This window comes from Trachypithecus francoisi, unplaced genomic scaffold, assembly GCF_009764315.1.
Source record: "Trachypithecus francoisi isolate TF-2019V2 unplaced genomic scaffold, Tfra_2.0 Lachesis_group10, whole genome shotgun sequence".
Lineage (NCBI taxonomy): Eukaryota > Metazoa > Chordata > Mammalia > Primates > Cercopithecidae > Trachypithecus > Trachypithecus francoisi.
In genome coordinates this window covers 14,481,309-14,625,487 of record NW_022681455.1, presented here as the reverse complement: position 1 = coordinate 14,625,487, position 144,179 = coordinate 14,481,309, and the positions used below count along the sequence as shown (strand labels likewise).

Genomic DNA, 144,179 nt, shown 5'->3' with positions numbered 1-144,179 from the left:
GCTCTGTCCTGCACACTCTGGGGAGACCCACACTGTTCTCCAAGATTGCATTCCAGCAAAGGTGAATGACGTGTATACTTGTGAGGAAAATGAAACCATTGTTATAAACAAAAGGATAATTAACTGCAAACAAATACAATCTTCTCTGAGAATATAAGAGAAAAGGGCGGACACAGTGGAGATTTAATTTCAGGGTGTGGGATATAGTTTCACAACTGACTTTCCAGGTAGGTAAGACTGGAGCCAGACTTTGAAGGGATGGGAGGAATGGAAGCATCCCTTAATAGATGCACTTTCTCTCCTCAAAGATGACAGGGACAATTTGGTCAGGATCTCAGATCAGGTTCCTTTTGCTTCATCTTCACTTACCCCGTATGGTTAATCCCAAGAACGCTGTGAATCTGAGCAGGAACCAACAAACAAACGAGCATCACAGCTGACCCACTTTGGAGATGTGGAAACTTAGTAAATGACATTTTTCTAAGACATCGACTGACATTTTTTTTTCATGGCTAAAAACAGATGCTTTTTAGCTTTGGGAAAGACTACTTAATATTTTAAGTGGATGAAATTTCACTTAGTTATTTAGAATGTGATGACTAAAATGTCTAATATTTATTTATTAGCTTTGATTTATCTTTAAAATGACATTTCTATGTTCAAATATGAGCCAATTGGAAGAACTCAAACACAGGCCAAAGTTTGGTGTATTTCAGAGTCAACGTCCATTTCTCACAGGGATGATTTCGGCTCCCCATCTTGCCCAGGATTTGGTATAAATGCAGATGCAATGTGCTCATGCAAGCATGTATATGTTCCACATCATTTAGAGCTAGAAACTTCCCAAGAGAGGGTACCACCCACGGCTATCAAAATAGCACCAAAATGCTCCACAGGGGAAATATCATGAATATGCAGAGACTCTTAATTTTCTTCTTTATTTTCTTTACATTACATGGAAAAGCTGTCAAAACACTTTCTTTAAAGGATAAAGGATTCTGCTTCTTTTTATGCATGCTGTTTACTTGGGGGATACAGAATCATTTCTACTGGGCACCTGATATTCTCAGAAGTGCTTTCTGGGTTTGCAGGAGGGGAGGGCACGTAGAACAGTGCTGATGGCGTCAGCCTAACCTCCCAATCTATAGGAATAAAGATGGCTACTGGACAGACACATGGTGTCTGCTCTGATTTCACCTCCTCCCTGGTCACAACCTTTCACTGTGGTCATTCTAGTAGGAAAAGAGCATACCTAGGTTTCAGACACCTGGAGCTTTTTTTTTTTTTTTTTTTTTTCTGAGATGGAGTCTTGCTCTGTTGCCCAGGCTGGAGTGCAGTGGCATGATCTCGGCTCACTACAACCTCCACCTCCCAGGTTCAAGTGATTCTCCTGCCTCAGTCTCCTGAGTAGCTGGGATTATAGGCACCCGCCACCATATCCAGCTAATTTTTGTATCTTTAGTAGAGACAGGGTTGGCCACGCTGGTCACAAACTCCTGACCTCAAGTGATCCACCCTCCTAAGCCTCCCAAAGTGGAACTTTTATCTCTGAAGAGGTAACCATGATATGAACTTCTAATGAACAAATAGAAACGTGGAACTTTACCTCAACCCAGACAACATTTTCATCAGACCATGCACCCAGGGCTGCTCCCTGGGCTGTGACTTGTGCAGTCTCACAGGGTCCTATGCTTGGTTTCACACTCTGCTCTCACCATCTTGAAGTCCTTACTAATTTTTTTATAAAAGGCCCTGCATTATCATCGTGCAGGAACGGGGTTCTGCATATTATACAGCCAGTCCTGCCTGCAGCCTCGGATTGTTCACCCTGGTAAGGAAAGGTGTATGTTTGGAGAGTTTGTTGTTGTTGTTGTTGCTGTGTTGTTGTTTGTTTGTTTGTTTAGATAAGGTCTTGCTCTGTTACCCAGGCTGGAGTGCAGTGCCCAGATCATGGCTCACTGCAACCTTGACCTCCTGGGCTTAAGCAATCCTCCTGCCTCAGCCTCTGAGGCACTAGGACTATAGGCACACAACACCATGCCTGGCCAATTTATTTTTATTTTTTGTAGAGATGAGTTCTGCCCAGGTTGCCCAGGTTGGTCTCAAATTCCTGGGCTCAAGTGATCCTCCCATCTTGGCTCCCAAATCACTGGGATTATAGGGGTGAGCCACTGTACTCAGTCTAGACAGTTTTTTGTTTGTATGTTTGTTTTTGGAATATTTTATCAGAGTTTGCTCAGAGCATCAATGGAAGAGAAAAAGGCCCTCGTTCTCCCACTGCAGCTCATCTTCATGTCAAGCGAGAATTCTCCAAGCAGGCCTTTTGTATTGCTTCTGCCCATAACAATATCTAACAAGAGCTCCAGACTGCAGAATTGGAGGCCCACACAACCGTGAGGGGAGGGCTTGTCTGAGTGATGGACCTTGGCCGTCTTCAGGTGGACACTGTCAAAACCCCAGATGGAGGAAAGGTTTATCCTTTGTCTGAGCTTCCTAGACATTTTATTTCCAAGGTCAATAATGGGATTTGCTTGAAAAGCTTCTGAGTTTATATGCTGAGATTAAAAATAAACTCCAAATCTCTCACCTTCTGGTCAACAAAAATATCCTGAACTTCCTGCTACTCAGTCAGGCAAATGAGAAACAGGATGTTGAGAGGGCTGCAAGTTGTTCCCCTTCACTGTTACACGGTGCTCACTATTTCACTGTTTCACGGAAGCTTAATTGAAACCTTTTACCCATTTCACCAGGTGAAGAAATGTCAATCCCCTCTGCCTTTGTAGCTCTCCACACCTCGTGGTGTGGGTAGCAGAGCTAGCTGGTGGGCAGAGCTGTGAAAGTTCATAATGAAAATAAAGGAACACTCAAAACTTATCTAACGGAGGCTCACACCTGTAATCCCAGCACTTCGGGAGGCCGAGATGGACGGATCACGTAAGGTCAGGAGTTCAAGACCAGCCTGGCCAACATGGTAAAACCCTGTCTCTACTTAAAATACAAAAAATTAGCTGGGCATGGTGGCAGGCACCTGTAATGCCAGCTACTCAGGAGGCTGAGGCAGAAGAATAGCTTGAACACAGGAGGCAGGGGTTGCAGTGAGCCGAGATTGTGCCATTGCACTCCAACCTGGGTAACAAGAGGGAAACTCCATCTTAAAAAAAACGAGTATCTAAATATATTTTATCATAATTTTAATTTTTATCAAAGTAATACATATACACAGTTTACAATGTCAAATAGTACTACAAGGCATAGAAGGAAAAAAAAAATCTACCTGTCATCCACACCCCGAGTACCATACCCCTGAGACAAACCATTTTAATTCTTTCACTGTGATTTCTTGTATTTACCGCCACTTGTCTAAGTGACACGCTTACTATTCATTAATTTTTCCGATTTGAATATTCTTTATTAACTTGTATAAAAGATATCTGGGAAATTTTATATGGAAAATCTCATAGATACCTTTAGCCATACAAACCTGTTTGTGTTTGCATTCCACATCCTCCCAATATAGTTACATGAAAATACATAGCTACATTGTAATTCGGTGATCATATTATTATAACTGGAAATTTTGTTCACAGTGAGGATGCCTAACATATTATGATTATATTTTCTTTCTGATAGTACAACTCTGTTTTTACTGGAGTTAGTCATTGTTTGTCTTTTTATTTGACTTGTTTTCTGTGTTCCTATAACTAATACTTTTACCAGATTTCCCAACAAAAGAGATCCACTGATTTTCTTGGAAATACGTTCCCTGGGGCCTCTTCCCTCTCGTTCTCTAGATTTGCTGCATAGCTGTCATCCTGGTGTCTGTCTCATCATTTCCTAGGAGACTGTAAATGTCCCTCTCTTTTGAAAGATCCCCTGTTCCTGGACCCCATGTCTTCCTTTCTTAATTTATTCTCTTGTTTTGGGGGAGCATATTCATGAAGGCATTGGAGATAAAGTTTCAGGCCTTGCATATATGAAAATGCCTTTATTTAATCCTCACACTTCATTGATCATTTAGCTGGAACAGAATTTTCAGTAAGAAAAATTTCCTCTCGGTTTTCAAAGGCATTGCTGCACGGTCTTACAGCTTCCAGTATTGCTGTTCAGAAGTCCACCCATGATCTTGATTCCTGATCATTTGTAAGTAACTCCAGAGAGACCATCTGGGCCTGGAGATTTTTTGGGGCTGGGGGAGGATTTAAAATTACAAACTGTATTTTCTAAACAGTTACTGCGCTATACAAGCTATCTCTTTCATACTGGGTAAGTTGCCATAGTTTGTATTTTATTTTATTTTATTTTTTTGAGATGGAGTCTCGCTCTGTCACCCAGGCTGGAGTGCAGTGGTGCAATCTCAGCTCAGTCCAACCTCCACCTCCCAGGTTCCAGCGATTCTCCTGCCTCAGCCTCCCAAGTAGCTGGAACTGCAGGTGCACACCACCACGCCCAGCTAATTTTTATATTTTTTAGTAGAGACGTGGTTTCACCATGTTAGCCAGGTTGGTCTCAAACTCCTGGCCTCGTGATCCACCTGCCTCAGCCTCCCAAAGTGTTGGGATTACAGGCATGAGCCACCACGCCCAGCTGGTAGTTTGTATTTTTTGAGGAATTGGTCTATTTCATCTGAGTTGTTAAAGTTTTGTGTGTAGAATTGTTCATAGCATTCCCTTATGATCCTTTTAATATCTGCAGGGTTCCTAGTAATGTTCCATGTTTAATTCGCTTCCTTCCTTCCTTCCTTCCTTCCTTCCTTCCTTCCTTTTTTCTGAGAGAGAGTCTCACTCTGTCACCCAGACTGGAGTGCAGTGGTGCGGTCTTGGTTCACGGCAACTTCTACCTCCTGGGTTCAAGTAATCCTCCTGCCTCAGCCACCTGAGTAGCTGGGATTACAGGTGTGCATCACCACACCTGGATAATTTTTGTATTTTTAGTAGATATGGGATTTTGCCATGTTGGCCAGACTAGTCTCGAACTCCTGACCTCAAGTGATCCAACAGCCTGGGCCTCGCAAAGTGTTGGGATTATAGGCGTGAGCCACTGCACCTGGGCTCCCATGTTTAATTTCTGATGCTGGTAATTTGTATCTTCTCTATTTTTTCTTTATCAGTTTTCTTAGAGGTTTATTGATTTTATTGAGCTTTTCAAAGAACTCGATCCTGGTTACATTGGTTTTCTCTACTGTTTTTTCTGTTTTTCATTTAATTGATTTCTGCTCTGTACTAGTGCCTTCTGTCTGCTTACTTTGGGTTTATTTTGTTCTCCCTTTTCTTGTTTCTTGAGTTTGGAGCTTAGACTATCAATTTGAGACTTTTCCTCTTGTCTAACGCATGTGTTTAGTACTATAAATTTGCCTCTTAGCACTGCTTTAGTTGTATCTTAGAAATTTTGATAAGTTGTATTTATCATTCAGTTCAATGTAGTTATTTTTTAAATTTTCCCTGAGATTTACTCTTTGACTCATGGATTATTTAGTGTGTACTTTAGTTTCTAAATATTTGGAGATATTTTTGTCTTCTTTCTGATATTGATTTCTACTTTGATTCCATTGTAGTTGAAAAACACTCTGTATAATTTTAGTTGTTTAAATGTGTTGAGGTTTGTTTTATGGCCCAGGATGTGGTCTATCTTGCTATATATTGCACGACTACTTGAAAGGAATTTGTATCTGTTCTTGTTGGGTGGAGCATTCTATAAATGCCAATTAGATCCTATTGGTTGATGGTGTTGTTGAGTTCTTCTGTGTCTTATATCAATTTTTGATAGAGGTGTGTCAAAGTCTCCAGCTATAATTGTGGATTTGTCTATTTCTCTTTTCAGTTCTACCAGTTTGTGTTCACATATTTTACAACTCTTTTATTTGGCATACACATTTACAATTGCTCGGTCTTCTTATAGATTGCGCCTTTTGTCATCATAAAATGTCTCTATTTCTAGCAATTGTATTTGCTCTAAGTCTACATCTGTATTAGTATAGCTATTCCTGCTTTCTTTCATTAATATTTGCATGATTAATGTTTTTCCATCCACTTACTGTCAACTTATTCATATTATATGGGCAGCAAGTTTCTGTAGTTGGTATATAGTTAGATTGTGTTTTTAATCCACTCTGCCAATCTTCACCTTTATTAAAATGTAATAAACCATTTTCATTATTACTAGGTAGGGGTCGGAGCCCCAGTTTCACACGTGGTCTCTACTGATATTGTATTGGGGGTGGCGTCAGTGGGTGATGGTAAAAGGACTCACTTTCTATTGGGCTTCTTCTGATACTACCCTGCAGGTAGAGAGAGGGGCACCTCACAGCTTTGTGAGGGTGAAATTCTAGGCTGTCTACGAGGTCTTTTCTTCTGTGGGTGGAGGAGGATCACAGTTTTTCCTGCGATGTTTGCCTGGAGCAGAGCAATTCCTGTCTAAATATTTTCTGTCTTGGTAGGCTGCCCATTTCCTCATTCTTTGACTCAAGATATTTTTTATGTCTTCATCTTTGGTGTTTCTTGGTAGGGGCTTCTTCAGTAGCAACTCTAGAATACAGAGGGCAAAAATAAAAACCCAGGAAACTCACCACCACATTGTTCCTTGAGTCTTGAGTTCCCTAGACAGTCTGCTTTCTTCTCCCTACTATTCAAAGTCTTCTTGTATTTGTTTCATATACAATTTTTAGGGTTTTTAGTTGTACTTTGCAGGAAAAGTAGGAATGACACAGAAATTTCTGATTCTAAGGTTTTGACCTAAACCATGGGGGAAAAGGAGTTGTGGAAGAGTGAGGTGGGAAGATTGCAGGGTTTAAGAAGGATAGAACCAGAATTTTGTTTGGAATTGTGAAGTTTTGAGGTGTCATTAAAGACATCCAATTGGAGGTGTCAGATAAGCCATTGAGATTTCTATCTCAAGTCTGGAAATTAGGGCCAAGTTATGAACTGGATTTAAATTGAGGGTTGTGAAATGGTATTTAAAGATTGAACTTCCACGAGAACAAACATTCCAATTCCTGAGTCTCTCTGGGGTTTTACCGTGTGAATCAGTGAGCTTCATTGGGGAGCATACTTGGGTTTCACATCCCCCTGCCCCTCAGAGTTCATCATTCATCCACCTGTTTTCCATTTTCCAAATATTTTTCACATCTCTTGTCTATTCTTGCATCACCTGGCATTCTTTAGGTTACTATGTGTTAATACCTTTTATTTTTTGTCCTTCTACCATCATTGTAGCAGGCTTCAGGAAAAGCAAGAAATAAAAGCATGTGTTCAAATCACTATGTTCAACCACAGAAATATATTTATAAAACTCTCACCTGAAATTATATGTTGACTGATAAGACTGAGCTTCTGAGTTGTTTTTTTCTGCCAAAAGCTGACCAACTTCAATTAGCCTGCTTTGCTCAATCCAATGTAATTGGGTAAATTTCCCATTGGTTTGGTTTATTAATTTGGTGCTGTCTGTTCTTGTATACTTTAACCTCCCTTGGTCCTGCTCAGGGACTCCTAAATGCATTTCTTTTCTTCTTCTAAAGACCATAGTCCTTGAATCCAAAACAGATCTATTAGAGTCCTAGCTGGGTGTAGCGACTCTTGCCTGTAATCCCAGTGATTCAGGAGGCTGAGGCGGAGGATTACTTGAGCCCAGGAGTTCGAGGCTGCAGTGAGCTATGATGGTGCCACTGCATTCTAGCCTGGGCAACACAGCAAGACCCTGACTCAAAAAAATCAACCAAAAAAACCCTTTATTAGAGTCCTAACCCTTAGTAGCTCAGAATATGATCTTATTCAGAGATAGTCTTTATAGATGTAATAAAGAAAAAATGAGGTCATTAGGGTAGGCCCTAGTTCAATGTAACTGGTATCATTATGAGAAGGAGAAATTTGAGCAGAGATGTGACACAACTAATGGAAGGAAGAAACACAGGGAGAAGATGACCATCTACAAGCCAAAGAGAGAGGCTTGGAGCAGATCAGTCCCTTTATGGCCCTCAGGAGAACCAATGCCGCCCACACTCTGATTTTGGACTTCTAGCCTCCAGAACTGTGAGGCAATAAATAAATTGCTGTTGTTGAAGCCACCCGATTCATGGTAGTTTGTTTTACGGCAGCCCTGAGCAACAAATCCACCATCTGAAATTCCACCTACTCCAAGAGAAATATGTCTGTGTTCATAATGTTTGCCCAAATTCTGTTTTTTTTTTTAAATTAACCATTGATTTAAATAATCAAGTTGAAATTCTCTATTTGTTCTACTATGTACTTGCTGCCAAAAACTCATGTTGCCAAATTTTGACTTTATTTAGAAAAGACACTAGAATGTTAAGGGGTATATTTTCCTTCCTTAATTTCCAAAGGCAGTTATTTGATTTTCACCTTCAAGCAAAATCATCTTCCTCAAACTCCTCAGTTACATAATATTTGGAAGAGGCTGGGGACCAGCTTTATTCAATTTTTTTTTATTTCTACATGTATTTATCTCAACGACTATCTCTTGAAATGAACTCAGCACTGTCCATATACTGCTGATCAAGACTTCTTCTGTCTCTCCAGAACTCACAGTCTCATGGGGAACACGCATAAACAATCAGTCTAGTGCAGTCAGTGGGCCAAAAGCAGTGTGTCCAGGGTGCTGCAAGATTATGCAAAGGCAATGACAGATTCTGCTTGGGAAGACTGAGCAAGCTGCCGTGACAGGGGACTTCCAGGCTATGTCTTCAAGAATGTGTAACCCACAAGGCTGAGTTGCGGAGGAGAGAGCATTCCAGGGAGATCGAGATATGTCTGCCAAGGTTTGACGCATTTAGGGAATAGTGCCACTTTCAGAAGCACAGGACCAGGTCTAGCTGTTTGAGAGCATATTGCATTGCATTGAAATCACCAGTTCACCTACCTGTTTCTCCCCAGCAGTCTGTAAGTTTCTGGAGGACATTATTGTCATTTGCTATATCCTAGTGTTTTGCGCAGTGCCCAGAACAGATATGAATCTGCAATAAGTATGTGTTCAATTGAATAGAAGAAAGAAGGAATAACAGATCAAGTATCTGGAAACTTTTTGATTTCTAATTTTGAGGGACATTTTATATAGCGTACAGAAGCTTGAACTGAGGGTAGGAAGTGTGATGGTAATGGGTAGATGCAGGAGTCTCCTTCCATACTGGAGAGAAGCTGGCCATGGAGAGGAAGGAGGGGCTGCTGGGCACCTGAGCCCAGGTCTGAGTGGAAGGGCAGCCCTGTGGAGGGCAGGAGCTGGGGATAACCTCAGGGGAACTGTGCCCATGCCTGTAGAAGGAGCGTCTGTGCCTTTGACTAGAGCATGCCAGTGAGTGAGTGTTCCTGGGCAGAAACTTGGGCTGTCTGTTAGCACATCTTTGGTTACCACACCCAGTGCATTAATCTTGCCTCATTGAAAGAAAAGATATTGCTTTCCTACCCTGTCCAGTTTCTATGAAGGACGGACCTTTGAGCGATCCATGTTCCCACAACCTGGCATCAGGGAAACGGCTATGGAATCTGCCATTCACTGAACCCAGGGCCTTGCAATGGGGGACCCCAGGGGACTGGTGAGGAAGCACAGATGGTTAAGTCATGGGGCTTCTTAGAATGGACATGAGCACATCCGGACATTGCAGGGGAGGAACAAAATCTTATTCTTCTACACTCCTAGGTTCTCCAGCTGGGGCCCTGCAAATCAGACTGACAAAAGACAGGTTAACAAGAGAAAAGTAAACAGTTTATTAACTCATGCAGTGTGCATACATGTGCAAGAAGTTCAAGGATGAGAAACTCAAAGGGTGGTCAGAACTTGTTTTATATAGTATTTAACAAAGAACAGTACATTTATAGAGAGGTGACAAGACTAAAGAAAAGGGCTTTAGGCATTCAGGGGTGGCAAACTGTGGGAAGATTAATGTATGGTGAGAAACTAATGAAGGATAAGGGTTGTTCAGTAAGGTTGGTTTCATAGATGCTTCTGATGCCATATCCGGGCTGTAAAAGTCTAGAGTTGTCTCCAGTAGCTGAGAACCATCCTGCTCCTCCTAGTAGAGAGGAGGAGAGCAAGAGGCTTTTTTTGTGTTTGCTTCTTCTCAACTGCTTTCAGCTCAAAATGTCCTTTGGAGCTGAAGGCAGTTGAGACTTAAGTCAAAGTGGCATATTTGGGGTGGCATAGTCAGGGGTGGCATATTCTGATTCCCTACAACATGGTGGGACTGTCAAACAGAGGGAGGTGTCCAGTGTGAGGAGGTCACAGTAAGATTCCTCAGTAGCACACACCTGGGAGAATGGGCAGAAGAGGACAGGTCAGCAAAGGAGGTGAGAAGCGGCAGGTAGAAAAGTGGTGGGAAAATTAGGAAAAGTAATACTTGGAAGCCATGGGAGAAGGGAGCTCAGTGTGCAGGGTGTCAAGAGGGTCATGTGCTCCAGAGGGATTACAGGATGAAGACTGAGACCAGTCATTGAATTTGTGAATTGGAAGCCACTGGCCTTTCTACAAGCAATTTCTGTTCCATGGAAGCTGGGCTACCATAGAATGAAAGATGACCCAGGAGTGGCAAAGGGGAGAGACACATGTGAATTCATCATACCTCCATTTTTCCTATTTTAAAGATATCTAATGGTACAAAGAACCAGAGAGATGAGATGGTAGTTTGAACAGGAGCCAGGATTATCTGGGGTGGGGGCAGGGATTCTTCTCATGTATTATTAGTTTAGTTTTAAGGTTGGGAAATAATTAAATATATTTGTGTCCTGAAGTAAGGCAATGACGCAGAGAGAGAGGCTGAAGCAGAAAGACAGAAGGAGTAACTGGAAGGGAAAGTCCATCAGGAGAGGCAGAGGCATGCAATCAACCACAAGGAAAATAGTTTAGCTTTTGATAGGCAGGAAAACACCCAGAACTCCAGAGTTATTTGTAGGAACTGCAGGGGAAGGCGGGGCAGGAAGCTGATAACACTCTGGGCTCTACTGTTAGAGAAGGAGGAAGGAAGGTCAGGGGGAGTTCCAGTTCCTTCTATTACTGTGAATTCACACAGACTGCCGGCTCCCTCCTCGGGATGGGTCTTGGAGAAACAAGGAGGGAGACAGAGGGAAACGGGGAAATAAAATACATTCATGAAAAGACACTTTTTTACAAAATCAAATGAGATTCTAAAGAAAAGTTGCAAACAACTTATGGGTCAAAGAAGAAATTCTAATGGAAATTTGTTAAATAGGTCTATGTGATAATGAAAATGCTCAATATTAAAACTTGTGCATTGGGTGAGTGAGGCGGGCAGATCATGAGGTCAGGAGATAGAGACCATCCTGGCTAACATGATGAAACCCAATCTCTACTAAAAATACAGAAAATTACCCAGGTGTGGTGGCAGGCACCTGTAGTCCCAGCTACTCGGGAAGCTGAGGCAGGAGAATGGTGTGAACCCAGGAGGTGGAGCTTGCAGTCAGCCAAGATCGCACCACTGCACCCCAGCCTGGGCAACAGAGCCAGACTCCGTCTCAAAAAAAAACCAACAACAACAACAAAAATTCGTGAGAATAAGTGAGGGATGAAGCCAAAGCACTGAATGCTCCCACTAGAAAAGAAGAAAGGCTGAAAGTGAGCATCCTGTGTCCAACTTTAAGAGTTAGAAGATAAAGAACCAAAGAATAGAACCCCGCATATCACACATAAAATAGAATAAGATCCCAAAAATGATCAGAGAAACTAATGAAATAGAAGACATAATTCAATAGAGAAGAACCTAAAGAAAAGTCTTAATTGAGTAAAACCTAAACTCCTTCAGAAAAACCAACAAACTAGATGACTCTGGCAAGGCTGATCAAGACAAAAAGAGAAGACAGAGGTACTAATACCATGAATGAAAATGGACACAGTGACAGATTAAGTAAGGTCTAAAAAAAAAGTGGGGAAAACTGTCAACACATTTATGCCAACAAATTGAAAATGTAGACAAAGTGGACTGAACAATATGCTTTTGAGGAATACGGGATAAAAACTATCTTCTTAAAAAGTAAATGTGATATTTGATTTCATGTGTCAGTTTCATGGGACCATAGAATGCCCGGATATCTGATTCAAGATTCTTTCTGGGTGTGTCTGTGAAGGCGCTTCCGGGAAAGACTTGCATTTGAATCAGGGGCCTGAGTGAAACAGGCGGCCCTCTGCATGGTGAGCGAGCAGCGTCCAATCCTCTGCATCGTGAGCGGGCAGCGTCCAATCCTCTGCATCGTGAGCGGGCAGCGTCCAATCCTCTGCATCGTGAGCGGGCAGCGTCCAATCCTCTGCATCCTGAGCGGGCAGCGTCCAGTCCTCTGCATCGTGAGCGGGCAGCGTCCAGTCCTCTGCATCGTGAGCGGGCAGCGTCCAATCCACGGAGGGCCTGACCAGAACAAGAAGCTGAAGGAAGGTTGGATTCGCTCTCTGCCTGAGCGTATGAACTGAGACATTGATCTTCTCCTGCCCCTCAGCCAGGCCTTCAGACTCGGACTGGAATATCCACCATTTGCTCTCTGGTTCTCAGGTCTTCAGAAAACATTACTGGTTTTCCTGGGTCTCCAGCTTGCAGATGGCAGATGGTGGGTCTTCTCAGCCTCTGTGCTTGCATGACCAGATATCTTATAATAAATTTCTTTATAGATAGATAGATGATAGATAGATAGATAGATAGATAGATAGATAGATAGATGATAGATATCCTATTGGTTCTGTTTTTCTGGAGAACCCTAACTAATGCAGTAAACAATGATAAGCGCAAGCTTCACTACTGCCATTACCAGGTGAGGAAGTGGGGAGGCAGGATGGATATAAAGAACTATAACTGACTGTCAGGGTTTTGGTTCTCATGTTGGAAGAGAAGTTCAAGGGAATTTATTTATATTGTAATTATTTACTTCCTTAAAAGGAGGACCTGAGCCAATAACCAGAGTGTTTCAAAAACCAAGAATTATGATGAATTCAATTCTGTGTTTTTGAGGCCCCCAAAACAAATTTCAAGAAAAAAAAAAAAGATCATTTTCATCATGTTTCAGGGGCGTAGTAAGGGGTTGCCTAGCTGCAGGGGGGAGAAAAAATAAAGTACAGGTTAAACCCAGAGAAGGAATCATGTGTCGATTGACGACTCTGTGGCACGCAGTGTGGCAAGTATTTTGCAGTATAGCAGGTTACTGAGCTAGAGTGAACTTGTATTTTCTTCCTCTGCTCAGGTTAGTGAGGTATTAGAAAGTCACCATCTCAGGTGTTCAGAAGGAAAGTTATCACTGAAACGTGAATGTTGCTGCCTACAGGCAGCCCACTACTACCAGAGAAAGGGGACATAAACAGACCTCTGTTTTTTGTTTTTTTTTTCTTTCTTTCTTTTTTTTTTTTTTTTTGAGACACAGTCTTGCTCTGTCGCCAGGCTGGAGTGCAGTGGCGCAATCTCAGCTCACTGCAACTTCCACCTCCCGGGTTCAAGCGATTCCTCTGCCTCAGCTTCCTGAGTAGCTGGGACTACAGGCACCCATCACCACGCCCAGCTAATTTTTTGTATTTTAGTAGAGACGGGGTTTCACCATGTTGGCCAAGATGGTCTCAATCTCCTGAGCTTGTGATCTTCCTGCCTCGGCCTTCTCAAGTGCTGGGACTACAGGCATGATGTTTTAAAGATCCTATAGCAGGTTGGTTTCTCCTGAGACTTCCCTCCTGGACTTGCAGATGGAAGCCCCATGTCCTCACATGGCCTTTCCTCTGTGCATTAACTCCTGGTGTCTCTCTGTGTGTCCAATGGGATTAGGGCCCATCCTAATGGCTTTGTTTGAACTTAATTACCTCTTTAAATGATCTGTTTCCAAATACAGTCACATTCTGAGGTACTTAGGACTAGGACTTCAAACAATAAACTTGAGGAGGGGCAACACAATTCAGCCTATAACAGATCCAAAGGAGAAGCTTCCAGACCTCAAGAGGGGACTGAGGGGAAAGAAGGTTAGGGTTGCCCTGGTCTGAGAGTTAGCACATGCCTGGGCAGTTCTGATCCAGTACTCTAGGGTCAGGGTGCAACCTACCAAGTGAAAAAGAACACGTGAATATGTGAACAAGAAGTGGCTGGAATGGAGACTGGTCAACGGGACCAACCCTCTCAGTCACTCATCTTTAGCCACCAATGCTCTCATCATTGTCGCAGTGGAAAAAACAGACCCTAATTCCCCAGGCCCCACGTGAATCACAACTGGGGCTATGCTCCTGAGTGGACTGATGGACTGGCGCATACTGGTTGCACTTTGAACCACTCAAGTGACACACCCAATGAACTGAGCAGATAGTTATTATTGTCCACACTGGGCCATTGAGGTAACTGAGTCTCAGCAGGGTCACATAGCTTTCCAGAGACCCAGACCTAGTAAGTGGAGGAGACAGAACTCAGTATAAATCTGCCCAGCTCCAAAGTCATGCATTTTCCATGGCATGCTGTAGAGACAGCGCTTTAAATATCTCATGAAATCACCTTAGTCTCAATGATGGTCAATTTTGTAAGTCAAATTGCCTGGGTTATTGGGTGCTCAGATATTTGGTTAAACATTATTCTGGGTATGTCAGTAAGAGTGTTTCTGGGTGAGATGAATATTTGCATTGGTAAACTGAGTAAAGCAGATTGCCCTTCCTAATGGAGGTGGGCCTCATTCAATCCATCAAATTGCTGAATAGAACAAATGACTCAGTAAGGGACCATTCGCCCTCTCTGCCTGTCTTCAAGTTGGGGCATTGGTCTTCTCTTGCCTTATTACTCAACCTTCATAACTGAGTGAGTCAATTCCTCATAATAAATCTCTTGATTGATTGACAGATATACCTCCTATTCCTCTCCAGAGCCCAGACTATTACAGACCCCCAAACACTTTGCTAATATTCTTTCACATGGATTAATAAGCTATTCACAAATCATTCTTGTTAGCTCAACTTTTAAAAAGGAGAAGCAATTTGATTAACTCATTCTAATTCCTATGTCTAATTGAAAATAACAGTACAATATTTCCTGCTTATCTGCCGTCTTTTTTTTTTTTTTTTTTTTTTTTCCTGTAGTTTTACTTTCCAAGGTTTCGGTTACCTGTGGTCAACCACGGTCTGAAAACATTAAATGGAAAAGTCCAAAAACAAATAATCATAAGTTTTAAATTGAGTGCCTGTTCTGGGTAGGGTGGTGAAATCTTGGGCTGTCCCACTCCATCCTGCTCGGGATGTGAGTTATCCCTTTGTCCAGTGTCTCCACACTGTAGACACCACCTGCCATGAGTCAGTTGCGATCTTGGTTCTCGGGTCTACTGTCACAGCACTGCAGAGCGTGTATCAGTCACTTTTATTTTAACTTTAAAAAGGCCCCAGGCTAGGCTAGGTGGCTGACGCTTGTAATCCCAGCACTTTGGGAGGTCCAGGTGGGTGGATTGCTTTGAGCTCAGGAGTTCGAAACCAGCCTGGGCAACTTGACGAGACTCCATCTCTATAAAAAATACAAAAATTAGCTAGGTGTGGTGGTGCACACCTGTAGTCCCAGCTACTTGAGAGGCTGAAGCCCAAGAATCACTTTAACTCAGGAGGTGGAGGTTGCCGTGAACCAAGATCTTGCCACTACATTCTAGCTTGGGTGACAGAATGAGATCTCCCCATTTCAAAACAATTTTAAAAATATGGCCCCAAAGTGCAAGAGTAGTGATGCTGGCATATTGTTATAATTGTTTTATTATTAGTTATTATTGTTAATGTCATACTGTGCTTAATAAGTGAAACTAATATTGAAATGAATAGATGTGTAAGTTTAGAAAAAAACATAGTATACATAGGGTTCGGTACTACCTGATGTTTCAGGCATTCTTTGGGGGTCTTGGCACATATCTCCTGCAGATAAGGGGGAACTACTCTACCACTCTTAAAAAAAATGTCCTCTATCCTAGATTTTTATGACTTAAGATTGGCTTTTTCCGGCGGGCGCAGTGGCTCACGCTTGTAATCTCAACACTTTGGGAGGCCGAGGCGGGCAGATCACAGGGTCAGGAGATCAAGACCATCCTGGCTAACACGGTGAAACCCCATCTCTACTAAAAGAACAAAAAATTAGCCGGGCTTGGCAGCGGGCGCCTGTAGTCCCAGCTACTCAGGAGACTGAGGCAGGAGAATGGCATGAACCCGGAAGGCGGAACTTGCAGTGAGCCGAGATCCTGCCACTGCACTCCAGCCTGGGCGACAGAGCAAGACTCCGTCTCAAAAAAAAAGAAAAGATTGGCATTTCCCTTAAAAAGCTGAATGAAGGAGCTTTTAAATGTTTCTTTCCATTTTTTTGCATTATAATATACAGAATTATTTATTTATCTAAAAATTAATTATTGGGCATAGGAAGATAAAAGACATTGTTCTTTCCATTCTTAATATCAAATCATGCTTATCAGGTAAAAGGATGAGACTGGTGTTTACGAGCGATCACTCTGTGCCAGACAGTGGCATGAAATCCTTACTCGTCACAGGCGATCTTTACAGTCATCACCTTATTTAATGCCTTTCTTGGCCCCATGGGGGGTGGACAGCTTCCGTGAGACCAGAAGGGAATCAGCTCCTTTGCTGGGAGGCTGCTCCAGTTTGTCAGGATTTTATAAATCCACAGAGTATCTTTAGCAAGCAAAGGGCTGGATTCCAAATAGAGCTGGATCCAGATGAACTTCTCAGGGTCGTCACAATTGGACACACGGGAGACAGCAGCACACGGGGTGCAAAGAATCCCAGCTGAGTAATTTCTCCCAGATGCTCTCCTCTCTGTCCTGCCGAGCTGTTGGTTTTGGAAAGCCACATGGCCATCGAGGGCCTCTAACTTCAGAGGATATCCTGATAACGCCTGAGCCCTGTAGCTGTCCAGACCGGGAGGTGAATATTCAGCCTTAATCACAGTTCTCTTCGGCAGCACTTAAAAATGTAGTTGATGAATTTAACAAGAAACACATGTTTTCATTTAAATTACAATTAGCAATTAGAGAGTTAAGTGTGCCCTAGATAGAATATATAATCGTTGTTGAGTTTGTGGCATAGCTACTTTACTGTTTCCATTCTCTTTTTATGTTTTGCTTTATGAGTTTATGGTAAATTTATGCAGAAACTGTGAGAGAACCCCGAGCTAAGGAAAGCTACAGGACTGAAGTTATTTGGTTTCTAAATAAATGGTCCCCAGTCTAGGCCCACTGCAGATTCATTGCCTAGCACGATTCTCTTTGTTTTAGGAAATATGGAAAGACATTTTACCTACCCTCCAACCAATTTGAGTTGGATAATTTGTTAGTGATAGCTGCAGTGTAAATTACATACTTCTGTAAGTATCGTAGAATGATAGACTAGCTCTATCTACCTACTGATCTTTATGATTTCCTGAAAATTCAGAAAAGGAAAAGCAAGCCACCTTCTCCTTCAGAATATTCCATAGTGAAATTACTATTTACCTCTGCTTTTCAGTAGAGATGATTAAGAGGAAGGAAAACAAGAGGCCAAGAAAAAGAGCCAACACATACAATTCGGGTGACAAGTCAGGTGCATTCCAGATGGTGGGGAGGCCTTGTTAAATGGAATTCAAGGGGGAATCCACAGGGCTAGATGGCCAGGGCACAACCACTCCTGATCCATAAAAGGTTTCTGGAGCAAGGCAAGTTGGCAGTCATAACGAATAACGAAGCCATCTAATGGGAACGTAATTCCTGGTGAGGAAATACCCTCCTCCGACAAATAAAATAAAAGAGAGAGAGAGAGAGAGAGATGGTTTATGGCAAAGTTACCGAGGAGGCTGAGTACCAGACAGATTATAGCCAAGACAAATAATTGCATGTAGCTTGGAGACCAGAATATATAACTCCTTGGCACCAGCTAAGGAACCACAGCAGTTTCTAAATTTTAGCATAACCAGACACAGAGGTGAGGGCAGATTACTCTTCCAGGTTATGCCAGAAATCAGAGACTTTTGGCAGTGTTTGGGCCACATATAACTGTAGACATTGGAGAGAATGATTTCTGAATTTCTTTAGTCATATGCGCCAAGGGGAAGGGAATAATTTGGTTTCTTCAAAACAACGAATGTTTTATTTTAGTTTCACTTGCAGACACATAGACCTGTCACTCAAAACACCTCAAATGGATCGTCTTTTCCTTATTTTCCTAGTGTTCAATTAATGTCTCCGGGTCAAAATACCAGAATTTAATTTTTAAGTTTCCCTGTCTAATGCTGCAGGAAAGAAATGGTTCGTTGGACTCTATTGTTGTCCAAGTTCACTGCTCCACACGCAGAGCAAAACTTCTTCGAGAAGACAGAAAGCTGGGTTCTCCGTTCTCCTTCCGCATTGTTTTTCATTTTGTGGAATTGTTTGTCTCCTGCATCGGAGACAGGGAGTAAATTTTCCTCGACACGCTGACAGCCCTTGTGCAACATCTGCATAACGATGGAATTTATTTTGTTCATTATGACTGCTGCAGCGCACAGGGCTGTATTTCACTCCCACAGACGATTTCTGTTTTCATAAATTATCCAGCATGCTCCTCGTGGAAATGGCTGGCAGTCTTTGGAGAACTGGCAAATAATCTCTGAGCTGTCTCTGCTTCTTCATTTTGGTTATTTCTGTGTCATAAAAGTTATGACCTATCAGACAGAAGAAGCATCAAGAAGGCCTCTAATAAATACTATTCAACAAGCTACAGACAAATCTAATAACAGCCATGCAAGCTTCAAAGAAACCCTAAACACCTCCCCAGCCCCGAGAGCTCAAAGACTAATGCACCTTCCTGTGGCCACCAGCACCTATTTCTGCTTGAAGTGTTTTGTTTTGTGTGTATTGATAGAAAGTTCATTTTGCTCCCTTATAGACTGTCCAGCTCTGTGGCAATCTTTGTGCTCTTAACAATGGATCTCCCCTTTGATTTTTTGAAAACATAACAGACATAAATAGAAGCATTCTGTAAGTGCAAAAACAAACAAGGACCCCAAGTATTCTGGACAAAAGCACAGCTCTCACAGGAGCCCCCCTCAGATGTTCAACATCAGTCAAGACCTCACATATCATTTTCTTCCTCCTCTTACTTCATTTATCTCTTTCTTAGGATTTGGCATTAAAAAACATCGGCCTAGAACTGGAGTTATAATTTGAAACAGTTGATCTACAGTTCAGGATACACTCTGAAGGGTCTCCCAGCATTGTCTTGCTGAAACATGCACAGTCCCCATGGAAGCAGAAGGTTCAACTAAGGGGGAGCTGGACTTCAGGTGGATGGGAAGGAAGTTGATGTGAAATTTGACCCTGAGAGACATGTTCTGTCTCTTATTTATCCCTGAGATAGCTTGGGAAGAGAACTAAGAAGAGGGTAAATTGGGGAGATGGTTGTTTACCTGATGAAGTCTGAGTAGAGCTAGAAATCATGCCACCCACTCCCACACCTTTACACCCACCAGAAACAGCAAGGCTCTTCTAACATGGAAGACTCGTTTTGTTATAGAAGTTCTCAGACTGCTGGGTGATTTGTTCTTATGGTCTCAGGGTCCAGGTGGGGTAGAAATGGACTGAAAGGGAAGGCAGGCAACAGACAGGCTGGGTTCTTTGTCTGTGAGGACCACCAGGTTTGTTGTTGGCCATCTATTACAAAATGTTGTGCTTCACATCAGTTGGGTGGTGCTATGAGGCCACAGGGACCTTCATGGAGGCACCCTGGGCCGTGCCTCATGGAGCTGGTTCTCCTGCACAGCCACCCAGCTGGAGCCCTATGGAGTCTCGCCACCTCCCAGGGGTTGCCTTGGAGAAAAACCCTGGTCTCTGCCAGCCTTATAGTGACTTGAACCCCCTTTTGCTCCTGTTCCCTTGTTTTTAGCATCAGTCCTGTCTGCCTATTCAACCCAAAAATGAATTTCCTTAACTGAGTCTTGACTTGCCAAGCAAACATCTGAGTATCTGTTATTTAAATGCAGCCCCTGAAACAAATGAAAAGCTTCTCACATTCCTGTGGGGCAAGGAAGTGCAGAAGTCTAGATCCCAAAGTTTCCCAAAGATTCACTGAGATGTGCGAGTGAGGGCGTTGAGGCCAGTGGAGTGTAGAAGTAAGAGTAGGGAGAAATTTATTCCCCTCTGAAATGACAGGACAGGCAACTAATACTACTAATAATAGAAATTAAAATTTCTGAGCTAATACTGCTAAATCTTCCATATCCCAGATACAATATTTGATACTTTTATAGGTTTTTCATTGAATCCTCATAACTTTATGAGGCAAATAGCATTTCCCTCATATTAAAGATTGGGCCAAGGATGAAAGTTACATTTTCATAAAGTGCACTGTGCTGGCCGCTTTAGGTATCTTTTCATTAAATTTTTACAGCCCTATAAGATGTCAGATTATATCCACTTTACAGACAAGGAAACTGAGGCAGCTGTCCTGTTCAGTAATAATGCAAAAAGCGTGGAGTTATCAACTTGATGAACATCAGTATGAAGGCTTCATCAGTATGAAGACTTCTGCACTTCCTTGCCCCACAGGAATGTGAGAAGCTTTTCATTTGTTTCAGGGGCTGCATTTAAATAACGGATACTCAGATGTTTGCTTGGCAAGTCAAGACTCAGCTAAGGAAATTCATTTTTGGGTTGAATAGGCAGACAGGACTGATGCTAAAAACAAGAGAATGGGAGCAAGATTTTAAAGATCCACGCCACACCACAGCTCCTCTGGGAAGTCAGCTCTAGGCTAAGATACCCTGGATCCTACACCCTCCCCCTGAGTGTTTTTCTGCAAGCTTTTCTGAATCAGTGATCCCAGTGTCTTCCAATGTGAACCCTCAGGCCTATGGAGGTTATTTAAAAGGAAGGGCCGGGCACAGTGGCTCACACCTGTAATCCCAGCACTTTGGGGGCAGGCCAAGGTGGGTGGATCACGAGGTCAGGAGTTCAAGACCAGCCTGGCCAGAGACATGGTGTTTATTAAGTAGATACAAGTAGAAGGCCAATGAATGCTAAATGAAAAATTCTATTTGTACTTCTCACTTCTGCCCATTGGACTGCTCTTCTCTCCTTATGGTGTAGCAACAATAATGCTACTCTTTAAAAAGCTGCATAATTTCCTTTCATTGTCACTGAACACTGTTTATTGATTTCTACTTGATGTGCCAGTTGCCCCTGAAAATCATGATATCTGCTGATGGACAAATTTATAACATGGTGTGTGACCAAAACTTGTGCCTCTAGTGCAAAGCCACAAGTTTCAAAATAATAAGGATTTAGGAATTCCTTTTCCAGTGCACCAAGCTGAGCATCTGTCCCTTGCCAACCTGAAAGGTAGACTGAACAGAGTTTATCTCCCTCCCCACTCAGTGCCCACCTCCCTCTACCCTTCAGACTCAAAGCAGTGAAACACTGGGCTATTTGTTCCCCAAAACCACAGAGTGAAGTTTTCCAGCAATGGCAGGAAAAGTTTCTGCATTCCCCAGCTCCCCCATTCCCTCCCCTTCTCCAATTAATACCAAAGGTTTCAATTATCCTGGAAATCTGAGCTCTGGTATTTTATTAGAATCCTGTTTCAGGAAAACACATTTCCAAACCCCCAAGTCCTATGGAGATTTTTCTTTCCCCAGAAGTCACGGGGTAGGACTGTTATCTGAGATCCTTCTCAGGAGGTGGTTTGTTCTTTTCCCCTTTCGTGGAAGGCTTTTTCTAGTGAGGAGTGGGATCCTGATGCGATGGGGCCTCGGTTGCCTGGTGGTTAGGAAGTGAGAGGAATTTGAGATTTCCTTCTTGGTGCTTGAAGCTGGCAACATCAGAGAGCCTGCTTCGTCTGACCACAGCCTGACACCCTTCACCTCTGACCAAAACGCGTGCTGCTCTGAGGATGCGTCTTTGTGAACCTACACCATTCCTTTTTCTTTTTTTCTCTTCTGAGCCATACTCTAAATTCCTTTAGGGAAAGATCAGATACTTTATCCATTTTTTAAGAAAAGTAATCAATAACTAAGACTACCAGATATGAACTGAAAGAAACCACAAACCCCGAACTAAAAAATAACTGTATTCATTTGTCAAAAATGGAACTTCACCCAAATTAACATCTGCAATAGGTTTACTTGAACAGCCACAACTCAGCACTGGGCAAACATCACATTTTAATTTTTGTTGTTGTTTTTACATTTTTCCAACTAACCATGATCGATTCTGCTTCTCAAGCCTGGGTAGATCAGGGAAAATGAAAAATGTCAAGTTAAAGGTATAAGTGTCTCTGCATATGACAGAATTTTCATAGCCAGGAACTTTCCAATCTCTTCTGGTTAAATCAATTGTTTTTCTGGTGATTTTTCAGTTGGTCAAAAATGAATTCCTCACTGTGGTAACCATGTTTCAAGATGGCCCCCGGTGAGCCTCATTTCCTGGGATTCGTACCCTTGCGGGATCCCCTTCATCATGACACCAGGGCTGTTCTTTGTGACCACTAGAATATGGCCGAAGTCATGCTGTCAGACTTCTGGGGACAGTGCTGCTTCCACTTTGGTCTTTTGGATCACTTTCTCTGGAGGAAGCTAGTCGTCATGTCATGAAGACACTTAAGCGGCCCAAAAAACTCCAATTCCCTGTCAACAACCAGCACCAACTTGGAAGACAAGTGAGTGAGCCACCTTCAAAGTGGATCCTCCAATGCCAGTCAAAGCTCCAGATAACTGTCACCCTGGTCCAAACCTTGACTGCAGCCACATGAGAGACCCTCAAGCCAGAAGCATTGGCTAAACCACTCTCACATTTCTGACTCAGACAAGCTGTAGGAGATAATATATATTTGGAGTTGTTTTAAGCCAGTACATGTTGGGCTAATTTATACAATATCGGAGCTGTTTCTACCTCACTCCCTCTTCTTTCCATGATGTCAGGTGTGCAGGACCAGGAGCCTGTGTGACCTCAGTGGTGAAGGACAGGGATCTTGGGTCTGTGTAGTGTCCCTGGAATATTCTGCTCTCTTTGGTTATCTGGGTAGTGTTGTGTACTGCTTGGATCTGGTCTCTGGGCTGCTTTCTGCTGATGAGGTCCCTATCAGTTAGTTTTGTGGTTGGTTCTCTTAGCTCAGGTAGGGTTGGCAGCTCTCCTCGATAGACCTCCCCTTCAGCTCCTGCTGGCACTGCAGACCCACCCCTGGGTTCAAGTTGTCATTCGTGGTCAATACCTGGTCTGGAAGTTCTGCCCTGCAGCCTTTAAGGGCTACTGATCACTTTGCAAAGGCTTCTGCAACCTTCCTGGCAGTGTTACAGTTCTCTTTGGCCACCTTTCTTGTTCCCATGGGGTACGGGAAATTTCTGGATTCTCCCATGATGCATGAATGCCAAGGGAATGTCAGGATTGCCACCTCAGACACTCACATGAACAGTACCATACCATCATTTTTTTCTTTTGACTGCAGCCTCAGGCTCATTCCATGAGAGAGTGCCCTTGTGGAGTTCCAGAGAGGGAGAGGGAACTAGACCCCTCTGCTGGGGACTTTCCCGTCTGCTCTGGGCTGCTGGAGGGTCAAGACACACATCCCTGATCATTTGCTGCAATTCTTCTGCCTCTCTTCTTTCTACACTCCATAGGAAGATTGACCAGGATTTCTACTTCTTCTGTTGGAAACTCTTTTTCTGCTGTGACTGCCTTCTTCCCCAGGGCAGTAAACCTCCCAACCTGGCAATCACAGGCAGCAGTGGCTTCTCTATATGGTGGAAGGAACCTTGTGCAGGTTTTCCAGACTGTGCTCTTGGTTTGGGAGCTGCAGTGCAGTGAGGATTGAGGCTACTGCAGATGAAAATAAATGGATTTAATATGCTCAAATTATTATCCTCATTATCCATTAATTTTGACTGAACTATAAAGTAAAACTCATTTCCCCCCTTAGTAAACAAACTACACACACACACCAAACCAGTTTGAACTGGAGCGACACAAATATATGTTTTTTAACAAGTTTTTCCAAAAGTACTAGATCTAGAGCATCAAAATCACCTGCAAACTGTACCTGAGACTTACTGTAATTCATTCAGTTCCAAACCTTTTGTCTGAAGTCAGACTGGTGCAGGAAGCAGGTGGAGTTAAGACGCATACAGCTGCCTTCTCCGTATATGGACCTAGCTGATTTGTTTCGCCCAGTGTCTTCTAAAGTATTTGATTACAATCACCTTTTTAAAAAGTTACACTTGTTTATATACTTGGTGCTCTCTTTTTCTCATGGCATACTTCAGGAACTGCTACCCTTTAAGTCTTCTGCTCACAGAACCAGCCAGAAAAAAAGTTAGCAACTCTGAAGCAATCTTTGGGATTCCCAGGCTCCACTCTTGAAAGGGCACTGGGTCTATTCCCAACTGTTGCTTGGATGTTCTTCTAAATCAGGCTTACAAATGAGCCACCTCTAGGATGAAGCCAGCCTTGAGATGCACTTTGTTTCACTTGGACACATTTTGGCTTTTGCGCATTTGAGAATATTTACATAACACAAGCAATCTCCAGTTGCCTCCTTTGAGAGGCTTGTGGACACAGTCAATGATGTGCTATGGGGACTGTAAGAAAGTCTCCGCTAAATAATAGGAAGGAGGGAGTGGCTATTTTTATCTGGGAGGACCAAGAAAGGATTCACTGGGAAATGATACTTGAATCAGAAAAGATGAGGCAAGCTTTGCCCAGAATCAAGAGACAGAAGACATTTTAGGAGAAAACGGTGTCGTGGAAGTCAGATTAAAATATATGTATAAAGCAAGGGGAAATTTCAAATTTTAAAAAAATGGGTATAGAGGGGGTAGTCAGCAGAGTCAAATATCTCAGAAAGAGAAAGTAAAATGTGTCCCAAAGAAAAATTCAGTTGAATTTATAATATGAATGAATAACCTTTGTTTCAGCAGGGTGGGCTCCGTGGAGTGCTGGGTTCTGTGGAGTGCATGGCAGGTTCCAGGGAGATGGGTCAGGACAGTGGATTGCTCTGGTTAAAGATAGGGAGATGAAATATAGACTGATTTTCCCCTGGGCTTAAGTATTAAAGGAGGGAGCTGTAGAGACAATAGCTAAGGGAAAGTTGACTGTCTTCTCAAAAATGGAGAGTGTTGAGCATGTTTGTAGGCTTTGGAGAAGGAGCCAGTGGAGAGGGCAGTGTTGAACATACAAAATAAACGCCTAGAGCATCTTTCTGGAGAAGAGGGGTATGGGCCCAGGCAGCACTCATCAGTGCAGATACCAGCACAGAAGTGATGGACCATCCAGTTGTTCTAAGAGTGGGGTTTGCTGAGCAGGATTTGTGGAAAGGCAAGGCATGAAGGACATGGAGAACACTGAAGCCAGAGAGTGGTTGGAGCCATGGACCTTAGATCCCAGGTTCAGACAGGAAAGGAAGCAAAGTCGTGATGGGAAGGTTGACAAGAGGTCTCCCTGACAACATCTTACAGTGTATATTTTGAGGTCTGTATGTTGAAGCCTGTTAATTGTTCGATGCACCTAAATCAAATTTGGAGAACCCTTCCAGTATTCATGCCCGCTAGGGTACATAAGAACTGATTTGAGCAAAACAGAAGAAATAATCCACTCCCCAAGTGGAATGTAGTTCCCTGAGTTTTTCTCTACTTTTTTGAGTCATTAAAACACAGTCTTGTTCACCCAAGTCTTGAATAAGTTTATATTTCTGTTATTATAAGCCTTCTTTGAAAGATGCTTGATACTTCATCAGGAGAAGGAAAGAACATTCAAATCCATAAAAGGTAGTATTCATCTGGATGTTCAACTTGAGCTGAGCTTTATGGCCCCAAGTTCCTCAGGTTCACCCACACTTGTGAGCAGATGAGGCCACCTCACCAACAGCATGGACCATAAGACCTCCAGCCTCCCCACCCAAACCTGGGCAGCCCCAGGAGCCTACTGTATGGATCTATGAACACTTCTAGATCCCTTGCCCACAGTCATGTTTTCTGGCATCCTCACAGCCGTAAAACCCATGTGCTGACAATGTGACATAGTGTTCTTTTCAGTCCCACCACGGCAGAGACAGAGAAATGCCCTTCCCTCACTCTGCCTGCCACTTTGTCACCTGGCTTGGAAGCAGAGCCCCACAGGGAAACCACCCCCTCAGCTTCTCTCTCTTCAAAGGCTCAGATGAGGAGGGTGGCAGACCCCATCTGATCCTCTTGTGTTTTCTCTCTCTTCCGGTATCTGTAGATACCCCTGTACAAGCTGTCTTCCTCACAGGTGTCCTTTCCTCAAGCAAATTTAACACTCAAAAAGATTCCCACATTCCCACATCAGGTCATCTGGGAGGATTATTTTGATCTCATTCTAGGTTTACCCTGAAAAGCTGCTCAATGCACAATGCAGTTTGGATATGCCTATAGGGTCTTTAAAGTTGGCCACTCCCTGCCCCTGCCGCAGATCTGCCCTGTGGGAAATCCTAATAGATGTATTTTTTTCCAGTATACTTTGCTCATGTCTGAGAATTCTAATTTGAATATTCACAAATGTCTGTTTGTCCCTGATTAAAAAAATTGTGTCCATCTGCTCAGGTTGTCGTAACGAAGTATCCCAGGCTTGGGGGCTTAAACAACAGAAACTTATTTCCGCACTGTCTGGAGGCTGAATATGTGAGATCAAGGAGTTGTGAGGGTTGGTTTAGATTTGTTTTATGTGACCACCAGAGCTGGCGCCAGAGGAAAAGGCAAGTAGGCAAGATAAAAAAGGAAACTTTATTATGTAGCCAATGTATAGAAAGAGGAGGTGGCCGGGCGCGGTGGCTCAAGCCTGTAATCCCAGCACTTTGGGAGGCCGAGACGGGCGGATCACGAGGTCAGGAGATCGAGACCATCCTGGCTAACACGGTGAAACCCCGTCTCTACTAAAAAATACAAAAAATTAGCCGGGCGAGGTGGCGGGCGCCTGTAGTCCCAGCTACTCGGGAGGCTGAGGCAGGAGAATGGCGTGAACCCGGGAGGCGGAGCTTGCAGTGAGCTGAGATCCGGCCACAGCACTCCAGCCTGGGCAGCAGAGCGAGACTCCGTCTCAAAAAAAAAAAAAAAAAAAAAAAAAGAAAGAGGAGGTGAGGTTCACCGGTCTCCGGCGGCAGAGGCCGAGGAAGTCGCTCCGGCGTTCTCGGGCGAGGTTCCTGGGCCCGCGTATGAGTAGGGGCCGAGGAAGTTCACGCCGCGCGCCTGCCAGGAGCGGCTTTTCTGGGAGTGGGAGGGCAATAGGTGGGACACGGGCCTGTCGGGTGGCATTCTATAGGTGTGGCCAGGTAAATCTCGGTCTCTTCGGATTGATGTCACCTGGCGCATGCCCAGTTGATCTACACTTTCCCGGGTGCTGGCTACATTTTTGCGCGCGCGGGAAAAGTTGGTGATGAAGAACCCAGAAGTACGCCATCTTAGCCACTTTTGTTCTTTGTTTCCCTCTCCCTCCGTCCAGACAGGTTTCTTCTGAGGCCTCTCTCCTTGGCTTGTAGATGGGAGTCTTCTTTTTGTGTCTTCACCTGGTCATTCTTCACCTGGTCATCCCTCTGAATAGTATTTGTGTCGTCATCTCCTTTAAAAAATAATAATAATAAGGATACTGTTCAATTGGATTAGGGCTCACCCATAGCGCCTCATTATACTATAATTATGCCTTTAAAGAAACTATCTTCAAAGTTACATTCTGAGTTAAATTCTGAGGTACTGGGGGTTAGGATTTCCAAGTGTGAACTGAGGAGCACACACTCAGCCATAATGTTGGCTCTGGGGGAGTCAAAAGAAGGTGAGGGCAGTGAGGCAGGGCCTTATGTGAGACCCTGAGGGCCACTGGGTAAAGAGATCCCCAGTGGGTCCAGCGGCCGGCAGAGCTTGGTGGAATGTTCCATCATCTTCCACTGTGATCGAACACAGGGCCATTGCGAGCAGAACTGAAGGTGAGTGGCTTCGGAAAATCCCCTGTGCTGTCATGCACTTTTATTAATTAAAGGCTTCTTCTCAAAGATTTATCCACCTTGATCACACAGATGATTTTATCTTTGCAACCACAGTGAACCCTGAGGGATGGGAACCAGCTGGTGGACAACTGCAACCTCAAGACACAAGGTCAGAAAGGCACAAGGTGTTCAGAAAGACCCAGAACAAGGAAACCACTTCATAGTCTTTGTATCATTGAAACTGTGGGACATAAAAATTTGAAAGGGTTTGGAGTGAGTGAGGAATGGTAAATGCAACTTGTACCTGTAGTGTATTCTCATTTAAGAACTGATAAACACCAGTGATAGCCCACTGATTATTATGACATATTTATTGTTTTTAGTTTTGAAAAAAAAATCGTACAAGGGTAAAAATTATAAAAGTTTTTATAAGTTCACCTGAGATCTTGCTGTTCAAACTCTAAACTCTATTTTCTCTGCTAAGACTTTAGTTCCAAAATGGTACATGATAATGTGTAGTTGCTGGGAAGGGATATATGGTACACTTTTTACATTTTTTCATTTTATTTTTATTTATTTAGACACAGAGTCTTGCTCTGTGGTCCAGGCTGGAGTGCAGTGGTGCAATCACAGCTCACTGTAGCTGCTCCTGGGCTCAAGCTGTCCTCTCACTTCAGACCCCATCTCCATCCCCACCAGTGCACACTACCCCGCTGGGTTAGTATTATTTTGTGTTTTGGTAGAGATGGAGTCTTGCTAGGTTGTTCAGGCTGGTCTTGAACTCCTGGCCTAAAGCAATCCTCTCACCTTGGCCTCCTGAAGTGCTGAAATTACAGGAATGAGCCGGCACACTTGGCCCAATACGGTACATTTTGAGACAAGCCCAAGATACTGTGGGGGCTGGGAGGAGTCGCATGCTTGAGGTAGATAGTCTTTATTCTGGTGTATGGTTCAGCACTTAAGAAACACATTCTTCATTTTATTTCAGGATCAATGTAAAAACATCTTTCAGACATAGTGAGTACTTTAAGGGATATACTACAGTTGGCTATTAAAAATACATTAGTAATGGTATACACCTATTATGACCTTGGAGTACGAATCCATTATTCACTCATTCACTCAACAAATAATTCCTGAGCACCTTTATACACTAGGCAGTACGCCCCCAGCCACGAATACAACAGACAAGGACCCTGCCCGCAGGGAGTTGATAGAATGTGAAGAGCTGGGGTGACAAAGTAGGAATGGACTGATGGAGGCCTCAGGAAGGGCAGTGCAGGATGCGATGAAGAGGTTGGCTAATGCCTGGGGAAGGAAGCTCCTGAATGATTTCATGCCTAGGAGAGAGAGGTTCCCATTCATGTGTTTGAAACATCACTCAGGCTGTTGTGCGAACAATAATTGTAGGCACAGGGAAGTGAGCTTGGAGACTGCAGGGGCCCAGATAAGCGGAAACACAGTCCAGAAACAGAGTTGGAATTGGGAGTCTGAGAGGTGGCAGAGGCAGAGAAGAATGTGTATGCCGTCAACACAGGGGCAAGAAGAATTGCTCAGAACATAAAAGACTGCACTAAGGAAATGGGCGTATCTAACAGGTAGAACTGAATTTGGGCCAGGAAGGCACTCCTGACAGCAAAGACTACTTCATTCTGAAAAGGGCTGCAGAAGAGAAGTGGGTGCATCTTCCCAGGAGGGCGGCAGGAAAGGGACGGGAGAGCCAGCCATAGGTTGAATGGCTGAGGTGTGCTTCTGCATAAAGGCAGGTGGCTAGAGTGGAAGAGCTGACATTGTCCCAGGCATTGATTCCAATCTGTGGCATTTTGTTGTGCCCACCAGCAGAGCTTCTTACTCTTCCTACTGCGTCATCCAATATGGTAGCCACTAGCCATATGCGGCCATTTCCATTTAAATTCTAAAGTATTACATTAAATTAAAAATTCAGTACCTCAGTTACATAAGTCACATTTCAAATGCTTAATTGTCCCATGTGGCTGGTGGCTACCTCATCCGTTAGTGCAGCTGCAGCACACTTCCACTGTCACAGAAAATCCTATCGGCCAGGGCTGCTATAGAAAGTTCTCACTCCCTTGGAGCAAACACCTCCAGGAGTATTTCTGAGCACTGCCTGCTAATCTTAGCTCCACCTTGCTGGCTCTCTGTGGCTAACCCTTTTGTCCGGGGCTCTATGCTTGCTCTCTGCCTCCTGTCTTAGGCCACCTGTCCTACCCTCTCTGTCGTGCCCAGCATGTCCTTACCTGGTTTGTAAATCCAGGTCCTCTCCTCCAAGGCTCCATGCCATGTACCAGCCTATCCACTCCTAAGCCACGAACCAGCTCTTGGACCACCTTGGGCTCAGCCTTGGGCCCCATTTGCTAAGATTCCAGAAGAGCCCGTGACCCAGGAAACAGAGAGCCCAGGCTGACAGGAGAAATGACATGCCAGTGTTCAGGCCCCAGAGTGTGACCGCCCGGGTTTCCTAAGGGTGAGGGTTGATGTTTTCTTCAGAGGAAACAGCCCAGAGGGGAAATTGGACAGGGGAGAAATGTCATTCCCTGGGCTGTAAAGAAGAAATTAGGGCCTCAGAAGAGAAACAATAAATAAAATAAAAGGCGCAAGAATTTTGTGCTTTCTCTGTACTTCAGAAAGCAGGTTTCATATATATTTCAATACCCAGTGTGCTCAAGAATGGATCAGATGTGCACGTGCCTGCAAACCCAAAACACAGCTGGTAGGTCTAATTTTAGGTTTCCGAGCGTTGGCACTGTCCCTCTACCCAATAAGCGCCGTCTGATCTTCCAGAGTCTGCACGCAGAGCGGGACTCAGCTGAACTCACTGACAGTCCCGTGTGTGAGCGTGACAGGCACTTTATTCTTGGCTCCCTGAGAGGGGTCAAAAGGCTATGCCCACTCAGGTGTGACCTTCCAGGTCCAGGGGAAAGGGCAGCCCTTCCCACCGGCTCGCTCTGGGCCTCAAGTTGTTTTGAGCACCTCTAAAAAAGCAGTTTGAAAGGAAGTCTTGTAAGGAAAAAGATAATAATACCCGGCTCTTTTGATGGGCCGGATGGGGTGGTTCAGAAAGAGAATGTCCCCGCCTAGAACAGGTGTTCCATGGAATATTACTCCACATCTTTCCTCGAATGATCAGGGAAACCAGAGTACTGACTGATGGGAGCTTCTGGAGCCATGATGCTTGGGTTAGAATCTGGTTCTGTCATTTATTGGTTATATGACTTTGGGTGAGTTACTTAACTTCTCTGTGCCTCAGTTTCCTCATCTGAAAAGCTAATAATAGTGAATGAGGTGATGTGTATAAAGCCAGAGTAGTGCCTCACACAGAGCAAGCATTTCACAGTTGCTAAGGTGGAGCCAAAGGGCCCTCCAAAGTTTCACTGAAAAATCAACTTGCAAAAGACAGATTAACTGGAGAAAAGGCATACAAACATATTTAGCAGGTACACACAGGAGCTTTCAGAATGAAGACTCAAAGATAGAGGGGAAAATTGTCCTTTATGTTTTTGTGAGATGGAGTCTCGCTCTGTCACTCAGGCTGGAGTGCAGTGGTGTGATCTCGGCTCACTGCAACCTCTGCCTCCCAGGTTCAAGCGATTCTCCTGCCTCAGCCTCCCGAGTAACTGGGACTACAGGCACGTGCCACCACGCCCAGCTAATGTTTTGTATTTTTAATAGAGATAGAGTTTCATCGTGTTAGCCAGGATGGTCTCGATCTCCTGACCTTGTGATCTGCCCGCCTTGGCCTCCCAAAGTGCTGGGATTACAGGCGTGAGCCACCATGCCCGGCTAATTGTCCATTTTTATGTTTAGGTTTCATAAAGGATGGATAACCCTGTAGAAATGCAACTGGACAAAAAGGGTATGATCTAATGCTAATAGACTGAGTGGTGACACCCAGCAAGACCTGCCTTTCTAGATTCTTCTTGGCTTCTCTGTGCATCATTCCCTCCTAGGAATGGGACAGGACTCTCTCTGGAATGGGAGCGGAGGTCTTATGACTGACAGTCAAACAAGGTAGATCAGATCATTTCTGAATGTCCAGTTTTTACACAGAAAGGTGGAGGGGAAATTAGAGTAATACTTTTAGGTTTCATGCCTAGCTTTGGGGAAAAGGGGTTCTGGTTTGCATGACTCCACTTGGGAAAGAGGGAATTCCAATTTCTATGACTAGTCTTGGGGGAGAATAGGACTGAGAGACAGGAGGACAGGAGGAAGTCAAATAAAAAACGTTTGCTTCTGAGGATGCTTCTTTTTTATTTTTTTGAGAGAGTCTCACTCTGTCGGCCAGGCTGGGGTGCAGTGGTGCAGTCTCAGCTCACTGCAACCTCTGTCTCCTAGGCTCAAGCAATTCTCCTGCCTCAGCCTCCCAAGTAGCTGGGATTATAGGCGTGTGCCACTATGCCCGGCTAATTTTTGTATTTTTAGTAGAGACGGGATTTCTGCATGTTGGCCAGGCTGGTCTCGAATTCCTGAGCTCAGGTGATCCGCCTGCCTTGGCTTCCCAAAGTGCTGGGATTACAGGCGTGAGCCACCGCACCTGGCCCTGAGGATGCTTCTGAAGCCACTTCTGAGGTCTTCATTTCGGGGTATTGTTTTCTGAGCCCCAACAGTAACTATTATTATTTACTGAATATTCTGGTTTGAGGCGCTTAGCACTGGTAGTATCACAGCGAAGACAGCAAAGGGTAGTGGTTAAATGCATAAATGCTGGAGTTTGCCTTGGTTCAAAGCCCAGCTCCATGAATTTAAGCAAGTTAGTTAAGCTCTTTGTGTCTCAGTATTTTCACTGATAAAATGAAGGTAATAATATAGGCATAATAATAGTATCTTCTCCAGATGATCATTAGGAGGATTAAAGGAGCTAATATATGTATATAATAAACACTCAGAAGAATGCCTGGTATTACAGGGTAAGAACTTGATAACAGCTAACTGTCATTATTATTATTATTATCATTATTATTATATGGATTTTCAACTTTCAAAGAGCACAGTAGTGTTCACTGAAGGTTGAAATGAGACTAAGCTTCATTTACTCTTGCTTTGAAGAATCTGAGGGAGCTGCGGGATCTTACAGGCCCCAATTTAGTTAATCAGCAAGTATTTGTAGACTGTGTACAATGTGTCCAGAACTGGCTGTTGTTGCAAATACCCAGTAGCACTGTGTAGGCAAGTTCTTGGGTGATGAGAGTTCAGATATTGCTGCCCATGCAGAGGTGAGTCTAGTCCTCTGTGGTTTGTCTAGGCAAGGCATCGCCAATGCTACAAATCCTATGGCGTCTCCAAAACATCACCAGCCTCCACACCAAGAACCCAAGAAGGAAGACTTCTGTCTCAGACCTTTGAAGATACCCCTAGTGCGATTCCCACTGGAGTCAAGGCTCAGACTAAGGAGGCAGAATCTAAGGAGGACTCGTGGCATTTCTCAGGCCTCTCTGTACTGCTCTGGGCCTTCTCTTGTCACTTGGCTTCTTATAAATGGGGGAGCAATCCCCCGTGTGGGGTCTTTAAAGATTACCCCACACGGCCATGGGAATTATAGTTGGAGAGCATATGAAGTTGAAGGATGGAGGCTGGCAAAGGTCATGAAAAGCACCCTGCCACGTGGGGCCACATCAGAGTGCTAAGGGAGCTGACTCCACCAAGGTCGTGCAGAGTTGAGACAGAGAGAGAGAGAGAGAGAGATGAGGAGAGAGAGAGGACTCATGGACTAGAGCCTTTATTGGATGTCAGAAGGGAGTCCACAAGCAAAAGGTGTGAGGGGATTGCACTGATGGTGTTGATGTCACTAGGTCCCAGTCAGGGGAGTACAAAGTGGGGAACCTGTGGCCTGGACCAGCCTTAGCACACTGGTGCACCTGGTCACCTGGGCGATGTGCTCACAGCCTGTTTGCAGGGATGTTGAGGCATCAGGAAATTCTAAAGTTGGAGCAATTGACACTATAATGTGTCGCCATTGCCAGCCTTCTGTGCTGCAGAGATGCCAAGAGGGAGACAGGAGACTGAAGGGGTGATGATGGTGCCCTCACCCTCTTGAGTCCCCCTAACTCAAAGTCGTTCAGTGCCCTCGTCTCCATCTCACCCTGGGGAAGCCTCATCAGTGGCAGGTAAAGCAGCCATGAGACAGAGGAGGCCATGAAGGGCCCTTCCTCCTTCAGTTGCCTTGCTCTTGAGCCTGGCTGAGGCTGAGGAATAAGTGTGTGAGAGTCATGATAGCGTCTTCAGGTTGGCCTGTAACTCCGACTCTGTGAAGAAGTGAAGTCCAAAGGCAAGAACGTTTGTTCCTGGTCTCTGTGGGGTCATGTTGGCCCTGGCAACCTTGCCCCAGGTGGGGCCTTCCTTCCTCTGGGAACAACACCCGCTGTGGTGAGGACCTGCAACCTGGCTCCATCTCCTCCTCTTCAGAAGGTGGACAGGAAGAGGAGAAGGGATGCTTCTTGCTGCCCTTGTGAAAACTCAGCCTCCAGGCTCACCAGGGATAGAGACCTGTAGATTCCCATTCTCTTCAGGAGTTAGGGAAAATGAGGGAATGGATTTAGGATTTCACTTTCTCCAGAGGGAAAAAGGAAGGTCTTCTCAGAAATAGCATCCTTCTCGCTCTTTTTTGCCTTCAGTTGCTTTCAATTTAAGTCAATTAGACAGAAAACGAGCTCATAGAACGTACAGCTGAACACACCTGGGGTTCCTATTTACCTATTTATTATTTATTTGTCTTTTCCCCCCCTTCTCCCCCCAGCATCTTGTTCTTGAAACTTGTCTGGTTCAGCATTTCACTGGCTTGGTTAAGTATCTTGTAAGGAAATCATTTATAATAAAGCTGGTATGCTTGGGTTTATCATTTCTAAGTGCGGGTCAGGATTTAGTTCGCTATGTTAAACTCTCCATGCTGCATGTGATTTGTCAAGCTTTGTCAGGAACAAAAAGTTCCGGGATGTGCAAAGCAGGACTGCTTGGTTTCCATGGAGATACTTCTAGTTAGGCTATGGAAATCCTGAAAAGGCCAGAGGATGAGTGACAATACAAGGATTTAGCGGCTGATCTGAAGAGCCAGACTGAATTAATGAGATTTTTCACAGAGCGTTATTAGCAAGGCTAGCACCGTATGGCTCTTAGGCCCTCGTTTTCTCAGCTGCAGTCTTGGAAAACAGAAATGGAAAGATTTAATTGCTGTTTTTGAAACCCTTTAGGATTATTTTAACCTATAACATTTTAAGGTTGTAATAAAAAAATGGGGTTCTTTTTTTTTCATCACTCAGTTACCTTTATTACTGTGTTTTTGGTGGCAGTTGCCCTCCATGTGCATGGAGATGGGAAATTCAATAGTACTTATTATATTGAGCAGTTAATTCCCACATACTGTGAACACATTACTGTTCAAAGTAGGTTATCTGGCATTCCATTTAGAGCTGAGGGAGAGATACCATGTCACTGGCTTTATGTCTCCTAGGGCTATATTAATTATTTATTATAGACTGCTGATGTCAACCGTTAACTCAGGCAGGTCAGAGTTTGTACATATATCTAACCAATGTCTGGCTTTTGGGAGTTTGGATGTGGATTTCTGGAAACTAGCAATCTGTGTTTTGTGAGTTTAATTCTATGTGCTGCCACTGCCGCTGTTAACACCAAAAGCAAAGGAGCTAAGGAGTCTTCTCGGCCATCTTCAGGTAGCGGTTGCCTCCAAAGTTTGGGAGACACACTGTCAGAGGCCTCCTTCTTCTCCCCCCACCGCCTCCCTGCCCCCGCCAACTTTTTTTTTTGCTTTTGACATGAGTCTCGCCTTGTCACCCAAGCAGAGTGCAGAGGCGTGATCTTGGCTCACTGTAACTCCCGCCTCCTGGGCTCAAGTGATTCTCCTGCCTCACCCTCCCGGGTAGCTGGACTACAGGCGTGCATCACCATGCCCGGTGAATTTTTGTAATTTTTTTTTTTTTTTTTGTAGAGAAGGAGTTTCACCATGTTGACCAGGCTGGTCTTGAACTCCTGGCCTCAAGCGATCTGCCCGCCTAGGCCTCCCAAAGTGCTGGAATTACAGATGTGAGCCACCACACCTGGCCTCTTCTCCCTTTCTTTGCAAGGATTAATACCGGAACTAATTCCAGTCCTTTTTTATTCCCCACAACTGTAGCGAACCCAGCTCTGAGCTTAGAAATTATGGGTGCGATTAGCTGGTTGCCTTTTCATTTCCCACACTTTCCCTGCGCAAACTCTCCATAAAATGTCAGTATCTGCCACCTCCTGAAACGAGACATGCGGTGCAGGGGAAGCAGCTCGCCAGGCACTGCTCTTGCTTGTTGGTTTGCAGAAGGGCACATGCCCATATGTTTCTGGGAGATGTAAAACCATCGTGTTGCTGCTGAGCAATCCACAACAAAAGCACATGCTGCCTGCATTCCCCAGATTCCTGTACAGTAGACTAATCCACTTAATCTCACTGTTAGCTTCCCCAGGCGGGAATTTCACAGTCTCTTTTGATTTAGTGGTTTGTAAAATCTCTGATTAAGTGCCTCTGCCCTCCTGTTATTGTCTCTCTATTCCCTAAATGATTTTGTAGGGAAGAAACCAGGGAAGTTGAAACAGGGGTCAACACACCCTCATCCTTACCTACTTACTCGGTTTTTCTTTATCATTCTTAATTGTTTTAGTTTTATGCACTTTTTCCCCCTTGACTCAGCTGACACGTGACAGCATTTTCCTTCTTAAATGATAAAATGTGCCCTTTTACTTTGCCAATTCTTGGTGGGTCCTCCCAGCTGTGCTGATTCCAAGTTTATCTCTTGGAATCTAAGAATCCACTACTCTCTTTGTCTTTAGAAGGGTGATGATGTGAGCAAAGGTGATGGAAACAGACAAACCTGAACTTGAGACCTAGTTCTGTCATTTGCTAGCTGTGTGATTGTGGGCAAGTTCCTTCACCTCTCTGGTCCTAATTTCCTCATTAAAAGTGAAGATTAAATGCTACAGCACATAGAAAGTTCCTAAGTGGGCCAGGTGCGGTGGTTTGCGCCTGTAATTCCAGCGCTTTGGGAGGCCAAGGTGGGAGGATCACATGAGCCCGGGAGTTTGAGACCAGCCTGGGCAACATAAGGAGACCTCATCTCTACAAAAAGTACAAATAAATTAGCCAGGCATGGTGGTGTGTGCCTATAGCCCTAGCTCCTCAGGAGGCCGAGGCAGGAGGATCGCTTGAGTCTGCTGGGTCAAGGCTGCAGTGAGATATGATCATACCTCTGCACTCTAGCCTCTGCAGCAGAGCAAGATCCTGTCTCTAAAAAATAAAAAAATAAAATAAAATAAAATAAAAAATAAAAATATAAAGTGCCTACATGCTTGCACAAAGTAGATACTCAACAAATGATGATAGTAATAGCTATCATTCCTATAAGTGTACATATTGTACACAGCAGTGATTTGACTTGGGGCATTTTACTAAGTCCTTTGATGTGTGTTTTCCTGATGTCTCTGCTGAAATTAAGCTTCTTGAAGTTAAGAGCCCAAGCTTTCTATTTATTTTGTAACTGCTTCCTGCATTTACTTCGTGCTATTTTCCTGCCTGATTCTCTGCCTCTTAAAAATGCCTATCGTCATCACAGCAATGCCCAAACTAACTCCAGTTCTACAAATAAAGCTTACGCCCTTCTCATCAGAGTGTAGCAGGTACAAATTGCACTCTAGAATTTGGAAGTAGGAAACATGGCAGCTCATTATTTTAAAAAAAAAAAAAAAGGAGGAAATTATATGTGGCTCTGAGCTCCCACTATGGAAGTGGGAAAGAAGGGAGGGCGGGAGAGAGGGAGGGAGGGAGGAAGGAAGGAAGGAAGGAAGGAAGGAAGGAAGGAAGGAAGGAAGGAAGGAAGGAAGGGAGGAAGGAAGGGAGGAAATACCTGGAGGTGTTTTCAGTTGTTGGCAGTGACTTTTTTTTGTTTGTTTTTGAGACAGGGTCTCACTCTGTCACCCAGGCTGGAGTGCAGTGGCGTGATCTCGGCTCACTGCACCCTCCACCTCCCAGGTTCAAGCAATTCTCCTGTCTCAGCCTCCCAAGTAGTTGGGACTACAAGTGCATGCCACCATGCCCTGGTAATTTTTTGCATTTTTAGTAGAGACCAGGTTTCACTGTGCTAGCCAGGATGGTCTCGTTCTCCTGACCTCGTGATCTACCCACCTCGGCCTCCCAAAGTACTGGGATTACAGGCGCAGTGACTTTTAAGTTTACCATATATGTCACTTGCTCCCATATGATCTCTATACTCGGATTATTGTCCTCCAGTGGGCTGTTTCCTTCCTTTTAGTCCCTCATACCTACCATGCTTGCACCAGTGTCTCAGACCAATTATAGCAGCCAGTCCATTAACTGTGGATCCCTCCAAAGGTATCCCAAGACTCCACTTCCTCATTCAGTACCTCTGCTCCAGCACTAGATTGAGAAAGAAAGAAAAATTAGTATTTATTGATCATTTCCTATATAACACATTTAAATGTGTTGCCTAGTTTAGAACCAGGCTGTAATCCCAGCTCTTCCACTCCAAGCTGCATGACCTCAGGTGAGACACTTATCCTCTGCAAGATTCACCTCACCTCACCTGTAAAAAGAAGATGCTCAAAAAAAAAAAAAACAAAAAAACAAAAAAAACAATTAAAATAAAAGATTCTTGGCACTATTAAGCTTTGGCCCTTATCTTTATCCGCTCCTAACAACCTAATTTTCTGACTCTGTAATTTTATTTTTTCCATTTTTTTCTTCTCTGCTAGACAAGAAATAAACGGAAAGCCAATCTTCAGATAAACTAATCAGTGCTAATGGATGTTAATGATTTAAGGGGTTTACCTCTCAAAGGGATTTGCATTTTAATAGGTAAATTCCATTTCTTAGTTAAAAAAATATTGAGTGTCTAGTGCCTGTCAGATTAACTTTAACCTAAAATTTCCCAAAACATGCACCATGAAGAAGAGTTCCCCGGTCAACTAAATTTTTAAAATGCAATGCACCAACTTCTGCTTCTGCCCAAGATGAGATAAAAGGGCCTGAATTTATCCTCCTTTCTGAAACAACAATAGAAAAACATACAAAATATATGAAATAATGATTTTCAAGACTTCTCAGCAGGGAACAAAAGGCAATAATTCAGACAGAGCATGAAGGGGAGTCCTAGGAGTACTCCAGCTTACTGCCCTGAGAAAACTTCCAGACTGCAGTGCAGGGAGGGGAAACCCAGGTAGAGCAGAGGAAATGGGGCTGAGGATGTAGGAGATCACCATGGTCGGAGGTCATGGGATGGCATTCAGAGAGAAAACCCTGGACATCTGCAAAGGTCCCGCATGAGTGCACAACAGAGTACAGACCAACACATGCATGTGAGGAAGCTACCCAAGAATGGGGCAAGAAAAAAAAAACCTGAAAGAATGAGAGAATAGTGCCTGACACATACACAAAGCTGAGAATAGTGACTATTCCCAACAACCAGACTGGAAAACTCAATTTGTGAGGCATTTGGGTAGAATACTTAGCAACGTTGTGCCTTAGTAGTGTAGAATAATTAGCCTCAGATAAAGCAGTTATGGACCTGCATAACAAATCATAAAAGCTATATCTGAAAGAATCAAATCATTTCCAATACATCCCAGAACAAAGTTCAAGAATAGTTATACAAGAATATTTAAACAAAAATATTTAGAGCTCAACAAGGTAAAAATCCACAATGTCTGGCATCCAAATAAAGATATCAAGCATTCAAAGAACCATGACCCATAGTGAAGAGAATAATCAGTGAATTGAAGGCAATCCAGAACCAGTACAGACGTCAGTTACAACTAGCAGACAAGAACAAACCAGTTGTCAGAACTTTATTCTATATGTTCAGATAGTGAAGTAGAGATATGGAAAATATTTTAAAAGACCCAAATGAAATTTCTGGCGAAAAACTTTACTGTCTGAGATTAAATAATAAATGGGATTGACGGCAGATTAGACATAGTAGAAGAAAAAATTAGTGAATTTGAAGATGTATAGTAAGAGAAAATATCCTAAATGAAGCACAGAAAAAGTAGACTCAAACAAATGATAAAAGTATCAGTGAGCTGTGAAAAAAATTCATGTAGCTTAATATGTGCATAATCAGAAAAATATTTACTTCATTTACTTTCCTAAGTAAATGCCTTCATTTCTTAGGCATTCTGATTGAGAATTTTTCAGAATGGTTTTTCAAAACAGGATAAATACCAAACAAACAAAAATACTAGAATAGCATGGTAAAACTGCAGAAATCAAAGACAAAGAGAAAATCTTAAAGCAGCCAGAGAAAGACACATTACATTTATGAGAACAAAAACAACATAGACAATAGAAATAGAAGCCAGACACACCTGTAATCTCAGCACTTTAGGTGGCTGAGGTGGGTGGATCACTCGAGGCCAGGAGTTGGAGATCAGCACAGCCAACGTGGCAAAACTCCATCTCTACTAAAAATACAAAAATTAGCTGGTTGCGGTGGTGGGCCCCTGTAGTCCCAGCTACTCAGGAGGCTGAGACAGGAGAATCACTTGAGCCTGGGAGGTGGAGGTTGCAGTGAGCCACCAAAATTACACCACTGTACTCCAACCTGGGTGACAGAGTGAGACCCTGTCTCAAAAAAAAAGAAAGAAAGAAATAGAAGCCAGAAAAAATATCATTATTAAAGTGTTACACATAGATAAATAAAGTAAATGACTGCCCACCTAGAACTGTATACCCCAAGACAACATCCTTCAAGGTAAAGCCATAATAAAAAAAGTATTCAGATAAACAAACACTCAGATAATTCATTGTTGGCAGAACCATGCAAATAAAATACTGAAAAGAGATCTTCAGAGTGAAGGAAAGTAATTCTGGAAGAAAACACTGTAAAGCAGATAAGGACCGAAGAGTACTGGATAATTGTGTGGGTAAATCTATATCAACCTTATCTGATGAAAACAGAAATAAAAATGTCTTGTGTTTAAAATATACATGGAAGTAAAAAACATGAAAGCAATAGCACAAAAGGCTGGAGGAAAGTAAATGAAGTGAGTATTCTAAATCCAGGAAGTGGTAAATATACAAAGTTGACATTGACTCTAACAAATTGAGTTCACATATGGTAATCTCTAGGGCAACCATTAAGATAACAGTACTAAAAGATATAAATAAAAAGCTAATAGACAGAAAAGGAATAATAAAATAACACTCAGTAAATACTAAAGAAGCTTGGAAAACAGAGAATAGGGACACAAAGGACCCGTGTGAAAAACAAAACATAATTGCATGTAGATACAAACCTACATTTATCAGTAATTATTTTAAATGTAAATAGAACATACATTCCAATCAAAACAAAGGCAGTCAGACTGTATTTTAAAATACCACAACTATATGCTACTTACATAGACACAATCTAAATGTAAGAAAACCGAAAGATTGAAAGTAACAGTTACACCATATGACCACTTACCAAATGAAAGCTGAAAAAGCTCCACTATTAGTAGAAAAAGGAGACTTTAAGGCAAGAAATTCTACTAGAGATAAACATGAAATTTTTGTTATTGAAGCAGACAAATTTAGTTAATAAAACAGGGTCAATTCAACAGGAAGATATAATGATGCTGAAGTTGTACATATAACATATAACTTTAAAATAAAACTTCATATAACATATGTAAATAAATAATAAATAAAAATATACAAATAAAATATATTAATATATAATAAACTTCATATGACATATAACTTCAAGATATATAAATAAAAAGTTTACAGAATCAAAAGGAAAATTAGACAAATATGCAAATATGCTAGAAGATTTTATTAGTTTTCTCCCAGTAATCAATAAAACAATTGGATATACAGAATATTTAAATACTTTTAACAAGCTTGATCTAATCAACATGTATTAAAAATTGTACCCCCAAAGTGCTGAATATAAAGGCATTTTAAGTGCCCAAGGAATATTTTACTAAAACTGAATTAATTCCGAGCCATAAAGTGAGTCCCAACAGATTTGTTAAGGATAGAAACCAGAGTATATTCTCTAAGCACTGTAGAAGTAAGCTAGAAACCAGTATCAAAATCCTACCTAGAGAAACACCAAATGTTTGAAAACTTAACAGTAAACTTCTATGTAACTGAAGGGTGATAAAAGAAATCATACTGGAAATTAGAAAATATTTCAAGCCAAAGCAAAATGAAAATACTATGTATAAGAACTTGTGGGCTGGGTGCAGTGGCTCACGCCTGTAATCCTAGCACTTTGCAAGGCCAAGGTGGGTGGATCACCTGAGCTCAGGAGTTTGAGACCAGCCTGGCCAACATGGTGAAACGCCATTTCTTTCTTTCTTTCTTTCTTTTTTTTGAGACGGAGTCTCGCTCTGTCGCCCAGGCTGGAGTGCAGTGGCCGGATCTCAGCTCACTGCAAGCTCCGCCTCCTGGGTTCACGCCATTCTCCTGCCTCAGCCTCCCGAGTAGCTGGGACTACAGGCGCCTGACACTTCGCCCGGCTAGTTTTTTGTATTTTTTAGTAGAGACGGGGTTTCACCGTGTTAGCCGGGATGGTCTGGATCTCCTGACCTCGTGATCCACCCATCTCGGCCTCCCAAAGTGCTGGGATTACAGGCTTGAGCCACCGCGCCCGGCCTGTGAAACGCCATTTCTACTAAAAATACAAAAATTAGCGGGGCGTGGTGTCTGGCACCTGTAATCCCAGCTACTCGGGAGGCTGAGGCAGGAGAATCACTTGAACCCAGCAGGTGGAGGTTGCAGTGAGCCAAGAGATCGTGCCACTGTACTCCAGCCTGGGCGACAGAGTGAGACTCCGCCTCAAAAACCAACCAAACAGACAAACAAAACAACTCGTGTTATGTGACTAAAATAATGCCAAGATGGGAATTTTTTGTTTTAAATGCATATATAGAAAAAGAAGAAAAGAAGAAAAGTTGAGATTAATTAAGCATCTATTTCAAGAAACTAGAAGAAAAAATTTAAAGAAAATTGAAGGAATGTAATAATAAAGTTAAGAGCAGAACTCAATGAAATAAAAAACAAAAATAGACAAAGTCAACAAAATAAAAAGTTGTTTTTTAAAAGATTGATAAATTTTTTTTAAAAAGGTTGATAAAGTTGACAAACTCTAACAAGCCTGATCAAGAACAAAAAAATAAAGACACAAATTTTCAATATGAAGATTGAAAAATGGGAAGTCACTACAGTTTCAACAGATATTTAAAATAAGTTGTAGAGAAATTTAGAAGTAGAAAAATTCTTTGAAAAATACAGCTTACAAAATGGACACAGGGAGAAATAGAAAAACATAAGCAATCTTATTTCTCCTAAAGAAAGTGTATTTAAAATGAAAAACCTCACTTCAAAGATAAATCCAGGTCCAGATAACTTCAACATGAAGTCATCCTTTTAAGAAAGAAATAACACCAATTCTTCTGAAATATAGATATGGAGAAAACATTTTCTATCTCATTTCATGAGGCTAGCATAATCTTGACAAGGATACTACAAGAAAAAAATTACAATATAATCCCTGTCATACATAGGCACAAAGATTGTAACAAAAAAATAGTAGTAAACTGAACCCTTACTATATAAGAAGATAGTGCATAATGGCCAAATTGTCTTTATTCAAAGTGCACAAGGTTGGCTTAACATTCCAAAATCAATTAGTGAAACTCTCCACATTAACAACAGATGAAGGCAAAAAGTCATATCATCATCTCCCCAGATGCATTAAAATTATTTGATAAAATTCAACACTTATTCATGATGAAAACTCTCAGTAAATTTGGAATTAAAAGAACTTCTTTAAACTAACAAAGAGTATACACAAAACACCCATGGCAAGCATCCTACTTAACAGTAGTGTACTGAGATATTTTCACTTGATTTTGGGAACAGATGAGGATTTCAGCTATCATTATTTCTATATAACATTTTACTGGAGGGTGTACTGCAATAAAGAATGAAAAAACATTAGAGTTATAAGAATGGGGAAAGTCTCTAAAAACAATTACCGTATACAGAAAATATGCTTATGTATGTAGAATCTCAAAAAGAATCTACTGATAAACTGATATTTAATAAGTGGATTTACCAAAGCCATTGGCTACAAGGTAAGGATGCAAAAGAAAAAAATCAATTGTATTCTTAGATTAGAACAAATAATTAGAAAACAAAATTTTAAGATGATGCCCTTTAATCTAGAAATTGTTTTTCAAGACCCCTATCGCTCTATGAAGCTTTACTAAGAGAAATTAAAGAAGACCTAAATAAATGGAGGGTTATACCATGTTCATAGACTGGAAGATTCAGTGTTGGATAAAGGTGTCATTTTCTCCCCTAAATTGATCTGTGTAGTCAATGTAATCCCAATAAAAATTTCAGCAGGTTTTTTTTTAATGTGTAGAAATTTACAATCTGATTACAAAATGTATATGGAAATGCTAAGGACGGAAAGTGTCCAAGACAATCTTAAAGAAAAACAAAGTTGAAATAAAGTACCGGCCAGGCGCGGTGGCTCACGCTATAATCTCAGCATTTTGGGAGGCTGAGGCAGGTGGATCATCAGAGGCCAGGAGTTCGAGACCAGCCTGGCCAACATGGTGAAACCCCATCTCTACTAAAAATACAAAAATTAGCCAGGTGAGGTGGCAGATACCTGTAATCCCAGCTACTCAGAAAGCTGAGTCAGGAGAATAGCTTGAACCCAGGAGCTGAGGTTGCAGTGTGCTGAGATCATAGCACTGCAATCCAACCTGGGCGACAGAGTGAGACTTGGTCTAAAAAAGAAAAGAAATAAAATACCAGATATTAGGAAGTATCATAAAGCTACGTTGATTTAAAACAGTGTGATCTTGGTGGCTAGTAGACCATCAGAACAGACTAAAAAGTCTGAACATACATATTTAAATCCACTGATTTACAACAAAGCTGACATTGCAGTGCAGCAATTATTAGAAAGTTCTGACATGCTGGTAATGTCCTATAAATTTATCTGGGTAGGAAGTCCATGGGTGTGTTCACTTTGTTGAAATTCATTCAACAAAGAAAAGTTCAAAAGCTAATTCAGGTATTTTGCTTACGGAACTAATTTTCATGCTTGGCAGAATGACTAAAAAGGTTGATGTGACCCCAAACTACTTACTCCACGTCCTTCTGCCTGTAAGATGATGTGAATCTGAGACTGTAGCTGAGGCATTTAAAGCTTACTGTTGTTTGTGGCTCTGTTTAAACTGACTTGCTCCATCTCCCTCAGTTGCACACTAGGCAAGTTTTTGCATTAATTTGGATCACTAGCGTTCTGTAGCCTGGCCTCATGCTTGAGGCTGCCAACCCACACTAATAAAGGACAGCATGAAGAGCAGCTTAGAATTATCTCTTCCTTCTTATAGAAATCTGCAGTGGCAAAGAGCTACCCTTCTCAACACAGATCTTTCTGTTGAGAGTAAACGTGTAGCCCCCTAGCCCAGGTTACAGCTTTTAATGGGAACTGGCTCCATATTATAATAAAAGAACTAGTCTTTGTTGTGTGCATCCTATGCTCTGGGAATTACTCCAAGTACTTTATATATATTAACTTATTTAATAACATAACAATTCTGTGAGGTAGGAAGTATTATTTGCCCCATGTTTCAGGTTAGAGACTAGAGGCATAGAGCGGCGAGGTATCTGTCAAAGATTACACAACTAGAAGCAGTGAAGCTGAGCAGTAGGGTTCTTTCTAGAGCTCTTTGTTATAGGACTAACAGGTTTGTATGCCCACTGCCCAGTAACAGACCCATTACACTGAGTGAGCAGGGTTTTCAGCAGAGAAAAAGTTTAATGATTGCAGAGTATTGTGTGAGGAGATGGGAGGAGAACCCCAAATCTCTCTTCCTGAGGAGTTTTGAGCTGGGGCTTTTAAGGGGACTGTGGAAGGTGAAGGGTTTGAAAACTGAGGTTGTTGGTTAGTTGGGGCAAGAAGGAGGAAATCACGGGGATGCGGAAGCTGCATCCATGGTGAGTTAGCTCCTTGTGGGCCCTTCAGGTCAATTGAGTCAGTTGTTACATCAGTTTGCAGGACCTGAAGGACTATCTCAAAGGGAAAACATAACATTTCATAACGTTCAAGTTGTTATCTAAAGAGCTGTTCAGGAAAACTACAGTCTAAGGTCTACATGATTCTAAGACCATTGGCACCAGAAAGCTTTGAGGAAGCAAGGTAGAGAGTAATCTCGCTTAATGATTAATGTGGAACATGCTGCAAGCTTAGTTTATTTTTGTTTCTCCCCCTCCCTTCTTCTCTAATTAATTTTATAAAGTTTATAGAGGCAGTTTCACTTTGCTCTTTTCAAACACACTGTATAATACATAAGCAATAAATGTCATGCTACACATGGCCTTAGTTTCTTCAGTTTCAGAAGCTCCAGAAGACTCGCTGCCTGAAGATTCTTCTCTACAGAACCCAGCTCTTTGTGAGAGGCTGGCTGTGCAGCAGAAGGAAGCCCATGAGATTCAGAACCTCAGGCTCGGCTAGAAGGAGCATCTCTTCTTCCTCTCTTGCCTCTTCCTGATGGTGGCTGCTGAGTAGCAGAATTGTAGATTTTGTTTGATTGTAAAAAATAAAAAGTATTACAGAGAAATGCAATCATCAGCAAATTAAGGTTGGAGCAACAATGACAAACATTTTATTTATTTATTTATTTTTTTGAGACGGAGTCTCACTCTGTCGCCGGGGCTGGAGTGCAGTGGCCGGATCTCAGCTCACTGCAAGCTCCGCCTCCCGGGTTCACGCCATTCTCCTGCCTCAGCCTCCGGAGTAGCTGGAACTACAGGCGCCCGCCACCTCGCCCGGCTAGTTTTTTGTATTTTTTAGTAGAGACGGGGTTTCACCGTGTTAGCCAGGATGGTCTCGATCTCCTGACCTCGTGATCCGCCCGTCTCGGCCTCCCAAAGTGCTGGGATTACAGGCTTGAGCCACCGCGCCAGGCCAAACATTTTAAACACACACACACACACGCACACGCACACACACACACACGCACACATACACAGAGCTTTTCTTACTGCCTGATGCTCTTCCTGCTCTCACCCTGTTCCTTGCTCCAGAACCACCATTTTCTGAGCTCTCAGCAGTAAACTTAATAAAGATTGATATCAATGACAAATTCTGTCAACTTCCATGCTGCAAAACTTAGTCACTGTGCAAAATGGACCAAGTAAAATAAATAACCCGAGGAATGATGGAGTGTGTAAATATTGATGTGGACGCTGGGCGCAGGGAAGCTGGATGAAGCAAAACAAAGCTTAGTAATGGCTCGTTCCCGCACCCTGGTTGAACGCAGAAAAGTCTTTTCATGATGATTTTAATCCCCTGGCATTATTTTCTGGGTGGGAGTATATGTTGTAGGTGAAATTGGAAATTCTTAGATTCAAAAAAACCATTCTAGAAAGGGCATATTTTTTCATATGCCCTTAAATAAAAACTTACTGTTACAAAAATAGTGCTGTATATAGAAAAATATAAAAAAAAATCAGGAAAAATGGAATAATAAAGACTACCCATAATTCTGCCACCGAAACTGCTATACTAGTGGTGAGCATTTTCCAGACCTTTTTCCATGCCTATGTACACATTTCTTAATTCCTAAGATACAAATTTTCCAAAGTTTGGTATTTTTGGAATCAGTTTAAATACGTGAGTACATATAATATGATAGTATTTCCTTTCATCTGAAAAAACTGTTATTAAGCTAATAGTGTTTCATACAAATAATGACATTTTTTTTTGTTGTTGTTGTTGTTTGAGACGGAGTCTCGCTCTGTCACCCGGGCTGGAGTGCAGTGGCCGGATCTCAGCTCACTGCAAGCTCCGCCTCCCGGGTTTACGCCATTCTCCTGCCTCAGCCTCCCAAGTAGCTGGGACTACAGGTGCCCGCCACCTCGCCCAGCTAGTTTTTTGTATTTTTTAGTAGAGACGGGGTTTCACCATGTTAGCCAGGATGGTCTCGATCTCCTGACCTCGTGATCCGCCCGTCTCGGCCTCCCAAAGTGCTGGGATTACAGGCTTGAGCCACCGCGCCCGGCCAAATAATGACATTTTAAAATTAAGGAAATATGTGGGTATTACATATTTGTAAAAATATTATTACATTATACATACAATGTTTTCCATTTTTACTGTGATAAAGTGTACATAAATGGCAATATGCATGACAGTAAACATAAATTTTACCATTGGGCTTTTTTTTTTTTTTTTGAGACAGGATCTTGCTGTCATCCAGGTTGGAGAGCAGTGGCGTGATCTCAGTTCACTGCAGGCACGACTTCCTGGGCTCAAACGATTCATCCACCTCAGCCTTCCGAGTAACTGGGACTACAGGCATATGCCCTCACACCAGACTAATTTTTGTATTTTTGGCAGAGATGGGGTTTCACCACATTGCCCAGGCTGGTCTCGAATTCCTGGACTCAAGCAATCCGCCCGCGTTGGCTTCCCAGAGTGCTGGGATTACAGGCATGAGCCACCATGCCCTGCCCATTGTAACAACTTTTAAGTGTACAATTCAGTGGCATTAAGTACATTCACAATGTCATGTAACCATCGCCACTGTCTATTTCTAGAACTGTTTCATCATCCCAAACAGAAACTCTCTGCCCATTAAACAAGTTCCCATTCTTCTCTCCCTCCAACTCTTGGTAACTTCTATTCTACTTTTGTCTCTATGAATTGAATGGTTCCTCATATAAGTGGAATTATACAGTATGTGTCTTTTTGTGTCTAGTTTATTTCACTCAGCATAATGTTTTCAAGGTTAATCCATGTTGTAACATGTAGCAGAATTCCATTCCTTTTTTTAAGGCAGTTGTCACATTTTGTTTATTAAGTCATTTGTTGATGGACACTTGAGTTGTTTTCACCTTTCAGCTGTTCTGAATAATGCTGCTATAAATATTGGTGTACAAGTATCACTTTGAGATCCTGCTTTCAATTCTTTTGGGTATATACCTAGAAGTGGAATTGCTGGATCCAGTGGTGATTGTATGTTTAACTTTTTGAGGACGTGCCATACTTTTTCCGCGTGGCTGCCTCATTTGACATTCTCATCAGCAGTGCACAAGGGTTCCAAGCTCCCTGCAGTCTCAACAGTGCTTGTTATTTTCCTTGTTTAATAGTAGCCATTCTACTGAATGTGAAGTGCCTGTACCTACTATATGGAACCTGCTTCTCCTGGTTAATGACATACCCTGAACATCTTTCCATGTCAGGTAATAGTCTTCTACAATCCATATGAATTGTCATTTTAAAGGAGTTATATTATTCAGCTGTGTGTATGAACATGCATACTTTCCAAAGTAATCCTCCATTGTTAAATATTTAGGTTGCTTCCGGTTTTTTCCTATTAAAAATGATGATGAAAGAAATTCTTTATGGCTATGTTTTGCACACATGCTTAGTTATTTCAATGGTATAAATGTGCAGATAGGCTACTGTTGAATCAGATAGGAATGTGTGAGGCTTTTAATTCATAATTCTAAATTGCCTCCACTTAGTTTGAAATGGAAAAAGTCAAGAGTCCTTCAGTGAAGAACCACCCACACTACCACTGCCAACCCCAAAGATTTCACTGGAACATATTTACACTTACGAGGAAAAGAGAAACTGGTATGAGAATTTGGTCAATAACATAAAAATTGTATCAGTCAGCTCTTTTGCCAGACAGCTTGACAATTCTGGAAAGATGAAATTCTTTCTAATTTTTTCATCTTGGATCTAGGGGAAAACTTTTTTTCAGAGAAGGATGATTACTTTCTTTCTAACCTGATTTTTGTATATCTCATCTGCCATTCTTGCCCGGGATGTGATAGGAAAATGAAAAGAAAATAGAGTAACAGCAGACACTCCGCCAAAGAGTTCCTCTAGCAGTTACTTGTACTTGAAATTCTAGAGAATTTGTATGCAATGTCTATAGAAAAAAATTTTAAAAATTTTCAATTGGTATGTCTAAATTAGTGCATATGATGTGCCAAATCTCTGCTGTAGAAATTCTCCAGAGAGTTTTCTTCTCTCTGAGAAACTGGGTGATTTTACCAAAAGCATCCTATTTCATCCCTCATTGCTTGTTAGGGCAGATGCTGCAGCACTGACCTGGCAGCAGGTACGTGAACAGCCATCCTACGTAATTAGAATGACCTGCTCTGGCTAAGTCACCTCAGTAACAACCATGGCCTAATCATGTACCCCCCAAATCAGTGCCTCTCAGGCTTAGTTGTGCATCAGAATCACTGAGGGCTGTTAAAACACAGATTGCTGGGCCCCACACTGAGAGGTTCTAATGCAGTAGGAGTGGGGAGGGCCTGAGAACCTGCATTTCTAACAACTTCCAAGGTGCTGCTGGTTAAGCGACTGCACTATGAGAACCACTGCCTTCATTGAGAACACCTTGCACCCTTCTCCCTCCGAATAGCTTTGGATGATTATTTAGGTGAGGGATTAAGAGGAAGGAAGCTAAAAGATAAACAAAATAACTACATAAATTGTGATAGTCATGATGAAAAGTTTGCCATGCTAGTGTCACAGGATCATTTGGGGTGTCACAGAGGCCAGAAACCTCTGTGGCTGGTGACACCTGTGCCTGACTTTTGCTCGGGCCCACTGGGTTTGTTCTGTCCACTCATCCTTGCAGACTGTGCTCGGCTCATGATACTGGCCTGGTTCCCATGCCTGCCAATGGAGACTGCGTGGAGCGGCGAAGGGTGTGTGAGCAAGTGTGGGGTCTGGCCACTGTGCAGTCAGACATGCCAGCTACTGCAGCAGGGCAGGCAGCTCCAGGTGCCAGCATGGGTACTGGCTCTCTGCGAAGCTGCAGCTGGACCAGGTGCATCACAAGCAGCTTCCACAGTTGGCAGCTGGGAACACAGTGGCACCCAGAAGCTTGGAGATGCCAGGAACTGTGGGGCCCCAAAGAGGACGTCCCAGCCCTGGCTCAGGCAGCTCCCAGGTCTTGGGTCCCCAAAGGGCCACAGCTCTTCTTTTTTTCTCTTTGCCCGCAATGTGACAAGCAAGATGCATGTCTCAGTCCTGTTGGTGTTGCAGCTCTTTCAGCCTCACCATTCGGCGGGTCCCAAATTCTTGTCCTGAGACCAGGACGAATAAGGTATGCAGACAATTGGAGGGTGAGGAAGATGGAGAGGAGCTTTATTGAGTGATAGAACAGCTCAGAGGAAACCCACAGTGGGTAGCTCCTTTCCACAGCCAAGGTGTCCCAATGAGCATTCAGCTGCTAGCAGAGAGGGTAGCTCCTCTCTGCTAGGCAAGTCATCCTGACAAATGTTTAGCTATCAGTAGAGAGGGTAGCACCTCCCTGTAGCTGGTCCTCCCGTTGTCTGCAGCTCTCAGCGGAGGAGAAGAGTGGGTGGCTCCTCCCTGAAGGCAGGTCATCACAATGTGGTCTCTCTGTGCTCTCTGTAGCTAGTCATCCTGACATCTGCAGCTCTAGAAGAGAGGAGGCCCTGGAGTGGGCAGCTCCTTTCTGCAGCTGGGCATCCCAATGTCTGCTTGGCTCTGGCTGAGCCCAGGGCTTTATGGGGCTCAAAGGGAGGAATTACATGCCAATTGGTCCAGAGGTGGCCATGGGTGGGCCCAGAAAAGGCACCACAAGTTCCCACTCTGGTCTGCTGGACTGGCAGCCCAGCCCCCAGTCTTTAGGCTCTCCCTGGCCTGAAGGTGGGGCCTCACTGGGTACCCACCTTCTTCTGCCCAGGATCCTGTCTGCCTCCTGCTGCCCTCCATGGTGCCCAGGCTGCTTGTGCCAAAGGGCACCTGTAGGCCAGTGTCAGGATGTCTTCAGCTCCACCTTGGCCTTTCTCTTGTGCTTGCCAGTGCCCAAAGTCCAGAGGGGGCCAAGGCAGCAGGGGTCTGGTGTGTCAGCACTGCCGTGAGCATGTGCACTCCTGGCCGGACTGCGACAACACCTAGGCTTAGCTCCACATTGCTCTGAGATCGGAGCAGGTGCTGACAGAGAACCCAGGCAGCAGAAGTAGGCACTCCCAAGCCTGCAAGGGCAGAGCGGGTGGTCTTCTTAGGCCCCCAAGGGTACAGGGAGGGTCCACAGCCCTAACTTGGACAACTGCGGTCACACTCAGGAAGGTGGGGCTCCTGTCTGCTGTGTGGAGCAAGAGGCCCAGGTCTACAGCTACAACTTGAGTGGCTGTAGCTGCACCCAGGAGGGCAGGCTTCCCCCTGCTCCTGGGCCTTGAGAGCACAGGGATGCCTGAGTTGTGGCTTGGGTGGCTGTAGTGGCACCTGGGGAGCTCCCACCCCAACTTGGAAGGCTCCCACTAGCTCCACAGAACATGTAGCCCCAGCAGTACCTCCTTGCTGCAGTCAGTGTGATTTCAGCGGCTGCTCCGGACAGCCCGCTGCCATCACAAGGGCTACAACTATGTTTCATTCATGAGATTTATATTTTTTTCCCTAAGGAATTGCTGGAGTTCTCTTTCTTTGAATTGGTATCAACTGACAACAAGCTTCTCTGAACAAGGATAGAGATGGCAACCTAAATCACTAGCAACTCTGACGATTGAAATTTTCACTGTGCTTACTTCGGTGGCTTTAGTGACTCATATTTATATGATATGCATAAAACAGCACTGGTAGATGGCTTAAGATATTTTCAATTCTGTATATTGTAAGTCCCCAAATAAAATATATAGTCTTTGAGGCAAGGAGCCTATTTTCTATCACTTCAGGGCACTTAGCATCTAGTCAGCATTCAATATATGTTATTAATCAACTCAAGATAAGGGAGTTCATCTACAAGGCTCACTGGAACTATTAAAATATGTGACAAGGAAATACTTAGGAAGGTATAGGAGGTATGGTAAAACTGTGCCTCACAGGGTTAAACAGAGCAAAGAACAGGGCTAAAAGGGATTTTGGCGATTAACAAAATGTATGAGCTTGTTTATAAGATGTCCACTTGCTAAACCACAGGGCCAGTTAAAACCAGCCAGAACCAATATGGCTGGCTGGAGCTTGTGCAAAGGAGATTAGCTTGCTGGCTGGGTGACCTTTGACATCATAGCCTAAATTTCCAGCACATGTTTTATACCAGTCCCCAACCCCTGAATTTACACATGTGACCTGTGAAGGATAACTGTATGCCCAAGAGAATTTCCTAACTTCCCTTTCCTTTCCACCAGTCCTTAACCACCTCCTAAAGCTGCTGACCTTAAATATACTACTTGTGAGCTGAGATGAGGAGATAGATTTGAACCCATCTCCTATCTTCTTGTTTGGCTGCCCTGCAATAACCCTTTCTTTCTAAAAAATATAGCACTTCAGTGATTGGGTTTCTGCCATGCATGGTCAAACAGACCCAGCTGGGTTGTGTACCAGTGGTAGACTATTAAATGCCCTCACACGGTCCCTTCTACGCTGATACAGAACTTGGCCATGGGACTTGCTTTGGCCAATGAAACAGCAGCAAATGTGACCAAACAGAAGCTGGATAAGCACTTGCACATTGGGACTTGTCCTCTCGAAATGCTTCCTCTTGGAAGTCATCTGCCATTCTATAAAGAAGTTCCAGCTACATCACTGAATGATGAGCAACCACATAGACAATAAGAGGCTGTCAAGGATATGTAAGTCTCAGTGAACTTCTAGGTAAATGCACCTGACGAGTGACCTGAGGTATTGCACTTTGGTGCTGAAGAACTGCCAGCTGAGCCCTGCCAACCACTAACTCTTAAATAATGGGAGGAGATTGTTATCAAGTAATAGACAACTGAAACAGAAACAATGCAAAAGCAGAATATATTAAAATCTAGAAAATAATTCAATAATTACATATGAGATTCCCCCCCGCCCCGGGAATTTCTGCTTTTGTGATACTTGTAGGATAGTCCTATGCTGAAATCTGAGAATAAAAATTCAAACTAAATGTCAAGAAAATTTTAGTCATTTATTAATTCCCTCAACAGTCTTTTGTTGGCCTTCTGTTATGAGCCAGGCTCCGTGTGAATAGAGAAGACAGGGAAGGGGAGAGAGATGAGGGAGCTCATTTCACCCCAGCACAGGGTGCTAAGTGTTGTGAAGGACGGCTGGGGGGAATACAGCAGAGAGTGGGAGGAAGGGCAGAGCTGAGGGAACTTCCCAGAAAAAGGTGGCCCCAGAGGGAAAGATTTTGCTGGCTAATGACTTTTATGGAACCCTAACTTGGGATGATTTAATTCCAGGTATCTTTATGAAACTTAAGATTTAAAAAAGACAAATGGAGAGTTAGATAAGGAGAGACAAGCATTTCTTATTTATTTAAAGATTCCAAATACAACTCTTCATAAGATATGAATGATTCGTCTTGGCTCCCTTAAAGCACATCCTGGACACATGGCCAAGAAACTGCTTCCTTCAATCACCATGACAGAGTGCCTCATGTAACAATGTTCTGCACCTTCCCCTCCCTTCCCCTACCCACACCCATCCTCACACATGCTCCTCCCTGCCCGTGACACTGACAACCTAGCAATCACTAGGAGAAAAGCCTGGCATGTGTGGGAGCCACCCTCAGAGAAGCTGTCCCGAAAGAGAGGTGCTAACTAGGTGAAGACATATGACTTTCTGAGCACTATTTCTTAATACTAATGGAGGGAGATTGTGGCATGGAGCCAGGAAACAGAAAAGGCATGAAAAGAAGAACTAATTTGGAGCTGGCGGGGTGAGTGTTTTCTGGCTTATTTAAAAACGTATACACAGAATTCAAACAGGGAAGAGGAATCTGACTACCAGATGGAGATAGGATGTCAACAATGGAGTCGACAATGGCCAGGCATGAAGGGATATATTTTGACATCAGGGAAGCCATATAAAGAATACTGCTTGGTGGATCGGATGGGTTCATCTTATATTCAGTGTTTCATTTCCACTTAAATGCCTTGGAAGCAGAGGTTGAGGTTACTGACTTGGCCCCATATTAAGGAAAAATCATAACCCAGGCCTTCAGAGACCTTCCAGGCTACAAGGGAAAAAGTCAAACGTGTGGCTAATGGGCATATATAAGGATCTTCACTGAACACGGACTTTTGAATGTCTATGATGTAGCAAGCACTGTGCTGGACACCACATAAGCCAGAGTCCCTTCCCTCAGGGAACATCCCTTAAACATGGCAAACCTATGGAGGTGTGCCAGGACAAGGGTACTCAGAAGGGTGGTATGGTGTACTGGGAAGCTCACAGACCACCTTGCTTTGAGTGCCTCTCAGCCGCTCTCTTGCTCTGTGATTTTAAGGAAGTCCTTGAACCTCTCTGAGCCTGCTTTTTCCATCTGCAGATCGGTGATAATGAAACCTACCTTGCTGTTTCATGTTGAGGAATCACTGCGGGAAGGTAAGGTCAGAACAATTTGTCAGAAGGAGAAGGAAGGTCAAAGCTTTGTTGAAGAGCTTTATGCCATTGGCCAAATGGAAACATAGAGCCCTGCATGTGGTAGCTCTCAGGAGACATGGTTGCCTCATGGATAAAAATGTGAGAATTAGAAGAACAGAAAAAGCCAGCAGGGAAACTTAGAGGAAAGCGTCAGAGAGAACAAGGATGTTGTTTGCCCGGTATAATTGTGTAGAGCCTGGGATTCATTGCTAGTGACGCTCCCTGGCTTCCCCCTCAGTGTGACATCATGTGCTCTGTGATGTTTATTGCACTGCATTCCAGGGATGCTGCATGGAGTCATGTCCAGTGTCAGAAACCTTGGAAAACAGTCCTCGGTTTAATTTTAACTTTTTATATAAACAGTGACCTAATTTGAGGAAGGCTCAGTCTGGCCAGGCATCCCCGCTCCCACATTTCCTCCTCTTCACTCCCTCCTTCTGCCCTTAGTCAAACCGTCTCGCCTTCATCTCCCATATGGACTTTGCAAACAAGCAAGGGGGATGTGTGAGCTCAGCTAACTTGAAAAGAGAAGACGTGTGCCAGCGAAGCAAAACACTTCAGCCAAGTCATGCACCTCTGCAGGAGGGAGCCACCTCCTCAGCTCTCATCGTGAAATGTTATCTCACCAGGGCAGATGGAAGTACAGGCAGAGGACTCCAACGCAGCACAAACAGCCGCCTGTCCAGAAGAGAGCCCTTTCTCTTCCTCCCAGTCCCAGCTCCAGCTGTATTTTTTTTCTTTCTTTCTTGAGCAATAGGTCAGGTTCCCTCTGTATGCTTTGTGCAAATTAAGTGAGCTATGAGTGCTGCCTGGGGCTGAAGGAACTACCCTCTGGTCTATGGTTCATCCTTCCTTCACTCCAACCACCACTAAGGGAGCTGAGCCCTCCCTGTCCGAATGCACAGATGGGCAGCCCCTCTGAAAACGCAGAGGAATATGAAATGACCCTTCTCATTACCCAGGTGCAAGCAGAGGAGCTAACCATCCCACTGGGAGCCCACCCATGAGTGATGAATTCCAGTAACTGAGCCCAGTGTGGGGGGAACAAGACAGAGGCTAGGGTAGAGGAAGTCTCATGCGGACACAGTGGGTGGGAGGGAGGGATGCATCAGGGGACAAGCAGGATGTCCTGACAGATTTTAACCCAGAAGCATGAATCCAGGTCTGAGCTCAGCAAACGTTTTCTGTAAAGGGCCAGATAGTAAATAATTTGTACTCTTTGTGGGCCATCGGTCTCTGTCTACTCAACTCTGCCATTGTAAGGCAAAAACAACTACAATCAGTAAATGAACGGGCGTGTCTGTGTTCCAATAAAAGATGGTTTACAAACAGGCAGCTGCCGGATCTGGCCCACTGGCTATAGTTTTCTGACTAAAAGATCTAAAAGAACACCCTTTCCCATTGCCTCTGTCCATGTTTCCATACAGCTAACAATATCCTGGAGAGACCAGTTTGCTGCCCCATTCCCCAAATCTTTATGTGCCTCTGATTTCTACACCCTGTTACTCTGTCTGCAAAAACCCCCAAATGCTGGATCTGGCTATTCACCTGGACAGAATGGCCTCCTTCAGTGAAAGTCAGCAGGGATGGTGAATTCAGATTTCCTGATTTCGTTGATAAATTCCTCACCACTGGCAGGAATGGGAAAGACAGGCATTGAAGGTGCTGAAACCCACCTCTGTTGTCAGTTCAGGAGTGAGGTAAAAACATTCCTTGAGCAATTTGGTTTAGAATTATAGAGCCTCCTATTTTCTAATCCTTCTCTTTTTCCAGGTCCGATAATCTGAATATTGGCACTTCTACTTTATTCTCCGTATTTCTTACCTTTTCTTTTTTGTTTTCTATTACTTCATACGTTCCTCATGCTTTCTAGAAAAGCTCCTTAGTCTAATATTGCAACCCATAAGTTCCTTCAGCTATACTCCCTCTACCATTTCCCCATTCATTGCTATGTTTTGATTGGTTTTGTTTTTTTTTTTGTTTGTTTGTTTGTTTTGAGTCAGGGTCTTGCTGTGTTGCCCAGGCTAGACTCAAACTCTTGGGTTCAAGGGATCATTCTGTCTCAGACTCCCAGGTAGCTGGGATTACAGGTGTGCACCACCATGCCTGCCATTGAGATCTTTAATCAAGTGTGAGACCCAGTGAAATGGTTAAGGGCTGGACACAGAGATAGATTACTTGTGTTCAAATCCCAGCTCTGCCTGTAATTGCAGACAAGTTACTTAACCTTTCTGTGCCTTAATTCCCTCATCTGCAAAATGGGCTTCATAATAGCCTCTATCTTATTCTAGTGAGTATATAAATGAGCAATGTTCACAGAGCACTGGGGAGAGCAGCATAGTTGAATCTACATTATTTTCAGACCTAGTGCTTCCAGTTCTTTATTCCTACAATTTCTTCCCAGTATTTTATATTGATATTACCTTCCCTTATTTCTTCACTCATGTTAATTAGAATCCATTTGAATCCCAACTCTTGCAATACTTCTGCACAGTTTGTGGCCCTTTTCAGCAGGAGTACTCAGCAGGAGCAGGGTTGTGCCCAGGTGAACTTGCAGTCCCCCGGAATACCACTGAGGGGTTCCAGTGCTGCGCATCCCAGAGGGCCACAGGAGTGGCAAGGCATAAGCCCCAGGGCAGGGTGGGAGCCCAGCCACCCAAGACACTGTCCGTCACTCACCAGAAACCTCTGTGGGGGAAGTTTAACTTGAAACCCTTAGAGTGATTCAGCACGTGTAGGTGGCCGTCTCCAAGGTGGCCACCCACCAGCCTGGGGGCTAAGAGTGAAGGTTAGCGGGATCCTGAGTGCAGCTGCTCAGACGCCCTCTATTTTCATCAACTCCCCCTTCCATAAGAGTTTCTTCTGCCAGATATGAGTGCTGCCTCACCCCCACACCCTCAGACAACAGAACACCAGCACCAAGCCACTGTAGCCATTTCTGTGCTGGGGAAGTCAAGGCTTGTCCTCAGGCAACTCCTGGGTGGAGCAGATGTGGGGACACCAGAGCAGAATTTGTAAAGCTGACTTCCAGCCTCTTCTCCCAAGACGGCTTTGGGCCTCTTCCCTCAGCCCCCAGCTGTAGCCACTACGTCCACCACCCCACGCCAGACAAGCTGCTGTCACTCCAGAGATTTCTCAAGGTTTTGGGTTGTTGCAAGTGTTGCCAGTTCCTGGAATTCATCTTTCCCTCTTGCTTCTATGGTTTCTCAAGGGTTGATTTTGGCAGCAGGAGCCTGTACGCTGTGCTAATTCTCCATCTCAGGAAGAAACAGAATCATGAAGTCTAAAGAAACTGAGGTACTATCCAGCTTTCTGTTCTAGGTATCACTTGCCTATGATTGTCCAAATAAGATGTCATTTGGGCCAGGCACAGTGGCTCACACCTGTAATCCCAGCACTTTGGGAGGCCAAGGTTGGTAGATCACAAGGTCAGGAGTTTGAGACCAGCCTGGCAAACATGGTGAAGCCCCATCTCCACTAAAAATACAAAAATTAGCTGGGCATGGTGGTGGGTGCCTGTAATCACAGCTACTCAGGAGGCTGAGGCAGGAGAATCGCTTGAACCCAGGAGGCAGAGATTGCAGTGAGCCAAGATCGCACGGCTGCACTCCAGCCTGGGTGACAGAGCGAGACTCCGTCTCAAAAAAAATAAATACATAAATAAAAGATGTCCTTTGGTCTCTGCTTCAAATGCCCCACCAATAGAACACACATGCATGAAGGGATGCGCCTTCTCATTTTTTGCACTTTTTACTGAAAAGTAACATACATACAAAAAAGTATATAGGTCATAAGCTTGACAGACTTTCACAAAGAGAATACACAGAAATATTCTGCACTGAAATCTAGGAACTTTACAGGTAGGCTTGTTCATTTAATATGTCTAGCTGCTGTAACCAAGAGCTATCATAAGAGCATCCTTGTTATAGCAAAGAGTTCCATTTCTATAATTTCCACCAACTGTTTCAGTGCTACGAAGTTACACAAAATAAGTGCAATATTTTCTTTAAAAAACAAACAAACAAACAAACAAAAAAACTTTCTTAGAGCCAGATGTGGTGGCTCATTCCTGTAGTCCCAGCTACTCAGGAGAATCTTTTGAACCCAGAAGTTCAAAACCAGCCTGGGCAACAGAGCAAGACCCCATCTCTAAAGAAAAGTTTTCTTTGTTTTTTTTTTTTGTTTTTTTACTTTTAAGCACTTAAATTGACATATTTGTTTCCCCATGAGAAATCTTTTTTGTTCCCCAACTTATATAATCTTACTTCTTTCAACCAGTTTTGCTGTAACAAGATGGTACTACAATGATGAAATATGAAAATCTACAGGGTGGGAGGACTGACAGGCAAAAAGATGTTTGGAGAACAGATGTTTAGGGACAGAAAGTGACTTCTGGGATAATAACAGCTGTATGAGAAGAAAAATAGAAACAGGATGGTGTCGGCCAGCAACAGCAACCCAGTTCTTTTCTGCTGAGTCACGCTGGAGGGTTTGGTTTCTCTGAGCCTCCCAGGTGGGCAGACACCATGTTCAGAGAAAGCAAGAGATACCAGCAGAAAGAGGTCTTTCAGAGGGCCTGACACGAGGCAGTGGCAGCCCAAGAAACCAGGGCAGTACAATCAGAACTGACAGCAGGGAGATGACAGCTTATCTGAGGTGGCACTGAGCAAATGTCCTAGACACTTCCAAGATTCAGCCAACTCTCACCTGAGAGTTAACTATAGAAGCAAATGCCCTCCAAGTTCTCACTGACAGCCAAGGAGAGGGAATAAAGCATTAGGTGTTGAGGATGACTTGGATGAGAATTGCAGATTAAGATAACTGAGGAACTGATGCTTGGTGTCAAGATACAATAGAAATGCTTATGTGGACAAGATGAAGCATGAGCCTGGGGCCATGGGAAGGGACTGGGCTAAGTGGGTGTGCAAAGTGAACATATTAAACAGGAATCATTGGACATGCCTTAGGAAAATCAGGGCCTTCTCCTTCTCCTCCTCCTTCCTTTTCTTCTGTATTAGTCCATTTTCATACTGCTATGAAGAAATACCCAAGACTGGGTAATTTATAAAGAAATTCTTTATAATTATAAATTATAAAGAAATTCTTTATAATTATAAGTTATAAAGAAAATGAGGTTTAATGGACTCATAGTTCTACACGGTTGGGGAAGCCCCACAATCACAGTGGAAGGTGAAGGAGGAGCAAAGGCACGTCTTACATGGTGGCAGGCAAGAGAGTGTGTGCAGGGGAATGGCCCTTTATAAAACCATCAGATTTCATGAGACTTATTCACTGTCATGAGACCAGCATGGGAAAATCCACTCCCATTATTCAATTACATCCCGCCAAGTACCCCCATGACACGTGGGGGTTATGGGAGCTATAATTCAAGATGAGATTTGGGTGGGGACACAGCCAAACCATGTCATATTCCCTAAATACTGGGTGAATGTAATACAAGGTATGGAAAAAGAACCCCTGAACTTGCATGGTCTCAACTATGCATAATATCTGTGCATACATTTATGTAGGTATTTTATATGTTCTTTTGTATACTGTTTTCTTCTTCAATTTAATTGTTGTTCTTTGTGTGTACAGAAAATCACTGAAAATAAAAGTGGTGTGATTGGTCTATTCCATGTACAGAAACTACATGTCTTATGTCTTTGTTACTAGGAGAGGTGTTTATAGCTTCTCCTGGATGTATGCTTCTCACCTTTGGTCTTCTGGGTTGTAGTCACTTTTGCTCAGACATAATTCATCTGTTTCCTGTAGCTATGAGCTTAACTTGTTGCCTGTGGCTGTTTTCCCCTAGCATTCCATAGCCAGACCACACAATTTAAAGCATAATGGCACTGGCTGTGGAGTATCCAAAAAGACCACCAGAAGAAAAAATGTTGGTTAAGCAAAGCTAGGTTTGTATAGACTTACTGCAATAAGAGAGAGCATCAGCTTGATCTAGATACAGAATCCAGTAGCATCTCAGAAGAGAGAAGTCAGGGGAAGATTATTTAGGGTTTTAGGGCCTAGGCTGGGTGATTCTTAGGTGGGTATTGAAAGGCAGGGAACTGGTTGGGATTGGGCAGAATTTATGGCGCAATAGCTTTGGATTGGTAGGCACCACAAGGTGAGAATATAAAAGCAAGCTTTGATGAGTGACCTGTTAGTCCTGATACGTCAGCAGTTTCAGTAGCTCCATAGTCTTATTTTCCAGGAGCGGGTATTCACTGGAGCAAGTAGCTGAGTTGTTTTTGCCTGATCTCAGCATTGTTCAACAAAAAACCTATTCTTCATCCCAGAATTGTTTAGCATAGGAACAAGAAAATACGTTAGTTTCGGTTCTTATGGAATTATAAGATTTGCTTAACTACAACTTAAACATGCAGAGAAAATATGGTTTTAATATTTTTCCTATAACTGATATGCTTTTATGGGTGAGCTGGTTAGTGTGGAAATAACAGCAAAGCTGATGATGCAGTCATTTAAATAGCCCCTTTAATGGATACCTAGCCTCTTTAAGTAAAAATGCACAATCATTCCAATTTTTCACACTTCTACTTTTCTCTGCAGCTCCTCTCCCAGATAGTTTCTTGGTATATAGGGGAAGGGATGTGACTTATGTGTCTTCTTATAGAAGGAAGAATAGACAGGTCAAGGTCCAGGGCCTGGTTCCTGGAGTCTCTTGCTAGCCACTTACCCCACTGGAGTTCATAGCTCAAGTTCACAGCCAGGATAATACTTGTTCTGGTTCCTCTCACTTGGTCAGGCCTGACAGCTCTCCCTGGGTGACTTTATCTTCCCTCAGCTATAGCCATTTGTAACACACTCTGATTCCTCATTCAATTCTCCAGCCTAGACAATCTATTTCCTGCCATAGAGGCCCTCATGTTAGACCAACTGACTCTATTCTAAGCTTCTCTACTGTAGAAATAAACGAAGACCAACCAAATGAGAAAAGCAAAGGCTATTTATTCAGAGCTTTCTATAGCAAGGGAGTCTGCCACTGCCACTTTTGGCAGCAATGCAAAGGCGGGCAGAGGAGTGGAGGAGCCTTAGGGTGGAATGAAGGGAAGGCTTCAGGTGTATGCTGATTGGAGATTGCTGGCGTGGGAAGCTGGAGGCGGCTGGCTCACTAGGAGGCAGGGCATCCTATGTGATTGCTTAGGGGTGAATATTTGCCTTTCTCTGGTTGGCCCTACATTGGAAGCATGGATAAAAATTAGGGAAGCCGTCCATTATTCATAAAGTTCTGGTCATTTTTTGCAGATTATTACAGAAGTTACTATTCAGCTTCATTAATTGTTACTAGAGACAGCAATCTGGCTTCCTGCAAGTCTGACTTCAGGCAGACTGGCTTCCTAGGCTGGTTATTGTAGATAAGGGGGGTGTTATATAGATAAAGTAGGCAGATTCCTGCAGATTGTGGGTCAGAGTTCCTTTTTTTTTTTCCACACAGAGTTTTACTCTTGTTGCCCAGGCTGGAGTGCAATGGCACCACCTCTGCTCACTGCAACCTCTGCTTCCCAGGTTCAAGCAATTCTTCTGCCTCAGCCTCCCGAGTAGCTGGGATTACAGGCATGCACTACCATGCCCAGCTAATTTTGTATATTTAGTAGAAACAGGGTTTCTCGGACGGGCGCGGTGGCTCAAGCCTGTAATCCCAGCACCTTGGGAGGCCGAGACGGGTGGATCACGAGGTCAGGAGATCGAGACCATCCTGGCTAACATGGTGAAACCCCGTCTCTACTAAAAAATACAAAAAACTAGCCCAGCAAGGTGGCGGGCGCCTGTAGTCCCAGCTACTCGGGAGGCTGAGGCAGGAGAATGGCGTAAACCTGGGAGGCGGAGCTTGCAGTGAGCTGAGATCTGGCCACTGCACTCCAGTCCGGGCGACAGAGCGAGACTCCACCTCAAAAAAAAAAAAAAGAAAAAAGAAACAGGGTTTCTCCATGCTGGTCAGGCTGGTCTCAAACTCCCAACCTCAGGTGATCCGCCTGCCTCGGCCTCCCAAAGTGTTGGGATTACAGGTGTGAGCCACCGCACCCGGCCAGAGTTCTATTTTTAAGTATGGTCTGGTCGTTGTCCATTTGCATATTCAATCTCTCATTACCAGATAGCAACTGATAGAGTCTTCCAGAAGGGCAAATCTCTCCCCAGTCCCACTCCATCCCCTTGACAATGCTCCTCTGTTTTGTCTCAGTGCCTCCTTGGTGTTTGCATTAAATCCTTTTGGACAGTCCTAAATCAGCCCCCTCCCCTTCACTCTCTCTTCATTTTTCCTCTCATCATCTCCTGGAACAGGAAGAGCAGCGCTTGCCTGTCTTCCTCTGTGGTATCTCCTCTTCCCAGGGACCAGCAAGCTTCACGGCCTACCTGTTGTCTCCAAAAGAATAACTTTTCTACCCTGTAGGGGAACTTGTAGATCTGGGTAATTCTTGTTGGTGCCGAATAGGCTGTTGTATTTCTAATTTGTTCTTGAGGTCTCTCTCCAGACAGTGAATATAAACCCTAGTGCTGACTTGACAGGACTCCAAGGATTTTCCTGTAGATGTTTACAGTGTGCCTTTCTTGGGGTGCTTCTTTATCTTGGTGGACAGCCTCATGCCTAAGTGTTCAACCTGTAACCAGGTGCCCCTCTCACAGAAAATTTGTTTGTACTGGCAGATGCCCTTGTGGCTCTTATCTGGACTGTGTCCAGTTTATTCCTGCCAAGATAGCCATTCTCTAGAAGAACCATGATTTGGAAAGAAGTTAGGTTCACACGTGTTGGTCAGGTGAGACACAGAGGAGGCAACTCCACAGAACACATGGAATACCAGAAGCAGCAGTTTGTTACTTACAGATCCCAGAGAAAGGAGGGCAGCACACTTTGCAGGACCAACGGAACTGAGGCGTCATCAGGGACCTATGTGCTCACTCAGTGGGCAGAGAGCAAGGAAAAGAGAAAAACCTGTGGGTCAAAGCCTTTATTTGGGTCCAGGGCATTACCTAAGCAGGTTTCCCTGGGGGAGTTCTAATTGGTGAGTTTAGAGCAAGCAGACTGAATTCCACGGAGTTGTGCTGAGGCTGAGAAGTAGTCACTGGTGCACATCCGTGCAGTCCACATGGGGTGTGGAGGTCAGTGAGGCAAGTCAAGTAGGCTGTGTCTAACTGTTCCCTAGGGAGGTGTTTGCCAGGGGAAAGGAGTTGTATAGGGCAGATGTCTGGATTAACCAGCTTGAGGAACTGGGAGGAGGCAGAAAACTGGAAACTGTGCCGAAGAAGATAAAACCCTGCTTCTGTATGACAAAGCCCAATTTATATTCAAAATGGATGCAAAGATAACATAAAATGATAAGAATTCAGTACATAGGCCAAAAGAGGAGATAAAGCAATTCAGATGGGTCTCAGAAAAAAAAAAAAGAAAGAAAGAAAAGTCTTCTTTCAAGGCTATTATCTTGCTTGAAATCCTGTTTTAAATATCAAATGCTGAATATCACTCTTTTTTCCCCTTTGCACACCATAGAACACACCGACAGACCTCTGGGCTGATGACCTTGGAACCAATTAGAAATAAAGATCTATACTTGTAAAATTGAAAAAGAAAATTACATTAATATTTTTTCAAAATATGGCTCCCATCACAGAAGGTATTCTTCACTATGCTTACATAGAATTCTTTTGTCCTGCTTGCTTCAACTGGCTTTCTTTGGGGGAACAGAGGTTAATAGGGAGAAATGAAGCTATTTCTTGTGCCCTGTTTAGAAATGATCTCTTCCTCTTCATTTTAACTGCTGGAGAATAAAGTCTCTTTTATCCTCTCAGTACAGGGCTTCATCTTCTCAGAAGGTTCTCCATTGGCTTTTCTATTTCCTCCCCATAATTTGAGCTCCCTACCCCCACGTGTTTGAATCTTAATGGAAAATAGATCTGCAACCCGTCACTTTTAAGAATCTTCTTCATAGGGCTCCCCAGCTACCTTCCCCTTTACTGCAAACCCTTTAAAGTTTGCGTGCATGCACATGCATGTGCACACATGTGCGTGTAATAATAGGCCCTCTATCCCTTCCTTGTCTTGATTACTCTTACAGACTACATGTACTAATAATTTTATATTTGACTTTGACTGTTATTTCATTCCCTCTAGTTCTAAACCATTATTCTACATTTTTCAGAGGCTTATTATGACTCACTGGGCAGTCAAAGAAACCTAATGAGTCCAAGATGATTGCACATGGTGGTGCTCCACAAATAGATATTAAACAGCTCATGAAATCTATAAATGTCCTTACTATACTGAGTGCATTATAAAGCTATGAATCAATAATCTAGGCAAATTTTTTTTAATGTTCTCTAAAAATCTAGCTCTCCAGACTTTTTTCTCCCAGACACAAAAACTGTATGCATATAGGAAAAAGAAAGCCAAAGAAAATGAAGGAGGAGGAAGAGGAGAAGAAGAGAGGGAGAACAAAGGAGAAATGGAGAAGAATACAAAGAGAGATAAGAAATTTTTTAAATGGCATAAGCCCTTTCTCACAGCTTTTTGACAGTTGCCCACGTAAGGAATAAATGACAAAAGGCAGGAAGTAGGCACTCAAAAAGGATGTATTGAATGAGCAAAGATGTTTTATAACCATATTTTGGACTGAGTTTATACATTGGTTTTCATAGTAACCTCTATTCAGTGTTTACTGTGTGCCTGGAACTGTGCATGTATTCACTCAGTAATTTTTAAATGTGAGGAAGGAACTGATATGATCCCCACTTGCCGGGTCATAATAGCAGAGGCCACTGAAGGGCAATATGCAGGCTGAATGTTGAAAAAAAGCCAGTGATCAGGGCAAGTTCCTGAGGGTACTGGAAAAAAACGAATGAAGAGTTAATTGAGCTTAGTTCTTGATATAGCTTGAATCTGTGTCCCCATCAAATCTCATGTTGAATTCTAACCCTCAGTGTTGGAGGTGGAGCCTGGTGGGAGGTGACTGGATCAAGGGGGTGTAGTTCTCATGGATAGGTCACACCATCCCCTCAGTGCTGTTTTCGTGATAGTGGGTGAGTGAGTTAGCATGAGATTGGGTTGTTTAAAAGTGTGTAGCACCTCTTCCCTCTTTCTCTCTTTCTCCTGCTCTGGCCATGTAAAGTGTTGGCTCCCCTTTTGCCTTCTACCATGATTGTAAGTTTCCTAAGGCCTCCCCAAAAGCAGATGCCACCATGCTTTCTGTACAGCCTGTGGAACTGTGAGCCAGTTAAACCTCTTTTCTTTATAAATTACCCAATTTCAGGTATTTCTTTATAGCAACGTGAGAACAGACTAATACAGTTCCCCCTTTAGGATCCCGTCTGTTTATGAATGATCCCAACATCTATTAACTGGTCCAACTCAAACATCTGGGCATCATTTCAGACTTACTACCGGACCCAATTCCTCACCAAATTCCTCAATAGCTCTCACATATACTTCCTGCTGCCCCACCACCACTACCAAATTTCATATTGTGACTGATTCTTGCACTGATCATTGAAGATACATGCCAAACAATCTCCCTGCTTCCAGTCCTGCTTTGTCCCACACTACATACCAGAGGAATATTTTGAAATTACAATCAAGTTATGTTACTTTTCTGCTTAAAAATCTTTCAGTAATTTCCCATTGTCTTCAGGATAGAGCTCAAACTCATTCACAGAACATACAGAGTCCTTCATGATCTCTCCCTCACCTCCCCTCCAGCCTCATCGCTTACCATCCTCCCACCTACCAGTCCTTCCCTGCAGTCACCTTGATCATTTGCACCTTCCCCAGGACACTTTCAAGTCTCTGAGCCTCCATATCGCTCTGAAATTATTTCTCCCTTCTCATTATTTCTTTCAAGACATTGTGTCTTTTCAAGACATCTTTTAAGACTTAGCTCTGTTTTCCTCTGGGACACTTTCCCCATTCTCCTGCCCCTTCTTTCCTTTTAACTAACTGCTCCTTCACTACCTCCAATATACACACATCTCAAAAGTGGTTTTCATGCCTACATCTTCCAGGGTCCCAACAGAAAACAGATGACACCCTCTGATCAAGCTAAATATGAGGAAAGTTTATTTACAAGGAACTAATTATAAAGTGGTGGGTGTAGTTAAGTGAAACTATAGGAACTGGTATAGAAACTCTGGATTAGCAGCAGCAGTGGAGCTCTCATTATCTGTAGGTCATAAGAGAGAAGGTAAGGGAGACAGTAGGTGAGTTTGGGATGAGCAGTGATACTTGATGGAGTCATCCTTCCAGGGAGAGAAAGAAATACTCCAGAGCTGCCTCTCCTCCCTCCCCAAGTCTCCTAAAGTGCTGCCTGTCAGTTGAAGCCAACAAGAAACCAGATGGCCCAGGAGTCTTGTTGATGTGGTCCATGTAGACCAATCTCCCAGAGAAGAGCAAAGGTGGTGTAAGGGAGGACAGATTTTTCCTCTACCCTCTTAGGTTCTGCAGCTGGGCCTGAGAATTAAACTGACAAAAGACAGATTAAAGGAGAAAAGCATATACATTTTATTTGATGTTAATATTTTTGCATGGCATAGGAGCCTTCATAGAAAAAAGAAATGAAGGGGCCCGAGAGGGTATATACCATTTCAACAAAGAATGATCAACTGTGGAGATGTGACAAGAAAAAAGCAGAAGGAGTTTGGACCAAGGCAGCAAATTGTGGGAAAGTGACTAGGAAATATTGGAGAAACTAGTGGAAGATAAAGGTTGTTTTAGTAGGTTTGTTTGTACAGATTCATCTTGACATTCACTCTCTGTTTTCAGTAATAGGAATGTTCTCTTCTTCCTGGTACAGGGAAGGGAAGACACTTTTTTTGTAGGAAATCTGTGTCAGCTTTCAGGTAGAAAGGGAGAGATCAGAGAGCCTTTCTTACGTCTGCTATTCATTCAGCTCAAAATAATCAATATGTTTTTTTTTTTTTTTTTTTTTTTTTTTGGAGACGGAGTCTCGCTCTGTCGCCCAGGCTGGAGTGCAGTGGCCGGATCTCAGCTCACTGCAAGCTCCGCCTCCTGGGTTTACGCCATTCTCCTGTCTCAGCCTCCTGAGTAGCTGGGACTACAGGCGCCTGCCACCTCGCCCGGCTAGTTTTTTGTATTTTTTAGTAGAGACAGGGTTTCACCGTGTTAGCCAGGATGATCTTGATCTCCTGACCTTGTGATCTGCCAGTCTCAGCCTCCCAAAGTGCTGGGATTACAGGCTTGAGCCACCGCGCCCGGCCCAATAATCAATATGTTAAAGTTGCATATTTTAGAGTAGCATATTCTGATTCCTATCAGTGGAGAAAGATCGAGTAAACCTGGAGGTGCCCAGTGCCCTTTTTCTGTGTCCCACAGCTTCCCGTGCACACCTCTCCAAACCCATGCCTCCTGCTAAATTTTAACTGCTCCACTCCTTAGCTAGTCTCTCAGCCATGTTGAAAGGCAGTTGGGCCTGAGTACCACAGTGACTAGCACATAACTAATGGTAACTGAACTCAATATATATTCTCTAAAATTAAATAACAAAATTTTGAATGTATACATGCCAGAATTATTGGAGACTTTAGGAAATGTTTAGTTCACTCTTCTTATTTCAAAGATGGAAAAACTAAAACCAAGAGGTGAATAGCCTTGTTCAAGAGCTAAAATTAATACACAGCATTAATGGTATGGTATACACAGTATTAAAGGAATGGTATACACAGTATTAATTTTCAGGACCAGATTTTAGTTTTTCTAATTCCCAACCTTCTTCTACTACTTAATTTTAACTGTAATCTCAGGTTATTCCTTGGAAGCAAAATTCACACGACTTTTCCATTAAACTAAGAGTCTTATGTTTTGGCAACAAGAAAGAGACAGTGAGAGGGGTTGGATCTGCCTGCTTTGAGTCCTTTGCCGAAAACAATCTCTGAGCTCTCTGGATAAGCAACACTTGCAAACCTAGCAAAGTGCCACAAGTTGGAGTCATGAAATGAAGCGCGAGGCTCGGGAATAACGCCTTTACACAAACTACCTCTGGTGGTGGGTGGTGAGAGTGGTTTTGTTTTAACATCCTATTAGCACATTATCTTTCGTTTCCAAAGCCTTTATTGGTTCCAAGCCTACAGGTGGTGATGTGGGGTGGGAGGGAGTTTGAGTAAGATGTTCCTTAGTTGGGAGGCAAAGCTGTTGGTGCCTCCTCGTTTGATGAGTCAGCCATCAGCTGCTGCTGCTACTGCTGCTGCTGCTGCTGCTGCTGCTGCTGCTGCTACCACTGCTGCTGTTTTGTTTTGTTTTTTTTTCCCTTGGGAAATGCAACCATTGCTTCTGAAATGATTGCATGCCAAGTGCAAAAGATGGAAGCATTGATCATACTGGATTGGAATCACCAGTTTATTTATCTGCCCTCACTAAACTGTGTGCTCTTGGAGAGCATAGATTATGCCCTTTGTCTAGGTAACTCCAGATCCTGGCCAAGTGTCTAATGCTTTTTTTGGTGACACCACAAAAAAATGGGGAAAAAAAATGCTAGGTGGACTTGAGAACATGGACTCAGTGATCAGGGATGCAATTCTAAGGCCTAGCACTCTGATGACCATTCTTATGTCTTCTCACTTCTCTAGCAGAGGGTGGTTCTAGTACCATCATGCAGCTGTTGCAATGATCCAAGAAGATTGTGTGATTGAAATTTCATGTGATACAAACTGTAAAATTTGGGTATAGCTTAAATTTCCCAGAAGCTATTGGCTAACCCCATGACTTTGTGCAAGTTAAACCATCTATGAACCTCAGTATCCACAGCAGTAAAATAAGAAGGTTAGAAACTATGATGTACATGGTCCTTCTCTGCTCTGAAATTCTCCTAAATTTCTTTGCTGTCAAACACCCTAACTCTCTTCTTTGACAGGGTAGAAGACAGTCCGTGAAGCTGCCACTAAAAAGGATAAAAGGAACTATGTGGGTTTATGATCACAACCAATTTGGCTACTGCCAAAAGAAAACAGCACTGAATATTTTAGTTTCTCAGAAGACGTGCAATGTTTGAAAATCATCTTCCTTCTTGCATTAAAAAAAAAAAAAAAGAAAAAGAAGAAGAAAAGTGGGAGAGCCATCACATTCTGTGCATAACTTTTCTACTTATAGACAAAATTTTCAATTCATTTTTTTCCTTTCTGGAGGTGTGAGGGAAAATTCCCATAGCTGTAGGAGTGTGGAAGTCAGGGGACTATAGGAGAATGTAAGTGTGATCGTGGGACTACACTTAATTCATTAAAATGTGTGGTTTATAAAAACCACTTTGCCAAAAATGAGCTTTGTGGGAAGGAGAAGGCAGCAGGGATATGGATGCGTGGGGGAAAGGGAGGAGTAAGAAGTGCCAAGAGAGAAGGAAGTCTTATTTGTTGCTAAATGTTGAATCCCACATAAGAATATGTCATGAGCCAATTTAGGGAAATTAAAATGCAACTTGGGGGAGTGCAAATCTATTAGGCACAGATATTACGTGTTGACATTATTATCATCCTATTTTTATATAAATTGTGAACATTCTCCAGTGACTTTAAAAAGTTTGGGGAAACTTTTTTTTTAGTTATCCTCCTTTCACATTTTCTCTCTTTTCCTAGGTGAAATGGCAGTAGTATAACAACATTGTGCTTTTATTCCTTTCCTGTCAATACTGTGAATTGTTTCAGAAACAAACTGCATTATTTAGGTTAACATTGGCTGCTGTAACAAATAAACCTCAAACTTTTGTGACTTAACACAACAGAATTTTATTTCTCATTCACCGAACAGTCTGGTGCAAGTATTCCTGGTGGGCACACCACTTTCCTCAATGAGATAACTCAAGGATTGAGGCTCTGCTATGGCTTGAATGTGTCCCATCCAAAATTCGAGTGTTGCCAATGTGATAGTATTCAAAGGTAGGGCCTTTAAGAGGTGATTAGGCCATAAGGTCTCTACTCTCATGAATCAGATTAGGTGTCCTTATAATAGGTCTTGATAGAGGAAGTTTATCCCTTTTTGCCCTTCTGCTATCTACCATGTGAGGATACATCTCTTCTTCCCCCCAGGGGTTGCAGCATTGAAGGCACCATCCTGGAAGCAAAGACTAGACCCTCACCAAGCAGTTAACACACTGGTGCATTGATCTTGGACTTTCCAGCCTCCAGAACTGTGAAAAATAAATTTCTGCTCTCAATTAATTACCCAGTCCCAGGTATTCTGTTATAGCAGCACAAAGCTTAGGCAGGCTCCTTACATATTGTGGCTCCACTGTCTCCTGCGAGCTGGGAGTTAGGTTCTAGCCATATAAAGAGAAAAAAAAGATGGAGAAGGCACACATGCTTCTTAATGGTCGTGGTTCAGAAGTAACAAACACCAATTTTATATATTCTACTGACCCAACCCAGATGCAGGGGTGTGCTGGGAATGGAGTCTCTGATTGGGCAGCAGGGATCAGGGATCAAAGATCAGGAAAGATTCCAGGGTGAATATTTTACTAGGTGAGGAGGATCATGAATTCTGACAAACAGTTTTTGCTGCTCCACCCACTCCTCATCATCACTGTTAAACACAAAGAGAAATGGCATCACTTTTTGTCCATTGATTGTAACTCTTTCTTTAAAGACTTTTAAGGCAGAATCCTAATTCATCCTTCTATGAAACTTCCATGATTCAAAGGGAAGTCCCTGCATGGGCACTGCCAGCTTCTGCCTCTATGCTTTTTCCTGAACTTTCTCCACCTCTGGAACGTACTTCAGGTAAGACACCTGTGCCTGATCCTTGTGATCTCTTCTTGGATCTGTTATTCCTCTGCTTGTTCACCTCAGGGGATCCCCTCTCTCAGAGACATTTTTTCTGTCAAAGAATTACTAAGCATTCACAAACTAGTGGGGAGATAGCTTTTCTTTAAGAAATCTCTTGGCAGGCAGACCCCCCAAATCATACCCAGGATATCCCTATGTCAAAACTCACCAGGAACCAAAGGGTTCCTTTTCCTTATTTATAAGTCAATGTTAGAGCCAACTCTATTTTTAGAGGTGTAAAAACTGAGATCTAAGGAGGTTAAGTAGAGCTTTGCCTGAAATTTCACAACTAGTTTGTGAAGAACCAAGCTTAGGATCCAGGAGTCCTGACATTCCACTAACACTCTTTCCATTCTGTCATAGAGTCTTAAGAGCACAAGGCCACATGAGCCAATACCAGTACACATTCTCAACTCATGGAAGAGACAGACACTTAAGTGAGTATGTGTATATACATGTGCTGTGTGTGATTATTTTTTCCTGCCAGGCTTGTCATTTCCCTTTACCACCCAACAATTATTATTTCTTAGAACATGTAATATTGTTTTAGGTCTCCACAATATTTCCGCTACGGCATGGCATTTGCTGTGTGTATTAGTCTGTTCTCACATTGCTATAAAGAACTACCTCAGACTGGGTAATTTACAAAGAAAAGAGATTTAATTCGCTCCGGATTCTGCAGCCTGCACGGAAGCATGGCTGGGGAGGCCTCAGGAAACTGACAATCATCAATGGAAGATGAATAAGAAGGAGGCGCATCTTACATGGCCAGAGAAGGAGGAAGAGAAAGAAGGAGGAAGTGCTACACCCTCCTAAACAACTAGATCACCCTAGAACTCACTGTCATGAGAATAGCAAGGGGAAAATTTGTCCCCAGGATCCAATCACCTCCCACCAGGCCCCTCTTCCAACACTGAGAATTGCAATCTGCCATGCGATTTGGATGGGGACACAGAGCTAAACCATATCAGTAGGTGACTAGTTAGTCATTTTTTTCTTTTACACAGAAGCTAGTGTTGACATAAATTATCATAGCATCAAAGATACCTAGAGATAAACCAATTAAAAATATGCACAGGATATCAAAGTCAGGTCTAAATATTATTGAAAGAAATTGAAGAAGACCTAAATAAATTAAAAAATACATCACTTTTATGAACTGGAAGGATCTCATCTCTGTAAATAAGTCAAACCTCTCCAAATTGATCTACAGAATCAATATAATGCCAGTCTAAATCCCAGGAAGGTGTTTTGAGGAAATTGACAGGCTAATTCGAAAACTAATATAGATATGTCAAGTCTTAACAGTAACAGAGACAATCTTGAAGAAAAATGAAGTGGGAGGATATCATGACTCACTTTTAAAAGTGCACCAAGTAAAACAGAGTGGCATTGGTCATGGGATAGAAAAATGGATCAATAAAAAGAATTGAAAATCTGGAAACAGATCCATGCATATATGTATACTTGATTTGATTTATGACATAGGCAATCATGGGGAAAGGATAATCCCTTAATAAATGACACTGGTTCAATTACATATTCATATGGAAAAAATCTTGATCCCTACCGCACACTATACACAAATATCAATTCCAAATGTGAAAAGCAAAACAATAAATCTTCTAGAGGGTTTGGCAAACTTTTTCTGTAAAGAGTCAGAGAATAAACATTCTGGGCTTTGTGTGCCATAAGGTCTGTTGTAGCACAAAAGTAGTCATGGGTGATGTGTAAATGAATGAGCATGACTGTATCCCAATAAAACTTTATTTACAAAAACAGTTGGCAGAATGGATTTGGATCACAGTCCATAGTTTGCCAACCCCTGTTCTAGAAGTTAACATGGGAGAATATCTTTACGATCTTGGAAGAAGATTTTTAAATAGTCACAAAATATCCTAATCACAAAGGCAAAGATACATTGTGGTCCTTTAATTTTAAGACGTTCTGTTCACCCAAAAATACCACTAAAGTACTGAAGAGGCAATCGATATAGTGGGGGAAATTATTTGCAACACATATAATGCATGTCTAGAATATATAAAAACTACAAATCAATAAGGAAGACAAATAACCCAATGCCATGTTCAGACACTTCACTAAAGGTAGCCAATTGCCAATTAACATTTTCAAAGGTACTCAACTTTATCAGTCTTCAGGAAAATAAAAATTAAAACCACAATGACATGCCACTACACACCTACTGGAACGATTATAATTTAAAAGACTGACAATACCAAATGTTAGCAAGGATTTTGAACATACACACCGTTGATGGAAGCGTAAACTGGCACATTTCCACTTTGGAAAACTCTTTGGCAAGTTTCCTCTAATGCTGAGTACTATATGCATACTTTCTGACTCAGCAATTCCACTTGCAGATATGTACTCCCACAGAAATATACACAAAAGACATGTATAAGAACGTGCGTGGCAGCATTATTCATAATAACCTCAAATTTTAAACAACCTAAATAACCATGAAATGGACAGTTAAATGGGTAAATAACTCAAAGTATATTTATAGAATGGAAAACTATTCAGCAATAAAAATACATGAACTCCTTTTACATGCAAATCTACTGAAACTTTCAAATGTAACAGTAAGTGAAAGTAGCCAGAACTGAAAGAATACAGAATGTATGATTCTAATTATATGTGGCTCAAATACAAATATAAGTAAAACTAACCCATGGCATTATAAGTCAGAACAGTGGTAACCTTTGGAGAGAAGGAAGAGCATGATAAATTGGAATATTCACTGGGTTTCTTAGGAGTTGATAATGCTCTATTCTTTAACCTGAGTGGCACTGTCACAGGTACATTCATTTTATGATAGCTCATTGGACTATATACTTATGATCTATGTAATTCTCTGTATATATGCAATACTTCATTTAAAGGTTTTAGAAATCTATTGGAGAAAAAGAAAAAAAAAAAAAAAACACTGCCTCCTGTTCCAACTACATGTTTCAATCACCAGAGCAGGTCAGACACAATAGCTGTACAGATGCTTAGGTAGCACTGAAACACTACTAGACAAAGAAACATGGCTTACAAGTGTTCACACGGTCTCCTTACACTGGCTCAAAGACCCAGCTGGCTCTAATACATTAAACTTAAAAGGTCACCAAGCCTGGTGACCACCTCACAGAAGAAATAGATTCTGGATACACCCAGAGAAGTTCATCTCAGAACTATCAGGTCAGGAAAATGAGGTTGTGAAATCAGAACTGTAAAGCAATTCTGTTCTCTAGCAACTGCCTTACGTTGGTCTCTTTCCTGCTCCTATTCTCTGTTAAGTCTTGTAAAAGTGGTTTTACTCACAGGACAAGTGGTTCTCTATACTAGGCAGCTTAGATTTAGGTTTCCCTAAAGATGGGTTGAATTGATTGCATATATTTGGAGCTCTATTGCTTTTTAATACCCAATAGCAAAGAATTCTATTCCTGAATCCTAGAACTTCAATCTTCATGAGACAGCGAAAGGGCATTTTGACCCTCTCAATCAAAGTCGAAGAATATTTATTCCATCTCCTTCATATTTTCCTCTTCTCGTCCTTGAAATCTCAATTAAAACTTCCTAAATTCATTTCCTCTAAGTATACCACAGTAGCCAGAACCCTTATTGGCATTGAGAACTTTCCTTGGCACAGGTATAATTGCTCCTCTGTCAGTGTCTGGTGGAAGCTAACCTGAGTGGCGTGTTTTCATAAGCTTTGGTGGTTGAGAGGATGCCACCAGGATGGCAAGAAGGGGATGTGTCAAGCACCTCACCTTGAAAGGAGCACAGGCCTTGAAGTCAGACAGACTGAAGCTCCAACACAGTGCCCAGCACTCACTAGATGCTCGACCTTAAACAAATTATTTAATGTAGTTTAGAATCAGTTCCTATATTATAAAATAAATAAAATAGTGTTTATCTGGTAGAATGGCATAAAGTAAGAAGAGGAGGAGGAAGAGGAGGATGAGGAAGAGGAGGAAGGAAGAAGACCATAAATAGAACTGCTGTGTGCCTAGCATTGTTCTGTGTGCTATATATATGTTGACTTATTTCTGTGTAAGTGTCACAGCAATCCTAGAACATAGGCTCTGTTCATATCACCAGTTTATAAATGAGGAGCCCAGGCATAGAGAAGTGAAGGAACTTGCCTGAGGTCAGATGGCTACAAAGTGGTGGAGGGAGGACATTGATCCAAGCAGTCTGGCCACAGGGTCCACGTTCTTATGCACAACACCCAACTGGTTTCTTGCCCCTAGAGTAGAGGCAATCAAGCATGGATCACTCACTTCAAGTAATGCTTCTTTCATCCCCTTTCTCACAAAGCTCAATGGCATATCTAATTTTTAGGTTTAGGAAGAGAGAAGTTAAGAAGATCCTTGTATGTTTCTCTCATTTAATAGCACCCCCTATATCTTACTTTCACCTCCTCAGTGAACGACTTAGAGAATAGGGCTGCTTGGGTAAGTTCTTTACTCAATATGCACACGATGAGCACCTATGGCACGCCAAGCACTATCGTAGGTAATAAAGGAGCCAAGGGGCCACGCCAGTTTCTTCTCTACTCTTCCTCTCTCACTGGAATCATACGTCCACATGAAATGCTGTGGCCTCAGGACTAAAGAATAAAGTCTAGGCCAATGACAGGCCAATACTCATACAGCCCTAGCTTGTCCATCAGCTGCCAGAGAGGCCTGCATGAATCCAGAACTAAATCCAATCCGGAGTTATGTGGAGAGAGCCTACTCCAGCCTGGATTTGCTCCTGAAACAGCAAGTACATTGTTCCTAACTCCAGGCCACGCTTGCCAGTGGCAGCTCATGACCCTCCAGAAATTACTTTGCCTTTATAGAGCAGGCTGTAATTTTAACTCCCACTCCCCCGCCACCAACTTTATTTTTTCATCAAAAATTAATTTAAACACCAATGAAAGCTCAGAATCCATTCACTCTGATTGGCAAGAAAGGAAAGAGAAAAGAAAAGCAAAAACACATTTTGTTGTTTGCCATACCTGAACTGGCAGAGTCTTCAAGAGTTGTACTGAGGTTGGAATTTAACACTCCCTCCTCCAACACAAACACTCCTGTGGTGGGGGGAGGCAGGGGGATGTGCTCACTAGGCCGCCCTCAGATCTGTGCGTTGACGGTGAAAACAAGGCCCTAAAATGCATGTCCAGGAAAACTTGAATAAGTCATGACCTACACAAGGTAAACCTTGCTACCGACTGCTTCTCCTTTCCTCTCCCCGCTTCCATCTTTTTCCTTCCCACAGAGCTTCTCCTTTCCTTCGCAAAGCTTGGGAAGCACCCTCTGTAGAAACTAAACTGTACATGAAAATCCAGGTCCCAGTCCACCATTCCAAGGCCATCAGTACCTTCAACAGGGGAAGCTAAGACTAAGAAATGGGACTTGGAGAGCTTTCCTGAGACCTCCTTTCCCGTCGTATCTGCCTTCCTACAAGCCCTTGTTTGAGAAGTGTGTATTGAGATGGAATAACCTGTAGGACTTCTGGGTATTTCTCTCTAGGCTTCTGGCCCAAGCTTGTATCTTTGGAATGTTCCCAGAGTTGGCCCAAGAGCCATGGTGATCATAGCAAGTCCAGGCTCTAGTGATGTGGGCACTGTGAAAAGTTTCCTGGGGAGTGTGTCATGTTGAATCAAATGTGTATGCTTCCCCTAAACTAGATGTTCTTGAAGTTTATGTAAATAGAAGGCAGGAGAAGCTTGAGTAACTGCAGTTCTCTCCATTTGAATCATTGGTTTTACTCTTTGCACTGTGTCCAATGCAGCCCACTCTGCAGAGCAATAGGAGCCAATCCCAAGGCTCCAAGGGTCAAGCGGAAGGAGAGAGCTGACAGCTCCCAGTAAAGGAAAAAGCAGGGTTACTGTCCAGCTTTCTGGAGTTGCAGGATTAGTTTTCTGCTGGACTCCCCAAGTGGCAATCTACAGGCCTCTTTCCAGAATTACCAGACTCTGAGGAGACAATAAGAAAGAAATTAAAACAGTTTTTGAAAAGTTTTCCAAAGTTGGTGAATGCTATATAAAGCCCCAGTTGACTTCGATATTTGCTCGGCTACAGGAAGAGGGAACACGATGTGATTTGTGGGTGTGTTGGTTGCAAGTTTTGGCCAAGGCCTAGGTTGTTCCAAATTAAGACTGAGGAAGCAGAATTTCCCTTAGGGCCTTGGTACTGACTTTGAGCTGGAATCTTCTAGAAGACCCCATAGAGTGGAAAAACAGTTGCCTATTATGCTTGTGTAACAGGATTATAGATTATTTCACTCTGAGAATCTTTATGAAATGACCTAGGAAGCCTGAACCTCAAAATGTTGAGAAATCTTCGAAGCTGAGGGGATGCTGGGTTGATTCTAGGTGTTGGAACTAATATTTCCACTTGGGTCTTGTGTTGTCTGAGGTTGGACTCCCCAGAAGCAGACCCTGAGTGATTCATTTAAGGAATATCGCCAGGAAAAACTGGTGAGAAGTGGGCCCCAGAAGTAAAGGAGGATGCCGGGACAAGATGCAACACTGAGCAAAGCCTCAGGAAAGGAAATGCTGAGATGTGACTTATCGTCTCTCCAGATCTTCCTGTGTACTGTCACTGCTGTCCTGGCCAGGGACCAAGGAAGCTGGAGTATTTACACCTCCATTCACCAGTTAAAGACTGTCATTTCTAGAAGGAAGTCAATCTTCATTATTGCACTATCAAAATAGTTTCTGGACCGACGGCAGCTCTCTGATAAAGAGATACAGCTGCTGCTTGAGCACAGCTGGACCTGGGTACATGAAAATAATAAAGGGCTTGTAAGGGGAATGGTCCAAACACTAAGTGAGTCAGCTATATATTGTCTGGACTTGCTATGGACTGAACTGTGTCCCCACTAAATTCATACGTTAAAGTCTTAACCCCTCAATATGACTATATTTGGAGATAGGCCTTTAGGAGGTAATTAAGGTTAAGTGGGATCACAAGGGTGGACCCCAATCCAATTGGACTGGTAGCCTCGTAAAGACAGGAGGAGACACCAGGGATGTCTCCCCCTGTCTCTTTTCATGCACACTCAGAGGAAAGGCCATGTGAGGACACAGCCAGAAGCCAGCTGTCTGCAAATCAGGAAGAGAGCCCTCACCAGGAATGAAATTGCCACCTTGATCTTGGACTTCTCGCCTCTAAGAGTGTGAGAGAATAAAATTCTGTTGTTTAAGACACCCTGTGTGTGGTATTTTGCTATGGCAGCTCTGGCAAGTCATTGCTTTGGGTCAGTCATATACAGAGTGGGTACATTTATCTGTAAGAGAAACTCCACTGATGCAATCCATGGTACACAAGTACCAAAGGCTGTGAGCGGTCACCATTGATTTGTCAATGCTGTGGGCCCTGCCATTGGTCCCAGAGTTAGTGTCAGCCAGTGGTCCTTTGGGGTCTTCCCCTCACCTCATCTTAAAGTTTTTGGTTCACATTCCCTCTGCTTTGCTTGACTGCATGGAGGTGGGACAGATGCTGCATTTGCAGGAGGGCACCAGTGCGCTTTTCTGTTTTCTCCCCTACTTCCCAGTCATTCCATCTGAAAAGAATGCATAAAACCAGATTCTGAAGAACCAGCATGTCTTTTTAAACTTCTTGGCCACCTGTCAGTGGGTGGAGATCCCACAACAAAGCAGGAACTATCTAGATTATAGATGTCCAGTCAACCTGCTCACATGGCCCCAAGGTGAGGTTTGAGCTCACAGTTGCTAGCCACTGAGCACCCAGGCCATGCTGAGCACAGCACCACAGGGCAGAGACTTCTGAAGTTACAGTCTTGCCACTTAACAGCAAGAAAGAGCTTCCTGAAGCCAAAAGCTCAACTATGTGCTGCTCAAGAATGGCATGCTGGTAGTGGCAGGCAGTCTACAGAGGAACAGAGAAACTACATGGAGAAGCAGACCCGGGCTCAGTGTTACCTCCTTCTCCATAACTGTGGGACTGGCAGGGAGAAAGGAAAGTGGGGCAACAACCAAAAGAAAAGCCCAAATGATTGCTTTTGTCCAGGCACAAATATCGCTAGTTATGCCATGCCCCCACTGAGCCTCTAGATCCTTGTCAAATCCTCTTCCGCAGACTAAAAATAATCACTCACATATAAACAAACGTAAATATATTTTTAACATGCCTCAGAAAACCCACCTTCCTGTTGGGTTTTGGGGCTGTCTCTCCAAGTCAACTGGTATATCACAAAAGCAGCTGCAACTGCTTAGAACTTTCCACCACATACAGGCAAATGTGACCCCAGGTGACATCTGACTGTGAATGCCAAAGTGACTTGTGTTGTGAGATTAGAATCTCTAACTGCCTTGTGGTTTCAGAAAGCAGGAGAGGCCAGAACTTAAGAGAGGGTGAGGGCTTAAAAATTCAAGGTGAAGAGTTCCAGAAAAACCCACACATTTTGAGGGTCATTTGTGTGGCTTCCTGTGGAAGGTTTTAAAAGCCGGAGTACAGTACTGTTGAGACGTTAGCCAGTGGAAATAAAGGAAGCCTGCCACCCAGCCAAGCAGCTAGCTGGATGGCAGGCCTCAGTTGGGGAAGGTATTTCACCCTGTGAGGGCAGGCAGCGAAGGAAGAGAAACCAGCCAACTGTCACCAATCTGAAAGAATTTGAGGGCCAGAAGGATAACAGCATAATTTTTAAAAAAAAAAAAAAAGCATTTTTTTAAAGGCATACACAGGACATATGATCCCTAAGTAATAGCTCGTAATTAATAAATAAACCCTGTGATCCTGCCAAAGTACTCTTTTTCTAACTCATTTGCAGACATTAGATGCCTCTTACCTCTTCTTTGCACTCATCATCATTCCACAAAAATAAGAGATTGGGGCAAATAAGGATTTGCATCAACGGGACATTTTGTATTTTTCAAAGAGCAGTCCGTTCCACTGAGAGGTAAGGATAACATAATTAGAAGAAAATTGTGGGATGTGCCCATGGCCAGGTGTGGTGGCTCACAACTGTGATCCCAACACTTTGAAAGGCCGAGGTGGGAGGATTGCTTGAGGCCAGAAGTTCAAGACCAGCCTGGACAACATAGTGAGACCCTGTTTCCACAAAAAAAATTTTAAAAATTAGCCATGCATGGTGACACATGCCTGTAGTCCTAGTTACTCAAGGGACTGAGATGGGAAGATCACTTGAGCCCAGGAGTTCCAGGCTGTAGTTTGCTTTGGCCACACCACTGCACTCCAGCCTCGGTGTCAGAGCAAGGCTGTCTCTAAAATTAATTAATTAGTTAAAAAAAGAATTGTGCCCAAATGGCTTAGAGCTGGTTAAGTGACAGATGTATTTTGCTGTGGACCAAAGTTAAGGTTGTTTGACTCTTAGGCACTTCTTTGGCCATGACCTCCTGCTTCTGGTTCTCCTGATAAAATGCTGGAGGCTCAGTCCAAGGTAACAAGCAAGAAGTGGGCTCAGGAGGACAGAGCTCTGGCTTCCCAGATGCACATTCATTCACAGGCTCCTACCTCTGCCATTGCAGGTTCCTTGACTTTGGCCTTCAGTCTTGACTTATTGTAATTTCTCTGCTTATGGGTAAAACGAGGAATTCCTGTCACATTGCCAACACCACCCCCTTTCTTCTCACCCCAAGGAGGGTGCAGAGAGGGGGCGAGACCAAGCCTGCCCAGAGTTGGAGTCTTGAGACGTGAGGTAACGTTGGTTCCCCATCTATGCTGAAACCTGAGGGAAATTGGCAGGGCTTATGAGGAGGGGAGGGCCGGCCTTGAGATTTTCTTTATGTTTGGCCTGGATGTAGTCCAACCTTAAACTCAAATGAAAACTTGAGAAATGTTATATTACCAAAGAGCGCATGTGTGTGTTTTGAGATGAAGGTAATGGAGTGGGTGGTGGCAGCCAGTCACAAAGCGCAGCTTCAATCCGGCTAAACAACTAAACCCTCACTGAAGAATCCAGGCCCTCTTGACCGCACCCTAAGGAGGAGTCTTTACTACCCCAATTCTTGTATTTTGTGTTTGCGCCCATCCAGGGAGCTCTTAGAATACCTGGGTCCCAGTCCCTCATGTGGTTACTCACCTGAGCTAAGTCTCTTCACTTCTCTGATCCTCAACTTTTCCCATGCTCTAAATTAGAGGTATAAATCGAGTGTCAGGGATCTTTTCGTTCAAAGAACCAAGTTCTAGTGCAATCACTGGCAAATGTAATTTCTAAATGTTAAAAGTCATCCATGCTTCCAAGATGCAATTGAAAAATGGTAAATGTTGAGAGGCTCAATGCATTTCGTTTCTTTTTCAAAGGGCCTTTCCTATTTCAGGCAACCGTGCCTGCAGTGAGTATGAGTGTATGAAAGCATATGTTTGCAAAACAGTTGAAATATTTGCGTATAATAGCATTTTCACAGCAGTTAGTATAAACAGGGAGAAACTTAGGAGTGGCTTTTCGTGGGTGTCTATGAAATGACAGATTGTGCAATTTTTAGGAAGAAAAAAGCTTGAAAGGAAAAACCCTAGAGGCAATAATATTTTGACCTTGAGAGAAAAAAATATGCTAGTTTGTGTATAGAAAATAAACTCTCCTTCAAAGTTTACGTTCAGAAAAATCTTGGTTGCTTGCTCATAAATAAATTGAGGACAGAATTGTTGATTATTGAGGTTAATGTTCTTTTACTAAAGTGGAAACATTGTATGTAATTAGATTAAGAAGAGATTTCGGTAGAAAGAGTGACGATGTGAGTAATCTTGAGTCAACAAAGGCACATTTTGATTTTATTAGCTAGCTATTAGAGCAATCTTTGGCATTTTATGTGTGATGCAGAGCATCAGGATGTAGCTGTTGAAAGTCATTTGTGTCCGCTGTCTGGACTAATTGAGCGACAATAATAAAACGCTGTTTTTAGATAAACAATGGGTGGCGGAGCTCCATCGGTCCCTGCAGGGAGCGTGTTGATGCCTTTCAAAGAGCAACTGGCTGAGCTCACGTGCCACAGTCATTTCACAGAGGAAAGTCAAGTCGTTTAAATCAACTAAATTGAACGCAGTTTTGAAATGGAAATCAGTAATCCCAGTTTGGAGCTGCCTCCTTGTCAATGGAAAGCTAGAGGCTCGGATCGCCGTCTGGTTCTCTCCCAAGTCTTATTCAAAGGCAGGAGGCCCCTGAGCCACGCAGATTTCAAGTTAGCAATACCAGGGAAAGGAATATCATGTGTCGTATGTTTTGTGTAGTGCGTTAGTGCCGAACAGGCTGACATGGAAATATCATCATAAACCCAAGCTGCCTGCTCTATGTCCCTCCCTTCAGTGCACACAAGATGGGCCCTAGACAGACGGACAAACAGAAGGCTTCCAGGAGGATGTAAGTGGGTAACGTGCTGCTGCCCTTGCCCAGTAGGAAGGAATTTCTCTTGGAGGCCTCCCTCCTCCTCAGAATGTGCCCTTTCTCCTTCCCCCATGCCCTTTAGAATAAAGCATGTCCAGAAGTGAACCTCAACTTTGCATCAAGATTAGGATCTCTGGTTACAGACTGAGAACAGAAGAAAGCAGGCTGGCATCCTCCGACTCACTTTATCTTAACGTAGGATCACACAACCACCAGGCTTTTGTGGCAGCCAAGGGGTGGTGGGGGTTCTTCAACATCTCCCTCTTTTCAGCTATCAACCTTGTGCAAACAGCCACATGACCTAAGGAAAGAGTGTGCTGGCTTGACAAACATGGCTTTGAGATAGGTTCACGGCACTCCACAAACTAATTGCATCTTCCTTACCCTGCTATAAAATGTTGTTGTTGACCAGCACAATAGCTCACTCCTGTAATCTCAGCACTTGGATGAAGCCAAGGCTGGAGGATCACTTGGGCTCAGGAGTTTGAGACCAGCTTGGAGAACATAGTGAGACTTTGTCTCTACTAAAAATAAAAATAAAAAATGAGGCTGTAGTCCCAGCTACTCAGGAGGCTGAGGTGGGAGGATCACTGGAGTCCAGGAGATTGAGGCTGCAGTAAGTGGTGACCATGCCACTGCACTTTAGCCTGGATGACAGAGTGAGACGGTTTCAAAAATACACAAATACACACACACACACACACACACATAGTCACCACTGAGCTTTAGGAAGCTGGGTGCAGTCCATTGACATTTTCATTCAGTAGCTCTTACCTGAATACTTGCTAGGCATAAGGTCCTGTGCTGCCTGCTGGGGATATATCATTGCAAAAGACCAACACATGGCACTTGAAGATAGATAGATGATAGGTAGGTAGGTAGATAGATAGATAGATGGATAGACAGACAAATACAATGCAATAGACTATTGGTCTGCTGATACATGTTTAGGAAGTCACGAGTGGCTTTCTCCCTCCCAGCACACCCAGCCCTAGATCAGTCAGTTGTCTTTTAGAGCTTACAAGGGAGGAAAAAAAATATTTTTTCTGCTGTTCTTCTAGATTCCTCAGCAGGGGACTATAAATTGGGCTGACAAAAGACAGATTAGCAAGAGAAATACAAGCAGCAGTTTATTAACATGTGCACCCTGATTACACATGGAAATACCTAGAGGTGAGTAACCCAAAGGAGTGGTTAGAACTTGGGCTTATATACCACCTTAACATAAAACACAGGAAAAGGGGTTTGAGGTTTCTGGGGGAGGCAAGTTATGGGATGGTGACGAGGAAAAGTATGATAGACAAGAGTTGTTTAGTAAGGTTTGTTATGTGGATTTAAAATAGTACCTTCTTCACTGATAAAAGTTGCTAAGAATACTCCTTTTCCTGGTATGAGAGAGGGAGATATCTCTACAAATCTAAATTTCCTTTATTAAGAAAAACCATGTGCCTTGGTTTTAGAGTTTTCCTGAGACTGCTAGTTCTCAGTAGCCTCAAGCTCAAAACAATCCATACGCCAAAGAGGCATATTTTGGGGTGGCATATTCTGGTACCTCTCAGGCTACTCCTCACACTATTTTCACTTGACTTCCTAGTCACCTCATCTGCTCTTCACCCTGGACACTAGAGAAAATTCTCTGGCTCTGTCATAACCGAAAGCACGAAGGTCTTTCTGTGCATTCCTCTGATCTAAACCATTGTGACAGATTAAAACTAGGCTTTGTACAATCTTTAGTTGATGACTCCTCTGAGTACTGCCTCTCTGGAACATAGGCCAAGACAAGCAGCCAAAACATGTCTTCACCTTCTCTCTTAAGAGCTTCTTCCTGACTTTCTTGCATCTTGGACATATTTTAGTAATTTCTTAAAAAGTATTTGCAATGGTTAATTTTATGTGTCAACTAAACTAGGCTATTGTGCTCATTTGCTTGGTCAAGCACCAGTCTGGATGTTGCTGTGAAGGTGTTTTCTTTTAGATGTGATAATATTTTAAATCAGTAGACTTTGAGCAAATTAATTTTTCTGCATAATTTAAATGAGCTCAGAGGACAGAGCATCAGGCCAAAGATGGTTATTCTCAAGCTTAAAATCTAATGGAATTTATCCTGCTAGGTTTTGAACCTGCTCAGAACTTTTGAGTCCCCTTTTCCTTCTGATTTCTCCTTTTTGGAATGGGCATGTCTGTCCTATACCTGTCCTAACATTTCTATCTTGCAAGTAAACTTGTCTGGTTTCATAGGCTCACAGCTAGAGAAAAATGTTGCTCCAGAATGAATCACACTGAGTGTCACACACACCTCATTTAGATGATATTTAAAAGAGATTTTGAACTTAAGAGTTGATACTAGAATACATCAAGACTTCCAGGAGTGTTGGGTTTGGGTGAATGCATTTTGTATGTGAAAAGGATGATCCAGAGGCTGGTCTGTGACAGGCCGAATTATGTTCTCCTGATCCAAATTCATGTTTTGAAATCCTAACCCTAGTGCCTCAAAATGTGACTCTATTTGGAAACATAGTTGTTGCAAATATAATAATTAGTTAAGATGAGGTAATACTGGAGTAGGGTGAGTCCCTGATAACAATATGACTGGGTATCCTTATCAAAAGAAAAAATTTGGGCCAGGCGTGGTGGCTCATGCCTGTAATCCCAGCACTCTGGGAGGCCGAGGCAGGTGGATCACCTGAGGTCAGGGGTTCGAGACCAGCCTAGCCAACATGGTGAAACCCCATCTCTACTAAAAATATAAAAATGAGCTGAGCGTGGTGGCGTGTGCCTGCAGTTCCAGCTACTTGGGAGGCTGAGGCAGCAGAACCACTTGAACCTGGAAGACAGAAGTTGTAGTAAGCTGACGTAGTGCCACTGCACTCCAGCATGGGCAACAATGAGTGAGACTCTGTCTCAAAGAAAGAAAGAAAGAGAAAAAATTAGACACAAACACACACACACAGAGGAAAAACACCATGTGAAGTTTGGATTCATGCTGCCACAAGTCAAGGAACTACCAGAAACCTGGAGGGAGGCCTGGAACACTAGATCCTTCCCTGGTGCCTTCAGAGGGAGCATGGCCCTGCCAACATCTTGATCTTGGATTTCCAGCCTCCAGAACCATAAGACGGTAAATTTCTGGTTTTTTAAACCTCTCAATTGGTGGTACTTTGTTATGACAGCTCCTGTAAACTCACAGAGTGTCCCTTCCTTGTCACCTCTGCATTGCACTCCCCACCGGATCAACACCTGGAAGCCCACCTTGTTGGAACCCTTATGTCACATAGGGGTGACAAGAAGTTCCTGCCTCTCAGCCCCAAGTTGCTGGCCTTTCTGGATTTTGCGCCCTGCCATTAGCACGAATATTAGCATGTTCGTAACACAGACATGTTAGGATTGCTCTAGCTCCAAGTCATAAAGCCCTCTTAAAAAAATGAAGCCAAAAAGCGTCAAGTGGCTTAAGCACATCAGCACCTGAAGTATAAGGATTTTATCCTATACTTTTCCTGCTGAAACACACATTGGTTTTAAAAAAAAAGTGAAAGGGGAGAAAGCAGCCTCAAAACTTATCTTTGTGTTCACTGAAAATGTTGGCACTGTCAGGGCAAGGTTACTCTGCAATGCTCAAGGGCATGTTCAGTTAACTAACTCAGAAAAGAAGGATCCAGATTATTTCTTTCTTCAAATGGTTGCCTCTGATGAATTAGGAATACAGGATAAAATAAGAAACACCAGTTTAGGAGTTGAGGACCAGGGTTCAAATTCTGACTGGATCTCTTACCAGCTGCATGATCTTAGATAAACGACTTGTCAAGCTCTTTGAGCATCATTTTTCTTATCTATGAATGAGAGGTCAAAATCCCTATCTCAGGGAGGTATAGACTTTCCCTTGCTTAGGCCTCTGATTCCTGGAAGCGGGGGAGTATTTTAGCATGAAATATCCAAGTTATGCAGTGAGAATTCATCATTATTCACATGAGGAAGGGTTGTCTTATAGATGCTCCACCCTGAAGATGGGAAAAGACTACAGGGAGCCACCCATGGTTTCCCTTTGGGACCAGCAGTAACTGTCGTCTCCCAGGGGAGGGGTCATGTTTTGTGGAGTCTAGAGCTTAATTAACTTGGGAGGTCATTTTGAAGGAGCAGAACTCATCAATTCAAATACAAAAGGAGGTGCAGGGCTTGAAAGAGGCTTGCGTTAGCAACAGGTCCTGAAGCATGAGCTTCCTCAGCTGCAGAATAAACCTAAGCACGTCCCCTTTGGGATACGAGAGTAGACTCAGGACCTTGGGCAGAAGAGTGAGGAGGAAAAAGAGGGAAAGATTAAAATGATAATAATAAGAGGATTAAAATTAGCAGGGCATGGTGGCGCGTGGCCTGTAGTCCCAGCTACTCGGAGGCTGAGGCAGGAGAATGGCGTGAACCCAGGAGGTGGAGCTTGCAGTGAGCCGAGATGGAACCACTGCACTCCAGCCTGGGTGACAAAGCAAGACTCTGTCTCAAAAAAGAATAAAAAAATAAATAATAATAATAATAAGAGGATTCTAGAACTCCCATCTGAAGCTGATTCAGTATGACTGGAGTGTCGATAAATGTCTATATTCAGGATGTCTATAAATGACTGCTACTAGATTACATTTCTTCAAAAAATATTTTTTTCTGCTAACTGAGTAGACCTGAATGCCTGCTCAGATCTGAAAATATTCTATCTTATTTTGTCCTAACGTGATGTTAAGGGTGGATTTCTTTTTATGAAACTCCCATGTGTAGTTGGGACCTGGCTTTAGTTCACATGTGGCTCATCCCCAGTGGTCATACTGAACCTGGGCAGGCCTACCAAAAGCCTGTGATGGGGTTCAGGACACGCTCCCTTAAAATACAGCACCTTGGCATTTGAGAAAAGCACAGAAGCAGGAAGTTTACTTCTACCATGCCTTCTCCCTTCTTCCTTCTCCCTTGAAGCAAGTCATAAGACCTCATATGACAGGTGTCCTCCTTACTCCCAGAGAAAAGGAAGGAAGACACAGAAACACCAAGAAGAATATGGACAAGCAGGCCTTGCTAAGCTCCCCTCCCTCCCCCGTTTACGACCATGACATCATACTCCATTTGTCCAATCACACTTTCATCAAACCCGAACATGAAAATACACAGGTTTCTCTGTTTGGGAGAAGTTTCCATGTCATGTAAAACTTATATTAAAGAAATGTGTATGTTTTACCCTTGTTAATTTGTCTTGTGTTATAGGAGGTCTAAGCCATAAGCCTAGGATAGATGAGGAAAAGATACTTATACCTGTTCGTCTGAAGGCTGAGGGATGGTTCTTATCAGACTGGAAGGAGCCATGCACTGAGAAGTTGACCCTGTAACAAAGCCCTGGAGGTGGGAAAGAAGGAGGAATTCAGAAATGCATTCAGCACATATTTATTGACATGTGCCTAAGTCCACAAGCACATATCAGAAGCCCTTGAGGCCAGTTATGTTTTAGAATTCAGAAATTTTCAGATTTTAGAAAGGCAATATGCATAAACCAAATATTATATAACATCCCTAGAGGGGTTGGAGGCAACACTTTGCAAATCAAACACGGTATTTCCACAGACCTGTCTAGCCAGATATATGAATATTCACACCAAGTGGGATAAATGCAGCCTTACTTCACTTCATGTTTTGCCACCAAGTTGGTTATAAAAATTTTTGTGTTTTTAGAGGTTTGGGGATTTTAGAATTATGGATAGGGATTGTGGACCTGGGCCAGGTGCCGGGCAGTGTTCTGATGCTGGGGAAATAGCACTAACAGGAGCAGAGCAGAGGCCTGAGGGAGCTGGTAGGCTCTGAACAAGGGATGGTTCCCCAGTAGGGCCCTGGCAGATGCAGGTGTAATCTCCATGGGGAGAAGGGGAGAGTTTTAAAGGGAAAGAAAACAAAACAAAACAACGATAGAAATGGTGTTCCATTAAAGTTCTAGAAAACATTAGTGCATAAGCTTGAATGCTTTAAAAAATATCTCCAACAGAAAATCACACAGAGAATAGAGGCTCCCTCCCTCCTTCCTGTTAACAATACACAGCTCAGTGGCTCTGGTGACTGGAGGGCCATGGGCCTCAGCTGGAAGATGTGAGTGCCCAGCAGACTGGATGAGCACAGCTGATGCCCACCCGACAGAAACAGACCCCGATGGAGAGAGACCCACTCTGAGTGGTGGTTTGTGACTGTGTGTTGGGATATGGGGGAGACAAAGGTACCCCTGGGACAGGTGGCCAGAATATTTCCTGGGGTCTATAACCTGTAGGAACCTGTAGGAACTGACATATACACATATGACTATGCATGTGTGTTTATATATATGTATTAACTATTGGGAGGAAGACTTTTCGTCTATTCACTTCGTTTGGAGTGCTTGGGGGCCTGCAAATTAACTAGCAATAGACAAATTAGCAGAAGAAAAAAGGAAGTTTATTTACACGTGCATTGGACATCACTAATGAGTAACTCACTGAATACCCAGAGGTAAGGGCTTATATACAGGTTGAATATCCCTTATTTGAAATGCTTGGGACTTAGAAGTATTTCAGATTTTGGATTTTTTCAGATTTTGGAATGTTTGCTTATGCATAATGAGATACCTTGGGAATCTCAGGCCCTATGTCTAAACACAAAATTCATTTATGTTTTCCATGCAACTTATACCCAGAGACAGATGATAACTTCACACAGTTTGAAAAAGAATTTTGCACATGAACAAAGTTTGTGTTCCGTTCGTATATGTGTCTGGAATTTTCCACTTGTGGTATCCTGTCAGTGCTCAAAAACTTTCTGATTTTTAGAGCAGTTTGGATTTTGGATTAAGGATGCTCAATTTGTACCAATATAACAAAAAAGGGAGTAGCAGGAATTTACGGATTCAATGGGAAAATGTGTAAGGTGCTGTGAGTTTTTCTTTGTGCTAATGGGAAGGGGTAATGTGTCCACTTCCTGGAATTTGCAGGAAACCCCCTGAAAGCAGGGTTAACAGCAGCCTGTATTTTTGAAAGACTCTTTGTTAGTCAGATAAGGAAAGTTCAGATAAGATTTTAAATATTTTCACCTCTAAACAATCTTTATGCCAAAGCTGCCATCCCTTTAATACATATATGCAGCACACACATACACATGTAAATATATATTATATAGGTATATCTATACGTATGATATACCTATATAATATATATTTATACACACATGGGATATTCTATACTTACACCGCTTACGGCGATTATTTTTAAAATCTCCCTCTGCTTTTTCTCTTGTTCACCTCTGCCCCCTCCCAAGATCCTGGCTTGCCCTCCTGAGGCCTGCAGGGTCAGGACCAGATCGAGGAGAAATGAGGAGGTTGCAAAGCAGCATGTGTAGACTGCGTGGTTTGCTGAGAGCTTTCAGGGTAGTGCTAGGCTCTTAGGTTCGCCGTGAATGTAAGTGCAAATCAGTTATGCTTGGCTCAAGTTCTTTACCCTCTAAGTAGATTTCCCAGGGAGTTTCAGAAACACCAGCACAGGAGGGATGAATTTTCCGAGAGTGCGTGCTCCTGGATTAGTGGGTGTACGCAAGAGCCAGAGAAATCTGGGCTCTCACGTTCACTGGGCTCCCACTGGTTAGAAAACTCAGGGTCTAAACTCCAGCGAACGTTCTCAAAAGAATCTAAGAACCTCGTTACCTCTTCCTACATTGTGTGGCCACTGTTGACTCTCTCCCACAGCACTCCCAGAAATTGTTCTGGATTTTTTTCTAGGAAACAGCTTAGGGACATTTATCTTTCCCCTGTCCTCCTTGGGGAGAGCATGTGTGGACCACTCCCCACCGGTTGGCATCTCAGCTCAGCCCCTTCGCCTCATCTCTGCTCTGCACAGAGTTTCCCACAAAATTTTCCCACAAAGTTTTTTGTTAGCGTTTATCGAGGATTTCACCAGCCAAGCAAAAGCCTCTGCCTGCAGGCTGATTGGTCGGTCACGAAAAAAAGGTGAAGACATTTCTGATGAACGGTCCCATTTGAGAAGGGAAGAACAGCCCCGTGGCCAAGTCCTCTGTGAGTGTTTTGGTTTGCCTAGTAGACCGCTTCTGCCAGTGTTTATCCAGCACAGGGAAGGTGCTTTGAATAGATGTCTTTGCTGACACGGAACCCTTTGCTTTGTGAATAGAGCGATTACTAAACAATGAAGCTATTACATTAGGAGCAGGAGCCGGCTGGAGCCAACAAATCTCCTCTACGTTTACAGAGCTATAATTATCCAAAGTTTTAAAACACAATGGTATCGGCTGAGAGGGAATATCTGGGAGGGAACCAAGCCATCCCAATTAAAGGAGTGATGCACAGCCCCATGGATTGGATGACTCCACATTAATGGTGTGGCGATTTTTTTAGATGTCACTCAAGTTAACAAATGTGCTGAAAGGTTTGAGCAGAACAAATGTGCAGGGGGGAAAATCGGATCAAGAAGAGAGATCTGTTTTATAAGAACATCTACAAATTGGTTGCAGAAAGCATTCCAGGCTGCTGTTATGAACACTAATCAAGAGAAAAATGTTTCATGAGGTTTTTCCCAGATGAAAATAAGAGCTTTTTCCATTTGCCATTTCATTTCAAAATAAATTCTTTTAACCTCCAGAGGACCCCGCGTGACAGAGTGGGGTGGGAGGACAGCATTGCGGGGAGGTCTGAGTGGCTCGGGGTTATGGGGCTGTGCCGGCACTTAGGCTCACCATAAAGATTAGGGGAAATCAGTTGTTATGAGAGATTGGAGACTCGATCCTATAAATAGATTTGGCCCAGATAGTAGCATTGGACTCTGCTTTGCCAGTGAAGGTTGCAGTATGTGCTCCGCCATAACCATCTGTCCTAAAATGGGTATGGGCCACATGCTTAGGGCTCCTGAGCACTTCAAGACCTACAGTCTAAATCAAGGGTCTATTCCACCTGTTACGTAAGTTGAGGGCAATTCTTCCAGGTAAACAGAAAAAAACTAAAAGAATAGTTATGAAGGCAGTAACAAAACCAGACAAAAGCATCTCTCATTCATCATCTTATGCCTCTGGGAATGTTTGCTCTAATGGAGTGCGAGTTCCATCGGGGGCGGGGAGGGGGCCACCATGGGGGATTATTTCTTCAATGATGCTTCCTTCCATCTGTTTGGGGGCACTGCAGCAGCACCACACAGGGGCTCAGCTCAGTTCTGAAGGCAGAATCCGGGAAATGATTTGGGTCATCACAGGCTATACCGCAGAGCCCACAGTAGGCTAAATCAGGAAAGTGGGGTGCTTGCCAGGTTTTTCCCAAGCTGTCCTTTTCTGGCCCTTTGCTGATGCTCCTGCTGCAGTGGAGTCCCTCCCCGCTTTCAGAGCCCTGTTGGTCCCCCTTCTGATTGTTTCCCACAGAAGTACACTAAAACATGCTGTCAGAGCACTTGCTAGCTTTCACTTACTCCAAGGGGAGAAAAAGTTTAAGTCTCTTTATCAACTTTCCCATAAGTATTTGCATGATGATTGCTGCAAAAGCAGTATTATAACAACATAAAAAAAAAAAAAAAACAATTAAAACAGTTACCAATTAACCCACCACCCTACTACCATTTGAGTACCCCTAAGCCCATTTGTTCACTGAGCCTTCACCTGCTTTGTCCATTCTGCTTTGTTAAATATTTGCCTATTTCTAAGTTTTACTATGGAAGATAATACCACCATCAACACGTGCATTCTTTTTAACCTTCTGTGAAAGATCTCTCCAGAAATCTGGACCGATGCATAGTACTGTGAACCGAATTGTGCCAAAATTCATACATTGAAGTGTTAACCCCCTGTATTTGGAGATAGGGATGTTAGAGAGATAATTCAGGTTAAATGAGGTCAGAAGGGTGCAGCCTAAATCCTTATGACTGGTGTTCTTATAAAAAGAGAAGGAGAAAGCAGAGCTCTCTCTCTTCCTCCGTGTACACAGAAGAAAGGTCACTTGAAGACACAGAGAGAAAGTGGCCATCTGCAAACCAAGGAAAAGGCCTCAGGAGAAATCAAATCCGCAATGCCTTGGTCTTGGACTTAACAGCCCCTAGAACTGTGAGAAAATAAACGTCTGTTGTTTAAGCCTCCCAGTCTGTGGCATTTTGTTATGGTAGCGCAAGTAGACGAATACACACAGTGTTGGGGTTGAAAGGTGAGGAAGAGAAAAGCAGCCTTTGACATTAGGAGCAGGCCTGGCCCTCACAGCTAGCCCATGTGTTCTCCTGCTGAACACAAACAATTTCACAGAACTCTAACATCAGACAAGGCCACTCTGAGGCCACAAAGGATCAGGACAAGAAAAAGACCACTCCACAATCATGTCTGAATCCAGACAAATGCACAAACCACAAAAATGACCCAAGCATCTTCCTATATTGGATAAATGAATGACTGCCACAGCTTCCTTACCCATTTTAAGCTTTAGCCTTGCTCTAGTTTTTTCGCCTCTTAGATTAGATTTATTCATAGAATTACTCTCACTTCCTGAGAGCATCCAATCCAGAACAAAGCCAAGCCCCACTTCCTTAAATCTTCCCCCTAAACACCTAATATGAGCCAAAATCCTATCACAAGTCCTTTCTAAGCTCCGAATGAGCAACTCTGTGGTTCCTTGTAAGCATTAAACCCAGCTTGGCGTGTGTATATTTCTGGTGGTCACTGGCTGAACAATGTTATCAGTGATGTAAGTGTTTTTGTGATTTTTAATAAACATTTAACATTGTATCAAAGAAGCTAATCAATTTTGATTGCTTCCAAAAATTTTACACAACCCAACCAGCAACTTAAGTGTTAGGGTCTTTTTCAATTAAGTGGACAGTATAAACTGAATCTTGTTTCAATGTGTATGTTTTATTGTTTTGTAGGCTAATCATTTTCCCAGGTATTTAATATTTCTCCTCTACTAGTATTTCCTTTCATCTGTCACCAGTGTGATATTCAATGATGAAAAAATAATTTTTGTCTCCTAGTAAAAATATTTCACAAGTTTCCTGGAAGGTGAGCGAAGTATTTGAGGGATTGTAGTATTATAAGACTGTTTTTCACTGCTGCTTCTGAAATGAAACTCATGGCCTGGGATTTAGGGTCCTCATAATAGAAACAGCATTGCACGTGCACACACACACAACAAAAATGGGGGAACACTCAGCAATTACAATCCTCATTTCTGTAACTTGTCATGTTGTCATAGCTGGTGATTATAACCTCTTTCTTCTACTACCCATTCTGTATTTCCCTTGCCTTCAACAAGCGCCTCAGATGGTCACAAATCTTCATTTCTAAAGAGTCTGAGCTAATGTCCTTCCTGGCTTGGGTTGTTACAGTTTTCCATTGGCCTTAATCATAGGGCTTGGTAATATTAAGAGGTGCCCTAAGGGATCTCCTGTAGTCCAGAAATACTCTTCCTTCTCTCTGTTGTGGAGTAGTAATCCAATTTCCCCTTGGTGTCAGAGTCAGTCACCATAACCAGCACAGTAACTCCTTTCTTTGTCTGTTGATTTAGAGGAATGAGGAGTCCAAAGTGGTTTCATGGCAGTCTTGACTTCCAGTTCAGTGGAAGCATTGCTGTGTCTCCCTGTGGAAGTATTCTTCCGTCTAGAACAAAGACCTGTGGGCCAGCAGAGCATGAAGTCATGGGAACAAAAAGCAAAATTTACTAGTGGGTAACCAGGAGTAATAGTGAGTGGTAGAACCCCATTTCAACCCCTTGATTCCTGGACCTGTGAGTTTCTGGTTACAGGAGAAACAGCATCATAGATTAAATGCTGATTCAGAGCATATACAGTCTTATAGAGAACCTTGACCTAACCCTGCAAGGTAGTGACACTTAGCTGGCACTAGACTGAATCTTCAAAAGTCCATTTCACTATTCTATCAAGCCAGCTGCTTCAGGATGATGGGGAATATGGTAAGACCAGTGAATTCTATGAGCATGAGCCCACTGCCACACTTCATTTGCTGTGGAGTTCTTTGGTCAAAAGTAATGCTGTGTGGAATACCATGAGGGTGGATAAGGCATTCTGTGAGTTCATGAATCATGGTTTTGGCAGAAGCACTGCAGGCAAGGAAGGCAAATTCATATCCAGAGTAAGTGTCTATTTCACTAAGGACGAGATGCTGTCCCTTCTGTGATAGAAGTGGTCCGATGTAATCAACCTGCAAACAGGTAGCTGGTTGATCATCTGGGGAATGTTGCCATATTAGGGGCTCAGCACTGTTCTCTGAGGCTGGCAAATCAGGCACTCGGCAGTGGCCATAGCCAGGTCAGCACTGGTGAGTGGGAAGTCCATGTTGCTGGGCCAAGGCATAATCTTCATCCCTGCCACAATGGCCGCTTTGTTCATGAACCCACTGGGCGATGACAGGGATGGCTGGGGAAAGAGGCTAACTAGTATCCACAGAGTTGGTGATTCTGTCCACTTGACTATTAAAATCCTCTTCTACTGAGGTCACCTTTTGGCAAACATTCACATGGGACACAATTATGTTGATTTTTTTTCCCATTCAGAGAGGTCTACCTACATATCTCTTCCCCAAATTTCTTTGTCACCAATTTTCCAGTGGAGCTCTTTCTACGTCCCTGACCATCTAGGCAGACTACTGATCACAGCTCATAAATGAGGATAAACAAATGTCAACCCATTTCTCTTTCCAAGCAAAGTGAACAACAAGGTGCACTACTCAAAGTTCTGCCCACTGGAAGGAATTGCTTTCACCACCATCCTTCAGAGATGTCCCAGAAAGGGGCGGTAGTGCTGCAGCTGCCTGCATGTTGTGCACAACCATCTGTAAACCAAGCCTGAGTCTTCTCTTCCTCTGTCACTGATCATAGGAAACTCCTCATGAGACTGGGAGAGATAAGGCAGTGTAGCAGGAGTGGGAACCATGAGCATCTGCATCACTTCTTCATGTAACTCACTTGTGCCTGCAGGGCCTGCTCAGTCCCAATCAGTCAAAGTCGAATCACTTCCATTTGATGATGGAGTGCTTCTATGCACAACTGACGTTATAACTTGCTGGGTAAGAAAACACCCAGTTCATGATGGGCAGCTCAGGTTGCATGGTAACACGGTAACCCATAGTTAAACATTTAGTCTTTACTAAGGCTCAGCAGCAGGCCAAAAGCTGTTTCTCAAAAGGAGAGTAGTTATCTGTGGAGATTGGCAGGGCTTTGCTCCCAAATCCAAAGGCCTGCATTGCGGTTCACCCATAGATGCCTGACGAAGGCTTCAAATAGCATCCCTATGTGCCACTGATACTCTAAGCACCATTGCTTGGCCCTGCTGGATCTTATGGCCCAAGCGGCAGAGCAGTTTGTATAGCAGCCTGGCCTGTTACAGAGTCTTCTCTTGTTCTGGGACCCACTCAATATTAGCAGCTTTTTGATCACAGTAACACACCCAAATGAAGAATATGTTGCCTCCAAAATCTGAAGAAGCCCAGTAGGCATTGTGCTTCTCTTTTGGTTGTAAGAGGGGCCAGATGGAACAACTTAGCCTTCCCTTAGAAGGGATATCTCAATAAGCTTCACAACATTGGATGCCTAAAACTTTCACTAACGAGAGGGCCCCTGAAGTTTGTTGGATTTATTTCCCACCTTCTTACAGGCAAATTTCTTACCAATAGGTCTAAAGTAGTTACTGCTTCTTGCTCACTAGGTCCAATCAACATAATGCCATTAATCACATGGACGAATGTAATACCTTGTGAAAGTGATTGAGACTCCCATGAATTAGATTATAATACAGTGCTGGAGAGTGTTAGCATAACCCTGAGATAGAGCAGTAAAGGTGTATTGCTGGCCTTGCAGTGAAAGAAAACTGCTGTTGGTAGTCTTTATTGACAGATATGAAGAAAAAGACATTCGTCAAATCAATAGTTGCATATCAGGTTTCAGAGAATATGCTAATTTGCTCAAGCAATGAAACCACATCTGGTACAGCAGCTGCCAAGGGGAGTCACCACCTGGTTAAGCTTATGATAATTCACTGTCATTCTGCAAGATCCAACCGTCTTTTACATAGGTCAAATAGGCAAGATGAATGGGAACGTGGTGGAAATCACCACCCTTGCATTTTTCAAATCTTCCGATGCTGTCACTAATCTCTGAAATCCCTTCAGGGATGCAGTATTGCCTTTGGCTTACTATTTTCCTATATAAGGGCAGTTCTAGTGGCTTCCTCTTGGCCTTTCCCACCATAATAGTCCTTATCCCACAGATTAGGTAACCCATATGGGGATTCTGCCTGCTGCTGAGTATATCTACTCCAATTATGCATTCCAGAACTGGGGAAATAACCACAGAATGGCTTCTGAGACCCGCTGGGTCAATAGGACACAGACCTGAGCTAAAACTCCGTGAGTCATCTCACCTCCATAAGCCCCTACTCTGGCTAGTGGACCAAATGATGGTCTCTGTCTCCTAGATTCCATGTCAGTTCAGAGCCTTTGTCTGGTAGTACCCAAAAGATCTGATTATTTCCTTTTCCTCAAGGCACACTTACCCTGGTAAAAGGCTGTAGGTCCCTTTGGGGAGGCTTGGGGAAAAAGTAACAGTAAAATTATTGGCAGTGTACCAGGGTCCTTCATCAAGCGGACCTAGTTTCCTTTTCATTCAAGGGGTTCTGGCTCTGTAAACTGGCTTAAGGCTGGGAATTCATTTAGGTGCCATGATTCCCTACTTTTATGATTCAAGATAGACTTTTGCTCACTTGAACATTGCTGTTTACACAGATAAATTAACAGTTTAGTAGGCTTTCTATCTGCTTCACTTCTGAAAACATCATGATCAACTAGCTAATGCCATCGGTCTGGAAGCCAGGCTATTCTGATTGCTGCTTTGACTCTACTGTCCCTTAAGGTAACCACACTCACTTTGCCTTTGGTGGTTAAGAGCTGCCACATGGCTCCTGCCACCCTAGGATCCAATCACTCCATTGCATTTAGGTTTCCCAGTTCAGTGACTGCAGATCCCACTGTAAAGTCTCACCTACAGAGAAGAGTGATCACGGAGTTTTTCAAGGATACCAGGGATTCCCTCACAAATTTATGTCTCACAATTGTGGTGAAAAATATCTCTTCTGGACTCTCCCTGGGTGAGGGGGAAGATACTAAATGACAAATCCACTCTAACATTTCAATCTCCCTAAGCCTTTGAATCTCTTCCTCTATATTAAACTAGGGCAGTTCTAGCATTTTGAACTCACTCAATATTGCCCACCTTTTGGTCCATGTTTCAGCCAACCAACCAAATTTAGTCCCTTTGTGTTGCTATGAAGGAATATTTAAGGCTGGATACTTTATAAAGAAAACAGGCTTCTTTGGCTCATGGTTCTGCAAGCTGTACAAGAAGCATGATGCCAGCATCTGCATCTAGTGAGGGCCACAGGCTGCTTCCACTCATGGCAAAAGGTGAAGGGGAGCTGGTGTGTGCAGAGATCACATGGCAAGAAAGGAAGGTGGTAGGGAGGGAGGTACTGGGCTCTCTGAAACAACCAGCTCTTGTGGGAACAAATAGAGCAAGAATTCACTCACTCTTGCAAGAATGGCACCAAGTCATTCCTGAGAGATCTGCCCCCTGAACCAACACCTCCTACTGTTCCCCACCTCCAACATTGGGAATCAAATTTCAACACGGGATTTGGAGGAAACAAGCAAACTAAAGTATAGCACAATTAGAGCCCTTTCTAACTGCCTAAGCTGTAATGTTAAGTACAGAATCTCGGCTTAGTGAGTCCACATCAATGAATTCCACCTAATCCAACTTTATATTCCTCCTGCCATTATCCCACACCCTCAATATCCACTCCCACACGTTTCCCAGATTTCTATCTGTATAAATTAGAAAATTCCAGTAGTTCTTTTGAACTGTAGTACACTTCCTTGTGAATTACATTTTGTACCTTACCTTTAGGAGCCTACTAGGACTTGAATCAAGTTATGGGTCTAGAAGCAAAGAGGGGTGATAGAAATGGGTCTTGAGAAGAATCATTGTCTAGCATGTCATCTACTACAGAGGAGGTCATTACAGTTTTCTAGGACAATGCAAGTTTAATCCCATCAGATGAGAGGTGAGGGGCTGAAGAGGCCACTACCACTGGGAGTGGGAAGGTGGCTTCCACAAAGGATAGAGAGGCCTCTTCCACTGGCAAATATTTATCAGATTCCAGGGGCTCGATTTCCCCAGTTTCATCAGGTCTTCCCACATATCCCCATTCCAACTATCAAAGTGCATATCTTCCTCACTTCAACGTTAGACTCCTGTGAGGCTGAGAGTTTAACCTGTGCAGTAATTCAGCCAGTCTCAGGATAAGATTCTGTGTTTGATTTTTAGCAATCATAGCCCTGCTGCTAAAAGCAATAACGATATTTCAGGGCACACATAGAAGATTTCAGGTTTTGTACATGGGGCTTAAACTGAAGATTCAAATCCCTGAGCTCATCCTTTTCTTTCCCCACTTTGTCCAGTGACATTTGGATCAACCAGCCAATCTCATTATACTTGTTAGTTTGCCAAAAAAAATTGTTCGTAAGTATATACACAGCCCCCCACAACCACCCCCAGCTCCTTGCTTCTTGTAAGAGGTTGCTAAGGAGTACCCAATGGTGGTATTTTACATATCTCTATTGTAAGATCATGCCATGGACTACCAGTGCTCTCATTACTACTAAAAATAAAGTCATAAGCATCTTTAAATCTAATCAGATTAGAGAGCCAATTCCAGAAACCGCAGAACCAATTCAGAAAACCCATCGTTAACATTCCTTTTTTTTCTTTTTAATTTAATTTAACTTAATTTTTTGAGACAGGGTCTCATTCTATTGCCCAGGCTATAGTGCAGTGGTGCTATCGCAGCTCACTGCAGCTTCAGCTGCCTGGGCTCGAGCAATTTTCTCACTTTAGCCTTCTGAGTAGCTAGGACCACAGACACACTACCCTATGCCTAGCTAGTTTTTTTTTTGTAGCGATGAGGTCTCACTATGTTACCCAGGCTGCTTTCAAACTCCTGGGCTCAGGCGATCGTCCTACCTTGGCCTCCCAAAATGATGGGATTACAGGCGTGAACCACAGCACCTGGACTTCATCCTTAACATTCTGTTTCTCTAGAACTATAAAGGAAGTGGGGATAGTCATACGACATTGCACATGTACTAAATGCACTGAATTGTACACTTAAAAATGTTTAAAATATTAATTTTACGTGTATTTTACCACAATAAAAAAAAAGTTACAAAAAAGGAAAAGAAATATCACAGGCCTGAATGAAGGTAGGCAAGGGCAAAAAGACCCTCAATTCAGAGTTTAACTCAACAGGAAGTGCTGATCAATTTGATGGTTGAATAAGGATAAAAGCTCAGAGTTTTAGAGTTTTAAGAAATAAAATGTGAGTCTAAGGTTTTCCATCTGTAACTTTACATTCATCTTTCTTCTAGGATTTAGTCAAAAGCCTTTTCAACTTTTGGACCAATGATTCTATGCTAATTTGCACTTTCAACTGAACATTCATACTGTAATTTTGTCCCAGGCAGAATTAAAGTAAAGATTCAAGATCTGGGCTTGAATCTTTACCTACTTACCAAGATGTACCTACTACTTCCGGGGACAACATTCATGATTCTTAAAGATTTCACAAGCGTGCCTTCTAAGGTGAATTATAAACAGTGCCAAAGAATTTGCTTCACCACATGCCTATAGGGTGGTGAATCAGGCTTAACTCTTCCTCCCCCACCCCCATTTCCCCATTCACATCTCACCTGATGTATTCCTTTGACCTACTTTTTCAGAAATCAAAGAAGTAATCTTAGGTGGTGATTTGAAGTCCCACAGCCATTGGTACTTACTCCTCTTAAGCTACTCTGCTTTCTGTTCCTTCTTTCTACTGTCCAGGGTAAGTGGCTGGAAGTAGTAAGGGGTCAATGCCAAGTGAAATCCTCTGGCATTTTCTTCTGACATCCAGGAATCTGCAAAGTGAGTTTGCTGGGAGCGTCCAGTTTTTTCAGCTTAACGTTAGGTGTACTTTCTGTCTTCGGCACAAATTGTTTCCAAATGCCTGTGGGTTGCAATATGATTTTCCCATCTTGAAAATCGATTAAAAAGGAAGAGATTCTTCACTTCTCCCCACCCCACCTCCAGGCACTGCAGATGGCGATTAACACCCTACACAGCCCCTCCCCGTAGCATCATCAATTTTTTGCCTGCATTGCATCTACTTCACAGTTCGAGACATGCCAAATCACACACGTTCTAAGTACTTGTTGCTAGCAACAAATCTCTCTTCCTCAGTGGCCAAGCAGACTATATTTGGAATGTCAGAGCACCTAGCCCTTCCCTGGCCCACTTCCTTTAGTTGAGAAGTCTCCAAGCCTTAAAGTAACCTCACCCATGTTTCCTTGGGTTCTGCTTGTTGAAGGAACTCTTTGGATTATCTCAGCAAAACACAAAGTGACAACAAAACAGAGAAACAATCAGATTCTTTTCCATGAACTCCTTTTCTGTAAAAGTGAGTGTTATTAATCCCTACCTTATGAAACAATTGTGAATGTATTTAATGAGCTCATCAAAATATACATACATATATATATAGAGAGAGAGAGAGAGAGAGAGAGAGTCTCACTCTGTTGCCCAGTCTGGAGTGCAGTGGCACAATCTCGGCTCGCTGCAACCTCCATCATCTCACAGGTTCAAGCAATTCTCCTGCCTCCCAAGTAGCTGGGATTACAGGCGCTCACCACCAAGCCCAGCTAATTTTTTTTTTTTCTTTTTGGAGACAGAATCTCATTCTGTTGCCCAGGCTGGAGTGCAATGGGGCAATCTTGGCTCACTGAAACCTCCGCTTCCTGGGTTCAAGCTTCCTGCCTCAGCCTCCTGAATAGCTGGGACTACATGCAAATGCTGCCAAACTAGGCTAATTTTTTTGTATTTTAATAGAGATGGGGTTTCACCGGGTTGCCCAGGCTGGTCTTGAACTCCTGAACTCAGGCAATTCACCTCCCTCGGCCTCCCAAAGTGCTAAGATTCCAGGCATGAGCCACCATGCCCGGCCTAATTTTTGTATTTTTAGTAGAGACCGGGTTTTGCCATGTTGGTCAGGCTGGTCTCACACTCCTGACCTCAGGTGATCCGCCGACCTTGGCCTCCCAAAGTCCAAAGTGCTGGGATTACAGATGTGAGCCACCATGCCCGGCCTGAGCTCATCAAAATATTAAAACTAGTCCATCTTTAACGGCAGTGTAGACCTAGCACATGGCTGGCAGTGTATAACTGCCAGGTGTTTCTCCTCTTTTTCTCACTGTTTCTCTCTCTTTTTTATTGAGGTAAAATTCACATAACATAAACCAAATCATTTTAAAGTGAACAATTAAATGGCATTTTGTACTTTCACAGTGTTGTACAATCACATCTGTATCTAGTTCCTAAATATTTCCATCCCCCCCAAAAGGAAACGCATCCCCATTAACCACTCTCCATTTCCCTCTCCTGAGCCTTCACAAACAACAATCGACTTCCTGTCTCTGTACATTTACCTGTTTCGGTTATTTTATTTAAATGGATTTATATGTGTCTGGCTCCATTCGCTTAGTGTAATATTTTTTAAAGTTTTTCCATATTGTAACACGTTTTGGTAATTTATTTCTTGTTCTATCTGAACAATCTTCTGTTGCATGGATATACCACAATTTGTTATCTATCTGTTGATGAACATTTGTGCTGTTTCACCCTTTGATGTTTGTAAATTATAAATAGGGCTGCCATGAACACACATGTACATGTATTGGTTTGAGTGCCTGTTTTCAATTCTTTTGAGTATATAACTAGGAGTGAAATTGGTATTCACCCTTTTTTTTTCTTCTCTTAATGATCTCATGTCTGCATGATCCTTAATGATGCCCTGTTTTAAAATTCCTGACATGGTTTGTCACTAGTTCATTTGTCTCTAGTTTAACTGACCAATCTTGACAGCAATTTTTCACTTTTATTAGTATTTTAAGGAATCTGCCTGTGGTTTTGAGAACCTTGTCTGCTTATACATTTGGATTAGTGATAATGATTGCTTTCTCTTTGGATTTGTTTTGCCACTCCTTTGGTAATGTCTGGAGAGGGCTGCTTAACTGACATGATCGAGGCTCCATTCGTTTGTCCTGGGATCTCTCATCAGGCCTGTGCACTCCCAGACCTCTAAGGGCCGGGACCTGCATCTTTGTCCGAGGGCCATCCCCGGGCTGCCTGAACTTACTCAGCCTATGGCCATAGTGGGCTGGAGGTGCGTGGGAACTAACAGCCTCTGGAGGAAACCTTTAACTAAAGACCAAAGGCTGTCAGGGTGTAAATGCCCTTCTTGCCCTTCGGCTGGGATAATTCTGAAGCATATTTTACTTAGTTTTCTAGAGTTCTTCTTGGTAATTAATGCAATCAAGCTCCAATCTCCTGCTGTGATGACTGCCTTCATAACACACCCTTTATTAGTTATCTGTCTTCCCTTCATATCTCACTTCCTACCTGTTCCTACTTGTCTATTTCCCTGTGAGGGACTGAATTGTGAGCCCCTCAAATTCAACATATGAAGCCCCTAAATTTATTTGTTCGAGTCTGAAGTCAAGGTACCTAAGAGTGTGGCTTTATTTGGAGATACAGCTTGAAAGAGGTGATGAAATTAAAATGAGATCATGAAAGTGCACCCTAATCCACTATGACTGGTGTCCTTATAAGAAGAGATTAGGACGCAGACACACACAGAGGGAATCCCATGGGCAGACACAGGGAGAACACAGACATCTGCAAGCCAAGGGCAGGGGCCTCAGAAGAAACCAAACCTGCTGACTCCTTGATCTCAGATTTCAGCCTCAAGAACTGTGAGGAAAAAAAATTTCTGTTGTTTAAGCCACCTAGCCTGTGATATTTGTTGTGGCAGCCCAAGCTAATGAATTCACTCCCAATTAAACTGTTCGCCCTTGAATCCTTGGCTCAAGGTCTGCTTCTGGGGAACCCAAGCTAAGATTCAAAGTTTATTGATTTTTTTCAGTGTTTCTTCTTTTCTAAATATGCATTTGAAGCTATAAATTCCCTTCTAAGCATGGCTAACACTCTGATGTGTAGTATTTGATAGTGTAATGATAAGTATTTGTAGTATAATGGTAAGCTTTGATATGCAGTATTATTATTTAATTCAAAGTATTTTCCATTGCAATTTCTATTTAACCTGTGGCTTATTATAACTCAGAAGAGTTTTACATTGGCCTTATAGATGCTCCTGACACATGTGTCACTTCTGCTCACAACTCAAATGACCAGAACTAGTCACAGGGCTCCACCCAGCCACAGGGGAGCAGAAAGTACAACCTACTGTGTTGTTGTTGCATAGAACATCTTTCTACATGTTTCCTCTTGCATAGGTGCTAGAATTGCTTTAGAATAGGCTATAAACCTGGGGTGGAATCATTAAGACATCTTATTAAACCCATCTACCATTTTATTGGAAATCGCCAAGCTGCTTTCCAAAGTGATTGTGCAAGTACACATATTGCCTGTGCATATTCTTCCGCACCCTCACAACCCTTCATATTATCAGACTTTTAAAATTTTTTGACAATTTTGGAGGCATGAAACAGTATCTTATTGTGTTTTAATTTGCATTTCCCTGACTAATAGGCAGGTCAGGCTTTTTCATTTGTTTGTGGTTGTTGTTGCTTTTTGTTTTTGTTTTCTGAGACGGAGTCTTGCTCTGTCATCAGGCTGGAGTGCATTGGCATGATCTCAGCTCACTGCAACTTCCGCCTCCCAGGTTCAAGCGATTCTCCTGCCTCAGCCTCCCAAGTAGCTGGGACTACAGGCACCTGCCGCCACACCCAACTGATTTTTGTATTTTTAGTAGAGACGGGTTTTCACCATGTTGACCACACTGGTCTCTATCTCTTGACCTCATGATCCACCCACCTCCACCTCCCCAAGTATTGGGATTATAGGCGTGAGTCACCGCACCCGGCTAGGTCAGGTCTGTTTTATACCACATGTCCTGTGATGGTTTCTACTTTATATAATTGTATTTTTAAAATAAATTTTATAAAATATTTTCCATTTTAATAAAAATTAAGTTTTTGTCCTATTTGATAATAATTCGTGGCTCATTTCCCAATAGTTTACATCATAATTCTCTAAAATTAATCCTTGCATTTTAGCAAGATTTCAGGTCTATTTCATTAGCAAGGCTGAATTTAAGAATGAACTTGAACTTTATCAGGGGTCAGTAAACTTTTTTTTGGTAAAAGACCAATAGACATTTTTTATCTTATTTATTGTTTTGCTTTGCAGGCCACATGGTCTCTGTTGCAACTACTCAGCTCTGTTGGTATAGCTGAAAAGCCGATATAGACAATATGGTGTGGCTGTGCTTCCACAAAACTTCACTTGTGGACACTAAAATGTAAATTTTGTATAATTTTCACATGTTACAAAATATAACTCTTCTTTTGACTTTTTCCTCAGCTATTTAAAGATGTAAAAATCATTCTTGACTCAGGCTATATAAAAAAGAGGCAACAGGCCATAGTTTGCTCTTGGGCCCTAGCTTGGCACCCCCTGAACTATATGAAAGCTTGACTCTAAAGGGAAAGAATGTGATAGAAGCTGTCTACCTGCTGTTAAATCAACTCACATTGCAATCAACATGAAGGATTAAGATCTCGGCCAGGTCTTTCAATCCTCTTTCTCTGTTTTTGTGTCTTACAAGGATTTTCTTAGATAAGTTTCATGAGCACGGTAGATCCAATGGTCTCAAAAGATTTATCCTGCATTCTGCACTCACAGGTATTTCACACAGCAAAGCCCAGGAGCACTGGTCTTGCAGCCTCTGGATAATCAGATCAAACTCGTCTCTCACCAGTAGTTCAAAACAACCCATGCTATCCTCATGCAAATAAACTTATGAAATGCTTTGCCAAATGATTTGTTCAGAACAGTAAAAGCTGGATACCACTTTGTGTGGAAGAAGAGGAGATCCAGTAATGACAATACATCCTTTGTCAGAAAGACTTACAAAGGCTGTGGCATTCTCCTTTGGAGTGCTGTCATTGTGTTGGAAGGGATGAAGTAGTTCTAGGGCACACAAAAAAAAGGTTAGGAACATCTGAGAAGACTACAGATAAGTCCTTACTGTTGATTTTGGACACAGGTAGGTTACAGAGATGTTACACAAGCCCTCTGGCTTATCAGTAACCCAGGGTCTGCCTCTGCAAGGCTAATACCATGGTCACTATACTCTATCTCTCTGAAATGCTCTGGAGTCTATTCCGCATGTAACTGAATGTTTGTTGAGGTAGAAAAACCATACTTTGGCCAAATAAGTCTTTGGTTTGTTCCTGGCCAGCCATATGAAGATTCAGATGAGCAGCCTGTGCTTCCTTTGCCTTATCTCTCAAGAGCTGAGGCTTTATTTATATTCCACCTTGAACAATGTTGTTTGAGTACAACATATTTACTGATATTGTCAGCTCAAGTCATTGTGGAATGAATACTTAGGTGCTGCGTTCTTCCAAAAACTGAGCACAACCTCCCTCCTGTGAACATTTTCAATAGGTTGTTTTCAAGGTGAGAAAGTGGGAGGGAGAAGGGGACGAGCATTGAAGTAAATATTTTTTCTTCTTTTACTTTTGTTACTGGGAACTTTCCTGTCGAGGAAGGCAGGTCCCCCTTTATTTTATCAGATGCAGAGGAGTTATGGTACCTCTGTTACCAGCTCTTTATCCACAATTTATGTTTGTAACAAGGGACCTGTTGCTACCAGTTACTGATGAAAACAAAAGCTGGTGACTTTCTGGAAGAAGGGGGCAGGTCAAGAGAGTTGCATCATGGCCACACTCCTCTAAGTTTCTAATTGTCTGTTTATTTTTTGAGACAGAGTCTCATTCTGTTGTCCAAGGTGGAGTGTAGTGGCCCAATTTCAGCTCACTGCAACTTCCGCCTCCCAGTTCAAGTGACTCTCCTGCCTCAGCCTCCCTAGTGGCTGTGACTACAGACCCATGCCACCATGCCTGGCTAATTTTTGTGTTTTTTGTAGAGACAAGGTTTTGCCATATGGGCCAGACTGGTCTCAAACTCCTGACCTCAGGGGATCCACTCACCTCGGCCTCCCAAAGTGCTGGGATTACAGGCATGAGCCACCGTGCCTGGCTTCTAATTGTCTTTTTAAAAGCCTTTTCCCCTCTTTTGTGTGTGAGTTATCTTCACCCTCACTGACCACCAATAACAAAAAAATAAGAAATAAAGAAGTGACGTGAGAGATGTTTAGAATACTTCTGTGATGTCAAGGCAGATCCAGTAATTAAAGTTTTCCCTTCTGCCTATCTCAATTTGATCCCAATACACATTTTTTTCTTTTTTTTTAGGTAAGTAACTTCAGATTTCATAACCCACTATAGCATATAATTCTCAGGCTGTTAATGGAGTAGAAGTCATTCCTGTGGCTGGCATATCTGAACTGCCTGCATATCAGTATCTTTTGAGAGAGAGCACCAAGTAATCATTCGAAGCCTAGAAGTGAAAAAGAACAATCCATCCACACGTGAAACATTTATTGGATATCTTATATTTTAAAAACATTGGTTCATCACTCTGGGATATGAATAAAAAATTAGAGGAGAAAAGATGAATATAAAAACATATGGCAACTGAAGAAGGACTGAAGAGCTGATAGCAAGGATTCTGTCTCAGGTGTTTCCAAAGGCAGAGAGAGTCTACAGATCAATTCCAAAGACATGTGTTCTCCCTTCCTCCAATTCAGCTACCACCACGACTCCACCTGACCCCTTAGGGACTCACACTCCCCTTATATTTCTGGGAGGAGAACAAAACTGGTTCTACCTTAAGAACCAAAACAAGAACATGGGTCCTGTGCCAATCTGAAAGGTATTTTTATTTAAGGAAAAGACTTGGGTGTTTTTCATGTTAAGGTTAGATATTTTCTCTGGGGACTGTGATGAACACCTCCTGAAAAGTGAAAATCTAATGGTGGGTGTGTGTGTGTGTGTCCGTGTGTGTGTGTGTGTGTGTGGAAGTGTGTAGAAGTTTCTTCTAGAACTATAAAATTTCTTAGGTAATAATTTTCACATTTGCTAAGTTCTGAGTGAATCTAAACTATTTTGCTTTGAGTTTGTCTTCCTATTACTAATCCATTTTCTGCTCTAGAGGATTTTGAAGATAAGGTAGGTTTTGAACCTAGCCCACTGACTGCCAAGCAATAGTCATATATATGGAAAGTAAAAAAAATAAAGAAGTTATTGGCATCAGAATTGACTCAGTCATTAAAATATTCCACACCTAGATTTCTCAAAGAACTAAAAACAAAACTACTATTTCACCCAATCTCACTACTGGGGATACACCCAAAGAGAAAGAAGTCATCATATCAAAAAGATGTCTGTACTCAAATGTTTATCACAACACTGTTCACAATAGCAAAGACATGGAAGTAACCAAAGTGTTCATCAGTGGAGGACTGGATAAAGGAAATGGGATAGACTATTCACCATGGAATACTTATCCATCCATGGAAAAGAACAAAATCATGTCTTTTGCACCAACATGATAGAACCAGAGGCCATTGTCCTAAGCAAAATAACTCAGAAACAGAAAGTCAAATACCACATGTTCTCACTTATAAGTGAGAGCTAAACAATGAGTACACATGGACATACACAGTGAGTGGAATAATAGACATTGGAGTCTACAGAAGATGGGAAGGTGGGAGGGGCTTGACAATTGGAAAGTTGCCCATTGGGTACCATGTTCTCTATTCAGGTCATGAGTTCACTAAAAGCCCAGACTTCACGTCTATGCAATATGCCTGAAAGAAATCCGCACTTGTACTCCCTAAATATATAAACATTAAAAATAAATAATTAAATAATCCATACCTAAACCATTTGCAGTGGAAGATTTTTGCACTGTTTCATTTTCTGGGGTCATTTCCTACCCTGTGTTTTGGCCATCTGCGTATAACCATACACTGTCTCTCAGGATGCGCTTTCCTCTTTCCTGAGCTGGTGAAACCTAGGGGAATCACTAGAATAAACTTGACGCTCCATGTATGCGGATTTGCTTCACAGGGAATCCTTTGTATCAGCTGAGTCACTGCCATCAAAATATCCATGGGAAGTTCACATAACCTCATTTCCCTCTGTTAATGTTACTGAGTAAGACACAAGACAGGAATATTCTTAGAGATATATGGCTTCCTCTTAGTCAGAGCTGGCTTAGAGTGGAGAAACAGGGTCCCTGGGGACAAAGGAAGGCACTCATGAACTCTGGCCACCGTAAGACAAACAATGGAGACCTTATTCTTAATTTAGACTCTAAGCAAAGGTTTTCCTGGTGACCTGGTTCCTCTGGAGCCATCGCGCTTCTCCAGTGATTGTTTTAGCAACTTGCCCTGGTACCCTGAGTTCCCACCTTGTTCCCTGTCACCCATTTTCTTTCAGGGTATCTGGATTTTTCCTCTGATTTACACATTTCCCCCATAATTCTGCACAATACCAAAAATAAATATAATTTCCTTCCTCTTAAAACCCGATAACCATCAGGCTAGAAGAAGAGCTACTGTTTGGAAAAAAAAAAAAGTCTCCATATCACATCCTGCCTAGCAGTAAATTCAAACTTGATCTCATAGTGAGGATAGCCTGATTTTTCTCATGCTTAGGAAATCACCAAGCCATGGTGACACTTTCCTGGATGTAGCTATTGTAGCATACTGGGACCCCTGAGCCATGCAGGGTCACACAGTTTGTCTGGGGTGAAAGGTCTCATTCAAAATGCATTATGCCAAATTTCTCTTTCAATTAAGTTTTGGCTGTACCACCTCCACTGCCCCACCTGTAAAATGAAGAAACTACTCTTATAAGAGAATGAGAAAAGAGGGAAGAAGGAAGAGTGTCCAAAGGGATAGAAGGGGAGGGGAAGGTGATTTCTTTTTTTTTTTTTGAGACGGAGTCTCACTCTGTCATCCAGGCTGGAGTGCAGTGGTGGTATCACTGCAACCTCTGCCTCCCAGGTTCAAGCCATTCTCCTGCCTCAGCCTCCCGGGTAGCTGGGACTACAGGCGCCTGCCACCACGCCCAGCTAAGATTTTTGTATTTGTAGTACAGACAGTGTTTCACCATGTTTGCCAGGCTGGACTTGAACTCCTGACCTCAGGGGATCTGCCTGCCTTGGCCTCCCAAAGTGCTGGGATTACAGGCGTGTGCCACTGAACCAGGCCCTGGAAGGTGGTTCTATAAAGACCTGGCCTTCCTCCGGCTCCCATCTGCTGATGGTCTAAAAGAGCAGATTCTGGGAGGCCTAATTCTACAGCTGCCCAGGGATGTCCAGAGGCACTGAAGCACCAGCTTTCCTCTACCAAGGAAGATCCCTGAAATCACCCACAATGAACAGTGCATCATCTTTCAATGGAGGCAATTCAGCCCGTTTTTTCCATTATTGGAACATATCTCTGCTTCTCTTCCTGAGCACTACATAGAGTAGTTGGCATGCATTTCGGAGCCATGTTGTGTGAAAAATATGGCTCACCATGTAGTTGGATGTGAGTAAGTTGAATGTGACTGGAATCCGTCTCCACTGTAATGCAAAAGGTATGGGCATTCTCCCACCTGGTCCTTGAGAACCCTGGCAGAATATTTGTGATCTTCTGAATTTAATATAGTTACAGGGTAATTGACAGGCAGAACTACACTTCCCTTCCTCCCCAGGAAATGCCTGGTATTCATTCTATGTTAAATTTGTTTGATTTCAAAGATCAACTGGATAATTCATGGCTTCCTGCTCTTTCCCTTACTCAAATGCCTTCCCACTCTATTTATGAGTCCAGAACAGGTCAACATTTGAGGACCTAGTAAATCAAGTTGAGTTTGGATTTCCGTTGCAATTTTGTGACTTCCTATATGAGCACTTTATATCACAGAGAAGGAAGTCTGGAGAGCAGGACAGAGATAGTTCAGAGAAATCTCCACTCATATTTATGAAGACATGTAAAAACATTCTCCCCAGCCCCCACATCTCCCCTTTTTTAACACCCAGAATTCCAAAAGAATGAGCATTCTTTTCATTGATTGCTGCCACAAGCAAGAACAACAGGGCCAATCTATATTTTCTCCCACAAAATTTGGAGAGGCATGGTATACAGAGAGAAGTCTAAAGGAAAAAAATGCATGCAAGTATAACAGAATGGTGTTTGCTTATTGTGATTTGTTAATATACGTCCCTTGAACTGAACTAGATAAAAGTAAATAAATACTATGATTTGTCTTGTGCCAGTATGCTTAAAAATGGAATTTTATTTCATCCTTCCTGTCATCTTACAACATTTCCAAATATTAATTTAAACATTTCATAACTCCAGTGTATATTTTACATCAGGATAAGTGGTATTGTGTTGAAAAAGTTATCACAATTTTATTTTATTTTCTTTTTTAGAGACAGAATCCACCGTGTTGCCCAGGCTGGCCTCAAACTCCTGGACTGAAGGAATCCTCCCACTTCAGCCTCCCAAGTAGGTAGGACTACAGGTGTGCACCATCAAGCCCAACCATCACAATTTTCTAATCAATTCCCAGGCTGATATCATTATTGAACGTGAAAGAGTAAATACAGATAGGTGACAAAATCAAAATTGGAGGTTAAGATTATCTTGCCCAATCCAGATCCTGCTTTCAAACAAGATTTGGGATATTGTCTCAGAGAATTCCCAACAAACACAGAATGAAATAAAATCCAGATGAGAGAAACAAATAAAGAGCTATGAGAAAGCAAACGAGGAGGTAGTCATGTCTGTGAGAAAGTCCTGAGAACACTTTCACAGAGAAGATAACAGTGGAGCAAGGGGCATGGACCCCACTGGTTCTGCCTTACGTGGTCCCAGAAGCAGCCTAGCTTAACAATTCATAGATTCTCAATAAGAAGTTGTTGAATTTATAATGGAAGGAAAGATGAAGAGATAAGAGCTAAAGTTATACTCTTAGAAAATATCTATATCTAGAGGGCAAAAGAAGGAAAAGGAAGACAACAAGAAGAGGAAAGGAAATAGAAAACTAGGCATAGTATGAAGGGATGTCAAAGAGAATTTGGTGGGCAGTATTTTCTAACGCTGTAGAATAATGCTACTTAAAGTACGGTCCTCAGATGAGTAGCATAAGTATTAATTAGGAACCTGCTGGTAATACAAATCCTTGGCCTATCCTAGACCTACTATATCAGAGTCTCTTGGAGTGGGGGCCCAGAATCTGTGTTTAATCAGCTCTCAAAGTGATCTTTATGCATATTAAAGTTTAAGAAAAAACGTGGCATATTTCTGGAAGATAAGTTGCTACTGACAGAACTCGTTTCTGATTCTTAGAACCAAATTCTTGCAATCTCCTAGGATCTTCCCAGAATTAAGTTGCAGGGAAATTACTGTATTAAATTGCTAATGTATAAATGGTCCAAGGTAAAGAGCTTATTGCATGCTTTATTTAAAAATCTTTCTTTCACTGTAATGTCCCACTTCAGTTAGAGTGAAAAGGAAAGCAGCATTAAACTTCCTCAGTTAATAATACCTGAAAACCACTCTGGTATATTATTAAACAACTCAGTTCACCTCTGTCAGCTACAGCCTCAAGAAAAATTACAAAATGTTTTGAATTAAACAAAAATGAAAATACAACATCTCTAAATATACAGGATGAAGATAAAGTGGTACTTGAAGGGACATTCATAGCATCAAGTGATTTTATTAGAAAAGAAGAAAGACCTCAATTTAAAAATCCCAGTTTCCAATTTAAGAAACTGGAAAAAGAAAAGCAAAAGAAACCCAAAGGTAGCAGAAGAAAAAATATATAAAGATAAGAACAGAAATTAACAGAATTTATAAAATAAAACAATAGAGAAAAATCAATGAAGTAAAAAGTTGGTTCTTTGAAAGATCAATAGAATTAATAAACTTTTAGCCAGTCTGACAAAGAAAGAGAGAAAACACAAATTACTACTACTGGAAATAAAAGATGGCACATAACTACAGACTTCACAGATTTTAAAAATATAATAAAGGAATACTACAAAAACTCTACAGACATAAATTCAAGTTAGATAAAATGAACCAATTCCTTGAAAGACACAGACTATCAAATTCACCGAAGAAGAAAGAAATAACCTAAATAGCTCTATTCTTATTAAAGAAATTAAATTTGTAGTTTAAAATTTTTCAACAAAAGAAATCTTCAGACTCCAATGGTTTCACTCCTTAATTCTACCAAAAATTTAATAATGAAATAATACCAATTGTATATTACTTTTTGTTAAAATAGAAGAGAAGGAGGTTTTATTTATTTATTTATTTATTTGAGACAGAGTCTCCCTCTATTGCCCAGGCTGGAGCACAGTGGCGCAATCTCAGCTCACTGCAACCTCCACCTCCTGGGTTCAAGCAAGTTCCTGCCTCAGCCTCCCAAGTAGCTGGGACTATAGGCATGTGCCACCATGCCCAGCTAGTTTTTTTGTCTTTTTAGTGGAGATGGGGTGTCACCATTTTGGCCAGGCTGGTCTCGAACTCCTGACCTCATGATCCACCCACCTCAGCCTTCCAAAGTGCTAGGATTATAGGCATGAGCCTCTGTGCCTGGCCGAAGGAGTTATTTTCTAAATCATTCTTTTAGGTCAACAATACCCTGACATAAGAACCAGACAAAGACATTAAAGGAAAAGATAACTGCAGAAGAATATCTCCCATAAACATAGACAAAAAATTCTCAAAACAATATACTAGGAAATCAAATCCCACACTATATAAAAAGAATAATACATCACAACTACAATTTATCCTGGGAATCCAAGGTTTGTTCAATAGTAAAAAGTTGATCAGGCGTGGTGGTATGTACCTGTGGTCCCAGAACTTGGGAGGCCGAGACACAAGAATCACTTGAACCTGGGAGGCAGAGGTTGCAGCGAGCCGAGATCAAGCCACTGCACTCCAGCAACAGAGCAAGACTCTGTCTTAAAAAAAAAAAAAAAAAAAAGTCAACCATCGTATTAATATATTTAAAAAATATTATATCAATTGATGTAGAAAAATCATTTGACAAAATTCAGCATCTATTTGTGATGAAAACTCTCAGCAAACAATGAAAAAAAGAGAAATTTTTAACTTTGATTTTTCCTAAGATTAGGAGAAAAATAAAAGATCTACTTTATTCTTAGTCAACATCATACTATAAGTCCTAACCAGTGTAATAAGGCAAGAGAAAAAAATAAAAAGCACATAGCTTTTTATTATTTTTTATTTTAAACTGTCCTCATTTAAAGACAATATAATCATCTACATAGAAACAGCCATGGTATCTAGCAAAAAGCTCCTAAAACTAATAAGTGAATTGTTTAAGCTTGGAAGATACGAAGTCCACATATACCAATCAATGGTATTTCTATAGACTAGAATCAACAGTTGGAAACAAATTAAAAGAATACCATCTTAGCTCATTGTGTATATATATATCTATACACACACATATGTATATACATATATATGTATATGAAATATATACACACATATATATATCATAATACTTGAGACTTTTTAAAGAAAAGAAATTCATTTGGCTCATGGTTCTGGAGGCTGGGAACTCCAAGAGCAGGGCACTGGCATCTGGTAAGGGTCATCCCATGGTAGAATGGCCAGCAAGCACACAAGACAGGAAGTGTGGGGCCGAATTTATTCTTTTATCTGGAATCCACTCCTGAAATAACCAACCCACTTCCACAATAACAACATTATTCCATTTATAAGGGTGAAGACCTCAAGGCCTAATCACTTCCTAAAGGCCCCGCCTCTTAATACTGCTACAATGGCAATTAAATTTCAACATCAGTTTTGGTGGGGACATTCAATCCATAGCAAATACCATTTATAAAAACTCCCGGCCGGGCGCGGTGGCTCAAGCCTGTAATCCCAGCATTTTGGGAGGCCGAGACGGGTGGATCATGAGGTCAGGAGATCGAGACCATCCTGGCTAACACGGTGAAACCCCGTCTCTACTAAAAAAATACAAAAAAACTAGCCGGGCGATGTGGCGGGCGCCTGTAGTCCCAGTTACTCGGGAGGCTGAGGCAGGAGAATGGCGTAAACCCGGGAGGCGGAGCTTGCAGTGAGCTGAGATCCGGCCACTGCACTCCAGCCCGGGCTACAGAGCGAGACTCTGTTTCAAAAAAAAAAAAAAAAAAAAAAAACTCCCCCAAAATGAAATTTTTAGGTGAAAATCTAACAAAACTTATAAAGGATATGCATGTTGAAAACTACAAAATGCTAGTGAAAAATCAAAGAAGAACTAAATAAACAGAGACATATACCATGTTCATGGTTATGATGTCTATCATCCACCACTTAATCTACAGATTTAATGTTATTACCATCAGATTTTGTTTTTTGTAGGTACAAAAACATTCTAAAATTTATATTAAAAGGCAAAAGAACTAGAATAGCTGAAACAATTTTGGAAAAAAAGATAAAGTTGGCAGACACACTACTTGATTTTTTTTTCTTTTTTTTTTTTCTAAGTATGAGGCCAGGCACAGTGGCTCATGCCTGTAGTCTCAGCACTTTGGGAGGCCAAGGCAGGAGGATTTCTTAAACCCAGAAGTTCGAGACCTGTGGGCAACAAAATGAGACCCCATCTCTACAAAAAAATCAGAAAATTGGCCAGACATGGTGGCTCATGCCTGTAGTCTCAGCTGCTCAGGAGACTGAGGCAGGAGGATTGCTTGAGCCCAAGAAGTCGAGACTGCAGTGAGCCGTGTTCCTGCCACTGCACTCTAGCCTGGGCAAGAGAGTGAGACCCTGTCTGTCCCCGCCCCTGAAGAAAGCTGTGCCTGTTGTGTTGCAAACATTGTTTGCTAGGTTCTGGTACTGAGAAAACAAGGAATATGACATTATCCTTGCCTTGAAGCTACTTACAATTTGATGTAAACTCACTCTCAGTTTTACCCTGTGATTCTCTTCATCTTATGTTTACAAACACTTTTGTGCCCCTGCTTCCCAGCAGGCAAAACTAATAACCATATATATAGTGTTTGATAGATTGAGAAATACCTAGGCTTTGGACAGACGCCATTCTATTAAAGCTAATGCTTTCCAGGTCTGCCTGCTCTGGGTACTAGAATCTTGACCAAACGTTAACTGCATACCCGGCTTAAATAGTTCTGCTTAAATAATACATTAATGCAGCATTTATTGAGCACATTTTACTACATTTGCATTTGAATTAGGATAATATGATCTCTGCCTTCAAGGGGCTCTGAGGTTAGTGGGGAAGTCAAACTATAAATAAAGAAATTAATGAAAAAGATGGCATGGGACTGAAAAACAGGCCAGATGCCAAATAATCAAAGGCCTCAAATATTGTGCAAAAAAGTTGCAATTGTATCATACAGATGATGACAAGCCATTGAAGATTTTATGCAAAGGAGGATTCTCCATGACTTTATTCACTCGTTCATTCAGTAAACAGTTACTGAATGTCTACTGTACACCTCATGCTAGTCAAGATTCAGGGAATACAAAAATAACTAAACCATGACCCTCGCTCCAGCAAGCTCAATACCAAGAAACACCCCACTGCATGACACTGATTCATTTACAAGTGAAGCAGGATATTATCTTGTGGAAATAATCCATGAGATTTTTTTCTTTTTTCATTGCCCTCCCTCACCCCTCATGTAAGTAGCCATTGAGTTAACATCCCCACATGAGAAAAATGACTGGGTTGAATGCAGAAATCAGCTCACATACTTCCTAGCTTTTGGTTTCAAAAGCCTAAGCTCCAGCGTGGAGAGAATTTCATGGAATCAGCAAATCCTGGGGGCCAGATGGAGGTTGGAGGATTGGGCTAAAGGGTGGATTCTTTCTTCCTCCATACTCTCTCTACCGGACTAGAATCCCCCCTTCCATTGCAGGGAGGAGGAGGAGAGAAAGAGCCTGGGGTCTGTGCATCTCTGAGCAGTAGGAGGCCAGATGTGTCTCCTGGGTATGCTGCTGCAGCTGTAGGAAGTCTGCAGAGAGAGATGGATACCTGGCTATACAGGCAGCAGATGAAACCAAAGGCGGGTTTGCAAAGATGCCTGTGTTCTAGCCACAACACATAGGCAGCAGAATGCCAGTGCACCCAAAGGGGCTGTGTGGAAAGAGATGATGGAACTTAGGGTTAACTGAGTCAGCAGAGGACTGCCAAACAGAGGGCTCTAATACCCCAACCCTAGTACCAGGCAGGGCCTCAGACCTAAGGCACAGTCCAGGAGAGGGGAGAGAGGGCCCCAAGGGTGACTGAATTTCAAGTTTTTCTAGCCTGGCAAAAAGTGCACTGTGCTCTAATGAATATAGTGAGATGTCTGTATTCGTCCATTGTCACACTGATATAAAGAATACCTGAGACTGGGTAATTTAAAAAGGAAAGAAGTTTAATTGACTCACAGTTCCACGTGGCTGCGGAGACCTCAGAAAACTTACCATCATGGCAGAAGGTGAGGGGAGGCAAGGCACGTCTTACATGGTGGCAGGAGAGAGAGAGCATAGGGGAAACTGCCATTTTTAAACCATCAGATCTTGTGAGAGCTCCCTTACTATCATAAGAACAGCAAGGGGGAAACCGCTTCGATGACCCAATCACCTCCTACCAGGTCTCTCCTCCGACACGTGGGGATTCCAATTTGAGATGAGATTTGGGTGGGGATCCAGAGTCAAATCAATGTCTTACACAACTAAGCAGGTAGACTTGAGATTGAGTCCTGCTACACACGTCAAATGACTCTGAGACAGGATAGGTGACAGATTCTACTAGGTCATAGTGGCTGTGCAGGAGAGGGGAGAGGTCTTTTCAGAGGGCTCAGGTCTGAGCTGAGCTTTGAAGGGTAGGATGAGAATCTGTGAGTTGGAAGGAGATTTCAGATAAATGGGACATTTACAGGTGTGTAACCTCCCAGGAAAATGTAAGAAGTTTTGTTTTGTTTTCACACAGTTATATTTTGGACATATGCTAGGGAAAAAAAGTTGGAAAGTCAGGCACAGAAACCAATGTGAAGGGCCTCATTTCTTTTTTTTTTTTGAGACGGAGTCTCACTCTGTCACCCAGGCTGGAGTGCAGTGGCCGGATCTCAGCTCACTGCAAGCTCCGCCTCCCGGGTTTACGCCATTCTCCTGCCTCAGCCTCCCGAGTAGCTGGGACTACAGGCGCCCGCCACCTCGCCCGGCTAGTTTTTTGTATTTTTTTTTAGTAGAGATGGGGTTTCACTGGGTTAACCAGGATGGTCTCGATCTCCTGACCTCATGATCTGCCCGTCTCGGCCTCCCAAAATGCTGGGATTACAGGCTTGAGCCACCGCGCCCGGCCAAAGGGCCTCATTTCTAAGGGTAAGGATTTTGTACTTGAAGATTGAAGAGTTTTAAGTAGTAAAGAAATATGATTAGAATGTCACAGATAAACAAGAAAAATTTTCAAGGGTAGGCTGTCAGAAAAAAGACAAGAAAAACATGTTAGTGATAATGATCTAACCCACAGTATGTAGCATAAAACTGCATATTATTCATTAAGCTATTAACATACACATATGCATGTAATAGCCAATGTTCAATTAAGGCAAGAATCGCTTCCTTTTGTTCACTGTTTTAGCTTCCAACATAGTTCCTAAAACACCAAAGTGCTAAAAAAAAATGTTGAAATGAAAACAAAAGATATTATCTATCTTGTACAATAAAAGGCATCTTGATTATTCAACATTGTATTCTAAGTTCTCAGTATAGCATTTGGCACATACAGGTGTTCACTAAATATTTGAATAAATGAAGGAATTATTCTGTAAGTGTAAAAAAAAACAAAATAACACATAAAGAACATCAATTAGTATAAAGTTGCAACCACTATAACTTTCACATGTGAATCTCATACTTCTGGCGGGAATCAAGTAAAACTCTTACTGAAGTGGGACTCATGTAAATATCTCCACTTTGGCCTCAGTCTGGGGCCCACTGTCAACCTGATTATGAACTTTGATCACATAACAGTCTGTGTCCCATGGTGGTTCACACCAGAGGAGTTGTTTCCAACAGTATAAAATTCATTCTCTCTCTCTGCTTATGGTTGTTCACAATTGACTTAAGGGCCTCGGATCGGCACCATATTTGTACAGCCTTGGATAGCTATTCTTGTTCATTTGTACCCTCGCACACAGCACACATCTATGTACTATAGCTCATGCAATTTTTTTTTTTTTTTTTTAGGCAGGGTCTCACTCTGTCACCCAGGCTGCAGTGCAGTGGTGCAATCATAGGTCACTGCAGCCTCGAACTCCTGGCCTCAAGCGATCTTCCCTTGTCAGCCTCTTCTAAAGTGCTGGCATTACAGGTGTGATCCACCATCCCTGGCCTACCTCATGCAATTTAAAGAGGCTGTTCTCGGTCAGCCATGGTGGCCCACACCTCTAATCCTAGCACTTTGGGAAGGCAAGGCGGGCAGATCACTTGAGGTCAGGAGATCTAGACCAGCTTGGCCAACATGGCAAGACCCCATCTCCACTAAAAAGAAGTACAAAAATGAGCCCAGCATGGTGGTGCACACCTGTAGTCTCAGCTACTTGGGAGACTGAGGCAGGAGAATCACTTGAACCCGGGAGGCGGGTTGCAGTGAGCCAAGATCTCTGCACTCCAGACTGGGAGACAGAGGAAGACTCTGTCTAAAAAAATAAAATAAAATGAATTTTCTTTTAAAAGAGGTTATTCTCTAATGTTAGACCTACAAAACCTCTGCTCTTGTGTGGACCACCAGTACCTGGGGTGGCTTCTCTGTGCTACTGTGTAGGCAGATTTTGTAAATCACCCTGGTTTTCAAAAATAATAAAACACTCTCTAGCTTAAGAGTTAACAAAAAGTCTTTCTCATAATTCTGTAGTTTCTGGTCCTGTATTACTTTATCAATGGGATATTATTCAACTTTAAAATGGAAGAAAATTCTGACATATGTTACAACATGGATTACCTTGAAGACATTATGCTAATAGAATAATATGATTCCACTTATAGGAGGTACTTAGAAAAGTCAAATTCTTAGAGACAGAAAGTAGAATATAGGTAAGCAGGGGTTCAGGGGAGGGAGTGGGGAGTTATTTTTTAAAGGATAGAGTTTCTGTTTGGGGTAATGAAAATGTTCTGGACATGAACTGTGGTGGTGGATTCACAATGTGAATCTACTTAATGCCACTGAACTGTACACTTAAAAATGTTTAAAGTGTTAATTTTTATGTTATGTATAGCTCACTACAATGGAAAAAAATTTTTAAACATTTTTAAAAAGCTAATTGGAGACTCTGAGCTCATGGCTATGGTTACACACTGTGAAGTCCAGTAGAATGATCTGGCTCAGCTATTTCTCTGTGGACCCCTCCTTGTCAATTTCTTAGCCTTTCCTCTTGGACTAGTTGTATTCTGCAGAGAAAGACTTCCAAACTTTTGCTTGAAGAATAGTGACAAGTTACCAACATGCTGGAAGCAGAGTGAGGGAAGAGGGCACAGGTCTTGACAGTTAGTATGTAAATATGTATTGAACTCTCCTTCAAACCTGCTTAGTCCTCCTTTTATTAAATTACCCCTATCCTAAACTGCATCTGGTAGAACCCTGTCCAGAGACCCTCTCTTTGATCCTCTCTGGAGAATAGATCCTCAGGCTTCTGCTGGGCTGAAGGAAAACTACACAGAGAGGAGGATATTTCAAGTCTTAAATGGATTTTAACAGATCCTCCCATTTTGCCCTTGCCCCTTAAGCCCTACTTCTAGAGACAACTGATGCCACCAGTTTCCCAGCCTTTGGGGAGTTTTTTAGTGTCATGGAGTTTGTACATCTATTGATTCTTCTACTGGTTTAGATTCATGTTTCTTAGGTCAGATAAGTCAGTTGCCATTTGAGTATCTGCTTTCCAGCTTTCAAGATGTTATTACTATTTCCTTCTCTTACATTATCTTTGTTTTTGTGGGTTTATACAAGTAAACAAACAAACAAAATGCTTTACTGTTATCTTACTGGGGCTTAGGAAGATGCAAGAGTAAATGTATATATTCATCATCTTTGCCAGAAATTCTCTTAGGTAGTTTGTACAATGCCATTTTTTAAATTGTGGTCTCCTGGCCTCCGTTAGCAGAAGGAAGCCATCTAAAACAAGAACAGTGAAATGTTACTGTCACTTGATGGTGGTCAGTGAACTCTGGAGTACTATTTTCAGTTCTGAGCACAAGCTTTTAACACTAGAAAAACTGGAATTGTTTTAGTGGATGGTGGCTAGAATACTAATAGAACAGTTGAAGGGACTGGGAAGGTTTCCAACAGAGAATGGAAATTTTCAGAAATTGACCTCAAATATTCGAAAAGCTGGATGTCCATACATTCATTCATTTATTTGGTAAATCTTTACTGAGTTCCTGTCATGTGCTAGCAGGCATTCGTCTAGCATGGGAACAGAGTGGTAAATGTGACCAAGTCCCAATTTTTGAAGAGTTTATATTCTAAGGGAGGAAAGAATGATTTGCTCTGGATGGGCCAATTGCAGAAATAGAACAAATGGGTAAAAGCCTTAGAGAGACAAATTTCAAAGGAATACAAGGAAAAACTATAAAGTGTTAGAGCAGTTGAAGTGTGATGGACAACCTGGTCAATGCTCTCAGAAGCTGATTAGAACTAGGATACTCAGGCCGGGCGCGATGGCTCACGCCTGTAATCCCAGCATTTTGGGAGGCTGAGGCGGGCGGATCACAAGGTCAGGAGATCGAGACCACGGTGAAACCCCATCTCTACTAAAAATACAAAAAATTAGCCGGGCGCGGTGGCGGGCGCCTGTAGTCCCAGCTATTCAGGAGGCTGAGGCAGGAGAATGGCATGATCCCAGGAGGCGGAGCTTGCAGTGAGCCGAGATCGCGCCACTGCACTCTAGCCAGCGGGAAAGAGCGAGACTCCGTCTCAAAAAAAAAAAAAAAAAAAGAACTAGGATACTCCCAAAGAAACGGTTCAGCAGAGAGACTAAAAGCATGGACTGTGGGTGGAATTCCAACTCTACATCTTGCTTGAGGTTGACTGTGGCCAAATCACAACCTGTCAGGGCCTCCACTGTTTCAAGTGTAAACTGAGGATGATAATAATATATAGTCTAAGGTGTTGTGAGGATTAAATCCAGTTAATCTGGATAAAGTGCTTAGAAGAATGTGAGGCACACAGTAAATGCTACATAAGTATTACTAATGTTATTTCTTTTTATTTTTAACCTACTTTTTATTTTGAAAAAATTTTAAATCTACAACAAAGTTGCAAAATAATACAATGAACACTATGGTCGCTACCTAAATTCCCCAGTTGTTAACATTAGGGGCTCTGAGAGTGGTTTGTTTTTTCATTTGTTTGTTTTTGGACCATTTCAATATTAGTTCCAGCTATCATGACACTTCACCCCTACATATCTCAAATACCATTTTCTGAGAATGAAGGCAGTCTCCCACATAACCACTGTAGAACTATCATACTCGGAAAACGTAATGTTGATACAATCCTATTTTCCAGTATATAGTCCATATTCACTCTTCCCCAATTGTCTCAATACTGTTTTGTACAACTTTTTAAAAAATCAAGATCTAATTAAGGATTCTGAATTTAATTGCATTTCATTGTCAAGTATCTTCATCCTCTTTAATGTAGAACCACTCACCAAACTTTTTTGTCTTTTATGACGTTGACATTTTTGAGAAGACCAGGGCAATTTTTTTGTAAAATATACCTCAATTTGGACTTGTCTGATTCTTTCTTCTTGATTAGATTCAAATGGAACATTTTTGACAGAAATCATATATAACCAATGTGGTTCTCTCGGTGCATCACATCAAGAACAACCTGATGTCAACTTGTCCCATTACTGTGGAGGTAACTTTGATCATTTGCTTAAGGCGGTGCCTGCCACCATCCCTTCCTATGAGTAGGCAGTCACTGTACTGTGAGTGGTGTGATTAGCCAGAGACTGCATGAATGTCCTATTTTCTGAAGAGTCTCTTACCCAGGGGTTTTAATTCCCATTGACGATTCTGTTATTATTTTGCAATGAGCATGGAACAGAGAAGATAACTTTAGTTCAGAGAGAAGACTGCCATATGTGCAGCAGAGACATCCAGCAGGTAGTTCGCTCCACTTAGTAGAAAAGAAAATGAGCTTTGCTATAAACTCACATCTCTCTGCGCCAATTACCCAATAACATTGGGTACATTTCCTTAAGTTGAACCCTCTGCAAGATGGGAATCGTCATTTCAATCTCACAGGGTTTATTTGTGGATTGAACACAAAGAGAAGCTATCCTGAAAATGAAGATGATAATGATGACAATGGATGTAGTATTATAGGAGGAAGAGGATTAAATTTTCAACTAACTTTGTGAAGGTTGGAGAAAGAAAGAATGAAGTGAACACACAAGACAGGATATGGGGAAAGGGCCTTACGTCATAATTAATCAGATAAGAGAAACAAAGAACATGAGGGAAGACACAGTGATCAAACATTTGTTGAATGCTTCTGATGCACCAGCGGCTCTGGGATTGGTTTATTTCATCGATGAGTGACATTGACTCTAAGATTTATAACAGGTCAGGGAAATTGTAGCATTGTCTCCTGGGTTTGGGCAACTTGAGAAAGGTGGAAGTAGGGAGAACAAAGACTTGAAGTTTTATCTTTGTCATATTTAGCCTGAATTGGTGGTAACACAGCCAGTTTCAATTGCACTGCAGAGTGGTGGCAAGCATTAGCATTGGGCTGTTTGCATAAGAATCACCTGAGAAGATTATAACAAGAGTAAGTTTCTAAACTAAGCTGCCTCTCCAAAGATTCTGACTCAGTATGCCCTGGGTGAGGTTTTGATCCACTGCAGGGGTAGATAAAGTGTCATGTGAACCAGAGAGATCATTTCAGGGGAAGAAAGTTGATTTGTGTGTCAACAGATTATAGACAGTAATTGTATACTCAGTTGTGATAGCACTGGCCTAAGAATAAGGCACCAGGATTTTTACCGATAGGTTGAGGCAATTTGACTTTGATGTGTACATTGCTGACAGAGCTGACCTAGAAATAGCCAGAGAGGTCTGTAGCCAACTCCAAGATCTGTGCTGTGCGTGGCCACTAGCCACATGTGATTAACTAGAATGAAAAAAACAACAGTTGATGAACTTTTAGGATATACTTCCTTGAGTACTCAGGGTCACTAAAAAAACTTCTATTGTAGAAAATTTTAACATTAACTCAATTGGAGCTAATTAACAATCATATAAAATTAAAAATATAGCGACCGGGCATGGGCTCATGCCTGTAATCCCAGCACTTTGGGAGGCTGAGACGGGCGGATCACTTGAGGTCAGGAGTTCGAGACCAGCCTGACCAACATGGTGAAACCCTGTCTGTACTAAAAATACAAAAATTAGCCGGGCGTGGTGACACACACCTGTAATCCCAGCTACTCAGGAGGCTGAGGCAGGAGAATCACTTGAACCTGGGAGGCAGAGGTTGCAGTGAGCAGAGATCATGCCACTGCATTCCAGCCTGGGCAACAGAGCCAGATTCATCTCCAAAAATATATATACACACACACACACACACACACATAGAGAGAGAGAGAGAGAGAGAGAGAAAAAGAGAGAGATCCTCAGTTAAACTAGCCACATTTCAAATGCTCAATAACCATATGTGGCTAGTGGCTACTATATAGGACAGTGCAAATATACATTTCTATCATTGCAGAAGAAGGTTCTATTGGATGAGCAAGTACTGATAACCTGCCAAAGCCCACCCACAGTAGGAAATAATTGTTACCAGCCTCACTCTAGACACCAGGAAAGATTTGGCATTTAGTGTACTGAGGACTATTTTAGTTTGTCTTATTGCCAACTAAAAAACAAAAACAAAAAAAGACTGTAAGAGGCCGTCATAAACTCCTGCAAGCCAGGAGACTTTTGATCAAGCAAAGAAACCATATCCATTTACATCCATTCCCTGTTTTTTGGTGTATGTGTTGGGGTGCAGGGAGACTGAACTGTTAAACCCTATGGCCCCAGAGCAAGCACTGTAGAATATCCTGTCTCCAAGGATGGATTCTATGAGCCATTGTTGGATCTGACTCTCCGCCTGGCCCACACCTTCCCATTCCCCAGGCAGCCTGACTGCCAAGATGGTTGGCAGTGCCCAGGTGTGATGCCAGGTAGCTGCGTTTTCTCTCTGTGTGTGCTCTGCTGGCCCTCTCTAAGTGTAGTCTTCATCCATCTGCTCCTCTCGCCCTTCCATGCTGCAGAGTTAGGTGTTGTTTTGTCCCCTGGAGGAAGCCCATATTGTTCTATTCCTACCAGAGAAGAAACAAATGAGGAGCAACAAGGAAAAATATGGAGTGTAAGCCTGTGTTTCCAGGTCATCAACATGCAAGCAAACGTGCATGAAAATGAGTGTTAATTTACTGCATGATTCAGTGTTTGCAAGACTATCAAGTCATTTCCCATAGGCTGCCCAACAGCCATCACATGGTAATGAATTTCTATTATAACCCATGTATGATGCTTGAACCGGCAAACTAACAATCAAAGAAAAGCACAAAATAATAACAATGGTGATAACAATAATGATAGTGTAATAATTAACTGGCAAAGGCATTTACAATTGGGGTCAATTGGGTAAGTGAGTGTTGTGAGGCGGCTATAACATGTCTGATTTCCTCGTTTTAACATTGTGGTTTCTGCTGCCTTTATTTGAAAAAATAAAAATTTTGAACTGTGAAAATAGACCCAGCCCAACTATTAAAATAGAAACAATTTGTGTTGATAGAAAGTTGCACTTTTATTTTGGTTTTTCATCTTAGGTTTAGGAGGTCCTTTAAAATTTATTTGGACTGTTCTGCAGTGATTGTCAAACAAAACTAGAAAGATTCATTTTTGGGGATTTTGTATTCAGTATTGAATTGTATTCACCATTACAATTTCCTCATTTAAACATATGCATGCCTTTGGTTTTGCTTTAGCTCTCCGGAAACTCACAGTGGACTTGTACTCTAAAATGGACCAAACCATTTGAAAACAACATCATTTTAAAGACAAATTGGCATTTAAAATTCACTTTATCCTTTTTCTCCTTGTTACTATTTTTCTCTTCTCACTTTTTTCTTCTCTTGGTTATCACTAAGTATAATTTAATATCTGGCTGAAAGGAGAGTCAATCTGATTGCATCATTGTAAATGTTCATGTTGAATTTAAAATGTCCACAAAAGAATTCTGAATAATGGAACCAGACTTTAATGTTTAGTGAGTTCTTTTTTTCCTGAAAAGTTGTCTCAGTTCATGCTCATTTTCTTTCATGGAGTGTCGTTAGCTACCTTGTTTTGGGCAAATATTCTTTAGCAGGTTTCACCCCAGAACAAATATTTGTAGTTCAGCCCTAAACTCTAGAAAATGGCTTTGTGGCCGGTGCTGGAGATGGAGTGGGGCTTCAATGGAAAGGCTGACTGTGTCTTGGCTTTTGGAAACACAAATGGAGCCACCACAATAAATCATTAAAGACACTCAAACGGATGTTTATTGGAAGAATGCTCACCTCACGTAAGCTAAGGTAGAGGGTTAAGAGGCTCTGGGGGCTGGGATCCCACATAACTAATGGGCACACTTTCTACAGACAGAAGGGCCATGCTTTAGTCATAGTGGTAAATCTGTAGTGACAGACGTTTGTTCTATATTTGTGAATGACCTGATTTGGCATGCATGCAGCTCGTTCTACTGACAATAATGGTAACATGGTGTGAGGGAGAGAGCGAGAAGAAAGGAGAAGGAATAGGGTGGGGGAGCTTGGTGGAGGGAGGAAAGAAACCCAGGCCGACAGAAAGGGAGAAGGGGAAAGGAATTTTAAACAGTTGGAGATCCTGAGTATCTAAGGGTGACCTAAAGGCAACTTGACTTTAGTATCTGATTATTTTAATTTGAGAGGAAGTTCATGCCTAATTGATTCAGAGAGGATCGCCTCTCCTTCCTCCATGCTCCCTGCCTCCCTCCCTCTCTCACTCCTCTTCCCTGCAGTCTCTGGGGAAGGGATTCAGAACAGCTGTCAAACCAGAATGGGATGCTTCCGCATCAAGGAGTCCCTTGCAATTTGCAAAATGTTCCTGGCCCTCCCTTCTTTGCTGCAGTCCCGCAACCCGTGGGCACTTCAGGTAAGAAAGCAAGCGGCCTGAAGTGGCGAAAAGCATGAAGTGCTGCCACTCACTGGAAGGGAAGTAGCATTATGCTCTCTGCCTCGTCTCTTTCTCTTAAGCCATCTCCTTTTTAACATCACAGATATAATCCACGGGAAGAGCAATGACGACCCCCAAAGAGCCCTCCAAAGAGAGAGAGGTTGGGGTAGTGGGCGGCGCATGGAATGAGGAGAGCACAGGAATTCTATGTTCCATTCCTAACTTGCTGTGTGACTATGGACAAATTACATCCCTCTCTGAGCTTATTTCCTGGCCTGTAAAATGAAACAATTCAAAAGATGATCTCTAAGAAACCTTTTAAGGCTAATATCACAGCTCTCACGGTAGGGACATAGACATGTAGATAGGGAGCCCTAACACCACATCCTCAGCGAGGTCTCCCCTGGCCAAGCAATCCAAAGTATTGCTCCTCTCCCATCAGTCTCTAATACAGCATTTGCCACCATCTGAAACCTTCTTCATGATTTCTTTGGAGTTGTTTTATTACCCTCCTTGCATGCAGAGAGGGACGCCCTCTATCTTGTCCACTGCCTCTTCCTTGGTAAAGAATACACATATCATGAATGTTTGAGGAGTGTCAAATGAATACATCCAGTGATTTTTCTGTTAAGTTCTCTCCATTTGCAAGCAATAGAGAGACATATTCAGATTACTTGAGTGAGTGAGCTTTTTTTTTTTTTTTTGAGACGGAGTCTTGCTCTGTTGCCCAGGCTGGAGTGCAGTGGCCGGATCTCAGCTCACTGCAAGCTCCGCCTCCCGGGTTCATGCCATTCTCCTGCCTCAGCCTCCCGAGTAGCTGGGACTACAGGCGCCCGCCACCTTGCCTGGCTAGTTTTTTGTATTTTTTAGTAGAGACGGGGTTTCACCATGTTAGCCAGGATGGTCTCGATCTCCTGACCTCGTGATCCACCCGTCTCGGCCTCCCAAGTGCGTGAGCTTTTATGAGGGCTATGTCAGCAAATAAGGGAGGAGGAAATAATCTCTGGAGCACACAACCAGGCCCTACTGAGAAATGAAACACAGTGCTCCTCTATTTAGGATGCAGCTGAAGCTCTGTAACCTGACAGCTCCTCTGACAGCACAGTATCAACTCCGTCCACGATCCCCTCAGATCAGGCACCCATCCCTCCCTACTCCATGTCTGCATTTTCATGACACAGCGTCATGGTCTCACCTCTTCTGTTGCTCTGGGTTCTCCAGGGTAACCAACTCTCCGTGGGTGTCCTAAGGTCACACTCTTCCAGAAACGATTTCATTGGCTTCCTTAACCATTATCCAGTAGAGGAAACCCCTTTTGGGCAAAATTGCCTTTGAAATAATCACATAAGGATTCCTTAAGGGGCAGCACATCAGAAGCAACCGTGCAGCCTTTCTCACAATACGCTTCCTGAAGGCTGACTGATAGATAACGAATTAGAATTTCCATCTGGTGTTGAGTTGGACATCTGGTATTTTGAAGAGTCTCCCCAGGTGGTTCTTCTGTTGTGCGCCTCTGGGCCACTGCCACTGCCATCGCTAGCTGCCTTTGGGCCAGGTGCTCAGCCTCGGTCCACTCAACTCCAGGGAGGCAGAATCACTGGTCCAAAGCCAGGGAGTGAGAACCCCCCACAGGATCCTTTCACATACCCTGTCCATCTCTCCATCTACCTGTCCATTCTTCCATAGATAGATAGATAGATAGAGATATTTCTATATATATATATATTTATCTTCATAGGTATGATATTTAGATATTGAATCTGATTCTAGTATTTCTCTCCTTCTCCTTCAGAAAGACAAGGATTAAGACAAGTTAGAGCAGATTGGGTGCTGTGGCTCATGCCTGTAATCCCAATACTTTGGGAGGCCAAGACAGGAGGATTGCTTCATCCTGGGAGTTTGAGACCAGCAAGAGCCATGAAGAAGGACCCCATCTCTACCAAAAATAAAAAAAAAATTTAGCCGAGTGTGATGGAGCATACCTGTGGTCCCAGCTACTTCTGAGGCTGAGATAGGAGGATCGCTTGAGTTCAGGAGGTTGAGGCTGCAGAGAGCTAGGATTGCACCACTGCACTCCAACCTGGGTGACAGAGCAAGACCTTGTTTCTAAAACAAAAGACAAATTAGACAAATTAGAGTAGTTTTAGAAACTGGGAGGGTAAGTGTGAATTTCACCAGGGGTTATAGAAAATAGAGCATACAGGCCGGGATTTCATTTTAGGATTATTAATAGAATTCAGCTTCTTGAAGTAATAATCCTTTATTCTGTAGTCATTTTCATCCACAGTTCCTCCAAGGCAGGAGGACCTAGAAGGAATATATTTGCTGAGCCACAGGAGGGACAGCCCACTAAATTACTTATGAAATACAATGTTGCTCATTTCCTTTATCAAAAACAAAACAAATAAATACGAAGGAGGTGGAAAAGAAGAAAAAGGAGGAGGAGGAATAGGAAAGGAAAACAATATCAAATATGAGTTAATGTCCATGGCTGACATCATGAGGCTCTTGGGAAAGAATGAGTGAGCACGGAATGAGGAAGGCTGGATAGTAATTTATCTAGCATTATGTGTACTGATCTCTAATTTGTGTATTGTACAAAAGAAATAGAAGATGCAGCCCCTGCCTTCACTGAGCTGACAGTCCAACAGGGAGGATGCATGGAAAGGATCTGTAATAGTAAATGAGATAATGCAAAAACGAGCCAAGCCTACTGTGTGATCTCAAAAGACGCTAGTTTCCTTTCATCTGAAACAAAGAAGTGAATTAAACAATAGCGGTGGGTGTCAGACTTACCCAATCCCTACTGCAACTTCTCTGTCCCTTACCAACCTCTAATTGGTTTTCTAGGATCCCATGCAACTGAGGTGGCTGTACAACACAGAAGTCTGTTGGTATTGCCTCTAAACCTTTGTAATTGGCTGAATAGTGTCCCCAAATAATTCATGTTCACCTATACATGTGACATTATTTGGAAATAGGGTCTTTGTAAATGTAATCAAGTTAAAATGAGGTCCTACTGGACTAGGACAGGCCATGAATCCGGTAGAACTGATATCCTTATAAGAAGAGGGAAATTTGGACATGGAGTCACAGACATACGGGGTAGAAGGCCATTTGAAGCAAAGATTGGGGAGCTGCATCTACAAGTTGAGGAACACCAAGGATTGCTGGCCCTACAGAAGCTAGAAGGGGCAGGGAAGCACTCTCCTCTAGGGCCTTCAGAGAAAGCCTGGCCCTGCCCATGCCTTGATTTTAGGCTTCCAACCTCCAGAACTGTGAGAGAACAATCTCTGTCATTTAAGCCACCCAGTGTGCGGTACTTTGTTACGGCAGCTTTAGGAAACAAATTCAACCTCCTTCCTTCTTCATTGAATGAGGATGGGATGCAGAGAGGAACAGCAGACATCTTATGAGTATGAGGGCAGATGCTGTACCTAAGTAAAGACAGTAGGCCAGAAAGACAAGAGAAGCTGGCTTCCTTGTGGCAAGTTCCCCAGATTAGAGATAAGTCAATGTCTAGATGTTTCAGTTCTTGCCACCGAGATTTTCTGTGACAGATGACACATTCCTGACTAATGCCCTATGGTCAAGTAGAAATGACTAGAGTTACCTGACTTCATGTCTCAGCCATGCTGTTATGTAGATGGGTGGCCCTGGACAAGTCATTAAAACTTCTTGGGCTGGGCGTGGTGGCTCATGCCTGTAATCCCAGCACTTTGGGAGGCCGAGGCAGGTGGATCACAAGGTCAGGAGATTGAGACTATCCTGGCTAACACGGTGAAACCCAGTCTGTACTAAAAATACAAAAAAATTAGCCGAGCGTGGTGGCAGGCGCCTGTAGTCCCAGTTGCTAGGGAGGCTGAGGCAGGAGAATGGTGTGAATCTGGGAGGCAGAGCTTGCAGTGAGCCGAGATTGCTCCACTGCACTCCAGCCTGGGCGACAGAGCAAGACTCTGTCTCAAAAAAAAAAAAAAAAACCTTGTTGAACATTTTATTCACCTTTAAAATGGAAACAATCATATCTACCTGAGTTAAAATAAGATATTTTATGAGAGACCAGACGTCATCAACAGGGCAGGAGAAACTAATACAAATTATCAGGTCTGTCAGATCCCAAGGGAGCTGAATGCTGATACACCCGACATATAAAGACAGTGTTCTCCATCTTTATCCTTACTGGAGGAGCTCCCAGTTTTTTTTTTTAAGCAGGAAGCAGTTCTCAGCAGCCAGCCCTGGTAAAGGCACTTCATAAAGTATAAAGGACCATACCAACACTGAGGGGTATTCAAGTGCAAATTAAATAGTTCCATCCCACAACTTATATGAAGGGCCCAAAACGTTCTCATCCAACAAAAGAAAACATAGATGAGTATTTCTCAAGTTCACGCTGGGGTAGTTTCACCCCCATGAACTTCCCAAACCCTCCTTTTCTTGACCTGAGTATGTCGTCCTCATTACAAGACCCTTCCTTTGGTTAGGAGCCAAGAGAAGACATGAGCTAGTGGCCTGTGGAGTCAACTCTTCCTAGCCAGAGGGCAGCAGAATGACCAAGATGGAAACCTGTTCCACAGGTCCTTGCCCCATGATGTAACTCAGTGGCAAACTTCAGGGTAGACTCCAAACACACACCACAGCTCCCTGGGGAGGCTGAGGGGACATCTGGACTTCCCCAGTAGGGCACATTGAACAGAGTACATCTTTTACTCACTTCCTGCTTAGTATGTGGGTCTCTCGTTGAACAAGCCCAATTTTCCAAAAGGCTGGAGCCGCCCAGTGTTCAGCGCCTCCAGACTCAGGGCTATGAGTCTAATAGCCCTTATTAGACTGGTGGCCCTTATTGACTGCTTGGCCTGGTGTCCCAGCTCCATTCATCTCTTGTCTCTCTCAGAATTCAATTCAAATCACCTTTTTGCAGACTGAATCTAAGCCTAGGCAGGCCCTGGTCTGTCTTTCCTTTTCCTCCCGCCTGTCCTCACCCTCTCACCACTTTAGAGCTAAGTGAATACAGTTTTCCAAATATAGTTTTGCAGCCAGTATGCTAGGCCTCCTAATGAGCCATGATAATTGCTTCTGCTATTTTCCAAAATGAAAATCAACCTCTGAAGAGCAGCTGGTTTGTTGTAATGTTCTCCTCCCTCCGGTTACATCCCACATTCCTGCGAGTCAGTCAGACCCCAGCCTTGACTGCCCCATCCATGAGCAGGCCCTGTGGGAGATGGCAGGAGGAATGTGCTGATGGTGAGGAAACGGGCCTCGCCGCTTGAATAGGAGAGCCATTGTGTACTTTATTATATTTAAGGGAATAGGGAAAGAGAAAGAATAGGGGGAAGATCTGGATTTGTTTTTGAATTCTAAGATGTCCTATTATGTGTTGTGCTTATCAGTGTATCTGAAAAGATAACCAAGTTTTTAGATGACAGAGCAAAGATGTTTCCACACTCTCCTTTGTTCAAGAATCATTCCAAAACAATAAACAGAATGAGAAGCAATAACGAACCCCATATTCTATAAGGGCAGGAGACATCTGTAATCTGGAACTGAAATGGATGAAGATGAGAAACAGATGGAGGAATGGGAGCCACTGAGTAGATCCCTGGAAAGTCGAACCCAAGAGCCAGGATGTGATACCATTGCGAATCAAGCTGATTTCTCGCTACGGAAAACAGGGAAGTCTGGAGAGTTGAAAGGTCCACATACTGCATTGATCAGAAGTGAACACGGAACTGAAAACAGCCCTGTAGCAGAAAGATAATAACATCAGGTACCATTTGTGGTGCACCTTTTCTGCCTCTTTACAAACATTCTCTCATGCAATCCTCATAACAGCAGCAAAAGGCATTATTTCCCTCATTTTATGAATGCAAAATCTAAGGTTCAGAGGGAAAAAAGTCTTTTGTCCCAGATTGCAGACAGAGAGTAAGACACTGCATCAATGTATGTATCCTTAATTCCAAAGCCCTACCACTAGATTCCACCACCTCTCCGGGTAAAACCAAGCCACGAGTACCAGGTGTACCCATGTTGAATAGGTGGCCAGGGTGACATATGGCTGGCAAGGGTGATGGCAGGGAGTGGGTAGGGCTCATGCTCCCTGGGCTCTTGCTTCACTCCTTGGCACAACCATTTTGCCTAAGCTGCTCTGTTGTTTTGAAAAAGCTACAGAAACAAAGTCTAACCACTTCCCCCTTGTCATCTGCAACAGGATCTGACCTGGTGGGGTACTCTTGCTGGGATGGGGTACACCTAGTTCTAGAAGGTGGGTTCTTTCAATGACTGAGAGTCCACCAAACACTCTGGCCTGTATCTTGGGAGGGAGGATGGATATCAAGGAAACTGCTCATCCCTTCTTACCCTCTGCTGTTTGCTACTGTCCTGCTACATGCCCTGCACCACACAGAGTAGGCTACAGATTCCACTGTTGCTTTCTCCCCCATTGGATCTACTGGTCACCCAAAGTGCAAAAGTATGGGTAAACACAGATCATGAAGAAACAAGGCACACAGTGTCAAAATTGCAAAATAAAGTCTTCAGTCTCAATTCTCTAGCTTGTTCGTGGTTCAAAAATCAATCATCAGACACTTCATGAGAATCTGCTATCAAAGTATTCACTCTGTTAGGCATTTTGGAGGTGAAATAGACCAAGGGCATGGTGTCTGCCCTCAAGAATCCATAATCAGTCAGAGAGCTGCAGCATCAGCCCATGAAAAGAGAAGGAAAGCTATCAGGCTGTGTGTGATTAAGAGCTTGTGGAGAGCTGTTCTGAGTTCTGAAGTTTCCCTCGTTGACTGTTTCTCTGGCTTTTCCATTAAATTGTGAATTCTTTGAAGGAAAGGAGTTCTTGTTTTTGCTTTTCATTTTTGTATTTCCAGTGCATGGCAGTGTGTGGGGCACATATCAGCTGCTGAGTGAACATTTGTCAAATGAATGAATGAATGAATGGATCAGTATGTCCAGAGGAAGGAGTACTGCAGAGTGCAGAGAGTTGGAGTAGGTAGGGAATGCATTCATGAAAAGATGGGACCACAGTCAGGTAAGCAGGTATTATCCAACAACTCCATAAAACCAATGGAAACTTCCGAAGGACAAGACTCCTAGAAAGAGGCTAACTTAGAAGTGAGCATGGAAATCAGGCTTGTTGTAACAGATTTTGGTGAGACTGAGGGAGACAAGCAGGGGTGACACCAAGGCAGGCCCTTTCCAAAATGTAAGTACAAAGGCAGCTGTGAGTAAAAGAAATACCTAGAAACAGTTATCTACTTGGCTCTAAGTATTGCCACTGCGTCTAAATTCCCATGTCACGAAGACAGGAAAACTTGTATCATGCATTTATCTTTACTCTAGCGAGTCAGTCTAATTATTATTGGCCTTAATGCATACCCCAGGCAGCTACAACAATCTTTGCCTGCAATCAAATAGTATTTCAAAAGGTGTGAAATTCTTTGCTGACATTGAATAACATCAGAGCCATGGATTCTATTTACTACTTACACAGATATCCAGCAAACAGGGCCAATACAACAAGAGCCACAAAGGAAAATAACTTTGGGAAACCAAATTCTGCACATGCTACTGACAGGTAAATTGAACTGCTGGTTATTCCCTCATTCAATATTTATGAGCATTCACCATTCACCAGACAGGCACTGTCCATGCAGCAGACAGAGCATGGAGATTCAGTGGAGAATAAACACACAGGGTTTCTCCTCCATGGACTTCAGGTTCAGGTATCTGTACAGGCACTGTGATTTCACTAGCTCTTAGTGCTTCTAAGACAGGGATCAGCAAGGCACATCCCACAGGTCAAATTCAGTTCATCCCATGTTTTTGTTTACAGTCTTTGTGCTAAGAATGTTCTCTGTACTTTTAAATAGTTGAAGAGAGTCGAAAGGATAATATTTTGTGACATAGAATATTATAAGAAATTTACATTTGAGTGGCCATAATCCAAGTTTTGTTGGGACACAGTGACACTTACTCATTTATGTATCATCTACAATGGCCTTCATGCTACAACAGTGAGTAATTGCGGTAGATCCTATATGTTGGGCCGACAAAACTGAACTTTTAATTTAAAAAAAAGTTTGTTGACCCTGTTTTAGGCTACATTTTCTCCAAGTGCACTCCATAAAACATGACTTCTAAGGAAAATTCAGAATGTTAGATATTTTTAGAGTTTCATTGTCGATATATTTTAAAACAATATGTTGTAGAAAGTTTCCAAAGCTTCCTCCTTACTCAGTATCTCTCTAATTTTGAGCATGCCAAAAAACGTGTATGATAGCGCTATAGGATGTGGAGTTTCCCAGAACTGCTTGTATATTTGTTTATTTTCAGGAAACATAGCACCACTCTTTGGGAAAGCTGACCTCAGTAGATTTCTTGATCATAGGTTTTATTTGTCTTATTTCTAAAACCAGTTGCCAAAAATCCACAGCAGTATCATGGAATAGGATAGTGTTCTACTTAGAACTGAATCTGAAGCCTCTTGCTCCCAAGTATAGTTTGATTGTTCTCAAGGTTTCCAGTTTGATTCCAGCCAAAGTCTTAGGTATTTGGTATCTAGCTATCTACCATACTTCAAGAGCTTCCATACGCACCCTAAAATGAAATTGTGGTAGAAGATTCACATCCTCCATGTGTAGGGTATGCTAAGAAGGGGTGGTTCCTGATCTATATGAGACTATACCATAGCCACGCACTGCTTCAGCTCAGGGTGATGGAGGGCCCAGCATGAGCCCAGGTTGGGTCAGCATGCTGGGGCACTCTAGAGAACAGAAGGTATGTGCAGGGGAAGCTGCGAAGCCTCCTGGGAGAGCATTAGGGGAGAAACAAACCAGGGACAATGAATCTGACTCAGTGAAATGGTCATAATTATTCTCTGGGAGGGGCAATCCTAAGAACAGTGTGGTCTCAGTCACTCAGATGTATCTTCTGGCCCAGTACCCACTGGCCACTTGTTTGAGTCCTGTAAGGAGAAGGCAATTGAGGAAGGAGGTTGTAAATAAAAACTAAAGAGCTCTTTCTTTAACCTCCTAAAATCTTGAGGGCTTAGTGACACTGTTTCTAAGAAGGATGCATTCTTCCCACCGCATTGCAGGACTTTGGTTTGGAAAGTACTCGTGGCACTGGGGATGCTGCTGCTCAGGTGGCCAAGGTCACGTAGCAGCGCTGCCTGCTGGGGGCGCTATTTGCAATGCAGCAGCCGCACCGCACCACCTGCTCAGCAGGGCAGTGAGGGCAGGAAACTGTCAATCAGCAAGGGGCAACCTGGCCTGGCTGAACACCCAGCTAACTCTAAATCAGAAGAGCAGCAGTTGAGACAGCCATCAGCAGGAGCAGAGATTTTGGGATCCAGTGGGACAGACAGTGGGGCAAGGGGAGCAGCAGGGGACAAGCAACAGTATCTGCCAAGTCCACACTTATTAATGAGCACAAGTCAAACCATCTACTGTCCCGGGGGGGGGTCCCAGAATCCTTGGGGGTAGTATGTATGGGGTTGCCATCCAGCCTTATGCTTGTGACTTTGTGACTCAGAGCTAGTGGTATCTGATCTCATTCCTAGTCACAGATTGAAGGAGCTTGGGGAGATTTGGATTTCTTCTATATACTCATATAAACACAAATAAACTCGCACACTTGCATATATATCCTATCCAAGATATGTGCTATGAATGTAAATGTTCACACATACCAAAGCTGTGCTTGTATATGAAATCATAAATTGTGAAAACGAGGTGGGGGTGGGTGGGAGTTGGGTGAGGGGTGTCTAAGCGGGTGAATCTTAGGGTCTCACCATTCCTGCTTCTGCTCTGCTTTGTCTGTTATGTGCTTCTACATAAGATTTCTTTTAAGAAAGATTTTCATGGCTAAAAATCAGTTTTGAAAACTCCCTCAATATAATCCAACCCTATCATTTTATAAATGAGGAAATGAGTACACAGACAGGTTCAACAATTTGCCTGTGGTCATGAAGACAAAAGTAATGAATTAAGGGCTCAAGTCCAGTGTTTTTTTGTTTTGCTTTGTTTTCCTATTACAGCCTTCAGAGGAAGAAAGAATATACACTAAAACAAAAAGCCAAAATATATTACAGAACTCCGTCTGTTTCTCGGTTTTAATGGTTGGGGGTTTGAGAATTGGCTTATTAGATCTTTTAATTTTTCTAGCTATGATTTTATAGCAAAAGAAATATTAGCTATGGGGGCAATAATGTGGATTAAATTAATACAGTTTTGTATCAAATGACCACATTTAATACAATTTAAAATTTAAAGTTGAATTTAGACTCTACCAGACACATTGTACTAATCAGAAATATATAACAAAATGAATCATTGTGCTTTAGAAGGGGACTTGAAAAACATGGACCCCATTTTCTAAGCACAGAAGGAAACAAAAATGATGACAAGAAAGTTTGAGAAGAAATTCACAAGGAAATCTTCAGAGAGTAGAATTACCCTGGAGAAGAGAAAGCAAAAAAGGTGAATTTTTTTTTTTCCAGGAATCTAAAATGTCTCTTAACTGAGATGTGCTACATTTCTTATTTCCAAGGAAGACAGAGTAAGAATGGACCTTTACAAAGTACCATGAGAGATTTGTGTGGTAGAGTCAGGAGAATTGAGATGGTGATATGGACCTTGGTGGTCCTCTAGATCTTGCAGAGTTGTAAGGATTAGAGATAGCGCTTGTTAAGTGCCCAGTACAGGGAGAAATGGTAGCTATTGTTATAAACTCGGATGACTCACAGTCTCTGTTATTTCAGAAAACATCAAGCATCTCCAGATGGTGGAGGCTGAAGGCAATTCACCAGGGAGTCATAGCTGGTAGGGAGGAGGAGGCTGGGGTGTCACTTTGGATAGGTGTATTAAATGGTCACTTAGATGGCACCCACACCTCAAGGATGTTACCTAGGTTTGAGTAGAGTGCTCTTCTATGCCCTGCCCCTGCCTCTGCCTCTCCTGCTGTCCAAATAGAGATTCCCAGCTGCCTGCTGTTCTTGTGCCAGAAGTCCATGGATGGGCAGTGGAATTAAGGCAGGCCATTAAAAAAAACAAAAACAAACAACAAAAAAAAAACTTTAGGTGCATCTGATGTCCTAATTTCTTAATATGCTGCAATAAACATCTGAAACAGGATAAAATTCTGGACACAGATGGTTATCACAAATACCACCCCCTAGGTCACCTTTTTTCTTTATCATCAGAGAAGGAATCTGTAGCTAGTAGCTGTGGGACACACAGCAGCTAGAAAGTGGAGGCAGGCACATCATCCCAGAGGGGGCTGTGATAGGCACATACTCACACGGAAGATGATGGAGATGGTGCACACAGGAATTCCTAGCCTACCTGTGTAGGGAAAACTTTCTCTAACAGTGATTTTCCTCTGCACTCACACCGCTACAATCATCAGCACGAAGACTTCCGTGAACAAATGCATGGGTTTTTTCCCCCACAAACAAAGCAGCAGACACCAGCTGTGTGTCCTCTAATTCAGTTCTAACACTACCAGGAGACACTGTAAGATCCCACAGGTTGAGGGCTCAGTCCCCAAGACTGCCTCCACAAAAGGTGCAGGTGTGGCCCTCTCTGGGACTTCTGATGGACTGGCTTCATGTTGGGGTTCCCTTGACCCCCTTTTTCGATGTGACTGATTTGCTGGAGTAGCTCACAGACCTCAGAAACACTATTACATTTACCGGTTTATTATAGAGGATATTGCAAAGGAAACAGATGAGGAGATACATAGGGCAAGACATGGGAGAAGGGGGGTGGAGCTTCCATGCCCTCCCTGGGATGCCACCCTCCAGGAACCTTTCCATGTTCAGCTCTCCAGAAGCTCCCCAAAACCTGTCCTCTTGGGTTTTTCTGGAAGCTTCATGATGTCACCATTCCTTCCCCTAGGGTATAGGGTGAGACCCTCTCATGGAAGGGTCTTAAGACCCACAGTCAGAAAGGTGGGGAAACATAGAGTGAAAGGAGGGCAGGAGGTCAGAGGGCTGCCCCTGAAGCCTAACCCACCCAACATTATAACAAAAGACTGGAATAAGGGCTACGGGAGTTACGAGCCAGAAACTGTGGAAAAAAACCAATATGTGTCTTAACACCACACTAACACTTAGTACCTTGGCAGTGTACACAACAGGAGAACAGGACACTATCAACTCTTCACTTGTCGGTCTTCCAAGCTCTGTTTTCCTCTGAGTTTAGGTACAAAGTTCCAGTTCTGCCCTATATTCCAATTCTGCAAAGAATCAAGGATCAAAAGAGCTGCACAGAATGTTTTTGAGCAAATGGAAAGAGGAAGAGACTCTGGGTTATTTTAAAGTATGCCCCTGGCCGACAGACAAAATGGACTCCCTGTGGCTAACTGAGGTGCTCAGGGTTCAAACAGAACCAGGCAGCCATAGCTGGGTGAGGGAGTGGTCATGTACTTTGTGAGCTCAGAAAGATGTAAAATTGTCACCAGACCTCCTTTCTACAATCAAGCCAAGCCAATTTCTATTGTCAGTGCCAAGATAAACTGCAATCAGAACCATGCCCCAACACACACACACACACACACACACACATACATACACATACACACACACACACACACACCCGCCATTTGAAAGAAACATCTGACAGAGACTTCTGGGTTTGGGCTTGGAAACCACCCAGTCAGGGCTCCACTGTTTGGATCAATCAGAACTGAAAAAGTTTAAATCTGTCATTTGCATGAATGAACCAGATCAAGAACCAGGGCAAGAAATTTCCCTATTTAAGTCAGACCCTCCCTCTGTTGTTTGGTGAGCCCACTTTCACTTGTGCTGAAGGATGTGCCTCCCCACTCTGCAGATCATTTTTATAGAAAATAAAACTCTCCCTTTATCCTCCATAGATCTCATGGTCTTCTAATAACAGTTATTACTGATTTTTTTTTTCTGTCACACACGAAAAGGCCTAGTACAATGCCTGGTCCCTGGTGAGGAAAATGATCGATAAATAATTCATTAATATTAGCTGATAGTACACATAGACTCAAGCTGTCACATCTCCCCAGCGATATCAGACATCAGTATCATCATTACTGAAATGCTTTCCACCAACACAGATATTCTGTGGTCTGCCTTCTTTCTTCCTCTCCTCCTCTTCCAACTTCCCTCATTCCTTCCTCCTTTTTAACTTCTTGCCACCTTCAAGGGCATACAAGGATAAAGATGTTAGAGGAGGGTCAGGTTGTCATAGAGTTGGTCTAATTCTCTCCAGGAGTGGTTACAAACAGAGCCTTTCAAATGTAAGGGAGGACAATGGTAACATGAATTGACTGAGTACATATCAAGTCTTACACTGTATACTTCACACGCACTAACTCTCCTACTCTTCACAATAAGCATGCAAGGTATGTCTACAATTATAATGGAGTTGTATGCATTTGGCTTATTCAACCTAGACAAATTCAACTGTGCATACTTGACCAAGAGAGAGGGATGGAGGAAGAGGACCTAGAGGATGAATTTCATATAATTTGCACAAGTGTTTTTGCTCCCAATTCCACTCAGTGAACTTAGACCCAAAGAATGCACAAGATGTGAGTTCCCTCAACCTATCTCTGTTTCCAGGATGCTTCCCATGGTGTGAACATCTCACAACACCAGAATGATTCTGATGATTCCATTTACAGTACAATTTTTTTCATCCAAAATGGCCTGTAAACTGAGGCCAATAATTTGATCTGTTTCACTGTTGGAGGAAAAGTTGGCCATGTAGACCCACTGGGAGATGATTTGGGAGAGAAACTTTATAAATATTTTGAAGAATTATCAGGAATAAATTTTGTCTGGGCATGGTAACTCAAGCCTGTAATCCTGCACTTTGGGAGGTCAAGGAGGGCTGATTGCTTGAGCTCAGGAGTTCAAGACCAGCCTGGCCAGCATGGTGAAACCCCATCTCCACAAAAAAATAAAAATTAGCTGGGTGTGGTGGCTCATGCATGTAGTCCCAGCTACTTGGGAGGTTAAGGTGGGAGGATTGCTTGCCCCAGGAGATGGAGGTTGTAATGAGCCAAGATCATGCCCCTGCACGATAGAACAAGGTGATAGAACAAGACCCTGCCTCAAAAAGATAAAAAAAGAAAGAATAAATTTTGACACATGCTATATCTTGCCTCATGTTTAGTTTTGTCTCATACATGACACTTCATTTTATCTCCATTTTACAGGTGGGAAAATAGAGGCTCAGAGAAGTTGAGTAACTTGCCTCAAGCCATATATTTGGCACCGAGATGTGATCTGAGCCAAGTGAGCCTGGCTCCAAAGCACATGCTCCTTCTGCTCAAGTCCACTTCAGCTTTCTCTTTAAGTCCAGTTTCAGACACTCACCTTCCTCTTGGCCATCTCCTGGCTGTCTGCATCATCTCACTTTCCTCTCTCTTCCAAAGCCTCTGCTCAGGGCTATCTTGACAGTCATCAAGGGCCAGGGTGGACATTTGGCCAGATCACACTGGGCCGGCCATACTGGGCCTTCATCTGTTGCAGGCTGTCATCTGTCCTAATGGCCACACTGCCTTTCCAGTTGTTGGGATATGTATGCCCAAGCATTACTCCTTGTCACCCTGATACAATACTAAAGAGAGATTTATATAAAACACAAGTAGCATTCTAAGTAACTTTAGAATGACTTTGCCACTTGTGTCATGGACGGTCACTGATATCTTCATTTTCCAGAGCTAAGAACTAAGGTCCAAAGAGTGTGTCTTGCCCAAGGCCACACAGGAGGTAAGTTGGGACCTGAACACACCTGATTCTATATCATTTCATGCTCATGTTTGTGCCCTGCCCAGGAATCCCCACACCCAGCTGCCTCAGTCTTTGCTGAGAATTTATGGTGACAATTGATGGGACTCTCTTCAGGAGAATGACAAGTTGCAGGCGAACTCTTGGAACAAATGTGGATTGTCTTGTCTTCATTTGGAATGTATGACAAACTCAGAGGGCTGTGCCAGAATGCAGAGCCACTGGGGGCTTCAGGACCCCCTGGGGGTGTAGGGGGTGTTGTGTGTCTGCCTTGTTTTAATCCATTCTACTGCTCCTGATAATGGCACTGGCTGTACCAGTGGCCCAGATCCTTCACTTGCAGAGGAGCTTTCCAAAGAGGAGTGAGCTCTCCTGCGGTCACCTCTGGTGTCACCCTATAGGATATTAAAACCAACTCAAGATTGTGTTGAAAACTGTTTTCCTTTTGAGGATGCTAATAAGAACAAGATCATATCCATGGGTATGGATCATGGCAGGATTTTCCTTCAGCTGAGTCTTTTAATGAGCCATTACATAATGAGGGCTGAATCTACACGCAGTTTCTGCGTGCTAGCCAAGGTTTAAAGACTTTTATAATATTTCCCCCCAGTCCCACCCCCTTCGAAGCCCTGGCTTTAATTCTTTTAAACAGGAACATTAATTGGCTGTTAAGTAAAACAGGAGAGAACACAATAAATTTATGATATTTTGAGAAACTATGCCAGTTCTCAAGCATTCAGAGAAACAAGCTTGGCTTTTATGAGGTAATTATGATTTAGTGTTTTCTCTCGCCCTGTTGAGTCTGTGGGCTGCCTCTAAAATGGATCTGGAATGAATGTCAAAGTCAGGATTTACAGCCAAACCTTTTCAACATATAAAGCACAGGAGAAGTTTATTGTTTTGTTGGGTTTTTTTTCCCCCCAAGCAATATTTCCTTCTGCATTTCTGTGCTCTTAGGTTTTGTAGGATTTCTCCCCTCTCATTTGAAATGGTATCTATAAATTACTTTTCCTGATAAGGCTGTGGTATCATCAAAAAGTGATTGTCTTTGCAAGCAATCATGACAAAGCACATCAATTTAAATCATTTCTTTCTCTTCCTCTCACTCTTCTTTTCTCTTACCTTCAACAGGAAATTATTATTTCAATGTTTCCACCCTTTCAGAAATGAGCAGGAACTGACTAAGCTTGATGAGTTTGTGGTATAAGGGATCTTCATGCTCCTTCCTTCTACCATCTTTCCCCCCTGTTCTCTCTTTGAAATAAAAACTGTGTTTAGATGTTACCTTCAGGGAGAGCAGACTCTGGGGTCATCAGGCTCCAAGGCTTTCATTCCTTGCTTTCCCATTAACATGCTGGGATTGACGCCTCCTTTGCAAAAATTATGACAGTGAGAAAAATCTGGCCCAGGAAAAGTATGTCAGTTAAAGAGATCTCACCTGACCGACTCCATCTTGCTTATAACCTCCAAGCTGCCCTTGTTCATTCTGGGGCATAGGCTGAACTAACTTTGGGAAGAGTTTCATTTATAGCTTAACTTTGAAACAACTATGATAACAGCCCTCTCCCTGAAATGAACCCCCTCTTTGCTTGTGGACCAGACCACTTTTGTAAAACCAACAAATTTGCCACAAAATTAGAAATTATGGTTCAGGAGTCATGCAGCCAGAGGCTACAAGATTCCTAACCT

The 144,179-nt window shown here is 42.7% G+C and overlaps 2 long non-coding RNA genes across 5 annotated transcripts; one reads left to right on the top strand and one right to left on the bottom strand.

The window, feature by feature from the left end:
- Positions 1–27,086: 27,086 nt before the first annotated feature.
- LOC117086753 lies at positions 27,087–101,528 on the bottom strand. Of its 2 annotated transcripts, none has more exons than XR_004438562.1 (4): positions 101,202–101,528; positions 88,716–88,796; positions 38,186–38,296; positions 27,087–27,506 (listed from the first exon to the last, which is right to left on the bottom strand). It is a non-coding gene; the product is annotated as an uncharacterized LOC117086753 (long non-coding RNA). The 2 variants fall into 2 exon arrangements; XR_004438563.1 differs by lacking the exons at positions 27,087–27,506; positions 38,186–38,296 and adding exons at positions 75,521–76,326; positions 77,083–77,230.
- LOC117086752 lies at positions 54,379–79,160 on the top strand. 3 transcript variants are annotated; one of them, XR_004438561.1, is made up of 5 exons: positions 54,379–54,594; positions 55,207–55,262; positions 58,513–58,598; positions 72,435–72,508; positions 79,135–79,160. It is a non-coding gene; the product is annotated as an uncharacterized LOC117086752 (long non-coding RNA). The 3 variants fall into 3 exon arrangements; XR_004438559.1 differs by lacking the exons at positions 72,435–72,508; positions 79,135–79,160 and adding an exon at positions 70,172–71,024; XR_004438560.1 differs by lacking the exons at positions 72,435–72,508; positions 79,135–79,160 and adding an exon at positions 64,807–64,955.
- Positions 101,529–144,179: the final 42,651 nt, after the last annotated feature.